This window comes from Acomys minous, assembly GCF_964271855.1.
Source record: "Acomys minous genome assembly, chromosome: 19".
Classification (NCBI taxonomy): domain Eukaryota; kingdom Metazoa; phylum Chordata; class Mammalia; order Rodentia; family Muridae; genus Acomys; species Acomys minous.
The window spans coordinates 65,862,775-66,005,118 of record NC_140499.1 but is presented as its reverse complement, the minus strand read 5'-3'; the positions used below and the strand labels follow the sequence as shown (position 1 = coordinate 66,005,118).

At 47.8% G+C, this 142,344-nt stretch overlaps 5 protein-coding genes across 7 annotated transcripts in view; 1 reads left to right on the top strand and 4 right to left on the bottom strand.

Annotated features, from left to right (window-relative positions):
- LOC311589818 (cathepsin S-like) overlaps positions 1-7,979 on the bottom strand; it is a 20,842-nt gene extending 12,863 nt beyond the window's left edge. The window contains exons 1-3 of the mRNA XM_084768474.1: positions 7,882-7,979; positions 7,622-7,748; positions 2,046-2,226 (exon numbers count right to left, since the gene is read on the bottom strand). Coding sequence (XP_084624600.1) covers positions 2,046-2,226; positions 7,622-7,748; positions 7,882-7,964 — 391 coding nt within the window. The 5' untranslated portion in view covers positions 7,965-7,979. The remainder of the gene's footprint in view (positions 1-2,045; positions 2,227-7,621; positions 7,749-7,881) is intronic.
- A 16,833-nt stretch (positions 7,980-24,812) lies between these two features.
- LOC311590614 (cathepsin K) lies at positions 24,813-35,900 on the bottom strand. The gene is made up of 8 exons (XM_084769777.1): positions 35,653-35,900; positions 33,990-34,110; positions 33,118-33,240; positions 32,883-33,038; positions 31,342-31,560; positions 26,802-26,967; positions 26,181-26,286; positions 24,813-25,346 (listed from the first exon to the last, which is right to left on the bottom strand). Exons 2-8 carry the CDS (start codon positions 34,107-34,109, stop codon positions 25,247-25,249), a joined length of 990 nt encoding a protein of 329 aa, XP_084625903.1. The 5' UTR covers position 34,110; positions 35,653-35,900; the 3' UTR covers positions 24,813-25,246.
- Positions 35,901-39,868: 3,968 nt separating this feature from the next.
- On the bottom strand, positions 39,869-100,168 carry ARNT (aryl hydrocarbon receptor nuclear translocator). Of its 2 annotated transcripts, XM_084769772.1 has the most exons (22): positions 99,974-100,168; positions 83,505-83,616; positions 78,631-78,675; positions 72,632-72,676; positions 67,595-67,639; positions 64,004-64,217; positions 60,922-61,135; positions 59,545-59,647; positions 56,278-56,343; positions 55,286-55,371; positions 52,255-52,331; positions 50,730-50,864; positions 48,781-48,855; positions 47,726-47,877; positions 45,443-45,553; positions 45,166-45,268; positions 44,698-44,821; positions 44,429-44,531; positions 43,939-44,086; positions 41,466-41,628; positions 40,759-40,925; positions 39,869-40,007 (listed from the first exon to the last, which is right to left on the bottom strand). In XM_084769772.1, exons 1-22 carry the CDS (start codon positions 99,996-99,998, stop codon positions 39,918-39,920), a joined length of 2,403 nt encoding a protein of 800 aa, XP_084625898.1. In that variant the 5' UTR covers positions 99,999-100,168; the 3' UTR covers positions 39,869-39,917. The 2 variants fall into 2 exon arrangements, with proteins under 2 accessions (XP_084625898.1, XP_084625899.1); XM_084769773.1 differs by lacking the exon at positions 67,595-67,639.
- Positions 100,169-100,820: 652 nt separating this feature from the next.
- Positions 100,821-109,936, bottom strand: LOC311589817 (histone-lysine N-methyltransferase SETDB1-like). Its single transcript, XM_084768473.1, has 6 exons — positions 109,463-109,936; positions 108,515-108,783; positions 105,087-105,117; positions 104,904-105,003; positions 104,109-104,246; positions 100,821-103,924 (listed from the first exon to the last, which is right to left on the bottom strand). Exons 2-6 carry the CDS (start codon positions 108,772-108,774, stop codon positions 103,716-103,718), a joined length of 738 nt encoding a protein of 245 aa, XP_084624599.1. The 5' UTR covers positions 108,775-108,783; positions 109,463-109,936; the 3' UTR covers positions 100,821-103,715.
- An 8,345-nt stretch (positions 109,937-118,281) lies between these two features.
- CTXND2 (cortexin domain containing 2) lies at positions 118,282-141,706 on the top strand. Of its 2 annotated transcripts, none has more exons than XM_084768830.1 (2): positions 118,282-118,590; positions 140,228-141,706. In XM_084768830.1, the coding sequence occupies exon 2, from the start codon at positions 140,300-140,302 to the stop codon at positions 140,465-140,467; it is 168 nt and encodes a 55-aa protein (XP_084624956.1). In that variant the 5' UTR covers positions 118,282-118,590; positions 140,228-140,299; the 3' UTR covers positions 140,468-141,706. The 2 variants fall into 2 exon arrangements, with proteins under 2 accessions (XP_084624956.1, XP_084624955.1); XM_084768829.1 differs by lacking the exon at positions 118,282-118,590 and adding an exon at positions 121,434-121,566.
- The last annotated feature ends 638 nt before the right edge of the window (positions 141,707-142,344 follow it).

The window sequence follows — 142,344 nt, the reverse complement described above, 5'->3', positions numbered from 1 at the left end:
TCATTGGTATAAATTTTTATACATGGATGTAAAAATTAGTTTAGTTTTGATACATCGGAATAGAATTCAAGTTTAAGGCTATTCTTCACATACATTATATATACATAATTTTACTCTAGTATGAGGTATTGTACCCATACAATTCAATTATAATGTAAGATTTACCTCCAATACTTTTGACAGTGCTGCTGCAGGCTGTTTAGGATACTTAAATAATGCAAGTTATAATTGTTAGTTGATCAACTCATGGTCATGTCAAATGCTAGTCTAATTTATCACAGGAACATGCATCCTAGGTTTATCAGATAGATAGGATTCTATAGATGATGTAAAAAATAAATGGTAGATAAGGGTCTTCAAAAACCTCAGAGACCTACTGAATATGGCATTCAAAAATGTTTTTTTGTTATTATTTTAAGAATTAGCCAGGCATGGTGGCGCACACCTTTAATCCCAGCACTCAGGAGGCAGAGGCAGGTGGATCGCTGTGAGCTTGAGGCCAGCCTGGTCTACAAAGTGAGTCCAGGACATTTTTTAAAAAAAAGATTTATTTATTATGTATACAGTATGCATCAGATCACATTATAGATGGTTGGGAGCCACCATGTGATTGCTGAGAATTGAACTCATGACCTCTGGAAGAGCAGTCCTCTTAACCGCTGAGCCATCTCTCCAGCCCCCCAAAAAAATTTTTTTAAAGAATTATTTGACAACAAAACAGGTCAACTCCTGACAGCACCCAGCCTACCTCAAAGAAGATGATGAGCATAGAAGAAACCTCCTTATGGAGCTGGCTTCAAATGCAGCAAACCAGCCCCTGGGGAAAATGCCCTCCTTTCTGCCACAGAGTTCTGCCTGAAATGGGCACGCTTGGGTGCAGGCAGAGTCGACAGCCAAACTCTGCCAAAACAGGATAAGCAAGTCCTCAATAGTTCCTGCCTCACAAATATGTCTGTCAGATGTAGGGCCAGAAGGCTGAAGATGATGCTCCCATGTTATGGGAAGTTTGGGGTGGTTGTCCGGAGAGCAATCTGTCTCTGTCATTTTTTTCATTTTGGAAGCTGCCAACCTGCACTTCCTGTTTACTCAGGTAATTAATTTTATTCCTTCCAAAGTCTCTGATGGGGATGAAGACTAAATTATTAGTTTTACAATTAAGCCTAGTTGTTTAGGAATTTTAAAAGATGCTTTGAGGTCTAGATTGATGTTTCTAGGTTGATAGAGATCAGATTTGATAGGATAGAGACTGATTTAGGTTCAGAATTTTAGACTCACCAAGACAGAATAAATAACATTTTCTTCAAGGTTGCCAGATCCCTTTTGAGTGGTCATTATGTGTGTAGAGCCTATCTGTTGGTTTTTTTAAAAATAGTTTTTCATAATTGTTCTTACTGTATTTTATTTTAAAATGGCCATTTTAGTTAGCTAGGAAGGGGGAATTGTTGGAGGTTGGCCTGATGTATTTTGATGCTAATTACTGCTTGCTGACTTTTAATGTACCCAAAATATTGCTGTCTAAAAACTTATTTCTAGCCAGACCGTGGTGGCTCAGGGTTTTAAGCCCAGCACTCGGGAGGCAGAGGCAGGTGGATCGCTGTGAGTTCGAGGCCAGCCTGGTCTACAAAGCGAGACCAGGACAGCCAAGGCTACACAGAGAGACCCTGTCTCGGAAAACCAAAAAAAAAAAAAAAAAAAAAAAGCCCAAAACAACAACAACAACAACTTATTCCTGTTTGACCAATACCTGAGTAGGCAAATGCTATAGGCGTGGCTAAGGTTTGAGGGCTTTGAAGACAGAGAGGATCTTGGGAGAAAAAAAAGAAGACAGGACAGAGGAAGATGGAGAATTGCTGTGGGATAAGAAAAGAGCCCCTGAGCCCAGAGGAAGAACTCGGCCGTCTGTGTTCTCACTGGTTGATAGCGGGTTAGAAAACACCACCGTAATAACAATTCGCCTAGTCGTAAGCATTCACTAAGCCCACGCTTCTAAACCAACCACAACAGTCTCCTTCGGTTTTACTGTTGCCATCCCATTTACCTTCAAATAGCTTCAGGAATTATATTTGCCCGGTCATGAAATAAGGATGTTTGTGGTTTACCTACCTTGTCTCCCAGATGGTTCATGGCCACTGTAAATGTATGCATCCCCAGAGAATGTTCCAGATTGTGACGCTTCACAAACCTCAGATTTTTTTCCCAGATGAGTCGTCTTGCTTGTTCTTCATTCTGAGACACACGAAAATTAATGCAGGGGAGTTTATTTCATTAATATTCTCTCCCTGTGTTCCCGCCCTCGTGTGTGTGCGTGTGTGCGTGTGTGTATGTGTGTTTGTGCATGCATGTGTGCGCGCGTGCACGTGTGGGTGCAGAGGCCAGAAGAGGGCCTGCTGTAGAGCTGAAGTTTCAGGTGATGTAAGCCACCCAAAGTGAGTGCTGGGAACCAAGGCCGGGGCCATGCAAGAGCAGCAGCGCTGAGTGCTCTAACTGCTGAGCCACCTTTCCCGTGCCCCAAACAGGATTTACTAAATGTGGATCTGTCCAAAAGCACGTAAGCAAATATGTCCAACACAACTGCTAAAATCATATTTTAATTTAAATTCTTGCTCTTAATTTTTAGATATTTATTAATATCTGACACACATAATTAATTTCCTTCTCTTTTTCTTTTTCTTTTCTTTTATATATTGGGAATTTGAGTTTTAACTTCATACTTTAGAAGCTTGTTTGATGCATTCCTCTTTATAAGCAACAAGCTTTAATCTTTCTAGATTTTTTTTTCTTTTTCTTTGTTTGCTTCTTTCTTTTAAGACATAGTCTTGCTATGTGGCCATGGCTGCCCTAGTAACTCACACTGTAGCTCAGGCTGGCCTGAAACCCACAGCAATCCCCCTGCCTCAGCTCTTGTGTGCCCCTCACACCTAGCTTCGTAAATATTTGTAAGATTCTTTCTCATTTCTGAAAATCAGTTCAGCTGACTCTAAATTTCTGTCTCTTCGGGTATTTGAAAAGTTTTATTTTCATTTTCTTCTGGTACTCAGGTGTCCTAGTCACAAGAACTGTGTGGGAAAGCATGAAGGCTCTGGACCCAGGTTCCCCAAGGTTACAAACACCCTCGGGTGCTCACCTCTCGTCAGTGGTGGGAGCTGACCGGGCACAAGCAGGAAGACGTCTGAGAGTTCACAGTGACTATTAGACCAGCTTAAGATACAGAGTGAGGGGCTGGAGAGGTGGCTCAGTGGGTAAGAGCACTGGCTGCTCTTCCAGAGGACCCGGGTTCAATTCCCAGCACCCACACGGCGGCTCACAGCCGTCTGTAACTCCAGTTCCAGGGGATCTGATGCCCTCCGCTGACCTCCGTGGGCACCACATGCGCACGGTACAGAGCCATACATGCAGTCGAAGAGCCCATACACTTAAAGTAAAAATAGAGTAATCCACAAAAGATGCACAGTGGTACCCTGTCTCCTAAAACCAACAAAAAGTGAAGTCTGTTTACACAGTTTACCTACCTACATGCGTAAGTACACATGCAGTTGCAGTTCCCTCTCGACTGTTCATATAATCCAGTTGCTAGACTGTATTTGTAGGGGGTGTTGAGTCTACGGGGCTGGAGAGACAGCTCAGAGGTCAAGAGCTCGAGTGGTGGGCGCATGCTCTGTTCCAGCACAACGTGGGGTGACGGGGCTCTACACACCTGCACCCCTAGCTCCAGGGGATTGGGTGCCCTCTCGTCACCTCCTCAGACACCTGCACCCACACACGCCCACCCACACACACACTCAGATGTCATTTCTGACATCTACACGTGTTTAAGTTAGAAGTGTTTGTTTGGTTTAATCTTTGGCATTTAGTGGGGTGTGTGTGTGTGTGTGTACAGGTGTGTGTGCACACGTGCGTGTGGGTGCCTGTGCACACACATGTGTATGTAGGTGTGTGCATGTATGTATATGTGTATATGTGTACATGTGCAGGGGTATGTGTGTGTATGTGCACACGTGTGTTTATGATTGTGTGTGTTTGTGTATGTGTGTGTGTGTTTCCATAGCACAAGGCTGGGGGTCAGAGGACAATTCTATGCAGCTGTGTGCTAAAAACTGTAACACTGTGGCGAAAGAAGCCCAGAGTGCCGCACAGCTTGCGTCCAGGCACTGGAGGATTAGATCACTGAAACAGCCAGACAGTTCAAAATAAATCGAGACACTGGATGTAATCCCATCAAAGTTCCAACAGTGTTCTTCGCCACCACGGAAAAAACAATTCAGAGAGCTAGGTGGAACTTCCGACAAGCCCTGAGCAAAAGAAACGAAAGTGGAGGCATCACAGTGCTGTACCTCAAGAGGCCCCACGGCGACCGACCGGCGCGCACACAGGCCGAGCCTGTGACATGACAAGGAACCCAGAAACAAACAGGCGTGCATGGCAAAAATGCAAAAAACACAGGGAGAAAGGACAACCCCACTGCTCTACCAGTGTGGGCGTCGTGAGCCACCTGCAGCGGCAGGAAACTGAGTCCTTACCTGGCACAAAAGAACTCACAGTTGACTGAAGAATTAAAGGCAGGGCTGGTGAGATGGCGCCTCAGCCAAGCGTGTGACCTGGACCCCACATGGTGGAAGGCGAGAACTCCCCCAAGTTCTCTTCACAGAACACACGGAAAATAAACCAACAAGACCGTAAACGTAAGCCCGGTGTGGTGGCGCCCGCCTTTAATCCCAGCAGTTGGGAGGCAGGGGCAGAGGGGTCTCTGTGAGTTCGAGGCCAGCCTGGTCTACACAGTGAGTTAGTTCTAGGACATATATATAGAGACCATCTCAAACACACACACACACACACACACACACACACACACACACACCGGAAACCAAAACAAACAAAAATAAATAAAACAACTTTTTTTTTCAAGACAGTATTTCTCTGTGTAGCCTTTGTTGTCCTGGACTCGATTTGTAGACCAGGGTGGCCTCGAACTCACAGCGATCCACTCGTCTCTGTTTCCCTGAGTGCTGGGATCACAGGTGTGTGCTCTGCTTAAAATAAAAATTTTTTATTTTTTATTTATTTTTTTTTTTGAGACAGAGTTTCTCTGTGTAGCCCTGGCTGTCCTGGGCTCGCTTTGTAGACCAGGCTGGCCTTGAACTCAGAGCCATCTGCCTGCTTCAGCCTCCCTGAGTACTGGGATTACAGGCAAGTACCAACACGCCTGGCTGTAAAACAAAAATTTTTAAAGGAAAAAACCCAACCAAGCTCAGTTTGAGAGACGGCTCAGCAGCTAAGAGCACTTACTGCTCTTACAAAGGAGGCCAGTTCAGTTCCCAGCATGCACTGGGCACCGACAGCTGCAGATAATCCAGCTGCAGGGGATACAACGCCCCCTCCTGGGCTCTGCCGGTACCCACATGTGCCTGCACATGTTCACACACAGACGTTGACACACACCGTAAATATATATATTGGGTTTTTTTGAGACAGGGTTTCTCTGTGTAGCCTTGGCTGTCCTGGACTCTTGCAGACCAGGCTGGCCTTGAACTCACAGCGATCCTCCTGCCTCTGCCTCCCGAGTGTGGGGATTAAAGGCGTGCAGCCTCAAGTGAGAGGAGCGAGCTGCAGGGCCCTGCCTGTCCTACAGCACCATAGATAGGACTACAGATAAACTATTGTATATGCAATTTTACTTGCTAATTTGCAAAAATTTTTATATAGTTACAGGACCTACTTGCTTGAAGTTATAGTTAACGTTTTGAGCTCAATCAACAAGTACGCTTTGAAATAAAAGCCAAAGACCAAGTCAGAAACGAGAGCCAAGAATCGCTATCTAGAGCCGGGCGTGGTGGCGCACGCCTTTAATCCCCGCACTCGGGAGGCAGAGTCAGGTGGATCACTGTGAGTTCGAGGCCAGCCTGGTCTACAAAGTGAGTCCAGGATAGCCAGGGCTACACAGAAGAAACCCTGTCTTGAAAAACAAAATAAAAACAAGAAACCAAAATCCTATCTTGAGACACTTCCATGGGCCAGAGACTATAATGAGTTTTTAAAATACTACTTATCCAAGTAGAGGGAGGGAGGGAGGGAGGGAGGGAGGGAGGGAGGGAGAGAGGGAGGGAGGGAGGGAGAGAGGGAGGGAGGGAGGGAGGGAGGGAGGGAGAGAGGGAGGGAGGGAGGGAGGGAGGGAGAGAGGGAGGGAGAGAGGGGTCTTCCAGAGGACACAGTTTGGTCACAGCTCTCAATCAGTCAGCTCATGGCCACCTGTGAGGCCAGTTCCTGAGGATCCAGGGCCTCTGGCCTGGAACCCACCTACACTCTCACAGGCACGTACAGACACACTGATGCACACTTTTATTTTTAACTGGGGGCCAGAGAGCTGACTCAGTGGTTAATGGCACTTGTTGCTGCTGCAGAGAGAACCCAGGTTTGGCTCCCAGCACCCACACAGGAGTTCATGATGACCCGTAACTTCAGTCCTAGGGCACCTACTGCCCTCTCCTGGACTCCAAGCATACATGTAGTGCACCTACATATATGCAGGTAAAACACTTGTGCACAGGAAATAAAATGAATAAACCAGGGTGGGGCGCGGGGCTGGGGCATCAGGCTGAAAGAACAGCTCAGGCGTTAAGAGCACTGGCTGCTCTTACAGAGGATCCAGGTTTGACTTCCAGCGCCCACTCGGCAGCTCAACTGCCTGGAAGTCCAATTCTAGGGGACCTGACATCTTCTTCTGTCCTTAGAAGGGACTGTGCATGTGGTGCAGAGAAGTTCATGCAGGCAAAACACTCATCCACATAATTTTTTGTTTGTTTGTTTTTTCAAGACAGGGTTTCTCTGTGTAGCCCTGGCTGTCCTAGACTCACTTTGTCGACCAGGCTGGCCTGGAACTCACAGCGATGCCCCTGCCTCTGCCTCCCGAGTGTTGGGATTAAAGGCGTGTGCCACAGGGCCCGGCCACATAATTTTTCTTTTATGTCTGTTTTTACCCTCCTCTCCTGCTGCCTCTCCCCCTCCCCTCCCCCTCCCTCTCTGTATTAGTATGGGTGCTGGTATTAGCATGCCACAGGATTCGTGTGGAGGTCTGAGGTCTTCATCTTCCACATTGTGAACCGGGCTCCCTTGTTTGGCCCTGCATGTTCCAGGCTGGATGTCTCTGGCACAAGTTAGGAGGCATGGCTACTGCACTCTGTCTTACGTGGGCTCTAGAGGTCTGAGCTCAGTTCCTCTTTACCCACTGAGCTGCCTCCACAGCCCAGATTTTCTTTCTGTTCCTCAAATGTGCCCAATGTGGTCTCCCGTCAGAGTCCTGTACTCAGTCCTGGCTCCTCCACCAATTTTGTCTGTTGGCCTGCTTTTGTCAGCCCGCTGTTCTAATGTCCCTCATTTGTTGGCCTTCCCTGCTCCCTCCTACCACATCCCCAAAGACGTGTCACCGCTGCCTTCTGGGCCCCTGTCATCCTTGCCTTGCTTTCCCGGTTTTCCTTGTCTGTCACCACCAACACGACTCGCAGCAGGTCTGGCCAGAAATGAGTGCACAGAACTTCTGGAGAGCATTGCATGTCTAAATCCCATTTGGGGGTGGAGGAAATCAGGGCACCGTGCAAAAGCACGCTGCTCGAGGGGCACTGCCATCTACCTTGTCCTGGTATTGTTTGTCATGGGTTTTCTTCCAGACTTCCCACTCGTGGTCCACGGTGGGGTCTCTCTGCAGTTGCTCCGTTGCCAGGGAGCACACCAGGGGCATCCAGAGCAGCCATCTCATTCTGCGTAAGGGAAAGGAACAGAGGAAGCGTAGCCATTAGCTGTGTGCACTTTGGCCAAATAGCTCCCTTTTGTTTGCTTGTTTTTATTTATAAAGACAGGTCGCTCTGCAGCCCAGGCTACCCTGGAACTTGCCTTGCAGCCCAGGCTACTCTGCCTGACTCCGAATCCCACGTGCTACAATTCCAGGTTAGAATAATACAGGTAACTCCTGGCATGTTCAGGACGAAGAAGGAATTATGTCCAAAATACTATTTATTAAAAAAAAAATGGGGGCTGGAGAAATGGCTCAGAGGTTGAGAGCACTGGCTGCTCTTCCAGAGGTGCTGAGTTCAATTCCCAGCAACCACATGGTGGCTCACAACCATCTATAATGTGATCTGATGCCCTCTTCTGGTGTGCAGAGGTACAAGCAGGCAGAGCACTGTATACATAATAAATAAATAAATAAATAAATCTTTTTAAAAATATTTTATTTTTAATTTTAACTTATGTGCATTGGTGTGAGGGTGTCAGATCTTAGAGTTACAGACAGTTGTGAGCTGCCATGTGGGTGCTGGGAATTGAACCCGGTCCTTTGGAAGAGCAGGCAGTGCTCTTAACCACTGAGCCATCTCTCCAGCCCATAAATAAATCTTTAAAAAAAAAAAAAAGGAACACTTTGCAAGTTTGTGTGTCGTCCTTGAGCAGGGACCAACCATGTTAATCTTCTCTGTATTGTTCCAATTTTAGTATATGTGCTGCTGAGGCTAGTACCAAAAATAGTATTTTAATACTTTCAGTACTTTGAGACGGGGTCTTCGGCTTGGCAGTGGCATGTGCCTTTAATCCTAGAACTCAGGAGGCAGAGGCAGGGGGAGCTCTGAGAGTACACAGGTCAGCCTGGTCAACACAGTGAGTTCCAGGACAGCCAGGGACATGTAGCGAGACTCTGTCAAAATACATAAATTAATAATAAGTGAAAAAGAAAACATTTTCAGAAATTTTCCAAACAAGGCTGAAGAAAAGGCTCGTTGCTTAAGAGGGTGCTCAGCCAGAGGACCTGAGTTTGAATCCCAGCACCCACAGCACAGCAGGAAACCTTCTGCAGCCATAGTTCCAAAGGGAGCTGTCGCCCTCTTCTGGTCTCCACGGGCACTGCATGCACTTGGTGCACATACTTACATGCATACTGGCAAAACACCCATAGACATAAAATAAAATACCCCAACAAACACACTTAGAGAGTTAAAAAAAATCAAAGACTTTCCGGGATTTTGCAACAAATCTACTCAAGGAAAAATCCCCTTCCTCCTTTCTCATGGTAAGCCCTATGAGGCAATGCCTCTGTCTTCAGTGGCCATTTAAATATTTAAATCAGTAAAGCATTGCAACAGCACATAGTGCCTCATTAATATGTATAACTGCTCTCATTTCTTATATCAGTTAACACTTGATTTAAAAAAATAAGGCAGGTACAGCAGCAGGTCCCTAAAGACGCTGAGGCAAGGGGCCTGGAGAGACAGACGGCTCCTGAGTTCAGTTCCCAGAAGCCACACGGTGGCTCACAACCATCTATAATGAGGTCTGATGCCTTCTTCTGACATGCAGGTAGAATACTGTATAAACAATAAATAAATCTTTAAAAAGAAGAATAAGCCAGGCAATGGTGATGCACGCCTTTAATCCCAGCACTCGGGAGACAGAGGCAGGAGGATCGCTGTGAGTTTGAGGTCAGCCTGGTCTACAAAGCGAGTCCAAGACAGCCAAGGCTACACAGAGAACCCTGTCTCAAAGAATAAAAATTAAAAAAAGAAGAGGAAGAAGAAGAGGAGGAGGAGGAGGAGGAAGAGAAGAAGAAGAAGAAGAAGAAGAAGAAGAAGAAGAAGAAGAAGAAGAAGAAGAAGAAGAAGAAGAAGAAGAAGCAGCTGAGGCAGGACTGTGAACAAGGGAGTTAAAGGCCTGTTTGGTCAACACAGATACAACAAATTTCCAAAGTAAACAAAGCTGGGCTGGAGATGCAGCTCCACAGCCTAACACTTGCCTCGCGTGGGTGATCACGGCCCTTGGCCTGACCATGAACAACACAATACAAACAGCCAGGTGGCTGAGCTTCCACTGGCAAACAAGCCTTCCCTCTGCTTTCCAGATAGCTAAAGGCCAGCTTACTTCTCGGCTCTCAGCTCTTAACACCCTTGGGCTATTTTCCTTCTTCGCATTTCTCCCCCAACAAACCACATATCTGTTTCAAAGGAGACACCACAAAACATCATTTCTCGCGAGGTTTGGTGGCCCAAGCTTGTGACCCCAGCGCTCGGGAGGGAGGCAGAGGCCAGGCAGGGGAGTTTGAAGCCAGCCTGGTCTCCAAGCCTAAGAGGTGAGACCCAGCCTCTAAACAACTCACCGGATGCCCATCCCCTACCTATAGTTGATGGAAATTCGCAGTTGCCTGAAATCGGATCTTTTTAACTCAGACCAGCTGGGATTTTTAACTTCAAACAGAAAGCCGGGCTTCAGCCTCAGCCAGCAGAGAGACTCTCACCAGAAAAACAAGAGGTGAAATGGGAGATCTGATCTCTGTTTTCAGCTTTACTTCCTGAAAGCAAAGATTTAAAAAATCTGGCAACCTGGCCGATGAAAAGATAACGTTCACGACCGTAGATGAACAAAACCAGTTTTTTAAAAGAAAGCAGACAGTACATACGCGGCAGCGTGCACAGGCGTCCCCGTGGTCACCTTCATGTGTGGTGCTCGCTCCAAGACGTCCCAGGCAGCCGGGGGCTGGGGAGCTGACTTTAGTAAGAAATTGGAGCTTGTCACATGAATTCACAATGAGGAAGTGAACTTTCATTTCGGTTTCATTTAAAGGCCTGTGTGAGCAGCTGCCTGCAGCCCGCGCCTCCTCGCCTTGGGGCTGAGTGGGCAGATGGGCTGCCCAGAGCTGGAGGCCACCCGCAGAGTGCCGGAAAGCGGGACAGGACTGTCCTTCGACCCATCTTATTCACGGCATCGGTTTGAGGCGGGAAAGCTCAGTGATAAGGAGGTTTGGATCGGGCTCCTCAAACCTCAGCTCCCTTCACGGTTTCCGAGGAAACCCTGTCTCACTCCTTTTACGCGGTCATTGATGACCAGTTATGCCCAGTCCTGTCTTAGCGGTTTCCTTTTATTGGTCCAAAGTGTCTCAGCACATCTCACACACACAGACAATACCTTTATACGTACACAGTTATGCTTCACAGACATAGTGATGCGCACACAGTTACCTCACACATTCACACACAGTTATACACTTATCCATACATACAATTATCACACACACACACACACAGAGTTACCTTACACACGGTTATATACACACAGCACAGTCATCACAGTTATACACCATGCGCGCGCGTGCGCACACACACACACACACTTACTCACCACACCAGAATATATACACAACTGCTCCTTTGGTCATCTAGGCACAGCCAGAGTAAGATGAACTATTTTTAAAAATTATTTATTTATTATTATGTATGTACACAGTGCTCTGCCCGCATGTACACCCCCAGGCCAGAAGAGGGCGCCAGATCTCATTACAGATGGCTGTGAGCCGCCATGTGGTTGCTGGGAATTGAACTCAGGTCCTCTGAAGGAGCAGCCAGTGCTCTTCAGCTCTCTCTCTCCAGCTCAAACTACTTTTGAAAAAATTTTTGCATCTTTACTAATCACTAGTGAAGATGACCACCTTGACCACACTTCTGACCACTGAGTTTTTTGAGAATTGCCTTTTCCGTTATTCTGCTGATTTTTCTAGTGTATTTATTGCTTTTCTTAGTGATTAGCAGGGACTGTTTTTACTACACTCTGACTTGTGACCTCTGGCAGTCCTGTCTTCTCTCGGCTTGCCACTGGGCTTTGGACTTTCCTTATACTTATTTTTTTTTTCTACTGAAAATTTAAATGTTAAAACAGAACATTTTAATCAGGCCAGGTATAGTGGCCTATGTGTGTGATCCCAGAATTTGAGGCAGAAGATCAGGAGTTCAAGGCCAACCCAAGCTACATGAGACGATTTCAAAACAAACAGGGCCGGAGAGATGGCCCAGGGGTTAAGAGCTCTGGCTGCTGTTGTAGAAGCCCCGGGTTCCACACTCAGGCACATAAATGTAAAATAAAAATAAACAAGTATAAAAACAGACCGCGTATGTGGAGGCTCTCAGGAGGCTCAGCAGTAGGATGGCCACGGGGTTGACTGGGCTGTTACTACATTTTGGGACAACCTGTCTCAAAAAATCTTTTGTATCTAAAAAGATGCAAACATGTGTAAAAGTAGAGATATGGTCAAAATGGCGTGACATGCCTGAAATCCCGGCGTTTCAGAGGCAGAGGCAAAAAACTAAGAGCTCAAGGCCAGTCTTTACTACATTGCTAGCCTCAGGCCAGCCTGGGTTACATGCAACTTGTCCACAAAATGTAAAACAAAACAAAACGAACAACAACAACAACAACAAACCAGTGAGATAATGAAGCTCCTATGAATCTATTATCTTGTTTCAAGAATATTCCATAACTGTCTAGGTTGTTTCATTTATACTCTCATTATTCAGATTATTTTGAAATAATTCCTAGATATCATATATAAGATACTTAATATGCAATATGAACATGTTCCGAGTGTTTATCCTTTTCTACACATGCGCGCGCGCGCACGCGCGCGCGCGCGTGTGTGTGTGTGTGTGTGTGTGTGTGTGTGTGTGTGAACCTGTGTCATAGTGTGCATGTGGTGGTCACACACTGCTTCTCCCAATGTGTATTTTTTTAGATATATGATAAACACAAGCACAAACCATGATCATATCTAAGCTGACAACACATTTAAACATGAATATATTTTCTTTTTTAAAGACTTATTTTACTTTTAATTATGCATATGTGGGTATCTCTATGTGTATGTCCACATGAGTCCAGGTGTCCTCGGAGGCCGGAAGAGAGCGTCAGATACCCTGGTTATTATCCTCCTGATGTGGGTCCTGGGACCTCCACAGGAGCTGCGCATGCTCCTGTAACCGTCATCTCTCCTGCCCCTTGTGTTTGCTTTTTCAGACAGAAGCTCCTGTAGCCCAGACTCTTCCTGACCATGCTATGTGGTGGAGCTGTCCAGGAATTCATGATCCTCACGCCTCCATCTGGAGAATTTCCCACATGACAAACTTTACTCTTCCGTGTTGAAGTCCACAGTCTTGTGTCCAAGGCTCCACTGCAGGCCAGGCTCAGACGCTCGAACTAGACGGGGCCCACCAGCACACCTGGAAAGAGGCTGCATTTTTAGAACCAGCTGGTGAGGAACTAGACCCACCGCATCCCTCTGTGGTGAGGGCGGCAGTGGAGCTGAGCATCATCATCATCATCATCAGCAGCAGCAGCAGCAGCAGCAGCAGGTGGTCTCCTAGTCCCTCCGTGCACATTACAGTGTCCATGTCAGCACCGTGGCATGACCAGCCTTTCTTATACGGTTTTGATAACAAGTTCACAGCTACATAATATTCCCTACTTTTGACTGACTTGACTCTCAAAGATTCTGGAAGCCTTATACAGTTTTTTAAAAAAAACAAAGCTTTATTTAGCTGGGTGGTGGTGGTGCACACCCTTAATCCCAGCACTCAGGAGGCAGAGGCAGGTGGAGTTCTGTGAGTTCAAGGCCAGCCTGGTCCACAGAGTGAGTCTAGGACAGCCAGGGCTGTTACACAAAGAAACCCTGTCTCAAAAAAACTAAATAAATAAAAAAAATAAAGCTTTGCTTATTTTTATTTTATGCACATGGGTGCGTTGCCCATGTGTGTGCTGTGCCCAAAGAGGTCAGAAGAGGAGTTCAGAGTTCCCAGAACTGGAGTCACAGGCAGGCGTGAGCTGCCCTATGGGTGCTGGGAATTGAACCTGGGTCCTCCAGAAGAGCAGCCAGTGCTCTTAACTGCTGAGTCCTCTCTCCAGACCTCTTTCTGCACGTTTTAAAGAAAGTGCAGTCCCCAAATAGATGGATCCAGTCATGATAGCCACAGGAGGGTTGACGTCAGCAAAAATGAGAGCTGGGCCTCCGAGGCGGAGGCGGAGGCGGAGGCAGAGGCAGAGGCGGAGGCGGAGGCGGAGGCGGAGGCGGAGGCGGACTGGGAAGCACAGCTCTCGGGCCACAGCCGGGAAGTGCGAGGAGGGAACAATTGTGAAATCCACAGTGACCACAGAATGTCTACTTCTCTGTTCCTCTGCTATGTGTGATTGTTTTGCTTGTGTGTGTGTGTATGTGTGTTGTGTATGTGTGTGTTCCTGTGTGGTGTGTGTGTGTGTGTGTGTGTGTGTGTGTGTGTGTGTATGCGCGCAGGGGTGCATGTGTGAATGTGTGCACAGAGGTCCATGGACAACCTCCAGTGCCATGTACAGAACACTGTCCCCTCCTCTGAGTTTTATCCTGTTTTTTGTGGGTGTGGGGGGAGCTTTTAGCTTTAATTCCCTCTGTATTTACACCCCCAAACATGCAGGGTTCACTTTCCTCACTGGGCACTGAGTACTGTCACGGTCCCGGGTTCCATTGCTATGATAAAACCCTGCAACCAAACGCAGCTTGGGAGGGGAGGGTTTGTTCCAGCTTCCAGCACAGCACAGCGGATCACCAGATCACCAGACCACCGGGAAAGCTGTGGCAGGAGCCTGTGGCAGGAGCAGAAGTGAGGCCACGGAGAGCACTGCTTCCTGGCTTGCTCAGCTGCCTTCCTATAGCACCTGGGGCCACCAGGAGCGTAGCTGCCCACAGTGGACTGTGCCCGCCCACATCAATCATCCATCGAAAGGACACACCGAGGCACACCTGCAGGCCGAGCTGGTGGGGGCCTTTTCTCAATCAAAGTTTCCTCTTCTAGGATGACTCTAGCCTGGGTCAAGTTGACAAAAAAAGTGGGACAAGGGTAAAAAAAATTTTTTTCCTACCAAAATTAAAAAAAAAAAAAAAAAGGGAAGCTCGGGTTCGTTGACACGAGCTATATAAAATTATACATAATTTTACCTCTTGGGAGGTAGAGGCAGGAAGATCAGGGAGTCAGGGTCATTCCTGGCGAGGCCGTGGGCTCAACACCAGCTTTGACACTTGAGACCCTGCTGAAGAAGGAAGAGAAAGAAAACTGGGGGAAAAAATTTCATCCAATAGATTTTGATCATGTTTTCCCCATGATCAAAATGATGTTATTCAGCTGGGCAGTGGTGGCGCACACCTTTAATCCCAGCACTCGGAAGGCAGAGGCAGGTGGATCGCTGTGAGTTCGAGGCCAGCCTCGTCTATAAATTGAGTCCAGGACAGCCAAGGCTACAGAGAGACCCTGTCTCAAAAAAAAAAAAAAAAGGAAAAAAAGAAAAAGAAAAAACACCAAAATGATGCTATTCATTTGTGTGTGGTTTGAATAGATGCACAGTACACCTGTGCCTGTGTTGAGGCCAGAAAAGGACGGTGGCTCCCTTGGAGCACTGGTTCTCAGTTTCTGGGTCATGACACGTTGGGAGTCGGGGTGAATGACCCTTTCTCCAGGGACCCCGAGGACCACTGGAAAACACAAGGTTTCATTCTGATTCATAACAGCGACAAAGTTACAGTTCTGAAGTAGCAACAAAAGTAATTTTCTAGCTGGGGGCAGGTGTCACCACAGCAGGAGGAGCTGTATTCAAGGGTCGCCCCTCAGGAAGGCTGAGATCCACCGCCTTAGAGCCAACGATACAGGCTTTTATGCCCAGTTGTTTCGTGGGTGTTGGGGTCTAAGCTGGTCCTCACGATTGCACACCAAGCCCTTTCCCGGCTTAGCCATCTACCTAGCACCAGCGGGAACTATTTTGCTGTTCCTTTCTTGTTTGTTTGTTTGTTGTTGTTTTTTTTTTTTTTTTTTTTGGTTTTTTGAGACAGGATGATCCCCCTGCCTCTGCCTCCTGAGTGCCGGGATTAAAGGCTTGAGTCACCACGCCCAGCTTTGTTGTTGCTTCTTATTTGAGACAGTGTCTCACTCTGTACCCCAGGCTGGTCCTCCTGCCTCAGCTTTTTGAGGTATAAGATTTTAGTCATGAGGCACCATGCCTGGCTTAAATGTACTGTGTGTGTGTGTGTATGTGTGTGTGTGTGTGTGTGTGTGTGTGTGTGACAGAGAGAGCGAGAGAGAGAATGTTAGTGTCTATGTGTGTGAGAATATGTGTGTGTGAGAGTATACGTGTGTGTGTGTGAGAGAGTGTACATGTGTGTATGTGTGTGAGAGTGTACATGTGTGTGTGTGAGAGAGTGTACATGTGTGTGTGTGTGTGAGTGTGCCTATATGCACATATTTGTCTGTGTATGTGTATGAGTGTGTCTATATGTACATGTTTATGTACGTGTGTGAATGAGTGTGTGTGTGTTGCACTTATGGAGGCCAGAAGAGGACACCGAGTGACCTATGGTATTGCCCCCTAACGTTATTCCTTTAAGACCGGAGCTAGGCGGGGAGCCTGCAAGGCCCAGCGATTCTCCTGCATGGGCCGCAGTCAGGCTGGGGTCACCTTCCCAGCCTGGCTTTTCACGTGGTGGCTGAGGAGCCGCACTCATGTTTGCACAGCAAGAGCTCTTCCTGCTTTCAAGGCTCTTTCCCTACAACCTGGACCATCCTCCAGCGTTTAAGTTCCACTTTGCTGCCGTCGCGCTGCCTGCGGGCCTGTACCTTGCCTCCTCCTGTGGAGTGGCTCCCTCCGTTCCTCTGTGTCCGTCAGGAAGACGCACTTGAGGAACCTTCTTCATCTGTGATATCATCGTGAGCCTTACACTTGTGGCGCAGAGTTAGGACTTTATTCCATGCCGCGTCTCACATGTCCATTTAATTCTCCCAGCTAACTTAAAAAAACAAAACAAAACAAGATCTGAAGTGGTTATGGCAGCACAAAGCTGTGATCTCAGCACTTGGAAGTTGGAGACAAGAGGGTAGGGAAGGGGGTGGGCAGGGAAGAAAGGAAAAAGGATTATTCTGGAAGATTCCAAGGCAGCAAACTGGAGTTTTATACAGTAGATTTCCTCTGAAACGGTGCACACCAGCTCCTCGACGTTGATTTAACTAGCGCAATTAAAGGAAAAGAGCGAGACAGGCCTGCAGGAACGCTGGCACCTTCTAGATCGGGAGGGCTCCCCGAATGACTGCTAGAGGAAGTGAGAGCAGCGAGGGGAAGGGAGCTGCACAGCCCCAGCCTCTGCTCTCCAGCTCGGGAGACCATTGCTGCTTCATGACTTCAAACAGCTGCTTTAGGTTTTTCCGAGGAACTTGTACTTAAGTTTAAAGGCCTCTGAGTTGTAAGACAATACAACGGCTGCCTTTTGACTCTGTTAAATCTACACAGCTGTGCTGGGAATTTAGTAACAGGCATTATTTTCATAGTAAAATAGCTCACTTATTATTTTTCCTCCAAAAACCATACAGAAGGCGGGTGGAAATGTAACAGGCGTAGCACAGAGGACTTAGGAAGACTGATTTGGGGGATGGGAGTGGGCTGCACAGAAGGTGGGGGGCTGCACAGTAGGTGGGGTCTGCACAGTAGGTGGGGTCTGCACAGTAGGTCAAAGGGCTGCATAGTAGGTGGGGTCTGCACAGTAGGTGGGGGGCTGCACAGTAGGTCAGAGGGCTGCACAGTAGGTGGGGGCTGCACAGTAGGTGGGGTCTGCACAGTAGGTCAGAGAGCTGCACAGTAGGTGGGGGGCTGCACAGTAGGTGGGGGGCTGCACAGTAGGTCAGAGGGCTGCACAGTAGGTGGGGTCTGCACAGTAGGTGGGGTCTGCACAGTAGGTGGGGGTCTGCACAGTAGGTGGGGTCTGCACAGTAGGTGGGGGGCTGCACAGTAGGTGGGGTCTGCACAGTAGGTGGGGTCTGCACAGTAGGTGGAGGTCTGCACAGTAGGTGGGGTCTGCACAGTAGGTGGGGTCTGCACAGTAGGTCAGAGGGCTGCACAGTAGGTGGGGTCTGCACAGTAGGTCAGAGGGCTGCACAGTAGGTGGGGTCTGCACAGTAGGTCAGAGGGCTGCACAGTAGGTGGGGTCTGCACAGTAGGTCAGAGGGCTGCACAGTAGGTGGGGTCTGCACAGTAGGTGGGGTCTGCACAGTAGGTCAGAGGGCTGCACAGTAGGTGGGGGTCTGCACAGTAGGTCAGAGGGCTGCACAGTAGGTGGGGTCTGCACAGTAGGTGGGGTCTGCACAGTAGGTCAGAGGGCTGCACAGTAGGTGGGGTCTGCACAGTAGGTGGGGGGCTGCACAGTAGGTCAGAGGGCTGCACAGTAGGTGGGGTCTGCACAGTAGGTCAGAGGGCTGCACAGTAGGTCAGAGGGCTGCACAGTAGGTGGGGTCTGCACAGTAGGTGGGGGGCTGCACAGTAGGTGGGGGGCTGCACAGTAGGTAGGAGCGCTTGCTCTGTGACAGGGAAGTCTGAATCTGAATCCAGCCCCCGTGTAACAAGCTGTGTAGCATGGCTGCATGTCCTTGTAGCCATAGCATCTCGGGGTGGGGACAGGTGGGACCCAAGGGCTTGCTGGCCAGCTAGGGGAGCAGAAATAGCACGCGTGTGGTTCAGCGAGATAACCTGTCTTAAAGGAATATGGCAGAGTAAGCTAGAAAAATGCACCTGGTGTGTCGTCATCCTCTACATGTATGTTATAATCACACACAGAGTAAACAGAATACATAGAAAGCATCATTTTAATGTGTAGGAGGGAGATCGTCTTTGACAGACTTTACATTAAGATGGCGTGGTGACAAGCAGTGTGGAGGAGCACCCCTGTGATCTGAGCACTCGGGAGGCTGCGCGCTGTGTAGTCAAGTGCTGAATTCTGTACCCTAAGATCTGGTCACAGTCTGGACGCTGGCACTGCCGTTGTTAGGCGGCATCTCCTGTCTCAGTGTCATATAAAAACTGTTCTCCATCAGCCTCTGATCTGTTAATAAAGAGCTGAACAGCCTATAGCTAGGTAGCAGAGGGAAAGGTGGGACTTCCGGGACCCAGAGAGACAGAGAGGGCTGCAGGCGGAGAGTCACCCTGAGGGCAGGGATGAACCAGGAGGCACCAGAGTGAGGCTAAGATGGCAGGTAACAGGCCCCGTGGCTGGGAAGTGGGCCAGGCCATCCTAGCAGGTCTCTGCCCAGCTATAGTGCCTGGAGCAGCTAAGAAACATAACGGTTCTCCTGTCCAAGGGCAGTGTAGGAAAAAACAAAAGCAAACAAAAAAATCCTTGTGTTTCACAGCGGAGAGCTGGGTAATTTTGAGTCTGAGGCCAGGCAGAGCTATGAATCAAAGACCCTTCCATTTCCAGACCATTTAAAAGGAGATGATTTTCAGAGTAGTTTTGGGTTCTCAAAACAAAACCAAAAACAAACTTTGAACTGAAAGTAGAGTTACAGTAAGCTTCTTGCCCCACACAGCCAGACTCTTCCTCGTCATAATTTCCCCATATCCCTACATTTCTATTAAGCAATACCTTTCAACCCCACCCCTCCCCATGCCTGGGGGGCGCCAACCCCACCGCCTCCCCACGCCTGGGCGCCCTGCTCTGCTTCTTGCCCCTGACTTTGCTGTGTTAAATGTCTCATGTGTGTGTAAGCACAGTATGTGAGTGTTTTTTTTTTTTTTGCTTGGCTTCTTCACTTACATGTTTTTCAAAGTTCATACACATGATAGAACATGGCAGATTCTGTTTGTTTTGAATAGTGTCTTTCTACACAGCTCAGGCTAGCCTGCAACTCACCATTCAGTCCAAGTTGGCCTTGAAATTGCAGCAATCCTCCTGCCTCAGCAGGCAGTGCTGGGACTGTAGGTGTGCACTACCAATGCCCAGCTGAGCATTTTTCACGGCTGAATAATATTTACTTGTATGGGGTAAGAGGTATCTGTCTGGGACGCCTTGTGTTATAAGTTCTCATTATTATAAAAACTACTGGGGCATCCCACTTTCTGCTTGAATTCTTGCTTTTCTGGGTCTGTATGTTGCAGTGAACTTACTGAGTCATACAGATAGTTCAATGCTTAACTTTTTGAGGGCATACCAAGCAGTTCTTACATAAGCTGTACCATATTTTTTTAAAGATTTATTTTATTATTATGTATACAGAGTTGTCTGCTTGTTTACCTGCAGACCCGAAGAGGGCACCAGGTTACATTACAGATGGTTGTGAGCCACCATGTAGTTGCTTGGAATTGAACTCAGGACCTTTGGAAGAGCGGGTGGTGCTCTTAACCACTGAGCCACCTCTCCAGCCCTCTGTACCCTATTTTTTAAACCTTTCCATTTGTTTATTTTCTTTTTCCCTGAAGAATGATAAAGTCTCACTATTAGCCCAGGCTGACCTAGAACTCACTATGTCTAGGATGGCTTTGAACTTACAGCAAGCCTCCTGCCTCAACCTCCCAAGTGCTGGGACTATGCACATAAACTACATCATGTTTTTATTTAGGTTTTCTTTGTTGTTCGTTTTTTGTTTGTTTACTTTTACAGTCTTGCTATGTCGCCCTGGCTGGCCCAGAACTCCCTCTGTATTCCAGGCCTTACACTGATCTCCTGCCTCTGTGTCCTGAGCGCTGGCACTGTAAGTGTATGCTACCTCACCCAGCGTTTCTTAACCTTTTAAAACAGAATTGTAGTTAGGGGAGTGTAACTTTGTGTTCCTTTTGTTTTTTCATTATTTTTCTAGACGTCACTTTAAGTAGAGTTGTTTTCTTGATTTCATTTTCAGTTTGTTAGTTAATAAAGAAATAACCTGACTGTTTTGTTTTGTTTTCTTTGAGACAGGGTTTCTCAGTGTAGCCCTGGTTGTCCTGGACTCACTCTATAGACCAGACTGGCCTTGAACTCACAGAGATTCCTCTGCCTCCCGAGTGCTGGGATTAAAGGCGTGTGCCACCACGCCCGGCTATGATTGCTTTTCAATGCAGCTCATATATCAGGAGGCTCTGAGCTGCCTGTAGCCCCAGCTCTGCAAATCGGACATCTTCTGAATTCTGCAAATACGCATGTGCACAAACACACATATTCACAAATGAAAAAGAGCGTTTAAGTCAGGATCAGGGCTGCAGCACTGCTTAGGCCTGAGTGCTCTTGTGAGTCAGGATCAGGGCTGAGTGCTCCTGTGAGTCAGGATCAGGGCTGAGTGCTCCTGTGAGTCAGGATCAGGGCTGAGTGCTCCTGTGAGTCAGGATCAGGGCTGAGCGCTCTTGTGAGTCAGGATCAGGGCTGAGCGCTCTTGTGAGTCAGGATCAGGGCTGAGTGCTCCTGTGAGTCAGGATCAGGGCTGAGTGCTCCTGTGAGTCAGAATCAGGGCTGAGTGCTCCTGTGAGTCAGGATCAGGGCTGAGTGCTCCTGTGAGTCAGGATCAGGGCTGAGCGCTCTTGTGAGTCAGGATCAGGGCTGAGTGCTCCTGTGAGTCAGGATCAGGGCTGAGTGCTCCTGTGAGTCAGAATCAGGGCTGAGTGCTCCTGTGAGTCAGGATCAGGGCTGAGTGCTCCTGTGAGTCAGGATCAGGGCTGAGTGCTCCTGTGAGTCAGAATCAGGGCTAAGCACTCTTGTGAGTCCGCCTGCCCTCCGCCTCCCAAGCACTGGGACTAAAGGCAGCACCACCACATTTGGGCTGGGTCAGAATTTATCGCCTCCATTACTTACCATCACTTTGGAGGGATGCGAATACACAAGAGGGAGAGAGACTAAAGGCAAATTAGAAAAACAAGATAAGACTCACCTCTGGTGTTACACATTTACATACTCAAAAAATTAGAGAATCAATTGAAAAATGCATAAAAAATTTCAAGATAAGGTAGCTGACCATAACACAAAATCATAAACAAATAAACTCATTTAACACAAATATAAAAAATTACAAGATATATTAGAACTAATCCCATTTTAAGCTGCCAAAATGTAATAAAAGGCAAACTTCCCAGAAAAGCAGTCATCAAGAAATGAGTAAGAAGCCTGTAAGATGCTTTAGTGTCACCTGCTACCAAGCCAGAAGACCCACGTTCAATGCCTGACACAGTCATGCGTGCGCACGCGCGCGCGCGCGCGCGCGCGCACACACACACACACACACTCTAAAAAACAGAAAATCTAAAGGATATTCTTTAGGCAGAAGTCAATTCTAGGACAGAGTAAGAGAACGCTGTATAAGTTTGTCAGGGAAACAGACATTCCGTTAGCTTGTCTTTCAACACTCCGTGAGAGCGTTCAGTAACAAAATGCTCTCCTGAGGGCAGAGCTCAGCAACACAACACTCTTTGGGGGTGCTAACAGCTGCATCTGGAGTGCAAATTCATATCTGTCCTGTCTGCTAAACTTAGGGACGGTCTTGCAGCTGTTTTCCTATGAAGGACCCACCTCCTTTGAGAAACAGCAGAGCAAATATAGAGACCAATGAAATGTAGGCTCATGTAGTGGTTTTCTCTGAGATTAAAACCTTCCATTTTGCCGGGCAGTGGTGGCGCACACCTTTAATCCCAGCATTTGGGAGGCAGAGGCAGGTGGATCGCTGTGAGTTCAAGGCCAGCCTGGTCTACAAAGGGAGTCCAGGACAGCCAGGGCTACACAGAGAAACACTGTCTCAAAACAAAAACAAAAAAACAAACCAAAACAAAAAAACCCAAAACAAACCAAAAACCTTCCATTTTGGAGGGAAAACTCACTAAGATTCCGGAAAGGAACAACTTGCCGGTTTCAGGAAGTCCCTGAAGCTGCCCAGACTCACTAGGCACCTTACGCTTTAACCACTTATATGCAGAAAGGCCTGATGGGGGACAGGCTGAGCCGCCTGAGAAGCACTCTCCGACCTGCTGTGCAGTGAGATCCAGGTTTTCAACTTTTGTGAGGTTGTCACCCATGCTGGGGTGGGATCTAGTGGCACAGTTGTCTTTGAGTACTTATGTTCCTCTAAGTAACCCCAATAAAACACAATGGCTCATCAAATTGGACTTTGGCATCAATGCCTGTGTCTGTTGTAAATTCAGTCTGGGTTGGGCAGATGGTCTTCCACAGGAAGGCCTTCACTAGTGCCCTGCTTCTCCCTTTTGCTCATCTCTTATTTACACAAGTGCTAGGTGAATTTTACTAAAATATAGGTACAATCATGATGAAAAATGTTTGCTGCATCCTGCCAGTGAGCCCCGGGTACACACTGCACATGCAGGGATCCCAGGGGTCACCCTACAGTCTTCTCAGCTCCACTATGCACTTTGCACCGTGTGCAAGTCGCAAGGGCCTCAATATTTCCCCCAGAAGCTCAGCTTCGGGCGATATTTAACCCCCTCCACCCATTCTTTGTGCGATCAGTAACGCCTCTATCTAAAATCCAGTACATTGATGACTCACCTCTGTTGGTATAAGCAATGTATCATTCTCGCTATCACTGGCTGTTGTTGGCTCAGTTTTCTTAACCAATAGATTTTATTAACAACTTAGTGACCGAGCATACGTCACTTATAACCCGACTAACCAAAACAATAGGAAATGAGGATTAATGGACACAATAACAAAACCGTAAGGATATCAGTTCCGAGGAACGATTCTCCGGGCGTGAGCCACAGGATTTCTTCTGCTGGAACCTGGGGTAACCAGAACCCAGAACCTCAGCAGGAGCCGGAGCCCGAAGCCTTCCCTCGAGCGGTTCTCTCTAGGAGCGTCTCAAGTGCAGTGATGAGCAGCCAAACCTACCCCAAGTCTCCAAAAAGCCCCGCCTCCAGCTCTGGCTCCTTTATGTATCTCCTCCCAGAGTCTGGTCACGGGATCTTCTCAGCTGGCAACAATCAAGCTCCTGCACGAGGTGGTTGCTCTTCTAGTGAATTAACCTCACCTGTTCTCTCATGAGACCGTTCTGATCCCACACTTGGAATCCTAAAATACAGGTTTCTCTCTCCTCCAGGCTGTTTCCGCCTGCTTATTAATGTTCTACATGCCTGTTCTCAAACTTTTCCTTGAGACGGCCTATCTCTACATAGGCCTGGCTGTCCTTTAATTTCCTACATAAGCCAGGCTGGCCTCGAACTCACAGAAATCCACCTGCCTCTGCCTCCTGAGAGCTGAGATTAAAGGGGTGCGCCACCACAAACTGCTTTAGCACTTCAGAATTATTTACTCCCTAAAACTTTTTGTTTCTTGAGGTAGAGTCTTGGCTGTCTTGGATCTCATATGTGGAACAGGCTGGTCTCAAACTCAGAGGCCACAGGTTAAAGGCAGGTGCTACCACATCTGTACGTGGCAGGGGTGAGAGCACTGGCTGCTCTTCCAGAGGCCCCAGGTTTGACTCCCAGCACCCACACTCCAGTTCCACGGGTTCCGACACACATGGTACACAGGCATCATGCAGGTAAAACACCTATACATATAAAATAAATAAACAAAAATTCAAAATGTATATTAAATATTAAAATATTTTAAACAAGAGTTCAGGACAGAGAGCTCTTCCTCCTGGTATGACAGTGCTTTGTAGAAATGGAAAAACGGGTAGTGCTAATTTCTTCCTTCTGAGCCTGTCAGTTGTAACTGCCTTGGGGACAGGATCAGAGGACTCTCTGGTCACCTAAAAGCATCCAACACCACACACATTTACATTACCATTCATAACAGTACCGAACAGTTAGGAAGTAGCAGCAGAAATAAGTTCATGGTTGGGGGTCACCACAGCTCCAAAGGTCACCGCGTTAGGAAGGGTGAAAACACTCTCCTAGCAGCAATGCACTCTAAAAACTATGACCAGAGCACCTTCCGCCTGGCATGGCGGTGACAGAAGTCTCTGCAGTCCTGGCTCTGAGGGACAGAGACAAGAGGGGCCTGAGTCTGAGACTAGCGAATGCTATACGTGGTACTGGTTTGCTTTTATTAAAAAAAAAAAAATCTCTGGCCGGGCGTTCACCCGAGATGGCTGATCTCAGGTACGTAGTAAGCTTGAGAGGACAGCCTCCCAGGAAACCTGACTCTGGAGGCTTAGGTAAGGATGTCACTCACCACTGTCATCCTCCTGCCTCTGCCGCTCAAGTGCTGGGACCACACGCACAGAGCACTGTGGCCAGCTTTCCCAAGTACAAGCCAACGTGAGTGTGAATGCAATGTTATTTATTACATTGTAAATGAGACACTTTACGTCAAACGCAAAGAAGGAAACCAAAACACATTGCTTATATGGTGTCAGTCTGACAAAGAATTAGGAATACGCTTGTGACTCTCGGGGGAAGACAGGACTTGGGAAGGTCACCTTAGTCCCCAGCCGGCACAGAATGGGTGAGTCTGTGACCAGATACTCAGCCTAAGAGTCTACAACTCGCAGCTGATGTCCTGTTGCATCCACAAAGGAAAGGGCTCTGGCTGAGAGAAGGAAAGTGGCCCAGGAGTCACAGGAAGCACCAACGAGGGAGAATCAGGCCGATCTCAGTTGCGTCCGCTTCAGGAGCGCGGTGCCAAGCCCTTCCACAGGACACTGCCACTTGCACCATGAAAGAAGGAATGGGCGAACGCACGGGGCGGCGGCTGCAGTCACATCTTGGGGAAGCTGGCCAGGGTGGCTATGCCACAGGCGTTGTCCTTGTTCCGAGCCAAGAGAGCATAGCCTTTGTTTCCCCAGCTTTCTCCCCAGCTGTGGAACCAATCAAGAAAAACACTTAGTGCCTTAATTTACACAGTCCTTAAAACACCCCCTGTATTGTGCTAGGCACTGGGAACATGGAAACAAATGAGTGCGGTGGGGGTTTACTTTTAAGGAGTTTAAAGTCTCGGTGTGAACTGGGTGTGGCGGAGGCGGTGGTGGCGCATGCGTTTAATCCCCACGCTTGGGAGGAAGAAGCAGGCGCACCCATCCTTGCTCGGTCTACGCAGCAAGCTCTGGCCAGCAGAAGCTGCATGACGTGGCCCTGTCTCAGACATCAGAAGGAGAAGGAAGGAGGAAGAGGGGCCGAGAGGACGGGAGGGACAGGAAACACGATGTGGGAAGTGGTGTTTGGGGCTGGACCTGTGGGAATGGGGGGATGGTGGAAGGAAGTGAAAGTCCCAGAGACAGTGTGGCTCAAAACCAGGGTGCAGGACAGACTGAAGCGGGACACAGCTCGGAGAGACAGTATAGATAAGATTGAAGATTCGGGGTTTAGCCTGAGCGACAGGAGACCTTGTCCCAAAAAATCAAAACCAACCAACCAGACGAAACTGTCGGGTTGTGTGGTCTTTGCTGTCAGTCTAAGGAGTTTTCAGCTTTGCTCTGGGGCAAGAGGGACTGGGAGTCAGGTGATGAGACTGCTGGGACGTCAGTTAAGTCTGAGCGAGCTGCGAGGGGCTGACACAAAGCACGTGGCACGAGGAGCGGCTGTCCAGCCTATGCTTGGAACATGACCGTCCACCCATCACGCTTCATAATTATGAGCCTGACAGGGCTTTTAGGAAGCTGGAGGTGAGGTGACAGAAGTGTCCTCGCCGTTACCTGTTTTTAATTATCCAGTGTTTGTTTCTCTTCTGGATTCCATAGCCCACCACCAACACCGCATGGTTCATATTTTCACGGTCGCAATTTTCATCATAGTACACGCCTGCGAAACCAAGCACGGATGAGGCTCTCTGTCACCTGTGTGACACCCTGTGGTGTGACGCCCTGTGGTGTGATGCCCTGTGGTGTGACGCCCTGTGGTGTGACACCCTGTGGTGTGACGCTCTGTGTGACGCCCTGTGGTGTGACGCCCTGTGGTGTGATGCCCTGTGTGACGCCCTGTGGTGTGACGCCCTGTGGTGTGACACCCTGTGGTGTGACGCCCTGTGGTGTGATGCCCTGTGGTGTGACGCCCTGTGGTGTGACACCCTGTGGTGTGACGCTCTGTGTGACGCCCTGTGGTGTGACGCCCTGTGGTGTGATGCCCTGTGGTGTGACGCCTTGTGGTGTGATGCCCTGTAGTGTGATGCCCTGTGGTGTGACGCCCTGTGTGATGCCCTGACCTGCAGCAGCTGCCAGAGGTAGCAGGTGGAGTCTGAGTGTGAAAACCAAGCATTCCAGCATCTCAGGCCACACCCACATCACGGGAGAGGGGTTTCTGCAGGAAGAGGTTCTCACCTCTGCTGTAGAACTGGAAAGATGTCAAGCTTGCGTCAATTGCCACAGAGACAGGTCCTACCCGAGCCACCGCTCTCTTGAGGGCTTTCTCGTTCCCCACAGGGATCTCTCTGTACCCTCTGCATTTGGCTGCCTTGGCTGTTGCATTGTACATACAACTTTCATCCTGCGAGAGGCAAAAAGCAAAGGCGGACAGGACTATAGTCAGTCAGCTGGCAACGAGTTGGTGTGAAACTCAACCCACGTTAGAGGCAATGAACTGGTCCTTCGGTCTTGCCATTTTAGAGAACTATGAGAAGAAGCCAGCTATGATGATGTGTACCTGTAATCCCAGCAATCAAGAGGCCGAGGCAGGAGGATTGCTGTGAGTTTAAGGCCAGTCTAGACTACACAGTAGGCTCCTGCTTCAAAAACAAAACAATAAGAATTTGAAGAAGAAAAAAAAGTCAAGTGGTTTCCTGCTTTCTAGCACCCACAAAAATCAACTCCAGGGGCTGGAGAGGCGGCTCAGTGGTTAAGAGCACTGGCTGCTCTTCCAGAGGTCCTGAGTTCAGTTCCCAGCACCCACATGGTGGCTCACAACCAACTATAGTGAGATCTGCTGCCCTCTGCTGGCCTGCAGGCACACATACAGGCAGAACACTGTACATGTAATAAATAAATCTTAAAAAAAAAAAAAAGAACTCCAAAAGAAAAAGACTTTTTAAAAAAGTGCATTTGCTTATGTGTGTGTGCCCATGTGTCACACACTCCCTTGAAGGCCAGAGGAAGCACTGTTCACGTGGGGCCCAGGCAGGTGTGAGTGTGGCCACCTAGTGTGGGTGCTGGGAATAGATTTCCGGTTGTTTGGAAGAGAAAGCAAATATCCTTAAACCACCGAGTCCTCTCTCCAGCCCTTTGCCTTTGTCATCTTGTTCGACTTTTATTTCCTCCTGAGACAGAATGCCATGCAGCCTCGGCTGGCTCTGAACTCACCTCATAGCTATACAGCGATGGCCCCAACTCCTGGCCCTCCGCCTCTGCCTGCATGTGCTGGGATCACAAGCCCCACCTCGCCCAGGCGAGAGGCCGTTTTCACTAATGCAGGACAGGGCAAGGTTTTTGAAATAAGAGCTTTTTTGTTTTCATTTTTGTTTTTGTTTTTAAACACAAATTATCTTCTGCTGTGTAGTATGTGTAAGCTTCGGGGGTCAGGAAGGTACTAGCTGCTCTGTTGGAGAGTTTGCCAAGACCAAGCCCAGTTCAAGAAATGGCCTTGATCCACTGTACACAACTCAGGGGGGCCGCTACGAGGTGAAGCTCTTATTCCGTCATCAGAGTCAGAGACAAGTACACAACATGGCAATAAATAACAACTAATGTAGCTTGTGGCCTTCCAAGAGCATGCACGCTTTGCAAGCCTCACCAACAATGGTAACGTACTCTCCTACGTACTGAACATCACACCCTAAGGCTTTACCTGAAAGAATACACACTGAAACACGCACAGCACTGCCAGCTTCTGATGGGCCAGCCTGAGGTTACAGTGATTCACTGCCTTCATTTTCCAAAACCTGTTCTCTGCCACATGATCCTGGTGTTAAACTGTTCAGATCAACCCGGCATAGTCGCACGTCCCTGCAGTCTACCATGATACAAGCGATCCCAAATTCTAGATAAGCCTCGGTGCTGCCTGACCTCAAGGAGGAAGAGGAGGAGGAGGAGGGGGGGGGCGGGGGAAGAGAATAAGGTGTGGTGGTGCACGCCTTTAATCCCAGCACTCAGGAGGCAGAGGCAGGCGGATCTCTGTGAGTTCGAGGCCAGCCTGGTCTACAAAGTGAGTCCAGGACAGTTAAGGATACACAGAGAAACCCTGTCTTGAGAAACCAAAAAAGAAAGAAAGAAAAAAAAAGCACAAATGAAATATATGATCTACAAGTAAGATAAAGTTTGTGAATGGCGGTCAGGACCTTATACGGCACAGACTTTGACCCCACCACTCAGGAGGCAGAGGAGCTACATCTGTGGGTGCTCCCCCACTCCCCCTGACCCCAAAAAACCACAAAAAACCACAAACAAACCCAAAACCTATTTCTCAACACACTGGTTGATGTAGTGCCAGGTAAATTGTGTAAGCTGAGCAGGAGCAGGAAGGACAGCTCTGAAGTCACAAGCATTTATTTTTGCAGAGGACCCAGGTTTGGTTCCCAGCACCCACATGGTGGTTCAAAAGTGAATACAGAGGCTGGAGAGATAACTTAGTGGTTAAGAGCATTGTCTGCTCTTCCAGAGGTCCTGAGTTCAATTCCTAGCAACCATCTATATGCTGGGATCTGGTGCCCTCTTCTGGCATGCGGGCATACATGCAGATAGAGCACTCATATACATAAGATAAATAAATAAATCTTTTTAAAAATTACATGTAATTGTTCCAGGGGATCCAATGTCCTTCTATCCTCTGGAGGGCACCAGGCACACACATGATATATGTACATACATGCAGGCAAAATACTCATAAACATAAAATAAAAAATAATCTATAATGTCTTATCCTATCCACTTAATTGTCAATTGTTAAGTGACTAATTATTAGTTCTTTAGTATCTACTTTTCCCAAATGTATCCTTTAACTAGTGGGAAATGTGTCACATAATGTCAGAACTAACGGCAGCAGAGTAGACTGTATAGAGGGTCTCTCCTTCTTCACGGTTTTATTTTGGGTGCTGGTGTTTTGTCCCACCCTCTGACGGAGGGCCCCACGTAGCTCAGGCAGCTGTACTCAGGTTCACCATGTGGTTTTGGATGATCTTGAACTCCCAACCCTCCAGCCTCCACCCCCCATGTGCTGGGGTTTGCACACTAGGCCCCTCAGCATCCGTTTAGAAGATGAAATACAAACGCCCAGAGAAATGCACAGACAAGACAAGACACGAGCGCGACTTGGTGGGGTTCCTTGTGCACGGCATGTAGGAGTATCATTTTTGGCAGACAGTGTGACATTATATAGTGAACTTAAAGATACATACGCCTTCATACCCAGGTGACTGTGCTCCAAACTGGTGTCCCCTAGGATACGTGCACGGGAGGAATGCAGACCCGGCAGGTGGAGCTTAGTGGGGAAACTCTTGCTTAATAAGCCTGGTAACCAGAGTTTGATCCTCAGGGCCCCCGGGGGAAGGAGAGAACCTAGAAAGCTCTTCTCTGGCCTACACAAACACACACACACACACACACACACACACACACACACACACTGACACATGCTCATCTGCACACACAAGCACTCACCACAAACACAAATACACACAAAAGGCATCATGTAAAATCTTAGTTTTGCTACATACTGCAGCATGAATTTGAGTGTGTCACGATATCGCCTTAACTATGAAGGAGCAGCTGGCCTAAGGGACACACTGAGCACACAGCTTGCCTCAGAGACACACTGAGCACATAGCTTGCCTAAGGGACACACTGAGGACACACCTTGCCTAAGGGACACACTGAGCATACACCTTGCCTCAGGGACACACTGAGGACACACCTTGCCTAAGGGACACACTGAGCACACAGCTTGCCTAAGGGACACACTGAGCACACACCTTGCCTAAGGGACACACTGAGCACACACTTTGCCTCAGGGACACACTGAGCACACACTTTGCCTCAGGGACACACTGAGCACACAGCTTGCCTAAGGGACACACTGAGTACACACCTTGCCTCAGGGGCACACTGAGCACACACCTTGCCTCAGGGACACACTGAGCACACACCTTGCCTCAGGGGCACACTGAGCACACACCTTGCCTCAGGGACACACTGGGCACACACTTTGCCTCAGGGACACACTGAGCACACAGCTTGCCTAAGGGACACACTGAGCACACACCTTGCCTCAGGGGCACACTGAGCACACACCTTGCCTCAGGGACACACTGAGCACACACCTTGCCTAAGGGACACACTGAGGACACAGCTTGCTTAAGGGACACACTGAGCACACATCTTGCCTCAGGAACACACTGAGCACACACCTGGCCTAAGGGACACACTGAGCACACACCTGGCCTAAGGGACACACTGAGCACACACCTTGCCTCAGGGACACACTGAGCACACACTTTGCATGTCACCAGCATTTCCATCACTGAACTTGCTGATCCTCCTTCCAAGGTCCAAGTCACAAAGGTCGCTACCCATCAGTCCCAGCTGCGTTACAAACACCACAGGGCAGGAGAGATAGCTCCAAGTTTTCCCAGATTTGGGAAATTTTGGCCCTCTACGGGAAGCCATTCTCTGAAGAAAGCAAGATGGGCGGGTCTGGGACCCAGGCCTATGATCCCAGCTCTTAGAAGCTCAAGGCAAGAGGAGTTCTGGGTCATCCTCAGCTACACAGTAAGTTCAAGGCTAGCCTGGGCTACATGAGATTGCCTCAAAATTAAAGGGAAAGAAAAAAGAAAGGCAGGCAGCAAGCAAGCAAGCAGGATTCAATAACAGAAAACAAAACCTTGCTGGGGGAAGAGCCAGCGCTGGGCTCGAGGCTCCTGGGGCGTGGTCTCACCTGTCCCACGTATGGGTAAGTGTCTTCAGAGTCAATGCCCCCGTTCATCTGCACATACCGGAAGGCATTGGTCATGTAGCCACCTCCACAGCCGTCATTCTCTGACACACAGTCCACGAGATTCTGGGGACTCAGAGTTAAGAGTTTGCCAGTTTTCTTCTTGAGTTGGCCCTCCAGGGCACCCGCAGAGCTAAAAGCCCAACAGGAACCACACTCACCCTGAGAGAGAGAGGGGGGGGGGGAACAAAAGAACTGTGGGCCGTCACTTTGTACCCAGGCACTCACTGTGTGAGTCCCAGCACAGGCACCGGCCCTCCTTTATGGCTCTGCAGACAGGCCTGAGTTCTAACCCTGACTGTGCACACCAGCTCTGTGACCTTCACCGGCGACGATGGCCTCCGCGCCCCAGTTTCCTTACCTTTAAAATGAGAGTAAGTTGGGCTTGTTGGGACACACATGCAACCCTATCACTTGAGAGGTGGAGGTGAGAGGGTCGGGAGCTCAAGGTCATCTCAGCCATAGACTGAGCTGGAGGCCAGCCTCCTGCACAGAGACGTGTCTCCCAACTGCAGAGACAGTGAGTGAGCTACAGTTAGACTCCAGTGAGGGCTGAGATGGCATTAGCATGAGAAGAGAAGCTCCTTGTGCACAGTAATCTCCCGGAAGCACCTGCTCTCCAGGACTGTACGCTTCCTTTAAGAATAAGTTTCTGAGGGGAGAGCTGTGCCTCGGACCCTGAACCCTTGGCGTAGCTCAGCACTGAGCTCCTTTGGTTCTAGGAGCAGGTGATGTCACTGAATTCAGACCATTCCTCTCGCTCACAGCACAGGCGTTAAGTTCCTAGAAAAACCGAGATTCTCCTGCGGGTCCCAAGTGGGAAAGGAGCCTCTGTGTCCTGGCAATTGCAGTTTCAGAATTTATTTTGCACAAATATTTTTATATGAGCTCAAAAGTATACTTGTGAGGTGCATGAAATTTTTAAAGCAGAAAAAAAACCCCTAAATACACAAAGCAGGTGATAAATTAAATAACAGAATGTGCCATATTCTTGTAGTATGAGATACGTCACAGTTCAGGCCAGACTGCCTACATGTACACACATGTGTAGGCACGCTCACACGCACACTCACACACACATACACACACACTCACACACACACTCTCACACGCACTCACACACACACTCACACACACACACACACTCTCACACACACTCTCACACGCACTCACACACACTCTCACACACACACACTCACACACACACACTCACACACAGTCTCACACACACTCTCACACACACTCACACACTCTCACACACACACACTCACACACACACACTCACACACACACTCACACACTCACATACACACACTCACACACACACACACTCACACACACACTCTCACACGCACTCACACACACACTCACACACACACTCTCACACACACTCACACACACACTCACACACAGTCTCACACACACACACACATACACACTCACACACTCACATACACACACTCACACACACACACACCCCGCACCTGGTTTTTGACTGGAGTCACATAGCCTTTCTTTCGGTAGTCCACGGAGTCCGGGACTCTGCCTTCCCACTCTGGGGTGTAGAGAGTGTCGTTGCTGGAGGGCCGGGTGGGTGGTAATTTGAGTCCAGTCATCCTCTGAACCACTTCTTCGCTGGTCTGGGACAAAAAGGAGGCCAAGCGTTAGCGGGCACCAGGGTAAAGCCAGTGGGCAGCCTGGATCTGAGAGGCAACTCACCATGTCCCCCAAGTGATTCATAGCCAGTTCATACGTGTGGACACCAAGAGAGGCCTCAAGATTGTGAATGGAAATTTGCTTCAGGTTTTTCTCCCATATTAAACGCCGAGAGATTTCATGCACCTAAATGGGACAGTTAATAAATCTGTAGGCTGTGTGTGGTTATATAGGTAGGTTTGGGAGAACAGATGCAACCTAAGAGCTGGGCAGTGGTGGTGCACACCTTTAATCCCAACACTCTAGAGGCAGGAGGATCACTGTGAGTTCGAGGCCAGCCTGGTCTACAGAGTGAGTCCAGCACAGCCAAGGCTACACAGAGAGACCCTGTAAGGAGCTTACAATCCTGCTGGGGAACTCTAGAACCTTCAGAATACACACACAAACCTATGTGAAGTTCTAGAGACCACAGAATAAGGGCATCACTATGAGAATATTCTCCAGAAGAGCTTTCCCCACATACACACCGCAGCCCCGTCTCTGGCACAGGGCACTGGACGCAGAGCCTTGCACATGCCAGAGCAGCGATCTGCTCCCGCGCTCCCCACCAGCTCAAGCATCTGTAAAGCAGACAGGTGGACTGAAGCACAGAAGGAAAAGCCAGCTGGGGAGTGGGAGGCCAGGCACTGCTTCCTGGGGGTCATCACGGGAACCCAGATGCCCACACAGCGGCCTCAGGCCCCAGCTGGGGAGTTGGAGACCAGGCACCGCTTCCTGGGGGTCATCACGGGGAACCCAGATGCCCACACAGCGCCCTCGGGCCCCAGCTGGGGAGTTGGAGACCAGGCACCGCTTCCTGGGGGTCATCACGGGGAACCCGGATGCCCACACAGTGCCCTCGGGCCCCATCCCTGCTAACATGCTCCCCTGGGCACCTTGCTGTTATACTGCTTCCTGTGAGTCTTCTTCCACAGCTCCCACTGGGTGTCCAGCATCCCCTCAGGGTGCAGAGCGAAGCTCACCGTGGGTAGCAGCAGAAACTTCAACACCCACATCCTGGCAAAAGGAATCATTATGGGAGATTTCCATTGGTTCGCAGGCTGGCTTAGGATGTGAAAATGACAGCAGACACATTGCCAAGAAAGTGGCTTTTAACTTTTTTTTTTTTTAAGACAGGGTTTCTCTGTGTAGCCTTGGCTGTCCTGGACTCGCTTTGTAGACCAGGCTGGCCTCGAACTCACATCGATCCACCTGCCTCTGCCTCCCGAGTGCTGGGATTAAAGGCGTGCGCCACCACGCCCGGCGGCTTTTAACTTTTTAGGAGCTGTACAAATAAGTTCTACCAGACAACTGCACACACATGCATTAACCCTAAGGCATTTGTAAACCCAAAAGAACTCCACCACCCCGCTCTCCAGCCTGTGCTGCGATGAAAGTGAGAGCCACCTAGGCCCAGTGCAAGCATCCCTCCTTCTGAACTATGATGGAACAGGCAAACTTGGCTGCACACGGAAAACGGACAAGGAACCGCATGATCGATCTCCAGGATAGCGCCAATAGTGGACAGAAGCTGAGAGCTGCTGGACCATCTGATTTCAAAGGCTGCTGCTCAGGGGTGCCCCCTCCACACCGCACACACTCGAGACAACCAGTGGCGGCTACAAGTGGGTTGCGCCTCTCCAGCATCCCCAGTGAGGGTGCACATGAACGGAAAAAGCACAGTGGGAACGTGGTAGTTAGAGAGCCAGGGTGCTAGCTACAGTGCACAAGGCCTCTCTCTCACACTCTGCTCAGGGTGCCTGTCCTGCCTAGCCTACACCCAGAGCTTGCCAGGAGAGGACAGGACTAACTTGACAGTGTTTATCTGTGACCGGTTCACTTTGTCTTCATTTGCCCTCTCCTTTAGGCAGGAAACCGGCTCTAATCTTAACCAGATGCCATGAGTAAGTAGCGCTCTCCCACCCCCGCCCCCTACCGCCACCCCCAAAACAGAGACGTGGCTGCTTCACAGGTTGAAGATGCACAGATGGAAACTCAGGGCGCGAAGACAATAGTCCACAAAGACTTAAGTTCGCAGCTCACAGCTTTTCGAGAGTTTGCTCTGGCTCCATTAATTTCTTGCAGTGGCTTAATTGCAAGTTCATAAGTTTAAAAACCATTTCCTGTTTCCAGCACATCATATGACTTGTGCAACGCTGGCTACACTTTAATGTACTCTTGCAAAGCAACAGACCGTCCAGCAGGGCTATTTAATGCCTGGAGGGTTCCAGGCTTAGAGGTGGCTCTTAACTCTTCCAGGGGGGCCAGTTAACCCTTACATTAGGCACAAATCCACTTTTGAGACACCCTTACAGAACTCCCGTCCTTTGCTTTTTCCCAACAACCACATTTTTACTCACACATACAACCGTACACAGAATCCTAAAGATTCCCAGGCATTTTATTTAGCCAGAAAAATGCACTAAAGAGTATGTTTTTATTCGGGAAACTTAAAAGTTATTAGAACCCCAGCTCACTATGTCCTTTCTCTTCTTAAAATAAGGTTAACCGGTTGGAATGAGACCAAAAGATCTAGAAGTCAAAAAACAAAAACATTACCTGCTGTTGAGAATCTTGTTGTCTGGGCTCCTCTCAGAGGGGAAGTGTGGCTACCGTGAGCGGAAGGCTAAGGGTGCTGGATTTATTCTGCCAGGATTGCGGAAGTCAACTCCAGCAGTGGCTGGAAAGTTTGGGTAAGAGTGGGAGGTAGGGACAGAGTGAGACGGTTAGGGCTAGGAAGGAGGGACACACATTTGTACAAAGTGTCTGCGTGTACAGGATCATCTGCAGGGTGGAGGAGAGCTGCTAAGGGCTCAGTTTCATCTGACAGCACATTATTCAAATTGAGGCTTTTTGTGGGAAATGAAAGGACAAAGCCCCAGCTGACTCCGCCCTTCCTCAAAATGTTGTATTGGGGAGTTCCACCTTTTTCTATCCTTCCAGTCAGGACACGCCTCCCTTACCCTGAACCAGACTTTATGTCAGATCCTATTTTGAGATGATAGGGAAACCAGGCATGGTGGCAATCCTAGCACTGAGGGAGGCAGAGGCAAGTGGATCACTGTGAGTTCAAGGCCAGTCTCGGCTACAAAATGAGTCCAGGACAGACACCAGTACACAGAGAAACCCTGTCTCGAAAAACCAAAACCAACCAACCAAAACAGGGGGGGGGGAGGGAGGGAGGGAGGACACAAGGGTGGGGTGGGGGAATCAAAGGCTAGAAAAGAGTAATTATAAGGCTCTAATTTAAACTTTTAGAAGAATGTTGTGACCATTGGCTAGTGTAACTGCTTCTGGGCAGGAAGTAGCTTTTCTGCTAACCCATTTAGCTGTGCAGCAGGAGGAGGAGGAGCTGCCCACAAAGTCCAGGTGAAAGGGCTTTAAAGTGACCAGAAAGTCCAGTGTGTGTGGTGGTGCAAGTCTGTGATCCCAGCCAATCAGGAAGCTAAAAGCAAAGTCATGACAGGCTGTGGGCCCCCCTTCACCGTGGGGACAGGGCCAGTAAACCATGGAGGGCTGTGGGGCCACCTTCACCGTGGGGACAGGGCCAGTAAACCATGGAGGGCTGTGGGGCCACTGGCAGGCCTGGTGGTTCTAAGTGAAGTCAAGGCCAGATGAGCCTAGGGTGAGTCTGAGGCTGCCAGGGCTGCACAGTATTTATATAACAGCAGACTCAAGTTCAAGCTTGGCTTAGGCAACACAGTGAGAGCCTGTCTAAAAACCAAAACGTAAGGGCTGGAGAGATGGCCAGCAGGTGTACATGCAGAGCATTGTATACATAGTAATAAATAAATAATAAATAAATAAGTAAATCTTTAAAAAAATCAAATCAAAACTTAAAAGGACGGAGGAACATAACTTAGCGGGGGTGTGCTTGCCTAACATGAGGCCCAATGCCCAGCGCAGGGAAGAAAAGTGACAGCATTGACATTTACTCAGCGGGCTGCCAAATGCATACGTGACTCTACTGCTAACCTCCCAGGGAGTGGATGTCCGAAGAGCGCTGAGCAGTGGGTCTCAGTCATTCAAGTCCCCAACTAGGTCCAGTCACAAGGGCCTCCAAATGCTTCCCCAAACCCCAGCATGTGACAGGTCATAAGAGTCTAGCTCAGCTGGGTGTGGTAGCACACGCCTGTAATCCCAGCAGTGGGGAGGCAGAGGCAGGCAGATCTCTGTAGAGTTCTAGGCCAGCCTGGTCTACAAAGTGAGTCCAGGACAGCCAGGGCTACACAGAGAAACCTTATCTCAAAAAAAAAAAAATCTAGCTCAGCTAACCACATGTGAAGAATTAGAGGATGAGGGACCGCAGACGAGCACAGGTATTTCCACCAGTCTGGATTCAGTTTCTACCTGCATTCCCTGCACAGACCCTGGAGCCCTGGCTTGTCTCAATGTATCACGTGTGTAGAGGGAGTGAGGTGCACATTTGAACATTCACAGCCCCCCTTATCCCCACTCACCCAGAAGGACATACTGGGGAAAAACACCCCGATGCTCCCTAGTGGCTTCAAATTCCAAGAGCACTGCCCAGCAACTCCCACTAGACAACCCCCACTCCCAGAGAGTGTGACCAGCATCTCCACTGACTACTCAGGATGTGTCAGGGTCAGGAGGGTAAGAGGAACAGGATGCTGAGTGATCAGGGCCCTGTGATCTCTAACTCCTGAAACTAAAACTCAACTATGCTTTTTTAAAAAGATATTTATTTATTGTATATGAGTGCTCTGTCTGTAGGCCAGAAGAGGGCATCGTATCACACCACAGATGGCTGTGAGCCATGGTGTGGTTGCCTGGGAACTGAATCAGGACCTCTGGCAGAGCAGACAGCGCCCTTCACGTCCAGGCCATCTCTGCAGCTGCCTCGCTGTGCTTTACACTGTGTGTCTGGCGCTCACTCATGAACTGTGCAGTTGTTCATGTCGGCTACTTATGAGTTGTAGAGGGACACATACGGAAGCCGCAATCAAGATCACACAACACAATAAACTTTATAAAAGAAAAAATACTTTGTTTTAAAATCTTTGCTACATGTCATTATTTTTGCCACTGTAAGGCTTAGCACAGATGGCCAACAGGAAAAAACAGTCAAAAATAAAACCCTGAAGGAAAAAGCAGAACAAACCCCTCAGAGTAGCTTCTCCCCCCACCCCCCTCAAAAGCCCTGTGGTAACTGTACATTTTAGTTCAGATCACATTTAAAAACAAGGTGATTATTAAAAAACAAATATTTCATTGGAAACCCAACTTTTTGGTTTTGTAAATTGTGATATAAATATATATGTATACTGTATTTGTGCATATAGAATAAAAAAATAGCCTCCTTTCCCTAAGGCCTGGCACCAGACTGGAGATAAATGGACACTTAGCCACTCCCCAGCCTCTCCACTGCCTTCCTCAAGCCCTGGGAGCACAGTTAATAGATCTCTCCCATATTAATGTAATCGTTGACAGGAGCCAGCTTTAAACAGGCTGCTGCTGTGAGAGTCACCTGAGGGAGGGCAGGGGACAGCAGTGACCCGTGCCTGCACGTCTATGGCTGTGGTTATCAAATGGCCCTGCTGGGACGTGAGTCTACCTCACGCAGACTTGTATTTATGCTCCGAAGCAAAGCCCAATTCCCAGACTGGAGAGGGAGCAGAGCAGGCAGATGCCACGGTGAGGGCGGGAGGGTGAGGCTGCCGTGCGAGGGTTGTATTTGGTTTATACTCGTGTCCGTGAGGACTCACTCGGACAGCTAATCCAAGAAGTTGAGTTTCCATGCAGAAATACCTCTCCAGAACACACGTGTGACTCACAGAAGAATGCAGCATTGTCATTATGGGCAAGCCTGGGCTCTCTGACAGTGTTTCCCTAGCCAGCCTATTTGGTAACGTGTGCAGACCTTCCAGGGACGGTGAGAGCACCAAGAGCACAGGGACCCAGCTCCATCGCTGAGTGTGCCTGTCACAGGCCAGCTCCATCACTGAGTGTGCCTGTCACAGGCCAGCTCCATCACTGAGTGTGCCTGTCACAGGCCAGCTCCATCACTGAGTGTGCCTGTCACAGGCCAGCTCCATCACTGAGTGTGCCTGTCACAGGCCAGCCCCACCAACACAAGGCTGCACGTTGGCCTACAGCTCCATTAGCTGGGTATGGGTTTAAGTGCAGCAAAGACTTAATTTAAATACTCTTTGGCTGCAATACTAAATAGAAAACACCTGGAAAAATTAACTTCTTAGGACTCTCTGAAGAGCAAGCAGAAAGACAAAAAAATCTGGGACAAATTTTGCATATACTCCCTAATAGGGAGAAAGAACAAAACATAGGAGCTCAACCACATGCACGTATGTACATGTGCGCGCACACACACACACACGCACGCACGCACGCACGCACGCACGCACGCACACTCACAAACATTCATGCTCTTTCATGTCTTCTTCCCAGGGGAGCGGCTCACTTCCTCAGGCTCCACAACACCCTCAGTGTGAGGACAGCTCTCCTGCCCGCTGGTCACAATGTCCATCCAGGGCAGTGAGTGCTGTCTGGTTCTTCTATACTGCCCTTGACTCCAGCATAAATCATTTCTGTGCAACTTCTGGTTAGAAGACACAGGGACAGGAACCCTAACCTCACCTATCCTCAGATTTCCAGGGGACCCTAAAAGCCTGGGAAATTAATTTAACTTCTCCTAAAATGTCACTTCAGAGAGTCACGGGGTGAAGGGTCCGTTTGTATCAGGGGTGAGGGAAGGGAAGGGAGAGGAACCTTTATTCTGTTTACAGAAGATTTGCTTTTAAAAACAAACAGTGATTTCCCCCGCCCTTATCCTCACCCCAACAGTTCTATTCTGAAAAGGGGGGGAACATGGTTAGGTCAGGGAATTCTTCGTTGTTGTAGCTGGTGCTCTGGTCGCCCAACATGGACAGCATTTCCTAATGAGACAAGGTTAGATCCGGGTCACACACCATCATCTTACTGAGTTCCCTCCCAGCCCCTCAACCCCTCCATCTTTCTCCTCTAGCTCCTTTATTTTCCTGTTCTCTAGAGCTTCCTTGATATTTTCTTTCTTTTTTTAAAAGATGAACTACTTTTAAAAAGATTTATTTATTATTGAGCATACAGTGCTCTGCCTGCACATACACCTGCAGGCCAGCAGAGGGCACCGGATCACATCACAGATGGTTGTGAGCACCATGTGGTTGCTGGGAACTGAACTCAGGACCTCTGGATGAGCAGCCAGTGCTCTTAACCACTGAGCCATCTCTCCAGCCTGTTCTTTGATATTTTCAATGGAAGAAAATATGCAGCCACATCCCACTTAGCCCCCAGAGGCTTATCTGAAACGTGCACATCACATGTTTCCAGCCAAACCCTACTTTGCCTTCTTCTGGACCCCATTCAGTCCGGCAGCCTTACAGCTGAAGTCAGCTGTTCTCCTTCAGGTCTGACTGTCCTACTCTGAGGCAGGTCTTGGTATGTGAGTTAGAGCATCTTTACGGTTGCTTCACCGTGGCAGCTTTGCCTGGTCTGGCTAAAAGGTGTGTTTATAATCGCTTCCGTTCCTGACATTCATCCCCACAGAGCCTTTCTGCCTTCCCTTCCGTCTCATCTCAGACAACCCCAACCAATACCGAGCACTCGTCCGTCTGTCCCTCCCTCCATTTCTAAAGTGCTGCCGCTCACCTGGAAGACCTCAGGCTGGCTGGGCGGCGGTGCTGAGGTTTGCTGGACGTGCTGCTCACTGGAACTGGACCGATGATGAGGCTGCTGGCCCTGCCACTGCGGCCAGCCACCCACACCCTCTGAGGTCCGGGCCTGGAACTGTCCTGCAGTCTGTCCAGCCTCAGGAGCTGGAAATAAAGTAAGGGTAAACAGTTTCATCTGTTAGCACCAATGGAGGAGAGAAACCAGCACACAGCTGCTTATGAGTCGACAACTTCACTATGACGCCTCTTCTGCTTTAAAACTCAGTCTTAAACTAAGCTTCATTCCCTAGAGAGCACCTCTGAGGAATTCTGTTCCTTTAAATAGGCAACCCATAAGTATACATGTTTTTTATTACAGGTGTTAAAAGTTTTTCTACAGATTTTTAAGGATCATTACTGTTTTGTGTGTGGTGCGTACGAGCATGTGAGTTGGGCTCATGGTGTGTGGAGTCAGCGCTTTCCTGCCACTGGCTCTGGAAACTGAGCTCAGGTCATCAGGCTGTATGTCCAACACTTTGCCCAGTGAGCCGCTGCAACAGCCCCTGTTTTTCATTTCAACAGACCAGGCCCATGCAGCTCCTTATCATCAGTTCAGAACAAACAGGACACAGAGAAACTGCCCTGACTACCAACCCCTCTTTGGTTGGATTTTCCTACTATCTCCCTGCTGTGTTGTGAACTTACGGAAGCTGGCCCCACGGCTGGTGAGACCGGGGTAGGTAGCAGTGCCTGGTGATGCAGTGGGAGCACCTGGCACAGACATGGCACTGAAGGAGGACGAAGTCTGAAAGCTGCTCACACCAAACTGGGACGAACGCGTTTTGGCTGCAGCCTGGGTGGACACTTGCTAAAGAAAACAGAGAACAGAGTATTAACTGTGCACTTCCCTCCTGGAGTCAGCACTCACTCACCAACCACATTGCTCTGAGCTCAGCCCAGGGCCTGCCTCCAACTGCAGACTTCTGACTAGCTCCCAATTCCTGCTAAATCCCTGATTACAGGCAAGTAAAGTGCAAAACAAAAAGAATGACAAATTGTGGTGACTATGTGACTAAGCTCACTGGGTCATGAAGCAGGGGAAAGACACTGAGGCAGAAGAGGCACTAGCCGGGGAGAGGGAGACATACCAGGAAGTCTAGAGCAGAAAAAGGGGTTATGACCAGGAAACATCTTGCACACACATGACAACACTACAGCAACCCAACTCCTGTACATAACGAGCAAATAAAACTCTGAGAATTAACAGAAATCATGGTATAAATTACATCTGTGTGCATGCTCAGCATCCATATGCAGCTCACGTGCATGAACATGTCTTCCTCATTCTCCACCTTAGATGTGTGTTCATGTGCACATGTGTGGGGGTAAGTGTTGCATGCACACATAAGATAACAACGATGTTGGGTGTCTTATTACTCTCTACTTTGTTCGTCCATTCATCCATCCACCCATCCCTCTATCGATTTTTTTGAGGCAGGGTTTCTCTGTGTAGCCCTGGCTGTCCTGGAACTTACTCTGTAGACCAGGCTGGCTTTGAACTCACACAGCTCTGCCTGCCTCTGCCTCCCAAGTGCTGGGACCACCGGCTTCCATCTTACATTTTGAGGCTGGGTTCTCAATGGCCCTGGGTCTCACCATCTGGCTGGACCGACTGTAGCTCTAGGGATCCAGCGCCCCAGTTCTGGGGACACAGGTGTGTTCTATCACATCTGATTTTCCTTCTTTAACATTTACTTCGTATGTCTGAGTGTGTGCACACGTGTGCACACATGCAGGCATGGGCACTGATGTTAGAAAGGAGCATGCAGGGCTGGTTCTCTTTTCCCTCCAAGTGGGTCTTGGGGACTAACTCAGGTCATCAGGCTTGCGTGACAAGCACACAGCCCACAGAGCCAACGCCAGTCCCAGCAGTGACCAGACCCCACTGTCTGGGTCTGCGCAGCGCGCACAGCAGCCATTTCCCCAGGCTCTCTTCCTAGCAGCACTACCAGTTTTCTTCTTACGGAGGAGTTTGGTGACAACTCTCGGAGGGAAGTTCATGTCCATGCTCAGTTACGTCTTTCTCAGTGCTTCTCTTTAAATCTGTATTTAAAGTGTCTTTTAATAAAAACTCTAAACTTGCTTCAAGAAGAAAAGAAAAAAAATTGGAAAAAAGAAACTAGAAATGAAACCTATTACTAAGCTTACCAGGAGAGACTCCTGGTTGACACTTTGGACAGCATCTTCCTGCTTTTGTTTTCCATTGACTGCGTTGCTGCTGTTCTGGTTTTTTTTCTCACTATGTGGCCCTGGCCCGTCCTTCTGCCTCAGCCTCTTCTGTGGTGGGATTAAAGCTGTGTATTCTCACACCTTGTTGTGCTGTTTCCTGACTAAGAAACTAGTCATGCATCGCCTAACAGTTTTTGAGGGATCATAATTTCTACAGATATCCAAAAATAGTACAATTTAATAATGACTCCTAGGAGACAGTACACGGCACTTATGTCAGCAGGCCCCGTCTTCACCATCAGTGCTCATCCTGGGCAGTGAAGTAACATGTGACTTTCCTGTGCACTTCTGCACAGATAAGACATACATGCAACGACTCTGGAGCTGGGTTCCAGTTTTCTTTTTTTAGACGTTTTAAAAATATTATAAATAAGCCTAACATATTTTATATACATGAGACTATTTTCTTTCTTTTTTTTAGTTTTTTAGAGACAGGGTTTCTCTGTGTAGCCTTGGCTGTCCTGGACTCCCTTTGTAGACCAGGCTGGCCTCAAAGTCACAGAGATCCGCCTGCCTCTGCCTCCCGAGTGCTGGGACTAAAGGCATGCACTGCTACCACCCAGCTGAGACTATATTTTCACAAGTAAATGAATAGAATTACTAATTTTCTACTTTGTTCCTGTATCACATGGTCCTAATCAGTGACAAACTCTTTGAATTGACTCCAAACAAGCCTAGGTCAGCGCTGTTCACAGTTCAGACGTAAGGTGAAGAGTGAAAACCATGGGCTCTAGTGAGTTCTGCAACTATCTCTGGTGTTTCAATTATCTGGCTACTCTCAACAAAGATGACAATTCCTGGAGAGGAAGTATCTAAAATGACAACAGAGGAAGAAAGACCCCAACAAATAAAAAACAACACACAGGGTCAGAAAGACAGGAGGATTTACCTGGGCGGAGAATCCTGGACGGGTGCTCGAGGTCCAAGTCGGGGCTGCTCCCTGGCTAGGGTTGGAGTGACGAGAAATCTGGGCCAACATCTGCCCTGCAGAAGGTGATGGCTGGACAATGGTTACCGGAGGGGTCAGACCACTAGTCCTAGGAGGCAAGGACAGAGGCAACGGATTCAATGGTGACTCTATCACAGAAGCCACAGATCGGCGGACAAATTCTATCCCTAGATTCCTCTGATTTCCCTGGAGTTAAGGAAAACCTGATAAATTGGAAAAGCACAACAAAGACCGACAGTCACACACTGGCCAGACAGAGTTGGGACTTGGAACAAGGCAGAAGAGTCGGAGCAAAAAGCAGGGCAAAGCAGCTTCTTTGTCTCACCCCAGGTCCGTCCAAAAGGACCTGAGAAGCGAGGGAAGGCGGACACGTGGATTCAGCCCCTGCATCCGCAGAGCCCTGTCAAGCAGCACACACATATGGGCTCACCTGAAGTTTTCTGCCGGCCGGGGGTTGGGAGGGAATGAGCTGCCCTGGGAGAACAGCTGGTGGGTGGCAGGGACAGTGCTGGAGGAGATGCCTTTACTCTCATCTGTAGACCAAAAGCAGTTGGGGGAGGGCCATCAAGGGGCTGTAGCGTACAGTGTAGTAAGCCCTGCTACTCAGGAGGAAGCATGTCGGGAGACGACTGACTGGGCAGTGGCATCAGTGATGATCAAAACCCGTCTGTAAAAGGAGTCTGCAGGGGAATCCTGTACCTGTGCTGATGCTGGGATAGATTTCGGAAAACCTTGGATCTCTGTCCTGGGCAAAGAGACCCTCTGACTTCTCAAGGGGCTTGCTGTGTTCTGGTCCTGCAGTTGCCACAGACTGGACAGAAACCTATGGAATAAAATAATAAAAACAATCAATAAATGGTTAATCTGGCAATTCAATAATGTCCACGTTTATATAAAAACACACATATTCTCACTGGCACTGGAAATGTTTTTCAAGATTTATTTCTATCTTTTTAATTATGTGTTATGTATGTGCAGAAGTCAGAGATATCAGACCTGGAGCCAGAGTTACAGGTAGTTGTGAGCCACCCAGTGTGGGTGCTAGGGACTCAACCTGGGCCTTCCGCAAGAACAGCGCTCTCTTAACCACTGACGCCACCTTGCCAGCACCAAGATCCACTCAAAGAGAGGCTGGCTGTCTTCTTACAGGAAAAGGTGTGCACTCACCTGGGAATGACTGTAGCTGGCCAGCCCATCTCGTCCTGGCACCAGATCCAGTTCTGTTTGCTGCTGCTGCTGCTGCTGCTGCTGCTGCTGCTGCTGCTGCTGCCTATAGGAGAAACACCAGTGTGCAGAGCAACCGGGGACAAGGAGATTTTAACAAAGGATTTGGGGGAAAGGCCTTTAAAAAATAAACCATATGCAGCAACAACAAAAAACTGATTGCACATCAGCACGTCCCAACTGGTGATCGCTCAAAGGTAATTGTTTCACCGTTTCTTACCTGGACACCAGCTGCCCTGTGCCCATTTCTAAGGATAAATTGGCAGCTGGACCCAGCTGTGACCTCTGGATTGTGTTAGACAGTGCAGGCCGTGGTTCCTGGCTAGAGTTCCTAGGAAATAAAGAAGACAAGAACACAGAAGGGGGAAACAAGGAATGACTCAATACAATAAACTCTATATACTGCCCTGTAATGTGGGGCAATCACTAACGGATCTTTATGAAGTCCAGCCCATAAGTAACTTACCAGCAAACAAACAAACAAACAAACAAAACCCTATACCCTGGACAGCACAGTACAAACTGAAACTATGTCCGAAGAAACAGGGGCTCATCCTGTTCTCTGTTTGCTTGATGTCCTGAAACAAGGTCTCACACATAGGCCAGGCTGGTTACAAATGTGCACCACCACACTCAGTTTCTGAGGTGCTAGGGATGCACCAGGGCCACAGGCATGCTGGGCAGGCACACTACCAACTGCACAACTGTATGTACGCTAATAACCATCTGTGTAACAGGTGGGATATGCGGCCTGTGCAACACACCTCAAGAGAACGTACTAAAAGGCTGAGCGCTAGGGGCTGGGGATGTGCTTCAGTAGGTACACGCACTTCCTGTTCTTGTGAAGGGCAAGGCTTAGGCACCGTTACCTACATGGCTTCTCATAACTGTCACCAACTCTAGTTCCTAGGGATCTGATCTCCTTCTTCTGACTCTGGGGACATCAGACACATATGTAGTGCACACACATACATGTCAGGAAAGCACACATATAAAATCTTTTAAAAACTAAAGAAAAAATTAAAGCTGAAAGCGTGGCATGGTGGTACACACCTGTAATCCTAAATTTTCTGTGAGGCAGAAAAAAATGACTGCTGTGAGTTCAAGCGCAGCCTGGCCTATTGAGTTTCAGGCCGTCCCGGACTACATAGGGAGACCCTGCCTCAAAAATCAAACAAACACACACAAAAACCAGACAAGACCACCACCACCAAAGAGCAAGCTCAGAGAACGGAGCAGACACTAGTGTGAGAGTGAGCTGTGACTGTGCTCTGCAGTGCGCTGTGACCAGGGGACAACCCTGTCCACTGCCTGTCTTATATATAAAGATTATAGGAGAACAGCCATGTTCTTTCTGTGCCTGCTGTGACAGTACATACAACAGCAAAGTTGCGTGAGCGGTAAAGAGCACATGGTCCACACAAGGCTGAAGTATTTATTTCGTATGTCCTTCATAGAGAAATTTGCCACTTTTGTTTTAGATGAAAATCCTTCTGGACTAGAGCAAAACATTCCTGGACAAAACAAAATCCTGGAGGCAAATAAAACACACCTGTAACTCTAGTACTCAGGGAGGTAGGGATATAGCTGTGAGTTCAAGGCCAGCTTGGTTTGCAAATAAGATTTCTATATCAGCCAGGGATATAGAATGAGACTCAACCTCAAAAACAAACACAGAAAGTCGGGCGCAGTGGCGCACGCCTGCAATCCCAGCACTTGGGAGGCAGAGGCAGGTGGATCTCTGTGAGTTCGAGGCCAGCCTGGTCTACAAAGCGAGTCCAGGACAGCCAGGGCTACACAGAAAAACCCTGCCTCACCCCCCTACCCTGGCCTTAAAAAAACAAAAAACAAAAAACCAACACCAAAACAACGTAAAACCTGCCCCCCCAAAAATCCTGAAGTAAGAGAAACAGTTCAGTGGACAGCACGTTGCCTACATTCTGCACAAACCCCTGGGTTTGACCATCAGCCACACAATAAGTAAACTGACTAAGAAAAAGTAAAATATAACTAAATAAAGAAAATTCAGAAAACTGACATGAGAACCTTTGCATTTCAAGAACTCATCTTTGAACCGCTGTTTTAATTTTACTTTCAACCTCCTAGAAAGCAAAGAAGTCCCCTGAGCACACTGCAGTGGGCAGCGGTGGGCAGCGGTCGCCCACAGCACGAGCTCCTGTGCTTATTAGCACTCACTCTGCCACACGCCCGTGAGGTGGCTGCTGGGAAAAGGTGCTCGCCACCATGCCTGTCCTGTTACACGCCCGTGTGACGTGCATGAATTAATAAACAGATGTCAAAGCAAACAAAGCCTGCCTTGCTCTCCAGCTCAGCTCTATCAAGTCCTACAGACAGATGTTATATGAGGAACCTCAAGCTGATGGTGTTTACTAAGTCCACGCCGGAGAGGAGGAGAGAGCATAAGGCTAGGATGTGCCACCCCGCCCGCCCCAGGAGGCTACAGGGAAAAGGACCCAACCCGAGGACCCTGGAGCACACGTACTTCACATTGGTGTTGGTGCAGATGATGTACTCGATTTCATCTGAGTATGGGTTTTGGAAGGTGAAGGAGCTGGTTCTCATCCAGAGCCATTCTCGGGCCTTAGAGCGGAACCGGAACATGACAGACAGCACTTGGCCTTTTAGTTTCACCACCTGAAAGGGTTTTCATCCATCAGTGGACTTAAAAGAAAAGAAAATTAAGTAATAATCTTCCCATTTTTGCAACCACAGGTCTCTTGTGTTACTGCTCTTGAGGCACCAGTCTTTTCAAATGTTCAAATAAGAGAAAGAGGAGATTAAGGGGAGCAAGTGTCTGGTGGCAGAGTGTCCCCCAGGGCTGCAGGCTGCACGGCTGTGCAGTCAGGGGACACAGAAGCCATGTTTGCATGTCTCCTTCCAGGCTGCTGTACATGTACTTGATGAACTGGCTTTTTAAGTCTGTACCAGGAATTTCAGTTTGCTGACACTAAATACATTTACACATTACTCATCAATCTTAGCTCTTCAGCTCAAACCTTGAGAATTTTGGTTTCCACAAAACCCCTCCAGGAAGCCTTAGTTTGGTTAATATTTTAGTTCCTGTTCTTATGGAACAGAAGACCATCTTTCACTTCCCTACCTCTAACAACAGAGCCTATTAGCAACTAACACGCACTTAAGGTGTAAACAAGAGCGAACTGTTTTCTACAGCCAGGCCTATTATAGTCACCAAGGACCCTCAGGGGCTCATGCCTGAAAACCACAACCAGTCACAAGTGAGCCAGCTTTCAATTTTCTACACAAGAATTGTGAGAAAACTTTCCTGCTACAATGGGAACAAGGTCAGTGGAGCAGATAGTATTTTAAATGCTTTGAAGACAATTTCTTGGATAAAGCCAAAGCAGAAATACCTTGGGCTTTGTCTAGTTTCAGAGAATCATCGTTTCCTACTCCTTGCGAACACCCGCTGAGTACAAGGAGAAGCGCTGTGTGCACCACAGTGCCTGCCTGCACCCTGACCAGTCCCTAGAAAGAGATCAAAGCCTGTGCTCACACCCAAACCAGGAGGAACGTTACCTGTTGAAAGCTGTCCCTTAGAAGTTGCTGGTCTTCAGGATGACAAAATTCTACAATATTCTTTCCTAAGAGCTCCTAGAAGGGAGAGAGAAAAGTACACTTTATGGTCACATAACCTTCCTATCAGCCAGAGATGTAAATGTTTTCTCTTCTCTTTACCCTACTATAAGTAGGTGGATGGAGGAAAAAGGTCACTAGAAACAGGACAAGAGACACTCAGCCTGGTGCTCACAGCTCCATCTCTGGACCCACATAGTGGGGAGAACCGACTCTCAGCTGTACTTGCATCCTAAGGGTCACGTGTGCACTTGTGTTTGTAGGATGTGGCAGTTAAAACTAAAGAGCTTTTTCTGTCACCTTACCAGCTCTCTTTAGTGATATCATTTTAGAGGGAATGTTGCCAGGCACGGTGGCATGCTCTGGAGTATCAGCAGCTCAGGCTGGCACAGTCTGAGGCTACCCTCAGAAGAGACTGGGGGTGGGAACGGAAAAAGCTGAGCCTGTAGACAATGCCCGTGCCTTGCAAGCCTGAGGACCTGAGCCTGGGCCTTAGAATACACATTTAAACTGCAGGGGTGGGAACCCAGGCGGAGCAGGAGAGATGCCCAGTCCTTGAGCTCTTGCAAAGGCCACATATCAGGCAGCTGAAAATGAAGAACCAAGTTGGAAAATTTATAATCCTTGATCCAACACACTTCCTTTTGGCTACAGAGCAGTGGTTATCAAGACAGAGTTATAACCACCTAGCATCCAGTCCCAGGGATCCAATGCATTCTTCTGGTCTCTGTGGTATCAGGGAAATACATGCTGCACATAATACTTACATACTACACACACACACACACACACACACACACACACACACACACACACACACACACACGCCTGGAGACGCAACCCTTCAGTCAGCACTTGGGAGGCAGAGGCAGGCAGATCTCTGAGTTCGAGATCTCCGGTCTACACAGTGAGTTCCAGTCCAGCCAAAGCAACATGAGACGCTGTTTCAAAAATAAAAACAGTCAAGTGTGGTATATTCTCATAACCTTGCAGTAGTCAGAGACAGGTGGATCATGGGAGCGCCGTGGCCAGCAAGCCTAGGCCTAGTTGGCAAGTTCCAGGCCAGTGAAAGGTCTTGCTGACTAGCACCCAGCGAACCCCCGCCCCCAGGGTTGTGCCATGGCCTTCTCACCCATGTGCACACACAGTAACTGGCTTCTCAAAGCTTATTTCCAACTTGAGCACTTACACACCCAGGGCTCTGGGCTGATTTTGTCTCTGGTATGATGGTTTTTAGGGGTGGTGGTGGTGCATATGGAATCGGGTATCTACACCACTGTTTGTGAGAGCTTTCCCCCTGCACTGTCTTAGCACCCTTGCTGAAAATCTAATGACCATGAATGTCAAAGCCCTCCCTTCTGGCCTACTCAGCAGCACAGGCCAGTGCGTTAGCACCACACCTCACACTGCCTGAGAACAGCTTTACAGGAAGTGTTGGATCAGGGCCACAGGCAAATCCTCTACCTTAGTTCACTTTCATGACGTCTTCCCTGCCCATTTCACATATGTAGAGCCAGTCTCACATAGGTCACATAGGTCACATAGGTCACAGATGTCATCTAAGTCAGGGAGTCACCTGATCTACCACTGCATGAGCGCAGAAAAATAACCAATGCTATACTTACAATTACAGGCTATTATTCCAATAGCAATTACATAAATTACCTAAATACAGGTAGTTACACTACAATAATCAGAGCACGCAGCTCTGAGTTACCTATATTAATGTCAGTAATAAAGCGTTAGGACATACTTATACCTACTATTTCCATGTGGCGTCACAAACACCTCTGTTTCTGAGCTGGGCTGCTGTATTTTGGCCCCCCCACCCCCGACAGTGGCAGCAGAGCACAGAGCCTAAGCATCAACAGCGGAGCGACGCCACTTCTCACCTGGGGCTGGTAGCCGACAGTCGCCACGCAGCGATGGTCGACGAAGGTGAACACCCCCTCTATGTTGTGTCGGGAGATGAACTCTGTTGGCTGACAGATGTTACTCATGTCTGTACAGTTGGGAGAGCTAGTCACCTAGAGTGAAGAGAGGAAAGTGAGCCAAAACGCAACCATTACTTCCAGAAACATTTTCAATCTCTCCGTGAGTATCTGCGTAGACGTGAGACGACCAAATTTAGGAACCTTTTTTTGTGTGTGCGTGGTTTTCTTTCCAGACAGGGTTTCTCTGTGTAGCCCTGGCTGTCCTAGACTTGCTTCGTAGCCCAGGCTGGCCTCGAACTCACAGAGATTCGCCCATCTCTGCCTCCCAAGTGCTGGGATTAAAGGCGCCACCACTGCCCGGCTCAGATTTAGGAACTTCTGTGTTTCACCCAGAAGTACAAAAGCGGCAGCCCCAGTGACAGGCGTGAAGTCTGCTCTCCTCCTGCACAAGTCTCTTCACCAAGTCAGTGAAGGAGGAAATGACGGCTGCAGCCCTAAGCCACCTACTTTTCACTTGGCTACTCTGTGTTCATTGTTCAGAACGGGTCACGTTTATGAGAAACCTGTGCTCATGAAAAGAATCAAACTCAAGGGGCTGGAGGGATGGCTCAGCGTTAGGGGAACTGGCTGCTCTCCAGAGAGCCTGAGTTCGAGTACCAGCACCCACACAGCAGGTTCCAGTTCCAGGGGATCTGACGACTTCTAGCCCCATCAGGGGAACAGGCATGCAAGTGGTGCACAGACACACATGCAAGGAAAACACTCGTTAAAAAAAAATTAAGATTTTAAAATTTAATTAATTTATTCAGATTACAACTCAATTGTTATTCCATCACTTGTATCCTCCCTCCCTCCCACTTTCACCCTATTCCCCTCCCCTAGGTCTATGACCGAGGGGGACCTCCTCCCCCACTATATGGTCACAGGCTATCAAGTCTCATCCTGGCAGCCTGCTTATCCTTTCTCTGAGTGCCACTAGGCCTCCCCACCAAGGGGAGGTGGTCAAATATGGGGCACCAGAGTTCATGTCAGAGTCAGCCCCGCTCTCCACACAGCTGTGGAGCATGTCCTGACCGTTGCTCTTTTTTTGCATAGAGACAAAAGAAATGAATTGGAAATGGCAAAGTAAGTAGTGTAAAGCTAAAATGACAAAGTCAGGGGGAGCCTGGCACGGAGATGCCTGCCTATACCCCAGCATGCAGGAGTGGGAGGACCCCTCAACCAAAGAGCTGGAGGCCTAGGGACAGGCAAGTGTCATCGTAATATCAACAACAAGAAGATTACCACCCTCCCTCATGCTCTTGATTTTTGCTAAGTCTGAGAGTAGCAATGTTTACAATAAATATTTTTTTTTCAGATCTTGAGTTTTATGGAAGTTTCCTATGTATTTACAGAGCAAGAAAAGGAAATTAACACAGTAAGTCCTGAAAAGATTTTTTTCCTAATTTAAAAGGGACACACAGATGTGAAGACTCATACTTGCCTGCAGCCGGCCAATAGCCACTAGGCAGAATTTACTTCCCTGGCCAGCCTCCGGGTCTTCATCTGGGAGGGAGACACCTTCATGAAGGAAAAGGAGAATAACTCAGAGTTTGAGAGATCTCAAACTCAAATCCTTTAAAGGCAAGAGACTAAGGACTCACCAATACATTTCAGTGTGAAGATGCTAATATAAAACAATAGATTAGAAAAGGCCATCAATTATACAGAATTTGTATCAATTGGTTGTGTGTGTGTGTGTGTGTGTGTGTGCGTGTGTGTGTGTTTTATTTTAAAAACAGAATATAACAGAACATTTGTAGTTGAGTGTAACCATGACTTTTCACTGTCCTCCCCAATGCTAGGATTGTAGGCATATACCAACACACCTGCCTCCAACCATTTTAATTTTAACACATTGGAAAATACAAGTCCCAATCAAAGTAGCCTAAAAACATGAACTTTACATATGCTATGTGAATATATCATACATAGAGAAGTAAGCATTCCTACCTACCAATGGCTTTAAAAAAAAAAAGACTGATTGATTGATTTAATGTATATGAGTGCTCTATCTGCATGTATGCTCGCACACCACAAGAGGGCATCAGATCCCAGTATAGATGGTTATGAGCCATCACATGATTGCTGGGAATTGAACTCAGGACCTCTGTAAGAACAGACAGTGCACTCAACCACTGAGCCATCTCTCCAGGCCCTAAAAATTATATTATCCCAAACACCAAAAGATACTCATATTCAGAGCAAAAGGGAAAAAGAGTGCGTCCTTCCTGACTTCTTTATCTCTCATTTTATCCAGGAAAGGACGTTTTAATTGATAGCTATACATACATTAAATGTATGACTTATATAGAAAGTTAACTAAAAAGTTCATGTGTCATTATGCATGATATTTAAATTAACTTTTCTCAATGACATAATACCCATTTATTGGCTACATAGCATGTGCCAGACACTGTGCTTTTCTTACACTAAATCTAACTCTCACAATAATGCTAACATGATCTATTATCTCAAATTGTAGACAAGAAAACTGATGTAAAGGTCAAGTAACTTACCATAGGTTAAACCATTAATATAATGCAGGAAAGCAAATGTTAAGTTTTGTAATTCAATGTAGATTTCTCTTTTTTTTCCGAAACAGGGCTTCTCTGTGTAGCCCTGGCTATCCTGAACTCATTTTGTAGGCCAGGCTAGCCTTAAACTCACAGAGATCCACCTGCCTCTGCCTCCTAAGTGCTAGGATTAAAGGCGCTGCCGCCACCACCACCACCACCCAGCTGTGATTTCCTCTTAAAATATATCGAAGGAGGCTGAGAGATGGCTCAGTGGTTAAGAGCAAGCACTGGCTGCTCTTCCAGAGGCCCCAGGCTCAGTCCCCAGCACCACATGGCAGCTCACACCTGTCTGTGACTTCAGTTCCTGAGCACCTGACACCATCTTTTGGCCTACGTGGGGGCTAGGAAACAAGCACACAGACACACGAGCAGACAGCAGCCCGCACATGTAGGCGGTAGCTAACACTCGTCTCTCTTTGCCTTCCTGCCTTCTGTGAGTCCCCACTTCCCAGCAGTCCTCCCCCAGGAGGGAAGCAGAACATCTCCCAGAAGGTGAGCTCTGGAAAGGCGACAGTCGGTTACCATGCTGGCCTCGCTAGGTCTGGAGAAGCCAGCTGTAAGCCCAGCACGCATGAGGCTGAGGAAGAGTGCCTTGCTGCCCACACATACTGATCGCCTTTGCTACCTCCCTTATTTATTCTCAACCTCAGATAAAGCTGGTCTGCTCACATCTAGCCCCTGCAGAGGACGCCTCCATCCACAGCCGTGCAGTCAGGTCCTTCACGTCCACCCCTCAAGGCCTCTCTCCCACTTCAGTGCCCAAACTAACTGCACTAAATTCCAGGGTTTCAAGCTCAGCATAGTGTCGCACACCTTTAATCCGTGGACTTTGCCTGGTAGATTTCTGTGGGTCTGAGGTCAGCCTGGTCTTTATAAAGAACTCCAGGGCAGCCAGGGCTATACAGAGACCCTGTCTCAAATAAAATAAAATAAAATTCCAGTGTTTCTTTGCCACGACTGCTTAAAGACACAGTATTCAGTGTACACTATTATTAAGAATAGTTTAAAACTATATACAATTACTTGTTTATTTGTTTTTTGTTTTTTGTTTTTTTTTTGGGTCCTTACATATACCAGGCAAGTACTCTATTACTGAACTGTAATCTTAGCCCTAATAACCAAATTCTAAGCCACCTATGGTAACTCATCCTTGGTAATTCCAGGAGGAGTTTGAGCTGGGAAACCTGCTTAAAATCAGGAGTTCCAGGCTAGAAATGAATTAAGTATTGATTTTATATATGATATTACATACTGTAAATATATAGGAGCGAGATACATAATATATATAGGGTAACACATTTTAAAAGCCTCATTTATTTTGTGTGTGTATTTGCCTGTGTGAGTTTATAGGTACCACATGTGTACAGGAACCTGCAGAGGCCAGAAGAAGGTGTCAGAGCCCAGGGAACTGGTGTTATAGGTGTGCAAGCCAACATGTGGGTGCTGAGAGCTGAGCCCAGGTGTTCTGCAAGAGAAGGGTTTTTAACTGCCAAGCCCTCTTTTCAGCCCTCAATGACACACTGAAAACCAAAAAAAGTGGTGGCGCACACCTGTAATCCCAGCACGCAGGAGGCAGAGGCAGGTGGAATTCAGGCTAGCCGGGTCTACAAAGCCAGTTCCAGAACAGCCAGGGCTAAAGAGAAACCCTGTTTCAAAAAGCAAGCAAGGCTACAGGACATTCTGATAAAGGCAACACTGAGTCATGGCCAGATTTGAGTAACCCTTCCTCAAGTGAACTCTGGTCAGTCACGGTGAGGGATGTCTTTTCTCTCTAGCTTTCCCTTGTTATTCCTAAGCACCTTTCCAGTGGGGTCCGCAGTACTCTAACTGTTAATAAAATGACTTTCTTTATGTAGCCCAGTGCACGAGGAGAGAAATCACTCCATGATCCCCTACCTGCTGGGGGCCAGGCCTTGATGTAGCCTGTGCAGTGCACGACCACAAAGTGAGGCTCTCCTTCCTTCACAGAGCCGAGTCCGTTCCTAGAAGAGTTACAGGAATCAGGGTGAAGTTCTACAAAGTAAACCTGTCCTTTAAGAGCACCTATCTGCCCATTACTGGTACGTGTGTAGGTGCATGTGCCATTCAAACCTGCGGAGGTTGGGGGTCAACTGGAACAAGTCTTGGAGTCACTTCTATCCTCCCCTCCTCCTGTGGGTTGTGGGAACTGAGATCAGCTGGCAGCAAGTGCCTCTGTCTGCTAAGGCACCTTGCTGGCCCCAAAATATTTTGTTTTGTTTTCATTTAAAACAATTTTTTGTTTGTGCTTGTTTCTTTCTGTCCGTGTGTCTGTGTGGTAGGTGGAGGTCAGAGGACAAGTGTAGAAGTCAGCTCTCTCCTACCATGTGAGCTCCAGGACTCAACTGCTGCCAGGCCTGAGAGAGCTTATCAGGGGAGCCATCCCAGACGCCCCCACAGAGCAAAAGTTAAAGGGAAACAGCACCTAAGCACCTTTAACTTTAGCTGCTCAGTGCCTGTCCTTTCCCACCCAAGGCAAGCTTTTAGCCCTTGTTGAAGTAAAGCACACAAGAAAACAAAAACACACAAGAAAAACAGGCCAAGTCGTAGCAACTTCCTTAAACAACTGAGCAGGAAAAGCTTTTAAAGTTCAAAACAATCAAGCGTGGTGGCGCACTCCTGTAATCCCAGCACTCAGGAGGCAGAGGCAGGTGGATCTCTGTGAGTTCGAGGCCAGCCTGGTCTACAGAGAGAGTTCCAGGACAGCCAAGGCTGCACAGAGAGACCCTGTCTGGAAAAAACCAATAAATGAATGAAGTTCAGAAACATATTGCCAGAACGTAAGTGGCGGTGAGGTAAGAGAAGAGGGTGAGAGCTGGTAGAGAAAGTAAAAACCTCCGTCTCTTGATCTCCATCACTTAAGACTTTACCTGCATCTGTTCCTCAAAAAGCTCAGTCTATTCATGGAGACGGGGTCCACGGAGCTACTGCCACACCTGTCCCAACAAACAGAGAACACAAGTTGCTGGGCTATGAGAAACGCAACAGCAGGAGCAGCACACCTGGGTACACACTGCTAACAAGGAAAGTCAGGTTGAGACTGAGAAACGTTTTATTAATTTGATTATTTTGGGGTGGCACCTTCAGGCCCCCTGAACTTCTGACCCTGAGGTCACCAGCAGTGTGTGCTGCCGTGCACATGTGGAGGACAGACGACAGCTCAGGAGAGATGGTCTGCCCTATGTGGGTTCCAGCCGTCAAACTCACGTCATCAGGCTTTCTGCCAAGTTCCCTCAGCCGCTACGCTGCCTATCTCTGTGGTTCCCAACAAATACCAGGTGCAGAGACAGCATCACATGCAGCACAGAGTGAGCCCGGCTGCTCATCTGCCCTCCTTCAGCTCCCACATGACGACACCACAGGAAGCACCATCACGCCAACAGTACTTTAGTAGACTACTTAAACATTGCTTCTTAGGAATATTAAGATGCTTCTGTGTATGCCAGGCAGGCATCCTGTCACCGCAGGAAGTCCTCTTCTTTCTTCTAATTTTGGATCAGATCTCACTAATTTGCCCAGGCTGGCCTTGAACTTGAGATCTTTTTTCTTTAGCCTCAAGAGGAGCTAAGGTAAGGTTTTACTACGTAGTTTATATTAGCCTGGAACTCATCATCTTCTTACCTCAGCCTCCAAGGCCTCACTATGTGGCCCTAGCTGGCTTGGAGCTTGCTGTATAGGCCATGGTGGCCTTGCAGCAATTCTTCTACCTCAGCCTTCCAGGAGCCGGCATCAAAGGCCTGGACTACTATGCTCATAAAGGGTTTTATCGCTTTAAAAAAAAAAAAAAGGTAAGCCAAGCATGGCGGTACAAGCCTGTAATCACAGCACTTGGGAGTGAAGGGGGGCACATCAGGAGTCCAAGGCCACCTTCAAGTACAGAGTAAGTTTGAGGCCGGCCTGGGCTACATGAGACTCCCTCAAAACAAAACAAAAACAAAGGGCAAATAAACGAATGAATGAATTTTAGATAGAGCTATATGTGTATCGTGATCTTTTCTAAGTGTTCGCATATTATCAACCCAGCTAATCCTTATAACAATGTCTTACATTTGACAGTACCACCTCCAATACTAGAGGATGCAATCAAAACAACACAAATCGTGTAATATCAAAACTAGAACTCAAAGCCATGGAATACTATGGGCTAAAACAATTCACTCGGGAGGCACAGGCACACAGATCTCTGTGAGTTCAAGGTCAGCCTGGTCTATTTAGGCAATTCCAGGGATGCACAGTGAGACTCTATCCCTAAGTAAATACCAACATTCAGTCAAGTATAGCGGTAACACCCTCTGTGGACCCACACTACTTGGGAAACTCAAATGGGAGGATAACTTGAGTCCAGAATTTTGAAATGAGCCTGGACAACATAGTATGACCCTATTAAAAACAAACTGTAAGGGGCTGGAGAGGTGCTCAGTGGTTAAGAACACCGCCTTGTCTTCCAGAGGTCTTGAGTTCAATTTCCAGCAACCACATGGAGGCCCACAGCCATCTATAATGTGACTATAAATAAAATAAAGAAAAAATTAAAAAAAAAACAAAAAACCAAAAACAAACTGTAAGCTGGGCATAGTGGTGCACGCCTTTAATCCCAGCACTAGGATGGCAGAGGCAGGTGGATCTATGTGAATTTGATGCCAGCCTGGTCTACAGAGTAGGTACCAGGACAGCCAAGGCTACACAGAGAAACCGTGCCTCAAAAAATGGAAACAAACAAGCAATACTAATCTGATCCCAAGGGCTACTCTAAACCACTATAGTGTATCATTTTAAATTTTGTACCTTTGCCAGAAAAATCTTTTTTAATCCATTTCTCCTAAGCAACCGCTCAGTATGATATAGTGCTGGAGGCGTTGACTCCCTGTCGAGTGGGGGCACAGGTGGTGTGGAAAAACTAAATCCAGTTCTCTGCGAGAGCATGTAATCTCTAAGCCTGAGCCATGGCTCCAGCCCCAGAAGCTCCTGTTTTGCGTGTGCGTGCATGTGCGTGCATGTGTGCGTGTGTGCGTGCGTGTGTGTGTGTCTTAAGTGTTCCTGTTGTGCACACACATGTATGTGGAGGTCAGAGATCAATCTCACATGTAGTTCTTGAGGAGCTACTTAATTTTTTTTTTAATCAATGTTCTACCTGTCTGTTAAGTGCACCACACACATGCCTGGTGGCCACAGAGACCAGAGAAGGTATCAGAGCTGTGGAACGGGAGTCACAGATGGCTGTGAGCTGCGTGCAGAAGCTGGGCCCTGGGTCAGCCCTCTGCAAGAGCAGCTACTATTCCCACCTGCTGAGCCATCGCTCTAGCCCCAAGACTGGGGCTCTCCACAGGACCGGGGCTCGCCGGTTTGGCCAGGCTTCTGCAGATTATCTAGTGTTTTCTGTGTGCTCTGGGGACTGAACTCAGACTATGTCATACTGAGCTCAATCCTCAATTCATTTCTTTTTTAAAAGGACATATTTATTTTATGTATATGAGTGTTTTGTCTGCATGCAAGTCTACGCACCATGTATGTGGCCTGCTGGCTGAGGAGGTCAGACGAGGACATCAGATCCCTTAGAAGTGGGTCACAGGTGGATGTGAGACACCATGGGGGTACTACGAATAAAACCTGGGTCCTTTGGAAGAACAAGTGTTCTCAACTGTAAGACATTTCTCCTGTCCCCTGAATCCAATTAAAACTTTTTTATTTTTATGTGCATGGGTGCTCTGCCTGCGCGCTGTGCACCATGCGTATGCCTGGTGTTCAGAGAGGCCAGAAGAGAGCATCAGATCCCCTGGGACTGCAGTTACAGATGGCTGTGAGCTGCCATGTGGGTTGGGATTCAAACCTGGGTCCTCTGGAAAAGCAGAAAGTGCTAACTTCAGAGCCATCAACGCAGCACCCTACATCCATTTTTACAATCAATAAAATAATAACCACGAAGCTTACCCTATGGACAGTTGTGAAAATAAAACAGAAAGGCAGATGAAGGGCCTGCCATACCGTAAGTCGTTCATTAAGTGTTATTCTCTTACTAAATACTCCATTGTAACTATGAGAAGCACATGTGATCCACCCGTGGCCAGGAACCTATCCCTGACAGGAATGGAGGCGTCAGCTGCTCAGCAGTCCTCCCCAACACAGCCCAGGCTTCACACCTCATTCGGCAGATGAAGGATCTCCTGGAGCCCATGCACATCCTCATGGAAGACTGCTGACCCTCCTTTTTCACTGTTCCAGTCTTCAGATCGAGGATCCGCCCTGCAGAACCGCGGAAGCGATGTGAAGTTAGCTCTTGCGGGTGGGAAGGAAGAGACACCTGGGCAGGCAGGCGACCACACAGCCTCCGCCTCCTTGCTTAGGGCAGAGATGCTGAACACGCCCATCCTCGTCTACAACCCCCACTGTTAGCTCCGGAATGGCACTGGGGCGTCTCCGAGTAAAGCAGGAGTGGGAAGTACTGGGGTTACTGGTGTGTGTGAGTCCGTGTGTGAGGCCGGTTGTCTCTCCTTCTCCTTTTCTGCAGGTCTGCAGCCTGAGGCTGGGTTTAGAGGGTTTAGAGGACGAGTTCCTTTCCCCACCAGCCACTAGGCCAGTTGCTAATCACCTTCATGGTGGGGGGTGGTGACTTGACATGCTAAGAAACATGTTTCTGCTAAGAACAAAACTGTTTCTCTCCTTTATTTTTTTTAAAAAAGGAACTTTTGGGGAAAAGAAAAACTAGAGAAATGAAATGTACAAAATCACAGAAGGGAAAACTGAAAAACAACATTAATATGAACATTTCCATTGCAAAGACACTGGAATGTCTTGTACTCTAACTAGTTATTTGTTTCCACCTTGCGACATCCTACACAGTTGCTTAGAGCAGATGTCGCCTGCTCCTCTAGCCAAATGTTAGTGAAAGGACTGGATCGCGTTTAAATGGTGGAGGGAGGAATGACACAGTTGCGACATCATGACAACCAAGTTCCTCACACCCTAACCAATAACCACTCCACTATAAAATTAAGACTGATTATCCTAGGACCTAGCACACGCGAGTGGGTGTGAAAAATGCCAGGTAGTAAATAAAATACAAGCATAGAGAATTCTTTTACTATGTGGGGACAGGGGAAGGGAACTGTTGTACACTTTAATTAAGTATTATTAAGATACATATTAATTTTTATTAAGAACACAACCACTGATAAAATATTTTCAAAGAATGAGTCACAGGAGCTGGGCGTGGCGGCCCATGCCTTTAATCCCAGCACTCAGGAGGCAGAGGCAGGTGGATCACTGTGAGTTTGAGGCCAGCCTGGTCTACAAAACGAGTCTAGGACAGCCAAGGCTGTCTCAAAACAACAACAACAAAAACAGGAAGAAAGAAAGGAAAAAAGAAAGAAAGAAAGAAAGAAAGAAAGAAAGAACGAACGAACCATAGTCATTAAGGAAAAAAGTTCAGCCAATCAATATAAGGGCTTAAATATCTGTAATGCTTTAGCAAAATAAAGATTTCCCCCCTGTATCTGCTGTCGTTCCCCCCCCCTCACCTGTCAGGGCATTTTCTGAAGTGGAGAGCTGCTCTCGGAGTTTATCCACATCATCTGGGTGCACCTGGTCGTAGAGCGTGCTCCCAAACCATTCAGACTGCGGCTGGTTCAGTACAGGAGTCACTGAGTCAGAGACATAGACCACCCGGCCAGTCTCACACGAGACAATAAACAGGAAGCCATCTGCTGCCTCCAGGATCAAATGTTTCAGCTCCTGGTAAAGAAAATAACTCAGAGTTAATAGTGAACTCTGGAAACATATGAAGCTGGCTCCTGTGGGATAGATGCTGCTCCACTGAGAATCACGGGCTCGCCCCTCACCCTCGCCATGGGTTCCCACCCTAACCATCCACTAGTCAAGCCGTTTACAGTATTTCTTCAGTTTCTGAGCTGCTGGTCACTTCTTTAGTACTCAAAGGAGATTAAGAAGGCTCACAGTGGATGGTAAGGCAGAGGCGGAGTCTGCAGCTCCTCAAGTGCTGGAATTACAACTAACATATAGCTAATAACTTGCTATTTTTTTTAAGCCAGGGTCTCATGCAGAGCAGTATGAACTCAACCTTGCTATGCAGTGGGAGGGTGACCTTCAACTTCTGACCATCCTGCTTCCAACCCCACCCACTGAGAGCAGATGTGTGCAGGGCACCTGCTTTTCTGGGCACAGAGAGCAGATGTGTGCAGGGCACCTGCGTTGTATTGGATGCTGTGGTTTGTTAAGCGCAGGCGTTGGAGTGCTAGGCAAGCCCTCTGAAGGGAAACCAATCCCAGCTTCTGTGACCGGCCTGCTGGCCCCACCCTGTGCTCTCTGTTAGGATCCTCTCACGGCCCCCTCTACATTCAAGTTTATAAACACAAAAATATCCTCATTCCATAAAAATCTTCCCTCCTCTTGTTCAGAATATGCTGCTTATTATTACATTAAATGGTTTAGGTTTTAATTTTTAGGCAGTGAGTAACCATACACCTGATTAGATCACCACCGTTTTGAGGGTAGATAATGATAGTAAAGGCAGTGAGATTCTGTTGCACGCGACGGCCCTATCCTGCCTTGCTCTTCAAGCTCCTCAGTGCTCACTGTACACCACTCAGCTGTTTTGCTCCTGTTCTTTTAAGTGGTTTACTTACATCCTCCTAATTGCTGGTTCAGTTCCCTTCTCCTGGATCCTCATCCTTAAAATTTTATTTATTACGTATACAGCGCTCTATCTGTATGTACGCCTGCAGGCCAGAAGAGGGCATCAGAGGATAGAAGGCTGTGAGCCGCCTCGTGGCTGCTGGGAATTGAACTCAGGACCTCTGGGAGAGCAGGCAGTGCTCTTCACCCCTGAGCCACCCCTCCAGCTGGGGTCCTCATTTTTAATTCAGTCTCTCTACACAGTCTGATAGTGCTACAGTGCACTCACTAGGTCCATTTCTGCTTGGCACCATCTAAAACTCCATCCATCTCTGCCCCACTCTCTGCTCCAGATTCTCCCTTTGTCGTGTGTTACATGTGGACATCTCCTGGTCTCTGTTCATCCTTTTCTCGGAAACCACACACACGTTTCCACACCACAAAATAAACCCAGCTCCACCCTGTCCCTCCCTCCACACCACCACACTCCTCCCACACTAATTTCCTGATTTCCACGTCTCATTTAATTACACTGCAACTCACAGAGCCTGCCTGTGTCTCGACTGATGGGATACAGCAGAGCCCCACCACGCCCAGGGCCTAAGTGCTCTCTTCCTATTCCCCTCTAAGACTGTGGCTGCTCCTGCTCTAGGTTTGCGCTCTTAGTTTGTATTATGTTCCACCAGTCACCGTTTCTTAACCCATTCTTTGTTTCTCACAGCACCAAGCACGCGGTCTGCCACAACAGGAGCACCCTGCAGCCTCATCAGCAGCTGCTGAGCATGTAGACTATTTTTATGTACTCTTAAATGCTCTCTGTGGACTAGCAAGCAAACCACGCTATCTGGAGAACTAGTTTCTCTCTCTCAAGCCATATTCCCTGAGTTCTTAGATTACAATGGTGGCTTACACTTAATGTCCTTCCTCTCATTCTCTGTATGCCTGTATTTTCTAAATTTGCCACAGCCATCACACATTTTACATGTATGTATATTTATTTTAGATAAGGTCTCATGTATAACAGGCTGGTCTTTAGGAAGAGGACTTTAACTCCTAACCTTCGTACTCCTATCTCAGTGCTGAAATTACACACTGTGTATGGAGCTGGGGATCTAACTCAGGGCTCTATGCATCCTAGGTGTGAATGATCACAGTTCTTCTGTGTTTGAAACAGGGTCTTGCCATGTAGCTCAGGCTGGCTTGGAACTCTCTACAGTCTAGGCTGGCCTTGGATTCCCCAGTGCTGGGGTTGGAGGCATCACCACCATGCTGCCCAACTGTGGATTTTTAATTGATGTGTAACTTGTCTTCCCTAGCAATTCTCAGTCAAGTCTAATGAGGCTAAATAAACTCAGACATCCCACCATTATATTTTTATCACACACAAAATATTAAGCAAGAAGCAGTCTGTCCCCTACATGCCTCTTCCCGTCACTTCTCATGTGTGCATCTTGCTACTCATAATTTACTATGCTCAAGTTTAGCTCTGTCCTCTAGCAGCAGTGGAGACTTAACCCAGGGTCTGCAGCACAAAGGGTGATGTCATGAGCTACCGTGAGCAAGAGCCACTGGCTCTGAGTGCAGCTCCTGAGTGGTGGGAAGCCTTCCCGCGTTCTGTTTCCTCAGACTGTATCCGACGTAACAGAACAATCTCAGAGTGACACTGGCTGCCTGACAGGCTCCTCTTGCTTCCGAGTGACACAGATTTCTTCCGTTCTCTGGAATCTTACACCCAATGAACCCTGGCTTCAGGAATGTGACAGTCCCCCCTCACTTTACAGGCTGTACGTACGAGTCAAGTTCTAAGATCCGTAAATGCGTGCTAAACAGTCCTTACAACTCTCATCTGTCTCTCACTGCTCCAACACGAATTCTAGCCGAGGAGTGGGATTCATTTTCGCACGGTCTGATGCCTCCTGAGAGCCAACCTCAACAGTCGACTCAGAGTCAGTCTTAAGTCACAGAGACCTGGTCAGTGAGGAAAGATGGCTTGTAGGAGCCGTCAGTGGACGTGTTGCCAGTTCCTCTCAGGGACTTCATGTGAGACACGGCCATGCGTAGGATGGTCAGCTTGTCTGGTTTGCGAGCCAGAGCACTGCAGGTGGGCACCATGTCCGACAGCTCTGTGATGTAAGCGGTCATCTTGTTCCGCCGCCGCCGCTCTATTTCACTATGATTTTCCCTGCATAAAAAAGAGAAAGAAGCTCCATTCTAGGTGGTCACATCTGTCCCTGTGGCGTCAGGAGAGGGACACGGATGCCAGGTCACCTGCTGAAGGATAAGTACTTGGGTTTGATGATGTTCAAGTCTTAGAAGCCGAGCAGGCCAACCTCATGCAGAGTAAGCATGGAACACACTAACACATCTGGACAAAGAACAGTGTGGAATGCCTCTCTAGGAGACCACCGCCTCTGGACGGCCATGTCTTCAGAGTAAGGAAAGGCTTTAAGAAATATAACTAAAGCCAGGTGTGGTGGTGCACGCCTTTATCCCAGCACTAAGAGGCAGACAGGTCTCTGAGCTACACAGGCAAACTGTCTCAGGGAAGAGAGGAGGAAAAAAGAAAGAAAAGAAAAGAAAAGAAAGAAGGAAGGAAGGAAGGAAAGTTCTTTTGTTTTTTTTTTTAAGTGTTGATGTCACTCACTGAAGCTCCCGAGGGGAAACCCAGCTTCACTTGCTACATGTTTTCTAATTAAGACATTTGAAGACTAGAAAATAAAAATGACCAACTCTTGCCAACTTAAGTAGATCAATAGCTTATGAAACAAACAGTATAGAGAGACCAGACATGATAGCACATGGTTACAATTCCAGTACTCAGAAGACTACAGCACAAGACTTTTGAGTCTGAGTACACTATGGAATATATAGCAAGTTCCAGGGCGAATGCCTGTCTATAATCCCAGCCACTGGGAGGCTGAGACAGCAGGATCACCATGAACTTCAAGGTGAGTCTGAAGCTAGCCTGGGCTACCAGAGTAAGCTCAGTCTCAAAACTCCCCATCCCCCTTTTTTTTAAGAGGAGGAGAAAAGTGGCAGAAACAACCAACTCAGATGGTACTGAGTTCAGCTGGTGGAGGCCTGTCTGCCATGCACGAAGTTCTGGGTCCACACAGCAGGTGTAGCTGTGTAGACCTGTGATCTCAGCACTTGAGTGGATAGTTCATTCTTAGCTCCATACAGAGACTGGGGCCAGACTAGAATACATTAGACTGTCTTTGGGGGGGGGGGGAAATAGGGGGGTGTGGGAAGCCAGGTGCAGTGATGCCCACCTTTAATCCCAGTACTCAGAGGTAGAGGAAGGGGGATCTCTGTGAGTTCCAGAGCAGTCAGGGCTATGTAGCGAGACTTTGTCCCAAAAAGAAAAGGAAGACATAATAATACAAATTCTTTTAGTATAGTAAGTGCTGCTTTGTTGTCATGTTCTTATGCTATGTAATGTTCTTATGACATTAAAATGCAGAATTGGAGCATTTTGGAGTTTTTTTTTTTTTTTCAAACTAACGCACAAAAGTTCTGCCTTCTTATCTGGGTTTGGCAGTGCACCCAACTTGAGAGAGTAAGTTATCGTGGGTCCCACAGAGGGAATAGGAGCAGGAGAGGTACAGTCAAGAGGCATGGACCAAGAGCTTGATCTCACCAGGTCAGCAAAGACCACAAAACTGTTTAAAAAAAAGAAAACCTAAGAGTTTACAGTCAAGAATTCTGGAAGCTAAAAGGCTGCAAAGGGTCTTCCACGAGGATTCCTCAAAAGGAAACCCAAACAGGCTGCATTCTGGCTTTTAGCTGAGCAGCTTGGCCTTACCATCTTTATTTCTCTTACCACTTATGAATCTATTCTTTAAAGGAAAAAAACAAACACAAATTCTGATTTCCTTGTTATTACTGAGCACTGAAGCCAAAGGACTGCAGGCTCCCCAGAGCTGCCCCTCCTCATGCTCAGTCAGCTGTCTGAGAGCAGAAGCACCACAGTCCCAGAATGCATCTGTGGCCAAGCTTGAAGAAGTTACACAAGGGGAACAATAGTACAAGTATTTATGATCCAGTTACTAGGAGAGCACGCAACTCAAAGACCAGAACAGACAAGTCTGGGCGTAAAGCAGTACTTCTGTGCCACGGACAGCAGCCCAAAGAGAACCAACTCAGGCCCCCGGAAACGCAGCTCAGTGAGTGGCAGTGCTCACCCACAACACACAACGCTCCCCACAAAAGGGATCTGACTGTAGAGACTAGCTATCTAAAAATGACGGCAGTGCCTATAGCTCTCGCACTTGGGAAGCAGAGGCAGGAGAATCCGGAGTTAAAGTACATGAAATCCTGTCTTGAAAGAGAAAAAGAAGTCTCTTTCCAAAAGACAAAAGTTCCCACTTCATAGGTTCATATTTAGTTATTCTGCCTAAGACATTTAAAAAAAAACCTAATCTAGGGGGCTGGAGAGGTGGCTCAGAGGTTAAGAGCACTGACTGCTCCTCCAGAGGTCCTGAGTTCAATTCCCAGCAACCACATGGTGGCTCACAACCATCTATAATGAGATTTGGTGCCCTCTTCTGGTGTGCAGGCACACATGCACACACAGCACTCATATACATAAAATAAACAAATAAAATCTTTTTTTTTTTTTAAATCTACTCTCAGATTTAAAGTACCCATCTTTTTAGTAGCGACAAACTTCTGAGACTGAAGTCCAGAAAACTAAGTGTGTGCAAACACACGTGCATGAGCATCTCTGTGAAAACCAAAGGTCAATCTCAGGTGTTATTTCTTAAGATACCCACCTCTCACTGGAAGCCCAGGCTGGACTACTAAGCTGGTGTAGGTGCCCAGTGAGGGAGCTAACTGCTTCCTCTTCCCTACTGTGCAGTTATTAAACTACCACCGATTTTTTCAGTGGGTTCTGGGGATGACACTCTGGTAGCCTACCATGCTCGTACAGCAAGCATGTTACTTCTCTCCAACCTAGAAAATCCCCCTCTTAAATAGCCACACCAAAGTAGCTGAAACATTCCAAAAAATTATAAGGATTCAGTGAGTTCTGTCGTCACTGTAACCGACACTGTGTCTACACAGGGAAGTGCAGAGAATGTGCTATGGCCTAAGTACTGGGAGCTGTGGCAGCTGCAGGTTCTGATAAAGAGGATTTTCTGGTTAAAGCACCAATGGACACAGCCACATTATTTCTAAATTGTTTTCATTCTGTGGAACTCAGTGATGAAACAAAAAATTCTTAGTGAACAGCAATTCTTTTTTTCCCCGAGTCAGGGTTTCTCTGTGTACCTGGCTGTCCTGGAACTCACTTTGTAGACCAGGCTGGCTCCAAACTCACAGGGACCTGCCTGCCTCCGCCTCCCGGGTGCTGGGATCAAAAGTGTGCCACCACGCCCGGCTTAACTCACCCACTTTCTTATGGGGAAGCCAAAGTTCCTATTACACCCAAACTTGTAAAAACGCATGTCCTCTTCTGCCGCAGGGCAGAGAAAGCACAGGAGGGAAGGAAAGGAGGGAGGACACGGCTAGAGGAGCAGCGGCACCTGCTGCATGCTGAGCAACACGGGCTCCTACCTGGCAAGTCTCTCTTTATCCGCAGAGCTCTGCTCATCATCCGACCTAAAAACAGAATTGATGGACTAAGCGAAAATTAAAATAAAATGGAAAAAAGGAACGAAGAGAAAAAGGGAGGGTGAGAGAGGGAGGGAGGAGAAATGAAGTGCAACACTGAAAGGAAAGACATAAAATGGCTACAGCGGAGAGGGAGAAACGGCAACACAAGCAGGACCTTGCCTATGATCTATAGAACCAAAGGTTTTTAAAAAGTAACTTTTAAGACAAAAGTCAAGATCTATTAAGAATGAACATGAATACAACACAAAAAAACATTTTGTCAAACAATCTCTATAGAGACCAAAGATACAAAGTCTGAACAAGAACCAATCAAGGAATTTGGAATTTCCATTCTTATGAACTGCTGCCAAAATGGGAAGAAAATCATATTCACATACAATATTCTATAGGAGTAAATTAAGCAGTTTCAAACAACTTATCAGAAATACAACTGCCTAACATAAACACACACACACACATACACAAGAAAAGTTATGACCAGATTTGTTTTTCCCATTTTAATACTTGGTGTGTCTGTGTGCGTGTGCGCACGTGTGTGTGCACGTGTGTGTGCATGTGTGCGTGTGTGAGACAGAGCACATACAGGGATCAGGGGACAACTTGTGGGAGTCTCTTCCTTTCACCATGTGACTTTGGAGCTAGAGTTTGGGTCCACAGGTTTGGTGGCAGGAGACAAACATTGAGCCAGTTAGCCTGCCCACGACCAGATGTCACTCACAAAATGACATCCTTTAACCAAGAGGCAAGTTTCTTGTGTCTCCTCTATCACTGACACAGCTGATCTAATGAACTCTGGTCCAGTTGCCTCAGCACTTTTTCTTAGTTTAACCAGTAACAATGCCTCCTCTTTTAAAAAAAAACAAAGGTTATCACTAAATTCTTCCAGAAAACAAGATCCTATATGGATGGGTGGCAGGTAGCAGGGTCTAGGCACAGTGGTATATGCCTTTACTCCCAGCACTTGAGGAGTTCAAGGCCAGACTGGTATACATAGTAAGTGAGTTCCAGGATAACCAGGGCTATGGAGAAAAACTATCTCTATACCCCACCCCAAAAAGGAAATGGGGTGGCAAATTGAAAAACAAACAAACAAAAAAAAAAAAACCAAGGCACTATTTAACTCATCCTACAAGTACCCTTTTTTAAAAAGATTTATTTATTTATTTATTTGTTTATTATGTTTACCGTGTTCTGCCTGCAGGCCAGAAGAGGGCACCAGATCTCATTATAGATGGTTGTGAGCCACCATGTGGTTGCTGGGAATTGAGCTCAGGACCTCTGGAAGAGCAGTCAGTGCTCTTAACCTCTGAGCCATCTCTCCAGCCGCTAAAAGCAGAAGCTTAACAGGCCACAGCCATGTAAGAGTCATTAATTCAGCTCCTTTCTCCCTCTTCTATCCCAGGGGTTCTCAGCCTTGCGAACCCTTTAGTCAGCTCCTCAGGCTGTGGTGACAACGGCCCTAAGCTATTTGTGTTGCTACTTCAGAACTGTGCCGTGCTGTGGACTGTGACATAAATGTCTGATGTGCAGGATGTCTGACATGAGGCCCCTGTGAAAGGGTCATTTCACCCCCCAAAGAGGTCCCAGCCCACAGGGTGAGAAACACTGCTCTGTCTACGGAACAGGCTCCCTCATCTTTCCCTAACACCTCCCTCACCACCATGGAGCTGCCTGTCTGTCAAATGTCCAGCTTAAAATGGCATGGCGGTTTCCCTTTCCTCCATTTCCCTCCTCCAGCCAGTGGCTCAAGTTTTACAGCTTGCCTGCCTTCTTCTTTCAAACTCTAATAAAATTGTCCTTGAGCTTTAAAAATAGATAAATAAACCAGGTGTGGTGGTGCACGCCTGTAATTTCAACACTTGGTTTGCGGCCAGCCTGGTCTACAAAGTGAGTCCAGGACAGGCAGGGATACACAGAGAGACCCTGTGGGGGGGGGGCTAAATAAAAAGAGCCCCCAGGACTGTAAAATGTATGTGTACCAATGAGAAGATCACTGAGCAGTTATATCCTCCTGCTCCTTATCACTTCTAGATGCTTTTAACAAACGATCAAACACTCACTTTCAGGAGATGAGCTCACCTGCTCTAGCCTCTGACCGCCTTCTACTGCCTTCCCAGCGGAACATGGGGTAAACTATGCTAACCAATTGTAACTTGAAGAAATAATTTTTTGTTTGAAAGTTAATCATTTAAAATTCCTTTTATAGGACATATACAAATTTAAACACTCCAGACTGTGGCTGTGTTTTTGCTGCTCTCTGGAATTCAGTCAAGAGGCTATGCGCCTGCACTACCTGCCCCCATGACAGGCTGGCCTTTGGTTTCACACAGGGGCTCGTGTAGCCAAGGCTGGTCTTGAACTACATAGCCAAGTAACATTTTGGTTTTGTTTTTCAAAACAGGATTTCTCTGTGTAGTTCTGCTGTCCCGAAACTCACTCTGTAGACCAGGCTGGCCTCGAACTCACAGCGATCCGCCTGCCTCTGCCTTCTGAGTGCTGGGATTAAAGGTGTGCACCACCACTGCCCCACTGCCAAATAACTTTTAAGAAAAAGATTTATCTCTTTTTATTTTTGTGTGTATAAGTGTTTTGTTTTATATGTAAGCATGCATGCACTGCCACATGTATCCAAGGCCCAAAGAGGCCAGAAGAGGGCAGTGGATCCCCTGAAATTGGAGTCATATATGGTCGTGAGCCACCCTGCAGGTGCTGGGAATCAAACCCAGGTCCTCTGCAGGAGCAGCCTTAGCTGCTGAGCCATCTCTCCAGCCCCTGGCCTAGAACTGCTGATCCCCTGCCTCCACCTCCATAGCACTGGGATCTCAAAAGTGTATACTATCACATCCAGTTTTACGGCTTGACTTTTTAATAGAATCTGAAAGATCATAACCCCAAAATCAGTAACTAATTTTTCACCTTAGAGATTATTTGCATCCTTAAGATTCCATTTATTTCAAGAAGCTTTGATAAGCTGCTCTCATACACGCCATATACTTTTCTCCTAGTGCCACGGCCACATTTCTGGGCCCCAGCTCTCGTGACTCAAGCTGCTCAGCATGTTCAGCAGCTTCTATCTGCCTCCCTCCCTCCCCCTACGTGGTACCTACCTACAGCCTACCTACCTGCTCTTCCAGCCAGCCCACACAGCGCTGACACAATTTCTAAGCCTGGACTACTCTGCCTGATGTTTCCTGGGTCTCTACATCAATGCTCCTCAAAGCAGACCACAAACAGGCAGGCTCAGCAATGAACAAATACTATTGATTGATAAGTACTCGCAGAAGGCCCAGGAGGATGCTCAGTGGGTAAAGGTGCTTGCTGCTAAGCCTAAGGATCTGAGTCTGATCACTGGACTCACAGGCGGAAGGCAAGAGTCTGCTCCAAGAAGTGGTCCTCTGAGCACGACTTGTGGAAGGCTGTAAACAGGCGCACACACTCTCTCAACCGATTAATTAATCAGTCAATGTAGTAAAACCTTAAGTAAGTATTAATTAAGCAGTAGACACAACTCAGATTCTACCGCCCAATCAGGATGCACTAGGAATACGGACTCTTGGGCTATGCTTTAGCAAGATTTTATGTGGATTCTAGGGTTAATTACTTTATACCCTGAGCCATCTCTGCATCCAAAAATTCAGTATTCTAAATGTTTAATTATTATCATTTGTATGTGTCCATATGATGCACATGTGTAATGCACATGTGTAAGTACAGGCACATGAGTGTCACAGTGTGCTTCCAGAAATAAGTCCTTTCCTTTCCAGTTGGATTTTTAGGGGTTGAACTTAAAGCACTCATTCATTCACTCATTCATTCTTTTATTTTCAGTGATTGGTAGATTTATTCATGAAAGAATAAGAGTCATCCTTGCCAAACTTAACAGGAGAGGTTAAGTGTTCGGTCCCAGTTCCTCTCCTTTCTGTCCCTGTCCATTTGAAAACATTAACACCGAAAGATGAAGGGCCCGAACACCAGCAGCTCCTAACAGCGCGTTCTTGGGAGTGGGTCTAAATTAGGACAAACATTTGCTGATCTTGCACAGGTCCAACGAATCAAGGCAGGGCCTTCCTTGTGTATTTGGGGTTGTTGTACTAAAGCAGGGCTCCTGTATAAGGCGGGGTCTGTACCTTCCAGGTCTTCAGAGGCATGTCGGCTGGGCTGAGGGTACTGAGGTGAGTGGCCAGGGGCGCAGGCTTATATTTGGAACCCAACATCTTGGCTCCCCAAGCATTTATTTATGTGCACCTGCATGTATGCATGTATGCATGTATGTATGTATGTATATATGTATGATCATGTGCATACAGATGTCAACGGAAGCCAACAGAGGATGTCAGGTTCTCTGGAGCTGGAATCACAGTGGTGGTGAACCACCTGTGCACCCTGGAAACCAAATTCAGGTCTTCTGAAGGGAACAAGCCCTCTTCCATGGAGCCATTTCTCTAGCCCCATGGTGTGTGTGTGTGTGTGTGTGTGTGTGTGTGTGTGTATCTGTCTGTTTGTCTCTGTCTCTCTTCTTTTATGAGTAACTTGGCAAGAATTTTCTAAAAGTAAAATCAGTATCTGGGTTGAGAAAGATTACTCGCTAATAAAAAGTAAAATATGTATATTTCATAATCTAAGTTATTTAAACCAAGTAAAGTTTCTATCCAGAAAAAAAACTCATTTAATGAGTAAAACCACTTTCTATAAAAATTCTTCCATATGTGTACCAATACAATAATAAATATCCTCAAAAGCCCCTAGTTGGTAGATACAGTAAACACACTGCCGTTGCGTGCACACACGAGGAAAGCGCTGTGTAAATACACCACAGCTTCAACTCAGGTCACCTGAGCACAAAGTGCAGACTGTCCAGCACTTCTCAGAAGAGGAAGGAGACTCAACAGAGAGATCTACTCTCACCTAGATGAAATGTAAGTCCATCGTGCGGACTGCTTGATCCCACCACCAGCACTAAACGCTGCAGTACATTACCTGGCAAAACGCTCTTTGTCGCTACACATCTGTTCATCATCGCATCTGAAAAGAGAGAGAGTGGGAAGACATGAGCTCAACCTGCTGCACTTACGCCAAGCTACTCTGAAGTAAAAACTAGAGAGAAGTGAAGCTATGCAAGAGGGAAAGAGCAATGGACAAGCATCCCAAGCAACAGATACTGAGGGCGTCTGAGGGAACTTGGCCCCACTTCTGCGTTATCAGACACACAGAAAGACAACATGGTGACAACACGAAATGCCTCGTGACTGCCCTACAGTTGGGGAAATATTTGGGTGTGTGTTTGTTTTTGTTTTGCTTTGTTTTGGCCTAGCAGGGTAGTGCTGGCTAGCCTAACAGGTGTTAATCACTATGCCTGGCTCAGTTTGCTTCTTTGTTTCTAATTGTGGCTTAAACAAAACAAAACAAAAACCATAGGCAAGTGTGTGTATGTTTTCCTGTGTTCAGGTTCCTAAGAGCCTGCTCTGAGCCGGGTGTGGGAGCACCTGCCTGCAGTCCCCTTGGCCCTGACAGGGAGCCAGGTGTAGGAGGCTGGTGGCAGCAGCACAGCAGGGCTGTGGGGGTGGGTGGGGAGGAGGAGTCAAAGTCTCTAAGGCTCAGGGACCATTGTGTAAGAGGGACAGAAACATGTGAGTTAGAAGGACGGACTGCTGCGGAGCACTGCCTTCTGTGAGTGAACTCCTGAGCTCGCGATGGCTGGGATACACAAGCCTGGGTCCATCAGCATCCTAGCACAGAGGGGAGGAGCTCACACAGCCACAGCCCTCCTTGAGTATCTATAAGCCGTTGCAGTTGTTGGGAGAAACTTTCTTCAGTAGTGCAGCCCTGGGGAAGGTGTACACGTTCCTCTAAGTAACCACTCACACGTTACTAGTAGTAGGTAAGCAACCCAAATGAAACACTGAGATTCCCACCCCACCCCCCAAAAGTCATGAAAGGAGAGGAGGAAGTAGTTGGGAAGAGGAAGGGGACCAGTGGGAAGAGGATGACAAAGGGTAAGGGGCGTGGATGCCTTATATACAGTATGGGAATATAAAATGGTGCACTACTGCATGCAGGACGCAGGATGTTCAAGAGGACGGCCACAGGTGGAGCTCAGCTTAAGTAGCAAGTTTTAGGCCATCAAAACCAAACTTGTGTTTGCAGCCACCGGGCAGATGTGGAGGGAGGCTGGAGGACAACTGGCAAGAGTTAGTTCTCCCTCTCACGACACGGGTTCCAGAGAGGGAGCACAGGTCAAGTTTGGCATCAAGCATCTCTACCCACTGAGCCATCAACAGCATCCTAGGCTTTAATCTTTTGTGCATATTCCTGGGACAGCATCTTGCTATGCAGCTCAGGCTTCATTGAACTCACAGCGACACTGCTGCTTCAGCCTCTCAAGTAGTGGGATTATGCCACCATACCTACCTGAAGACTAATTAACTTAAGTAGACAGATGGACCAACGATTAAGAGCATTTGTTGTTCATGCAGAGAACCCAGGTTCAGGTGTGTGTGTGTGTGTGTGTGTGTGTGTGTGTGTGTGTGTGTGTACATGTGTGTGTATGTATGTGTGTGTGTGTGTATGTGCACGCACACACACACACACACAAAACAATTAAAAGTCTTCCCAAAAAAGCTAATGGAAGCCGGGCGGTGGTGGCACACACCTTTAATCCCAGCACTCGGGAGGCAGAGGCAGGTGGATCAACTGTGAGTTCGAAGCCAGCCTGGTCTACAAAGTGAGTCTAGAACAGCCAAGGCTACACATAGAGACCCTGTCCTGAAAAAACCCAAAACCCAAAAAGGGGGGAGCACACTCTAAAATAATAATAGGGGTTAGAGATAACTCAATGATACAGTGCTTGCCTAGCATTCAGTAAGCCCTGTGCTCAGTTACTAACAATGCAAATGGAATAAGCACTATAACATAGTAAATACATAGGGAGTCATCTTTTTATAATCAAGTGTTATTAACTATACATATGTATGTGCTCCATTGTAAGACAACTAGCAACACCAACATGCCAACATCATGTATACTAACACCACACACTTCAACGATGCACTCTTTGCACCTGAGTTATAATAGCTATGTTGGTAGGTAATAAGAATTTTCTAGCTCCCATTATAGTCACATGAACCCACAGTCCTGTAGTGATCTGCCAAGGACCAAGTGTTACAGGCGGGACTTTGTGGAAGCAGGAGCTCAGGGTCAATACTTTGATCCAACAATTGTCCAGTCACGTCCACACCGTTCATGCACACGTGGTACTGTGGCTAAGGGTTCTCTAACGAAAGCATTCCCAGCAGAGCTGCTTGGAAATGTCTGTCTGAGGGCTGGAGAAATGACTCAGTTATGAAGAGCAGCGGATACTTTTGCTGAGGACCTGGGTTCAGTTCCCAGTGTACCAGGACCTCAGACCTTAGCATAACTGACTCCATGATGGAAGAGTCATTCGGGCTGTGAAACTCCGCATGCAGACGGCACAAGCCTAAACCGTCAAAGCCCATAGTTCTGGGAAAGTCTCTAAATGTACTAACTTTTCATTTTTGTTTCTGTAGTTCTGCTTTGGCTAATTGTTCTTTTTTTAAATTTTATTTATTTTTATTTTATGTGCATTGGTGTTATGCCTGCACGTATGTCTGTGTGAGGGTGTCAGATCTTGGAGTTACAGACAGTTGTGAGCTGCCATGTGGGTGCTGGGAATCAAACCTGGGTCCTGTGGAAGAGCGGACAGTGCTCTTAACCGCTGAGCCATCGCTCCAGCCTCTGTTCTTGTCAACTGAAGTCTGTCAAGCCAGGACATGGCTTTTGTGCTTAGAAGCTCATCTGAGGAAGGCTCGGGGTTACACTGGGATCACAGACACCCTGTGTACCTGCCAGCCAGCTAAGAGACCTTCTCTATTCGATTAAATCCATGTCTGAGTGGATACCCCATAATAGCAGCACCCATATGGTGGCTCACAATCATCTACAATTCCAGTTCCGGAGGACCCAACACTCTCTTCTGGCCTCTGCCAGCACTGTATGCATGTGGCGCCCTGACATACTTGCAGGTAAAACATCCAGACACTAAATAAAAATACATAAACCTAGCAATAACAACAAAAAAGTCTGCTTAGTGCCAAAAAGTGAAATATTTCCCCTTCTTCACATTTATGAAGATGCAGTATCAGGCTGGGCATGGTGACCCATGCCTTTAATCCCAGCACTTGGGGAGGCAGAAGCAGAGGCAGGCGGATCTCTGTGAGTTCGAGGCCACTCTACAAAGTGAGTCCAAGACAGTCAAGATTATCACAGAGAAAATTTGTCTCAAAAAACCAAAAAAAATTTTAAAATAAAATTGAAGAAGAAGGAGGAGGAGGAGGAGGAGGAAGAGGAGGAGGAAGAGGAGGAGGAAGAGGAGAAGAAGAGGAGGAGGAGGAGGAGGAGGAGGAGGAAGAGGAGGAGGAGGAGGAAGAGGAGGAGGAGGAGGAGGAAGAGGAGAAGAAGAGGAGGAGGAGGAGGAGGAGGAGGAGGAGGAGGAAGAGGAGGAGGAGGAGGAGGAGGAGGAAGAGGAGGAGGAGGAGGAGGAAGAGGAGAAGAAGAGGAGGAGGAGGAAGAGGAGGAGGAGGAGGAAGAGGAGAAGAAGAGGAGGAGGAGGAAGAGGAGGAGGAGGCAGAGGAGGAGGAGGAGGAGGAAGAGGAGAAGAAGAGGAGGAGGAGGAGGAGGAAGAGGAGGAGGAGGAGGAGGAGGAGGAGGAAAAGGAGGAAGAAGAAGAAGAAGAAGAAGAAGAAGAAGAAGAAGAAGAAGAAGAAGAAGAAGAAGAAGAAGAAGAAGATGATGATTCAGTGTGAGTCCAGGGTAGGAGAGCACACCTTCAATCTCAGCAAGGAAGCAGAGGCAGCTGGACCTCTGTAAGTTTGTGGTCCACTTGGTCAGCAGTCCAGGACAGCCACCAAGTGTCAAGAAGAATTACTTTCATTGTTGTGGTGGTAGGTTTTTGTCAACTTGGCATAAACCTAGACATGTCTGAGAAGATGGAATCTCCACGGAGATGATGTCTCCATCAGGTGGCCTGTGGGCAGGGACTGGTGAGGATGGCCCACCTCACTACGGGCCGTGCCTCCTAGGCAGCCAGTCCCAGAGACAGGGAGGAAAAGGCACATGGCAGCAACAGCCGAGAGCTCATGGGGAACGCCCCAGAGACATACCTTCCACTACAGCCACACAGGCCCAATTCTTCCCAAAGACGCCTACCAACTGGGGGCAAGTATTCCAGCACCCATGGGGACACTCCCACCACACCATCTAAGGCTACATCAAGCCCATGGGGACACTCCCACCACACCATCTAAGGCTACATCAAGCCCATGGGGACACTCCCACCACACCATCTGAGGATACATCAAGCCCATGGGGACACTCCCACCACACCATCTGAGGCTACATCAAGCCCATGGGGACACTCCCACCACACCATCTGAGGCTACATCAAGCCCATAGGGACACTCCCACCACACCATCTGAGGCTACATCAAGCCCATGGGGACACTCCCACCACACCATCTGAGGCTACATCAAGCCCATGGGGACACTCCCACCACACCATCTGAGGCTACATCAAGCCTGAAGCCGACCTGTACTGCCCGGGGCCATGCCTCACCACATCAGCACATGAAGTATCTAACTCCTGCTACCTAAGAGGAGCTTGACAGAGCAGAGCATCATCAAACTGCACCTTCCAGCACCCACACCCTCCTGGAGCCCTCTACAATAGTGACTCAGGACACAAATACACAGCTGCTCTGGCCAATGAGACATTAGTAAAAATCAAAGTCACATAAGCAGAGGTTTGTGCACACGGAGACTTGCCCTGTGTGTTACAGCCATCACCACACGCTCCCCTGTTTGAAGAAAAGACGATGGTGCTGGGGGATGGAAGAGGAATGGAGAGTGAGAGAGAGACAGACAGACAGACAATGAGAGACAGAGAAAGAATAAAAGAGAGAGAGCAAGAGAGTGAAGCTAAGCCAGCTGAGTATAACTTTTAACCAACTAGACTGCTGAACACAGTCCTACCATGAAGCCAAGCAAGATTCAGTCAATCCACAGACTTGAGAGAACTAATCAATTCACGTGTTTATTTTGCACCTGTGTGTACATGCATGTTTGCATGTGCATAGCATGTGTACGGACATGTGTGTGGAGGTGCACACGTGTGTGGGTGATGTGGGAACGATCCTGCCTCTCCTCTACCTTACTCGACAAGGAGAATCGTTTAGTCACCACCAGGGCTCATGGGACAGAAGAGAATAAAATAAAATCATAACAAACTCAGCACTCACACGTGTGGGTGCATGGTCATGTGAATGCACATCAATCCAATTCAGAACCTGCAGATAAAATTATTCTCTATGCCAGCGTGCTCTGGGGTTCTCCTGACTCCACCTTCTAAGGCTCAAATTATAAGCAGGCTGCCATGCCCACTTGGTATTTATGTAACTATTATTTAGCCTTAGATTTGCGTGTCAAGCCCTTAACCCCTGAGCTACCTTCCCACCCTGCTATTTTTTTAAAGCCATAAATCAACATATGACTGGCTTATGGAAGGTCTTTTAATTTTCTGTGCCCTCTTCTCTGAAGTGCTAGCTCTAAAATAGCAGAATGCATTTCATAAATAACCTTTTTGGTACCGAGGACTGGCCCCCCTAGCAAGGGAGGCAAACGTTCTACCAAGCTACGTTCCTAGCCCACTGATTTTAAAATAATTTTGTGACATTTACTTATTTATTTTTTGTAAGCGTGAAAGGTGCACATGCCATAGCCAGTTTGTAGAGACCAGAGGACGTTTGCAGCAGTCAGTTCCTTCAGCAACGTGGGTTCTGGGGCTCAAACGTCGGCCATGAGGCTTGGTGGAATGGCTGTTACCCCTTCCCCACCCCCAGTACCAGCCAACCAGCCCTCTATTCCACTGTTCAGAAGTCTCTTTAAAAACAAAACAAAAGTCTTACCTCAAATATTTATTGTTCACTTCTCCGTCATCATCAAAATCCAGCCTGGGGAGAGGCAACAAAAGATATTCTAAGTCTACTGATAATACAGAATCTTAAGAAAATAAAACATATTATTAACACAACACGCCTACGCACTCACCTAAGTAGAAGGAAAGAAGTGGGCAGAAGCAAAACCAATCTATACTACGTGTTTTCATAGTGTCACAGCTGGGCAAAAAACAGCAACTAAAGTCAGCCATGGCGGCACTGCCTATAATCCAACTAAAGTCAGCCATGGCAGCACATGCCTATAATCCAACTAAAGTCAGCCATGGCGGCACTGCCTATAATCCAACTAAAGTCAGCCATGGCGGCACTGCCTATAATCCAACTAAAGTCAGCCATGGCGGCACATGCCTATAATCCAACTAAAGTCAGCCATGGCGGCACATGCCTATAATCCAACTAAAGTCAGCCATGGCGGCACATGCCTATAATCCAACTAAAGTCAGCCATGGCGGCACATGCCTATAATCCAACTAAAGTCAGCCATGGCGGCACTGCCTATAATCCAACTAAAGTCAGCCATGGCGGCACTGCCTATAATCCAACTAAAGTCAGCCACGGCAGCACATGCCTATAATCCAACTAAAGTCAGCCATGGCGGCACATGCCTATAATCCAACTAAAGTCAGCCATGGCGGCACATGCCTATAATCCAACTAAAGTCAGCCATGGCGGCACATGCCTATAATCCAACTAAAGTCAGCCATGGCGGCACATGCCTATAATCCAACTAAAGTCAGCCATGGCGGCACTGCCTATAATCCAACTAAAGTCAGCCATGGCGGCACATGCCTATAATCCAACTAAAGTCAGCCATGGCGGCACATGCCTATAATCCAACTAAAGTCAGCCATGGCGGCACGTGCCTATAATCCAACTAAAGTCAGGCGTATTCTACATGGGAGGTGGCGACAGGATGGTCAGGAGTTCAGGGTCTACTTGATTATATCGTTGGTCTGGGCTACATGCGACTCTGCCTTATTAAAAAAAAAAAAATCCTGAGATCTATTTTTCATTTTTATGATCTACTCTAAACCCTGTTCTAGTTTTCTGAAACATTTCGAAGCAACGACATTACATAAAGGAAAGACGGCATAGAGAGTTGTCTGTCTAAAAATGTAATATACAATATACTCCAGTCACTGTGCTAAGTGGCCAGCCTTGGTGGCACATACCTTTAACTCAAAGTACTCTGCGAGTAGAAACAAAAGGATGGCAAATCCAAGGCCAGCTTAAGCTATCTAGCCAGACCCTGTCAAGGAGAGAAGAGAGCAAGATCACACGCACACACAAAGGACTGCGGGACATGTGTTAAAAACAAAAATACCCTCAAGGAGCCTTTCAGCCCAGACAGTTACAGGACAAAGGGCCAGAGGGAGAGCCAGGCAGGTAAGGAACTTGCGCCCAAGCCTACAGGCCTCAGTAGCATCCCTGGGACCCAAATAGTGAAGGAAGAAGCCCCACAACTTGTTTTCTGACCTACACAAACACAGAGAGTGATAAGTAAATAAGTGTTAATATATATATAACAAGTGAGAGTGGGGTTTGTTTTGGGGTCTGTTTATTTTGTTTTTGGTTTGGTTTGGTTTTGGTTTTTGGAGGCAGGGTTTCTCTTATAGCCCTGGCTGTCCTGACTTGCTCTGTAGACCAGGCTGGCTTCCAACTTTCAGAGATCCATCTGCCTCTGGCTCACTGAGTGCTGGGATTAAAGACATGCGCCACCATGCCCCGCTAGTTTGTTTTTCTGAGACAAGGTCTTTCTACATAGCTCCAGCTGTCCTGGAAACCACTGTGTAGACCAAGCTGACCTCACTGCCTGTCTCAGGTGCAGGAGCTACAGCACCACACCAGGCACAGTGTCCTTCTTGTGGTCCGGGAGCATGGAAGCAGAGGCCGCAGGTGACGAGTGCGAGGCCAGGTGGACGGCCGCACACTAGGTGTGCTGCTGCTCACATGTTTTTGTTTCCAAACACTCGGGAAGTGGGACCAAGAACATGCTCACAGGCGAGCTGGGGCTGCAGGGGAGCTATGCCAAAATAACAAAAGTGAAAAGGCTTCGTTACAAAACAAAAGAGCAAACACTTTTAAAAAGTGTATTTTTAATATTAAAGAAACCATCTTTTATGACTTCTTAAAAGAGTTCATTTTATCATGTGTCTGTGTGGGGGTATATGCACATGCGAGCGCAGGTGCCAGAGTCCAGAAAAGATCCCCTAGAACTACAGTCACAGATGGTTCTGAGCCATGAAATGAGTGCTAGGAGCTCAACTCAGATCTCTGAACTCAGCTTCCACTGAGCCGTCTCTCAGAAACTCAAGATTTCTTTTCATGTATTTTTCTGCAAAGCATAGTGGTACTAAGCACAATCCTAGCATTCAGGGGAAAATCATGGGTCCCAGAGCTAGGGTAGACAAGATCCTATTGCAAAAACAAAAAAACAAAATAACAAGATCAGGCAATGGCTAGGGAAATTAGCTCGGTGATAAAACTACTAGCCTAGGGCTGGGGAGATGGCTCAGCGGTTAAGAACACTAGTTTCTTGATCAGAGGTCCTGAGTTCAATTCCCAGCAACCGCATGGTGGCTCACAACCCTCTGTAACGTGATCTGATGCCCTCTTCTGTCATGGGGTCACACATGCAACAGAGTGCTTATATACACAAGTACACAAACAAATAAACCTTTAAAAATTATTAGCCCAGAATACCTAAGGCCTTGGGTTTGAACCCCAGTCCCCACTCCTCACACATATTTTTTTAATTTTAGTAGCAAAAAGTGAATTTAATAGTACCTGTTATCCCAAGTGCTTCTAAAAACAAAACAAAACAAATCAAAGCAGAAAACAACAAGAAGAAAAACCCCACCTATGTATCTATCTACCTATCTATCATCTATCCACCTGTCTATCTATCATCTATCCACCTGTCTATGTATCATCTATCTATCTATCTATCTATCTATGTATCTATCTATCTATGTTTGTATCCATCTATCCATCCATCTAACCATCTGCAAGCTCAGCGTGTTTGTGGGTTTGAGTGCACACTCAGGTAGAGGGCAGAGAGCAGTTTGGTAGAGTTGGTTTTCTCCTTTTACCTTTATGTGAGTTTAGGGGAATCAAGCAGAAATAACTAGGCTCACAAGCAAGTGCCTTCAGCCACTGAGCTGTCTCACTGGCCGAAAAGCAGTTGTTCTCAGTCTGTGGGTTGCAAGCCCTTTGGGAGTCACATATCAGATACTTACATTATGATTCGTAACAGTAGCAAATTAGTTATGAAGAAGCAACAACAACAACCAACTTATGGTTGGGGTCCCCACAGCATGAGGAACTGCAATAAAAGGTTGCAGCAGTAGGAAGGCTGAGAGCCAGTGCCCTAAAGCAGTCTTCTTTAAAAACTTTTCTCAATCTTTACCAAAAGTAGTGTTTGTATACAGTTGGTTTTTTGTTTTTTTGTTTTTTGTTTTTAAGTGGCTGGTGAGATGGCTCAGAGGTCAAAAGCACTGGCTGCTCTTCCAGAGGTCCTGAGTTCAATTCCCAGCAGCCACATGGTGGCTCACAGCCATCTATAATGTGATCTGATGCCCTCTTCTGGCCTGTGTGTGTACATGCAGGCAGAGCACGAGATATATATATATATATATATATATATATATATATATATATATATATATATATATATATATATATAAATAAATAAATCTTTTTTAAAATGTTAGGCATTTGTTCCATTTTTGTAACTTGACATATCTGTTGCGTGTTTTGGGTTAATTTGTTTTGTTTACTTTTAGTCTTATTTTGAGTTAGAGTATCACTGTATAACCCAGGACGGTCTCCAGCTCCTCACTGAGCGTCACTGAGCCAGCACACTTCACCTACTTCTGCCGTCCTGTCCTGTATGAGGTCACACAGTGACTATCAGGACGTTAAGAACCTGAACACAGGGGTGTGTCTCGCCTGTCTCTAGAGTCCGTCAGCAGTCTTACTTCAGTGTCACATTCGATTCTGTCACTTACTTCTGAAACTAAATGCATTATGCATTCCAAGTCAAAGAAAGTATCAATAAATTAGAAAAGAAATAAGCAAAAATAAAAATTGAGGATGCAGACACAGAGCTTAAGGAAAGCCAACAGGTTTTTTTTTGTTGTTTTTTTTTTTTAAACAACAGTGAAATCCTTCTTTGCCATGGTCCTTTACCTTCCAGACAATTTTCGTTCTGTCTTTTTAACCTGCTTATCAATAAAGACACACCAATGGAAAGCAACTTTTAAGCTGCTTAGAAATTTTTATGTGAAATATATAAAGGTGATATAGTAATGTAAGTCAACACTGCATGTGAAATACTTGATTCTATGATGAGCTAAGAAGAGAATAAAGTGAGGCCGGGCGTGGTGGCGCACGCCTTTAATCCCAGCACTCGGGAGGCAGAGGCAGGCGGATCGCTGTGAGTTCGAGGCCAGCCTGGTCTACAAAAGTGAGTCCAGGACAGCCTAGGATACATAGAGAAACCCTGTCTCGAAAAACCAAAAAAAAAAAAAAAAAAAAAAAAAAAAAAAAAAAAAAAAAAGAAGAGAATAAAGTGAGAAGTAACAGGCAAAACTTTCATCTTTTTCTTTACAGCTATATTTCTACTCAAATTATACAAAAAATTTTTAAAGAAATTTACATAAAATAGCAAGCCTAAATAAGGAAAGATCCAGGGACTAAGAGTTATGTGACAGCAGCATAGTAAACAATCAAAGTAAGGCCAGGAGCAGACGAGAGGCAGCCACTACGTCAATCCAACTGATCGTACAGGATAGAGGATGAGGATGAGCATCCACACTCACCCTGGCCGCCGCTTGCCAGCCCTCTGCACAGCAGACCCTCCACTGTGAATCACAGCTCCAGAGTTTCCAGAAGCAACGGTGGGACCCAGCGATGGCACATCTGATGTCATTTCTGTCAGAGAAGAGTATCATCAACAATCAGCATCTTGACGGCAGCTAGCCAAAGCACAGCAGGGTCATCATGATGGGAAGCACCCCCAATTCTGGCTTCCAGCCAACTCTGATGACCCTAACCCAGTACTCAGCACACACATGGTGGACAACTCTGATGACCCTAACCCAGTACTCAGCACACACATGGTGGACAACTCTGATGACCCTAACCCAGTACTCAGCACACACATGGTGAACAGAGAACTGACTTCTAAGAAAAAAAGAAAATACTGCTCAAGCCAGGCCTGGTGGCAAATATCTGTGACCCCAGCACTTGGGAGGCAGAGGCAGGTGGATCTCAGTTCGAGGCCAGGACAACCTCTAAGAGTTCCTGAACAGCCAAGGCTACAGAGAGAAACCCTGTCTCAAAAAACAAACAAAAAAGATAAATCATATGTTAGAATTGTCTAACAAAAGTTTTACAAGTAGCCATGATAAAAATTCTGCAGCAAGCCGGGCATGGTGGCGCACGCCTTTAATCCCAGCACTCGGGAGGCAGAGGCAGGCGGATCGCTGTGAGTTCGAGACCAGCCTGGTCTACAGAGTGAGTCCAGGACAGCCAAGGCTACACAGAGAAACCCTGTCTCAAAAAAAAAAAAAAAATTCTGCAGCAAGCAGTTAAAAGAACATTTGGGGGTGGGCGTGGGGGTGGAGGTTAGGGGTGGGGAAACCAGCCTTGGCTGTCCTGGACTCAATTTGTAGACAAGGCTGGCCTAGAACTCCCAGAGATCCACCTGCCTCTGCCTCCCTGTGTTCTGGGATTAAAGGCGTGCGCCACTGTGTTTGGCTGGAAATTGCTAACTTTGACAAGTATAAACCTACAGAATCAAGACAAAAAATGAAAAACACAAGTAATACATTCTAGTACATGTTCTAATTAAACTTCTGAAAATTCACGTTTTGAGGGCTAGAAAGACGGCTCAGCGGGTAAGGGAGCCTGCCACTGCGCCTGACCAGGAGGAGCCTGAATCTGAGCTCCATACCCAAGGCCTACATGGCACAAGGACAGAACCGACGCAGGCAGGCTGCCCTCTGACCGCTGTACATTCATTAGGATGAGCACATACACACTTTCTCTAAAAAAGAATGCAAAGAAAATTTTAAATGAGCCAATGATATGAACTTCAAATTAACCTAAATCAGCCTTTACTGACAGGTAAACTGGGGTCAAGGAGACAGATGACTCAGACAGTTAAGGGTTTACCACGCAAGCCTTAGGACGTGAGTTCAGATCCCCAGCACTGATGTACAAGCTGGCCAGTTTAGCTTACTTGCCAAGCTGCAGCTCTCAAGTAACAAAGCAGACTCGTCTAAGAGCACACTTGAGGCTTTCCTCTGGTGTACGACACACACGTGAGAATTCACATAAATTTTAAAGGTAAATTGACATAATTCAAAACTGCTACTTATTCCTTCCTAGCCAAAGCTAACAAACTAGACAGTAGACTAACAACAACACTAGCGCAGCTAGTTATTATGATTCTAGACACAGTTGGAGTCCTAGGCCACCCAGAACAACTCTTGACTGACTACAAAGCTAAACCCAACAACACTAATATTCCCATCCAAGTGCAGAGCTTCTTGTCTGCAAGCTCAGCACTCAGGAGGACGGCTACCAACTCCAGCCTGCGCTACAGTGAGCTCTAGGCCGGCTTGGGCTACTGTGTGAGTTCTAGGCCAGCCTGCGCTACAGGGTGAGACTGTCTCATAAGTACGGAAATAAGTAAATCTGCACCCACAGCCCTCTTGGCCATGAGAGGACAGTGTGGTGGCAGGCTCTGACACGCCGTCCTCTGGCGTGTCCACCTGCCCTCCTCTGGCGTGTCCACCTGCCCTCCTCTGGCGTGTCCACCCGTCCTCCTCTGGCGTGTCCACCTGCCCTCCTCTGGCGTGTCCACCCGCCCTCCTCTGGCGTGTCCACCTGCCTTCCTCTGGCGTGTCCACCTGTCCTCCTCTGGCGTGTCCAGCTGCCCTCCTCTGGCGTGTCCACCCGTCCTCCTCTGGCGTGTCCACCCGCCCTCCTCTGGCGTGTCCACCCGCCATCCTCTGGCGTGTCCACCTGTCCTCCTCTGGCGTGTCCACCTGTCCTCCTCTGGCGTGTCCACCTGTCCTCCTCTGGCGTGTCCACCTGTCCTCCTCTGGCGTGTCCACCTGTCCTCCTCTGGCGTGTCCACCTGTCCTCCTCTGGCGTGTCCACCTGCCCTCCTCTGGCGTGTCCACCTGTCCTCCTCTGGCGCGTCCACCCGCCGTCCTCTGGCGTGTCCACCTGCCCTCCTCTGGCGTGTCCACCCGCCCTCCTCTGGCGTGTCCACCTGCCCTCCTCTGGCGTGTCCACCTGTCCTCCTCTGGCGCGTCCACCCGCCGTCCTCTGGCGTGTCCACCTGCCCTCCTCTGGCGTGTCCACCTGCCCTCCTCTGGCGTGTCCACCTGCCCTCCTCTGGCGTGTCCACCTGCCTTCCTCTGGCGTGTCCAGCTGCCCTCCTCTGGCGTGTCCACCTGCCCTCCTCTGGCGTGTCCACCTGCCCTCCTCTGGCTTGTCCACCTGCCGTCCTCTGGCGTGTCCAGCTGCCCTCCAAGGTGCTGTTTAGGGTGTGACTTTCTCCTTGTTGTCTTCTTTACAGCTCCTTCCTCAGACAGTACGAGAGCTCCAGCTTGCCAGCCCTGGTTCTTGTTTTGTTTTGGGGTGGTTTTTTGTTTGTTGGTTTGTTTTTGTCTGTTTTTGTTTTTCAAGACAGGATTGCTCTGTGTAGCCCTGGCTGTCCTGGACTAGATTTGTAGACCAGGCTGGCCTTGAACTCACAGAGATCTGCCTGCCTCTACCTCCCAAGTGCTGGGATTCAAAGTGTGTACCGCCACTGCTTGGCTGAGTGCATTTTTTAAAAAGGATTGATTTTATTTTTATTTGTGGGGTTAGGGGGAGGTGTACATTTGAGGGCAGATGTTTGTTTGCCTGTTGATGCCAAAAGAGGGCACTGCAAGACAGTTGTGAGCCACCGGATGTGGGCACTGAGTCAAGCGCAGGTCCTCTGCAGGAGCAATATATGCTTGTAACTAGTGAGCCATCTCTCTAGCATCTTGAGTCTTTTATGCATGAGATCAAAAACTTACTAAAGGGACCTACCCTGTTTCACAATGTGGGGCTGGGGGTATGGCTCAGCCACTAGAGTGATTGCCTAGCATGCTAGAGTCCCTGGTGTATTGACGCACCCCGATAATTCCAGCACTCAGAGGCTGGGAGGCCGAAGTCATCCTCGGTTACATGAGACTTTGCCTCAAACGCACACACAAACAAAGCCCATCACATACACATTGATCAAAGGAAAGTGGGGCTGCTACAGGCTTCAAGGCTAGGCTGGACGGCTTCATGTCACCTTGACACAAGCCAGAGTCACTGGAAGAGGGACCCTCACCTGAGAAAATGCTCCCGCTAGACTGGTGTGCGAGCAGGCCTGTGGTGCACTCTCTCACTTAGTGATGAATATGGGGGGCCCAGCTCACTGTAGGCAAGGCCACCCCTGGGCTGGTGGTCCTGGGTGCTATAAGGAAACAGGCTGAGCAAGGCACGAGGAGCAAGCCAGTCAGCAGCGCTCCATGGCTTCTGCTTGAGCCCTGCCTTGACTTCCTTAAGTGAGGGGCTGTGGTGTAGATGTGGAAGTATAAGCCGAAATAAATCCTTTCCTCTGCAAAAACGAGCTAAGGCACTGACAGCACGCCTAAGAGGAGACAGCAGGCTACCCCCAAATGAGAACAATTACCTGTGACGAACAGGGCTACACCAGATGAACAATCTTGTAGAAGGCAAATTGGCCCAGCAACAACTTAACTCATCTGCCTAACGGCACCTGAGACAGTGAGACGCTGTGTGCAGGGCGGCTTACCCTCTTGCCTGCTGGCCTAATTAAACCTAACGCTCAGGTCAGTAACAGGGGTCACTGGACCCTTTTATCTGTTCCTTTTCCAAGTGGCCACAATGAGTAGATCTGTTTCTTCACCTAAGTGACTGAGCCAGCTGACAATGAGAGCCTAAGCTTCTTTCCTAAAATTGTGGTTACAGAAATGGCTATATTTGGGGGCTGGAGAGATGGCTCAGAGGTTAAGCGCACTGACTGCTCTTCTAAAGGTCCTGAGTTCAATTCCCAGCAACCACATGGTGGCTCACAACCATCTGAAATGTGATCTGGTGCCCTCTTCTGGCCTGCAGGCAGAACACTGTATACATAATAAATCAATGTTGGGAAAAGAAAGGAGAGAGAGAGAAAAGAAAGGGATGTATTTACAAATAAATCAGATAAGACAGCAAATAATTTACCTACACCTACACTTTACATTACAGAGTGAGAGTCCACCTACAACAGCACAGCAATGCACTTGTAAAAGAAAAAACCGTATCTGGAGGTTTGAACATCTCTCTCTAACAACAATTAGAAAATCTAAAACAAAATGGAAGGAAGCAGCCTTAACTGGAATAGCTGAGAACCTAAAGAAGCACCCGACACAGACACGCACTCTTTTCAAGTGTCGCTGAAGCACGCTAAGACACAGACAGACTGAAAACGTCTAGAGCTAGGCGTGGCGGCACACACCTTGAATCCCAGCACTAAAGGAGCAGAGTTCAACCCCCTCATACCAAGTTCCAGAAAGAGAGAGAGGGGAAAATCTCTACAAACTTGGAGAGGAAACAACACAGTTAATGAATGAGTCCAAGTCTCAAATGAAAAGGGCTCCAACACGCTAACCTACATGCAAGGCAGCATGTGCTGCTCACGCAGCGTTCTCTTCCAGGCGCCATGCTGGGCAGCTCACAGCCACAGGCAGGCCACTACACTCCAAGCACATACACAGATATGCACACGTACACAAAACAAAAGTATACGATAGAGTGAAGGTACCAGCCATGCACATCTGGTCCATATGGGCAATGCCTTTGTCAATTTCCCCTGGGTCTGAGGCCCTGGAGACCTTAATGCAGCCATGCATGTGTCGGCAGCACACATTACTCATTCTGTTCCCTAGATAAGGCAGCTCAGTCTGTAACTCCAGCACCAGATGAACCAACACCTCTTCTGACCTCCAAGGGCACCTGCACGCGCACACACAGTCACACACACACACACACACACACACAAAATTAGTACTTTAAAAACAAAATTACAGGTGTGGTGGTACATGACTTTAATATCAGGAGGCAGAAGCAGGTGGATTTTGAGCCTGGTCAACACAGCAAATTCCAGACCTGCTAGAGCTACATCCTAAGACCCTGCGTCAAAAGGAAACAGCAAAGTTGATGGAACTGTGTCTACGTGTCTGGACTTAAGGTTTGTTATCAATCCACAATACTGGCTCCTCTTCATAAAAAAAAAAATGATAAAACAAAATAAATGCATATGAAAAAAGCAGTGAACTGAGGGAACTGTCCGACCAGAATTTCCTTCCTTCATCAGTTGTATGGCCTGTAACTCTAGCACTGAGGAGGCAGAGGTGAGAGAGTCACGGCGAGCTCACAGGAGGCTTCATGCCAGCTGAGTTACAGAGGAAGGCTCAGTCTCAGAGAAAGAAGAGGAAGGAAGGAAGAAGCCGGGCCTGGTCGCACACACCTGTAATACCAGCCCTCGGGAGGCGGAAGCAGGAGGGTCTGAGTGAGTTCGAGGCCAGCCTGGTCTACAAAGCGAGTCCAGGACAGCCAAGGCCACACAGAGAGACCCTCTCTCGAAAAGCTAAAAAGAAAAAAAGAAAAAAGAAAGGAAGGAAGGAAGGGCAAAACCCAGTAAGCCACCACCACACCCCGCTGAGAAACTACCTGGTGGTTGGAGGGAAGGTGGGGCTTGCATGGAACTGGGATCTTGTGCCTGACAAGCAAGAGCTCTCCTAACTGAACTGTATTCCTGGCCCATTTTTTTTATTTTTAAAGACCAGACCTCACCCTACCCCTGGCTGACTTGGAATTCACGTAGCTCAGCTAGGTGTTTGCCTGTCATGCATGAAGTGCTGGCCTTGAGCCCACTATACCTAGTGATACAATGGGGTACACGAAGGGGGATCTGGCATGCAGGTGGATAAATAAATAAATCTTTAAGAAACAAAAACAAGATAACAACAAAATGAAAACAAACAGACAAAATCCAAAACCCTACTTGTGGTCATCCAACTGCAGTGAAAATGAGAAAGGAAAATAGATAAGTTAAAAGATGATGTAAAGAGATGTAAATTTTTTAAATTTATAACTTATTTGGAATTAAGTAAGTAGAAGACACTTGATGATACCAAGAGTAAGAACTGCAGAGCTACCCCGGGTTAAGAGAACTGGCTGTCTCTCTCAGGGTTCAAGTCCCAGCACCGCACAGAGGCCCATAGCCCCTGCAGCTCCAGGCCCAGGAACCCTAAAGTCCTCCTCTTTTGACATGAACGGCTTCTAAACCCATGTGGTATACAGTCATATACTCAGGCACACAGATACACATAAAGCAAATAAATATTTTAAAAATAAATAATATAATGAATAACCAACAAAATAGTAAAGCATAGCCTGGCACACAGAAAAAATAATAAATGCTTAAATAAATATGTTCATTTCTTTCTCTGGATTTGCTTCCTTATTGTAAAATGAGAAGAGTTGTCACTCTTTGTTTTTGTTTTGAGACAGGGTCTCAACTGTACAAGTTTCTGGCCTCAGACCTCACAGATCTTTGCTGGCACTGAAGCGTTCTCAGAGACGGGGCTGTCTTATTTACAATGTATTCGCTCTCTGATCTCTACTTACTGAGGTCATTGTGGAAAATAAGACAGCATTCCTAAAAATAGAGGGATCTAGCCAGGCATGGCAGGTCATAGTATAACCTGGTCCTGGGGAAGCTGAGGCAGACTCATCGAGCCCAGAGCCTGGCCTTGAACTCACTGTCCAGCTGAGGCTCCAGTGTCCATCTTTTAAGCACTTGGGAGACTGAGGCAGGAAGAGGGAGTGTTTTAAATCCAGCCTGAACCACATATCCACACCCTGTCAAACCAGCAACTCAAGCAGTTCACCCAGAAAGTTACAGGAGCGGGGCCTGACAGCTGAGGGGTTACAGCTGCAGGGCCTGACAGCTGAGGGGTTACAGCTGCAGGGCCTGACAGCCGAGGGGTTACAGCTGCAGGGCCTGACAGCTGAGGGGTTACGAAGCGGGGCCTGACAGCTGAGGGGTTACAGGAGCGGGGCCTGACAGCTGAGAGGTTACAGGAGCGGGGCCTGACAGCCGAGGGGTTACAGCTGCAGGGCCTGACAGCCGAGGGGTTACAGCTGCAGGGCCTGACAGCCGAGGGGTTACAGCTGCAGGGCCTGACAGCCGAGGGGTTACAGCTGCAGGGCCTGACAGCCGAGGGGTTACAGGAGCGGGGCCTGACAGCCGAGAGGTTACAGGAGCGGGGCCTGACAGCCGAGGGGTTACAGCTGCAGGGCCTGACAGCCGAGGGGTTACAGCTGCAGGGCCTGACAGCCGAGGGGTTACAGCTGCAGGGCCTGACAGCGGAGGGGTTACGAAGCGGGGCCTGACAGCTGAGGGGTTACAGGAGCGGGGCCTGACAGCTGAGGGGTTACAGGAGCGGGGCCTGACAGCCGAGAGGTTACAGGAGCGGGGCCTGACAGCCGAGGGGTTACAGCTGCAGGGCCTGACAGCTGAGGGGTTACAGCTGCAGGGCCTGACAGCCGAGGGGCTACAGCTGCAGGGCCTGACAGCCGAGGGGTTACAGCTGCAGGGCCTGACAGCCGAGGGGTTACAGCTGCAGGGCCTGACAGCTGAGGGGCTACAGCTGCAGGGCCTGACAGCTGAGGGGCTACAGCTGCAGGGCCTGACAGCTGAGGGGTTACAGCTGCAGGGCCTGACAGCTGAAGGGTTACAGCTGCAGGGCCTGACAGCTGAGGGGTTACAGCTGCAGGGCCTGACAGCTGAGAGGTTACAGCTGCAGGGCCTGACAGCTGAGAGGTTACAGCTGCAGGGCCTGACAGCTGAGGGGTTACAGGAGCGGGGCCTGACAGCTGAGGGGTTACAGCTGCAGGGCCTGACAGCTGAGAGGTTACAGCTGCAGGGCCTGACAGCTGAGGGGTTACAGGAGCAGGGCCTGACAGCTGAGGGGTTACAGGAGCGGGGCCTGACAGCTGAGGGGTTACAGGAGCAGGGCCTGACAGCTGAGGGGTTACAGGAGCGGGGCCCGCCAGCTGAGGGTGGGAGAGCTGGCTCGGGTGCCACTGAGTTCATGCCGTGCGTTTCCAAAGGGGCCTTAATGACATTCTTTTATTATTATATTATCTAAATGAAACCAGTTACATAGCTGGCAAAACACTAGATAGCCCTAGCAGAAGTGTTTTTCAAGATTCTTTATACTATTGTAACATCAAAGAACTTTTCTGGTTTGTATTTATGTGTGTGAGTGAGGTGCCTGCATGTATATATGCAACATGCCTGGTGCCCATGGAGGCCAGGAGCAGGCAACAGATCTGCTGGAATGGCACCGTGTGTGTGTGTGTGTGTGTGTGTGTGTGCGCGCGCGCGCGCTGGGAACCAAGCTGAGTCCTCTGCAAGAGCAGCCAGTGCTCCTGAAGACAGAGCCACTTTCCAGCCTTTTGTTTGTTTGTTTGTTTACTGATGCAAGGCCACAACGCCTGACATAAGTCTTCACTTCTTAATATCTGAGAGAGAGGGGGGGAGGGGAGAGAGGGAGGGAAGAAGGGAGGGAGAGAGGGAGGGAGGGAGGGAGAGAGAGAGAGAGAGAGAGAGAGAGAGAGAGAGAGAGAGAGAAATGGTACCACAAATCTATTGCTAGGGCTGGAGAGATGGCTCAGAGGTTACGAGCACTGGCTGCTCTTCCAGAGGTCCTGAGTTCAATTCCCAGCAACCACATGGTGGCTCACAGCCATCTATAATGAGATATGGTGCCCTCTTCTGGCCTGCAGGCAGAGCACGGTACACATAATAAATAAATAAATCTTTCTTTAAAAAAATACACCAATTGAGGTTTGGTAAAATGTTTGCCAAGCATGCGCCAAGGCCTGGGTTCCATCCTTAGGCCAGTGTAAGCCAGGCATGGTTGTGCCTACAAGGACAATCACAACAGTTGGATCAGAGATTCAGAGTCATCCCCAGTTCCAATCTAGCCTACTCAAAATGAGACCATCCTCAAATACAAAAGGTTTCTTGTATTTTTGCTTAGTTGGTAAAACAGTTCATTGTTTAAAAATAATAATAAAAAGCTTTGGGGGCTGGAGAGATGGCTCAGCAGTTAAGAGCACTGGTTGCTCTTCCAGGGGATCTGTTTTCAACTCCCAGCACCCACAGGACAGGTCACAACCATCTGTGACCCCAACAGCAGGGAAACCAACACCTCTCTGACCTTTCTGGACACCAGTCACTCACACGGTACACAGACATACATGCAGGCAAAATACTCACATACACAAAACAAAGTGTTTAATTTAAAAATTAATATATAACAAAGGACTAGGGAGATAACACAATTTCTAGAGACTTGCCAATCAAGCAGTAAGGTCCATATTAACCTCCTGAACCACATCATGAGGCAAGGCACGGTACTGTTTACTTGTAATTCCAACACTGGGAAATCTGAACCGGAGACCCTTGGGGCTCACTAACCATGAGGTGGGCAGGGGTGGGGTGGGGGTTGGAACAAAAGATAACTCAGTAATTAACAGTACTTTCTATGGGGGCTGGAGAGAGGCTCAGAGGTTAAGAGCACTGTCTGCTTTTCCAGAAGTCCTGAGTTCAATCCCAGCAACCACATGGTGGCTCACAGCCATCTATAATGAGATCTGATGCCCTCTTCTGGCCTGCAGGTGTACATGCAGGCAGAGCACTATACACATGATAAATAAATAAATTTAAAAAAAAAAAAAGTACTTTCTACACAACCTTGAAGACCTGAGCTTGGGTCCCAGCACCCACATAACAAGCCTGGTACAATCTTGCATCCACCAGTAACCCCTGAACTTTGACGGTTCAAGATAGGAAGATTGGAAGGCTTGCGGATGGCCAGCCTACCAAACTACACAAGCCCCAGGTTCAGGGAGAGACCTTGCCTCAAGGCAGAGAGGCAGAGCAGTGAACAACCAAGGCCTCTACCTATACCTGTACATATACTATAACTTCCTCCCACCTCCTTACACACACACAAACACCAAAAAAATAAAGTTGACGATGCTAAGGAACTGACCTCTGGCCTCCATATGGATCTATGCATACATATATTTACAAGGGAACACGGTGTAATGGTTCACACCTGTAATGCTAACACTTGAGTTCCAAATCAGCCTGAGCTATAGTGTGAGAACATGTTTAAAAATTATGCCAGGTAGTGGTGACATTGAATGCCATTAATCCCAGCACTCAGAAGGCAGAGGCAGGCAGATCTCTGAATTCAAGGGCAGCCTGGTCTACAGAGTGAGTTCCAGGACAGCCAGGGCTACATAGAAAAACACTGTCTTGGAAAAAGAAAAAGAGAATCATCATTTAACTTAACTAGTAAAATGTTGGAAGCGCAGGTTGGCTAGCTCAAGAGATGCTTCAGCTGTTAAGAGTGCTACAGGATGTGCAGGGATAGAAGATGGAGCAGAAATGGAAGGAATGGCCAACCAATGACTGGCCCAACTTGAGACCCACCTCATGGGAGAGTCCCAACCTCTAACACTTAATATTAATGATACTCTGCTATCCTTGCAGACAGGAACCTAGCGTAACTGTCTTCTGAGAGGCTTCACCCAGCAGCTGATGGAAACAGATGCAGAGACCCACAGCCAAACATCAGGCAGAGCTCAGGGAGTCTCGTGGAAGAGTCAGGGAGGGATTGAAGGAGCCAGAGCACAATCAGACCTACAGAGCCAACTAACCTGGGCCTGGGGGCTCACAGAGACTGAACCACCAACCACAAGAGCACGCATGGACAGGTCCTAGGCCTCCTACACATAGGAAGCCGAGGGGCTGCTTGGTCCTCAAATGGGTCCCTGACAACTGCGGCAGGGCTGCCTCCCTCTGGATGTTTCCCTAGCAGGGCTGCCTTGCCTTGCCTCAGTGAGAGAGGAGGCACTTAGTCCTGTGGGACCTGATGTGACAGAGTGGGCTGGTACTGCAGGGAAAGGGGGCAGGGGTTGTGAGGGTGGGTAGAGCACGGGAGGGCGGGACTGGGAGGGGGAGGGAGGAGGGGTTGCAATTGGGACGTAAAATGAACAAATGAATAATGAAGAAGAAAAAAAGAGTGCTCTCGCAGAGGACCCAGGTTCAGTTCTTAGCAACTACACAGCAGCCCACAGCTACCTTAAACCTAGTTCCATAGGATTTCCCTCTTCTTGGCACTTACTTGGGCTCCTGCATGTATGTGGTATGTGCAGATACTCAGATACATATCTAGGGATGCAGTTCAGTGCCTATCACAAGAACATGGGTTCAGTCCCCAGTGTGACCAAAATAAAAGTATCCTGACATCTAAATTTCACACTGCCTGATTTTTTGTTTTCCTGTATCTGAAAAAAAGTAAATAAACGTACGGAAGCTTTTAAAAGCTCTAATTTATACAGATAAAAGTTACACTTAACTTTTTTTCTTGGCCAACCGTTAAAAGCACAGGCGGAGGACCTGGGCTCAACTCCTAGCAAGCTCATAGTGGCTCACAAACAGCCGTTAACTCCCATTCCAGGAGACCGGATGCCTCCTCAGCCTCTGGGGCCCTGGCTGCATGAGGTACACCTGTATGCAAGCAAAGCACTCGAGCACATAACCCTTTAAGTAAGTAACTTCAGGGAGGAACTGCTACAAAAGCCTGAGAACCAGTTTAATCTGCGGGACCCAACGGGTGGAAAGAGAGAGCTGACCAGTCCTCTGACCGTCACGTGTGTCCCCAATACTCACAGCTAACACTGAATAACTGAATGCGCACTTCTTCCCTGGCTGGTGTGGTGCTGTACACCTGTAACCCCAGCACCCGGGAGGTAGAGGAGGGAGGGCTGAACTCCTGCTTATCCTCAGGTACAAAGCAAAGCTCCAGGTCAGCCTGAGCAACATGAGACCTTGTTGAAAAGGACAAATAAAGAGCCAGGGATGCCCACTAGATCCCCTGGAGCTGGAGGTAGAGATGGCTGTGTGCAGCCACGTGGGTGCTGGGAACTGAACCTGGACTCCCTCATAACCACTGTCTCTCCAGCATCACCTAACGCAGGACAAGTCAGCATGCACAAGCCACAAGCACGTTTCCAACCCCAACTATTAACTTAAGTGAAGTTCAAAGAGAAAACTCTTTTTGTTTGTTTGCCTGCGCCCTGTGCAATCTTCCTGCTTCAGTTGCCCAAGAACTGGGCCCCCAGGCACGAGCAGGAGAAAACCAGCTTCAAGAAGTTGTCTTCGGACCTCCACACTGCACAGCACAGCATGAGCAACAAATCACACATATGCACACAATACTACCTTAAAAGAAACCCAGGCATTTGAAGATAAAACCAGAAAGAATTTCAAAAATTATATAATCAGAGCTTACTTGAGCAGCAATAGAGGAGAAAAAAAAAAATCAATGTTCCTAAAACTGAGCTAAAGAAATCAGCCAGAGTAATCCCATATGGCTGTGCGAGGGGCAGACACAGGAGCGTCACAGTGTTTGAGGACAGCCTGGCCTACATAATGAGTTCCAGGCTGGCCTGCTCTCAAGAAAGCAGGAAATTTGGACACGATAACCACTTACTTTCTTTTCATTGAACATAATACATTTCCCATCCTATGTCCCTCCAGTCATGAATCTAATTTTACAAAATTCAAAAAGTCCACAACATATCCTCTATTTGACACAAAAGGGTAAAGGGGGGAAAACAACAACAAAAAGGCATTATTTTCTGACTTAATTATCATGTACACAATGTGGAAAGACAGCGGCGAGAGCAGCGGGTCAGTCTCACTGGACATGGTGGCTCTATGCCCATTGCCTGTAATGCCCAGCACTTCACAGGCTGGGGCAGCCTGGGCTGTATAGGGGTGTCAGCTGTAACAGAACAAGGCTGGGGCAGCCTGGGCTACATAGGGGTGTCAGCTGTAACAGAACAAGGCTGGGGCAGCCTGGGCTACATAGGGGTGTCAGCTGTAACAGAACAAGGCTGGGGCAACCTGGGCTACATAGGGGTGTCAGCTGTACTAGGCACAAGGCTGGGGCAGCCTGGGCTACATAGGGGTGTCTCAGCAGTCACTAACAGGAGCCTGGAGAGCTCCCTGCCTAGGATCCCTGACTGTATTCAGAGAAGGATTTCAGGACCAGCCAGGATGATGCAAAATTGAAGCTTCTTAAAAGCAAATACAATAGAGATTTTAAGCACAAGGATTTAAACACAAATCAAAAAGAAAAGCCATTCAGGAAAAAAGACACCCTACAGCGTGAGTATGGGTTTACCACAGCAGAGCAGCAGCTGGTGTCTTACAACTCCTAAAGATCCCCAGGTTAATTCTCAAAGGCTTGCTAAGAACCTATTCCTAACACTTCTAGGGTTAGTTGGTTGGTTGGTTGGCTTGGTTTGGCTTTTGTTTTTTGTTGGGTTTTTTGTTTTGTTTTTGTTTTGGAGCTTTTGTTTTTAGTTTTTTTGAGACAGGGTCTATCTGTGTAGCCTTGGCTGTCCTGGATCCGCTTTGTAGACCAGGCTGGCCTCGAACTCAGAGGTCTGCCTGCCTCTGCTGGGATTAAAGGCGTGCGCCATTGCACACCAGGCTTGGCTTTTGGTTTTGAAACAAGGTCTATGTAGCCTGGAACTCCCTGTGCAGACCAGGATAGCCTTGAACTCAGATACCTATGCAAGGACTAGCGTTCAGGCCTGGTCCTCCTGTAGCTGTGAAAGTACCTAGGATGACTCTCCACTCATGAGCTGGGCGGGGCTCACGAAGGGCTCAGAACATGCCCTTGTACTTACTACAAAGTCAGTCCCTGGTGATACTTCTAGAAAATTGAAATTTTACAGTTGGGAAAGAGAAAGGCATTAAGCAAGTGCTGCAATGTCTCCAGCCAGACTGTGAAAGGGCTCTTTTCCCTCCCATGGTCCCACAGTCTCCTGTCTTCCTGTCTTGCACTGGAGAGATACCATATCCAAAAACCAAACAAAATGCAATCTCAAAATTGAAGGAAGCAACCAAATGACAATAAACAAAATCAACTGCAGTGCTGGCGCACACCTTTAATCCCAGCACCTTTGGGCCACAGAGGTGGGCACATCTCCATGAGTTTGAGACCAGCCTGGTCTACAGAGCAAGGTCCAGGACAGCCAGTGCTACACTGAGAAACCCTGTCTCGAAAAACCAAAGCAAACAAACAAATCAGTTGTTTCATTAAAAAAGATTCTTCATTTTATTTTTTTTAAATGCTAGTTTATATACAGTAGCACACACAGCTACAGGTCTTGAAGAAGCAGTAAGACCACTGCAGGTTCAAGGCCGGCCTGACCTACATAGAAAGCTACACAGACCAGCCTCTCAAAAATCCCACCCACCCAGAAAAAAACAACAGATTACTATTTCCTGCTTAGAGACTTCAGTTAATATTGATCAGGAATTGAAAATCTGATCAGGAGATTGTCATTCAGGTAACTTGACTAAAACAGAACAAATAAGGGAGTCACCCACACAGCTCAATTTGTTCATCACTGGCACTTTTTTTTTTTTTTCCTTTTGAGACAGAGTTTCTCTGTGTGGACCAGGCTGACTTGGAACTCACAGAGATCCAAGGATCTTACACCATGAGATCTCTTCAAAATCTTGTTTATTCTCTAAATCAGACATGGGCTATTTTACTAGAAGGTCTGGTTTTCCCTAACATTTTCTAGAAAATATTCAGCTCTATAATTAAAAAATTACAACAATAGAATCCTGACAATTTATTTGTTAAAAAATGTTAAAAATGTTAAAATGTTAAATGTTAAAAAAAATAACTTAAGATTATTAAAAAACAAAAATCCTGATATTCAGAGAAAGTTAAGCGGTTAGGAGCATGTGTGGCTCTTGTAGGACCTGGGGTCAGTTCCCAGCAATGTGGCTCACAACTGCCTGAAACTAGCTCCAGGGGAGCCAACACCCTGTTCTGGACTCCTCCCACACCTGCACTCATGTGTTAACATACCCATATACATAATATTTTAAACTTAAAAAATGTTTAAGAAAAACAAACCTGATATTGGCATATGATCTCTGTGAGTTTGAGGCCAGCCTGGCCTACATAGTGAGCTCAGGACAGCCAGGGCTAAGTAGAGACCATCAACAACAACAAAAAATGTATCTCAAGAAATAATGGAAAAAATAGTACATTTTGCAGTGATTCAACTATTGTATATGTACATAATATATTAAAAATCCTGTCATTGAAATACAATACAGCTTTTCACAGACATTAAGTAAAACTTAAATTTCAATGTGTTGTTTTCTAAAACAACAACCAAAAACCCTTGTTTTCTAAAAGGCTGTCAAGATACAGATTTCTGGAAAATAATTGATTTACTTTATCGGAGAACGGCAAGGTAAATTAGACGTATTAAAATGAAACTTCCTAAGTAAATGTAGTAGTAAAGAGGACTGGACAGGGCTGGAGAGGTGGCTCAGCTATTAAAGGTTAGGCCCACAACCAAAAATACAGGAGGACTGGACAGTCAGGTGTGCTGGGTCACGCCTGGTAACTCCATTGCTTGGGAAGCTGAGAGGAGACTGAGGAGACTGCAGTGGTTCAAAGTCAACCTGGGGCTAGAGTGAGACCCTGCCTCAAAATAAGTAAAAAGAAAGAAAAAAGAAGCAAGCAAACAAGAGGACGTCCGCAGACAAATGGCACAGGACCTTTTTTTTTTTTTTTTCTGAAAGAATAGGAATTGCTCCACCTGGACCTAACAAAATTCAAACCTGGGATCTGGACGAAAAGACCCGTCCTGAACGCATTACCCGAACCCCAAGCCTCCGCCTTCAGCAGCGAGCAGGCTAACTACGCTGAAACACATCAACTCCAAGTTTCAAAGTATAGCCCGAGGGGGTGGGTGGAGGGTGGGAGTTCCAGGCCACGGGAATCGGAGCAGATACTCAAAGCACCGAGTTTTCCATTTAAAATGTCAAGTTTTCCAACTGTGGAATGGAGACCCACGTCTACAGCCCAGGTCCTGAGTCTCGCAGCAAACGGAACCACTGTGCCCAGGTCCGCGGCGCCAGGGGACGTCAGCTGGCAGCGGCCCCGCGCCGCCCACCCGCGCCCCAGCTCCCCCGAGCGCGGCGCCGCCCCGCGCCCCTCCCCCACCACCCCCAGCCGCGGCCCTGCGCGGTTGTCAGTCCCCCCAGCGTCCGCACCTGGGTTGGCCGCAGTCGCCGCCATGGTCGCGATGGCACCGTCGCTGCGCCACCCTCAGTGGGAGGGGCCGCCGCCACCGGGCTGGGGGAGGGGAGGAAGCGCAACTTCTCCACTCGGCGCCTCACCGCCGCCACCGCCGCCGCCGCCGCGGAATCCAAGATGGCGGACGCCCGGCCCCCTCCCCCCCGCATCCTGGGCGAGAAGACACGCCCCACGCCCGGGAGGACACGCCCCCACGCCCGGGAGGACACGCCCCACGCCCGGAAAGGCACGCCCCCACGCCGAGGGCGCGGCCAGCCCCGGGGGGAACTGACCAATAGAAACACTAAGTCCGGCCCCTAGGTCAGGCGACTGGGCAGCCTACAGCTGTTTGCCTAATCCTGCCTTTTTGGCGTCAGAGATTCCTGACCAAGTTGACGTCAGTGAGATGCAATGAAAACCAGCATTTTACTAAAAAGTTTCCTGTCCTACTGGGCTTGTCTGCATATGGTCTCAACAGATTTGTTACGTAATCCTCTTTATACGCTCTAACATGTCAACTTAGCGATTTCTAATCCTTTCTAGACTGTTTCCCTAGTAAAAGTCTGATAACTAATTTTTTAAAGCCTGCTCTGAACTTGGTAGATGAAAGGAGCTGGGTAATAATCATGTGGTACCGAAGATGTCAACAAGCTAAACAGGAGGCAATGAATAAGTGATTAAGATGGGAGTTCCAGCACTTAGAAGACAGATACTAGCCTGTGCTACAAAATGAAATTAGTCCCTTTCTCTGCACTCCAAAAATGGAGTATCCTCCTATGTCAATGATAAGGACAAAGTGACAAGTTTAAACAAATGACAAGGTAATAACCACACACAGAATTGTTTAATTTTAAGAACTGGGCAATTCAGGACAGACATATTATAGTCTCAAAACACCATGAGATAAATTTTACAACTTTACAGATCAAGAAATACAGAAAGGTCAGAGTAGAGGTGCACGCCTTTAATCCCAGCATTCTGGAGGCAGAGGCTGGCTGATGTGACTTCAAAGGCAGCTTGGTGAGTTCCAGGACAGCCAGGACTACAAAGACCCTGTCTCAAAAACAAATGAAGCAAAAACAAACAAAACCAAAGACACTTTGCAAATTAACCCAGTAGTGACAAGCAAGCTGACAGGCACTAACACACAAAACCTACTCCATTCATTCCCTTGTATATATGCACTTGGGGGGAGGGGCTAGTTTTGTCCTTTGAAAGGTTTCATGGAGCCCAGACTGACCTCAAATTCACTTTCTCTCCTTCCAACGTCAGGACCACAAGTGTGTGGCCTTACCCATGTCTTGTCGCCTCAACATATAATTCATCAAATATTTACAAATTAGCCATCAAGCTGGGTGTGGTGGCGCATGCCTGTAATCCCAGCACTCGGGAGGTGAAGCAGGTGGTTCCCCACCACACCAAAAATAAAAAAACAAAAAGAAAACAGCTAATAAAAGTTTAATAAATCATCTACTAAAAAGAGGAACAGTGAGAGAATAGAAATTATGCTGGCTTCTTGTTTGGTTAGATTGTCAGAGACAGGAGGATCGCTGTGAGTTCAAGGCCAGCCTGGTCTACAAATCGAGTCCAGGACAGCCAGGGCTTTTTTTTTTTTTTTTTTTTTTTTTGGTCTCCAAAAAACAAGAACAACAAAAAACCAAACCAAAGCAGTAAGTGCTCTTAAGCACTGACCCTCTCAGGCCATCTGTCTGTGGAAACAGGGTCTTACTGTGTACGGCTACTGACCTTCACCTCCTGGAGAACTTCTTACTTCTGCTTCTCAGACTGTGGGATTCCAGGCAATCTTGAGCACAGGAAGCTACGACTGATACTTTCGTGGACAGGACATCACACTGCCACTCGGGCTACCCGGGACCTCACGGTGTAGCCCAGAGCATCATCAAACCTGAAGTGACGCTGTGCCACAGCTTTTGACTACTAGATTGTTAAGTGTGAGGCACTATGCCTGTTACATACCAAGATTATTTTTAACTACAATTATTTGTTTCTGTGTTAACCATGCTGGCTGTCCTGGAATTGCCTTGGTAGACCAGGCTGGCCTTCAACTCACAGAGATCCACCTGCGTCTGCTTCCCAAGTGCTGGGATCAAAGGTGTGCACCACCACACCCAGCTAAACCTCATGATCTTTTTTCTTTTTTAATATATATTAAACTTTATTTTATGTGCATTAGTGTCAGATCCCTTGGAACTTGAATTACAGACAGTTCTGAGCTGCCATGTGGGTGCTGGGAATTGAACCCAGGTCCTTTGGAAGAGGAGATAGTGTTCTGAACCACTGGGCCATCTCTCCAGTCCACCAACATTTTCTTAAATGCAAGTGTGTTGCATAATTTTTTGTAGATGTGACACAAACTAGGATCATCTGAGCAGAGAAAATATCAGATAACAATGCCTAAATCCTAGCATTGTGGTGCATAGCAGGCAGGTGGAACTCTGATTGTAGGCCAGCCTGGTCAATATAGCTAGTTTCAGGCCACTCAGTTAGGAGACCCTGTTGCAAAGAAAAAACTCCATTACACTAGCCAGTAGACAAGCCTGTATGACATTTTCATGACTACTGATTAATGTGTGATAGTCCCGCACAGGCGTAGAAGGGGCACCCTAAGCAGCTAGTCCTACATGGTATAAAAAAAGAAGGCAGGGGGCTGGAGAGGTGGCTCAGAGGCTAAGAGCACTGGCTGCTCTTCCAGAGGTCCTGAGTTCAATTCCCAGCAAACACATGGTGGCTCACAACCATCTGTAATGAGATCTGGTGCCCTGCTCTGGCCTGCAAGTATAAGTGCAGGCAGAGCACTGTGTACATAATAATAAGGAAAAAAAATTCTTTAAAAAAGAGTAAGAAGGCAGAGGAAACGATTGGAAGAATGTCAGGAGGCTGCATCTCCGATGCGCTGCTTCCAGTCTCGACTGAATTCCTACCACAAACATGGAACGGTGAGATGAAACAAACCATCTCAAAGCCAGGCAGCAGGAACACACACCTTTACTAGCAGCACTCAATTCCCTGAAGCAGGCAGATCTCTTGAGACGAAGGCCAAATTAGTCTACAGCAAGTTCCAGGACAGTTAGGGCTACACAGAGAAACCCTGCCTCAAAAAAACAAAACAAAAAACCTGAATTTTTTCTACCCTATTTCTAGGCTACCATTTACTCTCCACTCCGTTTCTCGCCACAGCACTCCCTAACCGTCAATGAAGCTTCATTATCCTTCCAGTTTCCGGGAAGGTCTTTTTCGTTGAAGGGCCAGGACAGCGGCGCATATCTCTAATCCCAGCACTCAAGACACAGGCAGGAGGTTATGAACTTGAGACCGAGCTAGGACAAGCAAGAAGTGTGGCCGGGACAATCACCCACACCTTCAGTCCCAGCCCTCAGGGAGGCAGAGGCAAGACACGGAAAGAGAGAAAAGCTTTCTGACCATAAAGGACTGAGAACACAAAAGCTAAAAGTACAATCCTGACCACAGGCCACAGCATACCCAATTGGGCACTGTGCTCCCCAGTCCTGCTCCTTCATTCTACAATCCCTGGCCACATACATGAGCTTGTTGGCTTTTTGTTTTTGGGTTTTTGGAGACAGGGTTTCTCTGTGTAACCTTGGATGTGCTGGACTCACTACGTAAAGCAGGCTGGCCTCACAGCCATCCACCTGAATCCTGCCTCCTAGAGTGTAAGGATTAAAGGCATGTGCCACCATGTCAGGTTCTGAGCTTGTTTTTGACGTTGGGGGTCTCAGCTACGATGCCCGCGTAAAGCCAGACCTGACTGCCGTCTTTGTACTTGGCCACCACTCGACTGCCCACAAACAGCTTGTCAGCAGGAGGGTGGTAATCGTAGGCAATATGGTTCCCAGACAGCAGACTCTTTCCTTTGTTGTCAAATTTCACTTTGTATTTCTTTCTTAGCCCTGTGTAAAAGAAAACACAAACAAACAAACACAATTTTAGAAAAGAAAAAAAGAGAAGCGCTCCTTTCTCACTAAGTCCTGGCTGTAACACAGGCGACAAAGGACAGGCTTTTGGGGAGACTCAGCAATGGAGCCCTGCAGGCCGCCCGTCCCCTCCTCCTTCCTCCTGGTGGGGCATTCGTACCGACAGTCTGGATGGCGATCAGGGTGCCCTTGTGCCACGTCTTGGTCCTCTTCTTGCCCAGGATCCGCATGCTGACTACCAGGTCTCCATCTTTGCTCAGCTCTCCAGACATCTGACCCATGGCTCCTATACACACACCTTTGTTATACAGCGGTGGTAAGGTGGGATGGAGAAAGGACATGTCAAGAGGCTGGGCTGGGAGCAGGGGCGTGGCTCAGCTGGTGGAGGGCTTGCACAGCGCGCACAGCGCTCTGAGCCTGCACCTCAGCTCTGCACACGCCGGCACAGTAGTTCAAGCACTCACATAGGGAAGGCAGGAGGACCCAAAGGTTAAGGTCATCCTCAGCAAGATAGCAAGCTCAAGGCCAGCCTGGGGCATACAAGATACAGTCACAAACAACAGAGAGAGTAATATGCAAACTAGGGCAACAGGTATTCTGTGACCATTAGCCACTTTTGATGAACCCCTCCCTGCACAGGGGCAGAAGCACAAGACAACTCAACTGTTTATGCTAACAGGAGAAACTTCCTACAGAACCCCGCATGTTTCTCACTCCTTGGGCATACCCTACCAACAGGTGCCACCACAACGCAGTCCTAACCCCTTACTGACAGCATAGCAACAACAGTTACCGGCTGAGTCACCCCATCAATCAATAGCGGACTGACTGGGGACACAAAACTAATGTTACAAGAAACAGACAAGACAGACAGGCTTTGGGGTGCAAAGCTGACCGCCGGTTACTCCTCACGAAGAACTCTCCTCTGTCCATGCAGGCACACCTCCACACTGACCTTTATGCAGATCCTGAGAACTGCTCTTCTTGTTGACGGCATCCATGAACTTCTGGACATCTTGGGCTGATTTTCTTAGCGCAGCCATAGCTTCCCGGAGCTGCAGGAAAATAGAAGACAAAGAAAAACTCAGTATCATGAGGTAGACACACCGTGAGACGCCAGGGACCCAGGAGGCAGCACTGGCACATGGTCCTGGTTCACATCGCTGATCCTGCCAAGTCAGTCAGTCAGTCAGTCAGTCAGTCAGTCAGGAAAAAGAGCGCTTCCTGTGAGGAGCCTGCCTTCAACACTTAAGATAGATGCAATTTTATTTGGAGGCCAGAGAGAGGCAAACTCCCCATTTTTCAGTATTCTTGAAACATCTAACCGAAGATTCCAACTAACAAGGTTTATACATGGGGAACACAGCGAAGTGTCACAGACCGTGCTCAGAACAAGACTGATTACCACTTGCAAAGCCTGCTTCATTTCATTTCATTTCCCGTCCATTGGTGTTTTGCCTGCATGTTTATCTGTATGAGGTGTTGAATCCCCTAAAACTAGTTACAGACAGTTGTGAGCTGTCATGTGGGTGCTGGGAACTGAACCTGGGTCCTTGGAAGAGCAGTCAGTGCTCTAGACCCACTTCTTTTTTATTATTATTTATTTATTTACTATGTATACAGTGCTCTGCCTGCACACCAGAAGAGGGCATCAGATATCATTATAGGGGGCTGGAGAGATGGCTCAGTGGTTAAGAGCACTGTCTGCTCTTTGAAAGGACACGGGTTCAATTCTCAGCACCCACATGGCAACTCACAACTGTCTGTAACTCCAAGATCTGAAATCCTCACACCAATGCACATAAATTAAAATTAAATAAAAAATATTTTTAAAAAAAAATAAAGAACAGATATCATTATAGATAGTTGTGAGCCACCATGTGGTTGCTGGGAGTTGAACTCAGGACCTCTGGAAGAGCAGTCAGTGCTCTTAACCTCTGAGCCATCTCTCCAGCTCCAGACCCATTTCTTTTTCTTCTTTTTTTAAAGGAAAGGGTAATCTTTATCCTAAGCCTTTGAGGACGAGCTTCAACTTCTGATCTTTCTCCCTCCCTCCCTGCCTCCTTCCCTCTCTTTCTCTTTTGGTTCTTCTAGGCAGCCTTTCTCTGTGTAGCCGTGGCTGTCCTAGAACTTGCTCTGTAGACCAGGCTGGCCTCAAACTCACAGAAATCCGCCTGCCTCTGCCTCCCAGTGCTGGGAGTAAAGGTGCCACCAGGCCTGTCTTCTGCCTCCATTTCTTTAGAGTGCTGGGATCACAGGCACGCATCTCCAGAAAGCTGCTGGTTCAGTGCTGGAACTGAAGCCAAGGCTTCCTGCATAACAGGCAGGCACGGACCACATGGCCAACATGTATAGCCCATGCAATGCATATATATTCTTTTAGACAAGTAACTCTTTTTTTTTTTTAGACAATTAGCATCAAATGTTTTGCCTGTATGTAAGTGTACCACATGCACGTCTGCCGAAGGCAGGACATTACATCCCTGTATTAGAGTTAGGGAAGGAATGAGCCACCACGTGGGAGCTGAGAACAGAAGCCGGTCCTTTTCAAGAGTGGTGAGTGCTCTTAAACACAGAGCTGCCATGCTAGCCACACAGTATTATTACTACAGTTTTTGAGAGAGGATCTTACTTTGTAGATTTTTTTTCTTATTTTGTTTTTGTTTTTTCAGAGCTGAAGACTGAACCCACAGAGCCTTGAGCTTGCTGGGCAAGTGCTCTACCCCTGAGCTAAATGCGCAGCCCCACTCTGTAGCCTTAGCTGCTCTGGAACTCCTTCTGCAGACCAGGCTGCCTGCAAGTCACTGAGATGCCCCTGCCTCTGCCGCCGAGGCTGAGGGAACGGTGCTCACCGCCTGCTCAGCTACAGTCACTATTTCTAGTTAATATTCTTTTGGTTTTGGGAGCCGTGGTCTCTGTACGTACCCTGGCTGTCCTGGAATTCTCTGTGTAGGACAGGCTGACCTTGAACGCACAGACATCCATCTTCCACAGCTTCTCCAGGGCTGGATTCAAGCTTATGCCCAGCGTGGAGGCGCGCGCCTGTGATCCTAGCACTCGGGAGGCAGAGGCAGGAGGATCGCTGTGAGTTCCAGGCCAGCCTGGTCTACAGAGTGAGTCCAGGACAGCCAGGGCTACACAGAGACACCCTGTTTGAAAAACAAAACCCTAACAAGAGCTGTGCCCCGAATGTGTGTCTCACAGGCATGCACCGCAGTTAATGAGTGGTTCCACATACATGTCGCCCCCTGATGAGTGACGCTGAGCATCTTCTCATGTACTTACTGCCATTTGCCAATCTACGAATGCCAGCGGTGAGGCACCCATGTGCAACCTCAGCGTTTTTAGAGGCACCTTCACCTACACACTCAATTCTAGGCCTGCTTGAGTCACAAAAGACCCTGTCTCAAAACAAACATATTCCAGACCCTCCATCCAGCGAACAGGAAACAACTCCTAAGTGTCCACGCCCAGGCCCTGCCCTTCCTCATTCTGAGACAGGGTCTCACTTTGAGTCCTGCCTGGCCTAGAACTTGCTGGGCAGAGTAGGCTGTCCTCAAACTCGGAGAGATTCACCTATCTCTGCCTTCTCAGTGTTGGGTAAAATAATGTACTACCATATCCAGACTCCAAAAGTTTTACAAAATTGTCTTCACCATTACTCAATTCTTTCTGTATCCTCGGTAATAACAGACCTTTCAAATATCACCCATCTTTGCTTTTGAGATGGCTTCACTCCGACACCAAGGCTGTCCTGTAAGCCTTGTGGCTGTCTCCAGGGGGGAAAAAGAGGCAAAAGCGAAGACAAAGCCTGTGAGCAGCAGTCACTGGTCAACAGTGGCAGCCTGGAACTCTCACACTCCAACAATGAGGAGCATGGCTGTGTTTGGTCAAGTGGTCTGCCACTGAGGAGAACATCCCCAGCACTCACACGAATGTAACCTGGTAACCTGCTCTCAAGTACCTCAGCAGTTGGCCTAAGGAGCAAAACATCTATTTACTATGATGCCCACAAAATCCTTTCAAGTAAAAGGTCCACAGCAGCCTCCTAACAACCCAAACTGGAAAGAGCCCAAACGTAGCACAGTCCTGGGGACCCCGCTCAAGCCATGGGCGTGATAAGCACCTTCACTCAAGGAGCCACTTCCCTAGCTCAGCTGTGGCCGGAGAAGCCTCTAGCAGTGGGCAGCAGTTCATGGGGAAGCTTCTAGCAGTGGGCAGCAGTTCATGCAGAGACGCATATCTGGTCAAAGCACTGAGAACACGGGACTGCTGAGTGCCCAGCCCTGAGGGGACCCTGTGAGCTCCCCAGCCAACGCGGCTGAGGACAGCCTCGAGGAGGAGAGTGGGAAGGAGCGTCGGCAAAGCCATCTTCTGCACGTGATAGGGCCTGGGACTGACTGTGTAGCAGCTGCCCACAAGGGAAAGGCGGACGCTGCAACTCTGCACTCCAAACTCTCAGAAGCCTAAGGTCCCCCATGACTGAACTTTGCAAAGCGGAAAGCGCTCCCTTCAACGCCATGAGCGGCAGCCCCAGGAAGCCTGCAGACAGGCACGGATCCTTACCTGGATGCGTCATCAAACAGCCGGTCGACGTGAGCCACCTCGGCCTCCTTGTGCAGCACCCACGACTCCAGCTCGGCCAGCTGCTGCTTGCGCTGCTGGATGCAGTCCATCTTCTCCAGCTCCTCATCGATGACCCGGCGCAGCTCCTCCATGGAGATCCCCAGCTCCTCCACCACCGCCTGCTGCAGCTCAGCGATGTCCTCAGACTCCGCCGCAGCGCGGGCTGCATCCAAACCAACGCCCCCGGGCAGGGAGGACATGCTTCTGCCCTGTGCACAACAAGCAGAAGCCACGGCCACTCAGCTCGGACGCCGCCTGGCTCACGGCGGAGCGCAGCCCTCCCCGCAGCCTCTCTCTGCCTTCTCCAGGAGGGGAGCCGGGGATTTGCCGAGGAAGCGCATCTCCTGCTACAGACCAAAGCCGAAAGCCCGGCGCACGCCAGGGGCAGCCGGCGGCGGCCCGGAGCAGCGCTTCCGAGGCTGCAGCTGCTCTACAAAGCAGGCGTCTCTGCGGGACGCTGCTCCGCCACCGACCGGCGCCTCCGCTCCAGTCCCGCCGCAGCCCGGAGCCCGCTGGCTCGTGTGAACTGCGCCCCCGTTTGGCTCTCCCAGCCCCGGTTTTCCGCGCGTTACTTTGCTTCCCGGATTCACGTTGACTGTTGTGAAAACTCCCCCCGCCGGGCGCGGGGCTGACGGCGGCTCGGGGGTCCCAGCGCCCCGGCCCGGGGGCCACGCCCAGAAGGAAACCAACAACGCGCAGCCCCGAGCGCGGTCCTTCCCGCGCCCACACGCCCGGGGTCGCGGCGGCCGGGGCATGGCGGGGAAGGCGGCGGCGGCCTCATCCCGCGCCCCCGCCCGCCCGGTCCCGCCCCCGCCGCGCTGCTCTCCCGGCCGAGGCTGCGCACACGGCCCCCGCCGCCCCAGCAGGGCCGCCCCGGCCGCCGCCCACCTCGGTCCGTGCTCCCCGCGGCTCCGACTCCCGACCGCACGGCCGCGTCGCACCGCGCGGACCCCACCTTCGCCCCCGGGCTGGGCCTCGCCGGCCAACGCGCGAACTGACGGGAGAGACAGCGGGGGAGGGGAGGCGGCGTGAGGGGGACTAGGGAGAAAGCAAAAGGAAGGCCCGGAAGCGATGTCCAACGTCCTTCCGGTCTCTGCGACGGGAGCCCGCAGGGGTCAGGTTTCACAGCGTAGCGCGGCTGGAGAGTGCTTGTGGGGAACTAAGGAGACTACGCATGCGTTAAGCAGGGGTCTTCCTGAGAATGGATTGGGTGGGCAGAGAGGACTTTCTCTGTAATTTCTTTTTATTTTTTATTGTTTATTTGTTTGTTTGTTTATTATTTTTATTCATTCATTTATTTATTTTTATTTGTTGGTTGGTTGGTTTTTCGAGGCAGGGTTTCTCTGTGTATCCTTGACTGTCCTGAACTCGCTTTTGTAGACCAGGCTGGCGATCCGCCTGCCTCTGCCTCCTGAGTGCTGGAATTACAGGCATGCACCACTATGCCTGGATTGTAATTTTTTTTATTTACTTATTACTTATACAGTATTCTGTCCGCATGTGTTCCTGCATACCAAAAGATTTATTTATTATTATGTACACAGTGCTCTGCCCGCATGTACACCTACAGCCAGAAGAGGGCATCACATTATAGTTGGCTGTGAGCCACCATGTGGTTGCTGGGAACTGAACTCAGGACCTCTGGAGGAACAGTCAGTGCCCTTAACCTCTGAGCCATCTCTCCAGCCCTAGAATATTTTTTTAAAGTCCTTGTCCCAATATTGGGTACAATGGTCCATTTATTGTTGTTGAAAACTTTTAATTTTGGAGGAGGACATACACACAAGCATATGTATATAGTTTTCATACTTAAAAAATAGGTTTTAGGCCGGGCATGGTGGCGCACACCTTTAATCCCAGCACTCGGGAGGCAGAGGCAGGCGGGTCGCTGTGAGTTCGAGGCCAGCCTGGTCTACAAAAGCGAGTCTAGGACAGCCAAGGCTACACAGAGAAACCTTGTCTCGAAAACCACCCCCAAAAAAATAGGTTTTAGAAACCGGGCGCACACCTTTAATGCCAGCACTCGGGAGGCAGAGGCAGGCAGATCGTCATGAGTTCGAGGCCAGCCTGGTCTACAGAGTGAGTTCCGGGACATCCAGATCTACACAGTGAGACCCTGTTTAAAACAAACACACACACACACACATTAGATATTTAATTTCACATCTAAATGCGTGTTTTATGATGGACCAGCCTGACTCCATTAAACATCATAGTGTTACAAGGTCAAAATAAACTTCATTTCTGTTTTCTGTAAAACCTGGGTTTGACCACATTTTGACACAATTTCTGTAATTCAACATGTTCCAAGCTCTTCCACCCTGATAAGATGTCAAGTAATTTTGGAATGTTCAGCCAAGTTCATATGCAACCAAAATTCCTCTGGGAATCTCCAACACTTGCTTTTTTTGGGGTGGGGGGGTGCTGTATAAACCTCACTTCTCACGTGTTTGATTCGATTTTCACAAACTCTGGGACTTAGGAAGATAGCTCTGTCTAATGGAAAGCAAAGCTTGCAAACTTTGACCAAAGAGATGGGATAATGGTCTTTAGTCTTGCTCAGTGGAACTGTCCCCTACGTATATATGCGCGCTGTGCGCCTGCTGGGTGGCACAGAGGTCAGAAGTGGGCACCATACTGTGAGGCGGGAGTTACCAATCCTGCTGAACCATCAAATGGGTGCTGGGGAAACCCAGGTCCTTTGCAAGAGCAGCAAGGGCGTATGATTACTGAGGTACCTCTCCATTCCTAATTATAAAAACCTACATTATTTTTAGGGGAAAAAACAAGTTCATGTTAAGAATATGGGCAATACAAAAAAACAGAAAAAAATCATTCTGAATTCTACCACTGAGATTTTGTTTTTGTTTTTTGTTTGTGTTTTTTGTTTTTTACCACTGAGATTGTATGGCCTTTCTCCTTCAGCATCTGTGTCATACAAAGGGACTCTTGTCTTTCCCAAATAGTCTACATTACTTTGTAACTTCTCTCAGCTTGTTTTTTTTTTTTAATAAACCAGTAATGCTGTTCTTATTCAAGGCCAGAGACTTGGAGATTGGTTCCAAACATAATAAACAACAAGATAAGACAAGATTAATCTAAAACCACTAACAGCAACAGACTCAAAATAGGAGGGCATGTTAAAATTGCCAAGAAAGGGCTAAAAAAAAAGAACTATGTTGCCATGGTAACATCCGATGACACAAATCAAAGCAAACTGCATTTCATAATCGTAAGGATGGTTTCCATTAGCCTCCCGAGGCGTCGCTGTTTGTTTCTCGGACCCCTTATCTGTCTTTCCACGCCCTTTCTCAGTGTATCTTCCTTGCTTTTATGTGCCCTTTTCGCCCTGCAGATCTTGAACAAGGCTTTACATAAGGATTCCTTTTTATTCTCTTCTCCCCGTGTGGTTCCTCCTCTGGGTTTGCCTCGGTTTTGGCTCTTCCTGAAGGTTCCGTTCTGAGTCTCCTTCCCTTGGTGGGGTTTCTTTTTTCTTTTCTTTTCTTTTCTTTTCTTTTCTTTTCTTTCTTTCTTTCTTTTCTTTTTTTGTTGTTGTTTTTTGTTTTGTTTTGTTTTGTTTTGTTTTTCGAGACAGGGTTTCTCTGTGTAGCCCTGGCTGTCCTGAACTCACTTTGTAGACCATGCTAGCCTTGAACTTAAAGGCGTGCCCGGCTCTTTTTTTGTTTTGTTTTGATCTTGTGTGTTTCTCCTGCTTCCTTCTTTCTCCCTGTGATTGCTTCTAGCACAAAACTAGTCGGTTTCTTTCCCCCAACTGTTTTAACATCGAGCATTACAAAAGAGCAGTCTTTCAGATTGCAAAATTCAAGCAAGCTGTTTTCTCCTTACCCTGGCCTCACACAAAGCCACATGCAGAAATAAAGGAACCTGGTACCAGATGGAAACTCCACGTATGTGGACCACATGTATGCTTCAAGCCAGAAGAGGATGTCAGATGCTCTCAAACTGATTTGTAGGTGGTTGTAAGCTCCTGTGTATGCTCTGGGAAGCAAACCCAGGTCCTCTGCAGGAGCAGCAAGTGCTCTTGGCCACTCAGTCAAAGTGTTGCCTTTCTTTCAGGGATAGTGGGTTTCCTCAGCGGATGCACAAAGCATCAGCACTTTGGAAACGGAGACAGGATAAATGGTTCAGGGCTAGCCTTGGCTCCCTACTGAGCTTGAGTCTAGCCTCGGGATGAGGGAGGAAGTAAGATCAGAAGTTTAATACCAGCTATATGGCATCCTCTCAAAGAACTGAATAAAAAAAAAGATAGGAGAAAGAAAAAAGAAAGAAGGAAGAGGAAAAGAAAGGGGAGAAGATTTGGAAACAATGCGGATGTCTGTTTCTAGACATTGGTAATTTCATGGCTAACTCAATAAATATCCTTCATCTGGGTTTAGAAAGATAATGAGGGGGTGGGGACACAGCTCAGTTGGCTGCTGTGGCGCCAAGTAAAAGGGAGGCCCACAGCTCAGTCTCCTCACTGGCTTAAGAAAGAAGCAGCTGGCCACGCGTGGTGGCGCACGCCTTTAATCCCAGCACTCGGGAGGCAGAGGCAGGCGGATCTCTGAGTTCAAGGCCAGCCTGGTCTACAAAGGGAGTCCAGGACAGCCAGGGCTACACAGAGAAACTCTGTCTCAAAAAAAAAAAAAAAAAAAAAACCTAAAAAAAAAAAAAGTGTGTTTGGGGGGTGTAGCATCCCTAAACAAATTATTATAATGGAACATATTATTTAAAAGGAAGAAAGTCGGGGCTAGAGAGCTGGCTCAGAGGTTAAGAGCACTGTCTGTTCTTCCAAAGGTCCTGAGTTCAATTCCCAGCAACCACACGGTGGTCCATAACCATCTATAATGCAATCTGGGCCCTCTTCTGGTGTGAGTGCTATATAAATAATAAATAAATCTTAAAAAGAAGAAGAAGAAGAAGAAGAAGAAGAAGAAGAAGAAGAAGAAGAAGAAGAAGAAGAAGAAGAAAGAAAGAAAGAAAGTCCCAAACATTTGATTTTACCAATAAAGACTCGAGAACAAGGTGTTGGGGTGGAAAGCCTGCTGGCTCAGAGAGGCAGAGAAAGCGCCCAGCTGACCTTCCTGTTCCGCCACCGTCCCAGTAGGAAAAAGCCTTCTCCTTCCCCATGCTGTGTTAAGGACCCTCCAAACTGAATGCCCCTGCTTCCTGTGTTTTCTTATGTCAGCTGGTTTCTTTCTCTGCCTCTTGACTTAGTGTTGACTTCATTTCATCCTGTTTACAGAAAGCACTTTGGTTAGAGGCGTGTGCTAGGGCTGAGCCACACCACAACAAGAAACAGATTGGTTTGTTTTTCCCAGTTCATAATCTTGGCGTTCACAATAGTATCAAATGGCACTGCAGCAGGAACAATTCCTCACCGTCAAGGGAGCAGAGCTTTGGCTCCTAGCATGACCTGTACCACTGAAGGAAAAAATCTTGTAGAATCCTTCAGAGCATGGTAGCACAGGCCTGTGGTCCCAGCACTTGGCAAACTGAGCCAAAAGGACAACCAAGTCTGAGCTGAAATCTAGGCAAGCCCTGAACACACAATTCCCCACACCCCACCAAAAAAAAAATCAAAATTTATCTTTAAGAAGCCCACAGCATAAGCCTCTCTTCATGTCTTATTTTCTTCCAAGGGTCTCCTTCTCCTAGCCCACCTGAGTAAGTCTATATTAAAATATAATAAAATTTCAACTGGGCTGAAATAAAAAAAATTTTTTTTAGAGGAAAGAGAACAGAAAAGCACTTTGTGGCTTTGGTTCGGCACATTGCAACTGCCAGCGTGATTAACGTTGAGCTCTGAGGCCAGTGTTGCACAAAGTGGGGGGTCGTGTGAATGGAGCACCACGAGGCAGCTCCTGCACACGTGTGCTGCGTTCACACTGGGCATGCTGGGGAAGGGCTTCACACCGCCCCAGCCCAGGTGTGCTGCGTTCACACTGGGCATGCTGGGGAAGGGCTTCACACTGCCCCAGCCCAGGAGGATGCTGTCAGATTTCGTCACACTACTCAAACGGCACGCGACTCAAAACGCATGGGTTATGAAAATGTTTTGTTTAGTTCTGAAATTTTCCATTTAATAGTTTTGGGTCATGGTTGACTGAAACATCAAGGAACAAAACTACTCCAAAAAGGGAAAGCTATGGGGCAGCCTCAGGTAAAGGCACTCACAGACGCAGACCCACTAAATAAATACATGTAATTTTTTTTTAAATATATATTTATTTAATTTTTATTTATACAGTATTCTTATATACATGTGTGACTGCAGGTGAGAAGAGGGCACCAGATCTCATTATAGATGGTTGTGAGCCACCATGTGGTTGCTGGGAATTGAACTCAGGACCTTTGGAAGAACAGACAGTGCTCTTAACCCCTGAGCCATCTCTCCAGCCCTGCAATGATTTTTTTTTTTTAAGGCAAGTGAGATGACTCAGCGAATAAGGACTCCTCTGGTCAAGTCTGATGGCCTGAATTTGATCACCAGAAATCACTATAAAGGGTCAATGGTTATTCTCAGTACATATGGATAACAAAATTTATGTATACTCAATTCTCTTATATAAAATAGCATGGTGTTTATGCATACCTGGGTATACCCTCTTATAGGCTCTATTTTGTGTGTGTGTATAGTGCATGTGTCCATGTGATGGTAGTCAGCATTATCTTTAAGCTTCCTTCAGTTGGCACAACAAATTACCACAGTAGGGTATATAAAGGGACATGACTATATTCTGGAGAGAAGTCTGCAGCCTTAACTTCTGAACCATCTCCTCAATCCAAAGCCAGGTGTGTTTCTCTCTCTCTCTCTCTCTCTCTCTCTCTCTCTCTCTCTCTAATCCTTCCTTCCTTTCTTTTTTTAAATATCTTTTTTACATATACATTTATATTATTACACATATATAAAGTAAACTACCTACAGCAAGAAGAACCATGAAATGATTACAAACTATATTAATGTTACATTCATAGTGTTTTGGCTATTTGTATTTGGCAACCTTGAAGAAAACAACTTTCCTATCTTGGCGAGTCTAAAATTTTGAATGTAAATCCATGTCTACCATGTCTCACCTTTATCAACTTAAAACATCTACCTAGGGGCCTGGGGAGATGGCTCAGGGGTTAAGAGCACTGTTTGCCCTTCCAGAGGTCCTGAGTTCAATTCCCAGTAACCATATGGTGGCTCACAACCATCTATACTGTGATCTGGTGCCCTCTTCTGGCCTGCAGGTGTATGTGCAGGCAGAGCACTGTATATATACTAATAAATTTAAAAATCTTTTTAAAAATCTTTCTAGATCGAAAAAACATCTTAACCCCTAAACACATAAGCTTACTTGTAAAACTAAACCATCTGGTGTTCAAGCCCATCAGAGACTTGAGAAGGAAAACATTAATTGCCGGGGTAAACAGGAAGTGCAGGTTAGCAGCTTCCAAAGTGAAAAAAATAAAAATAAAAATAAAAAAATGACTGAATAGTCACTCAAAACTCTCTATAATGTTGGAGCATCATCTTCAGCCTTCTGGCCCAGTATATCTGGCAGACATATTTGTGAGGCAGGAACTATGGAGGACTTGCTTACCCTGTCTTGGCAGAGTTTGGCCGTCAACTCTGCCTGCATCTCTTCTTTCTTTTCTGGACAGGGTTTTTCTATGTATCTCTGGCAGTCCTGGAACTCGCTCTGCGGACCAGGATGGCCTCCAACTCTCCTAGATCTGCCTGTCTCTGCCTCCCGAGTGCTAAAGACTAAGGACACCACCATGTCTGGCTTCGAAATCCATGATCTCTAACATCAGAAGAGAGCACTGATATTTGCAGAGGGGCCACAGAGGTTACTCAGTGGCTAAGAGCACCTAGAATCTGTTTCCAGCACAATGCGGTGCCTCAGAACTGCATGTAACTACAGCTCCAGGGTTTTTAATGCCTGCCTCTGATCCACAGGGAACACTGAACACGTGTGGTGCACACACACATATACTCAGGCACATATACACTTAAAATAGAGAGATAATTTTTTTCAAGATTTTGTAGAAGGCCACACTGTGAAATGAATGCCTTGACCATCTACGGCTTATTTTCCAACATGTAATAATTTTCACTGTTGATGACACGAAACATGACTAATACATTACTGAAAACATTTCAAACCACAGCCTAGTGTTACAGCCCTATGGGGAAATACTTTCCAGAGACGGAGGCAACTGAGCCCAACTCCTGCTTTTTCTCAAGTTGAAGCACTCAGCTTTTGAGGTTACTCTGTTGTTTTTGTTTGTTTGTTTGTTTTCTTTCACTTAGAATATAACAAAATCTTGAAGGCTATCTTCAGTTACAAACTGTCTGTGATTTGCCTGGCATGGTGGCCCACGCCTTTGATCCAGTGGGACTTTGCAGTTCAAGGCCAGCTTGACTTAACATCGAGTTCTAGGTCAGCCAAAAGCTGTACAGTGGGACCCTAACCCTCCAAAACACATACTACTGTTGCTACTAATAAAACCCTGTTTGTGCTCGTTCACTCATGTTAGTTCCAACTCTTCGCAGTTCCCCGGAAGCCACTCCAACATTCTTTGCCATACTGAACAAATTCTATAAAATCATGTTTTCCAGTTTTTCAGTATTGCGTGACGCTATTCCTTGGGAGACATGAAGAAATGTCTTCTCACCCAGTTAGGGAGCCCACGGCAGACCGAAGAGAAGGCACCTCCGAAGTCCAACTTGGTGAACTTTTATTGGAATCATTAAAAGCCCTCGAATGAAGGGTTGCTTACGGGAACAGGCGTGGCTCAAAGCCGCTGCACCAGGAAAAGCGCGCCTCAGCATAAGCGACAGCTCGCATAAGCTGGAAGCCAGCAGCTCAGTGCACAACCGGCTGGCAGCGGGACCCGCTGGGGGACGCTTCTTCTAGGCCGCTCAGCTGGTCTCCTCCTTTTCCAGGAAGCTGGAACAGTAGTCTGAGCCTGTTCTGGACAGCTCAGCTTGCTTGAGATTTCCTCTTAGTGGTCCTCGGTACTTCCCCGTCCTTTAACCCCCAAGGAGAGAAGCAAAGAAAGAAGAGAGGAATTAGGAAAATCCCTCAATCTAACGTCTTCCCACAGACCGTAACAGACTGCAAAACAACCTTCCTAAACGACCAACAACTGCCACCTCCCACCTCTAGGAGCCCTCCCGTTTATGTACCCTCTGAAAAGTTCCCAGAATTCACACACGCCAGAAACTATCTGCTGCTGGCAAAAACATGCCTCTGCGAGAGCATGAAGGCAAATTGTGCTCGGCTGCTGCAGACAGCCCGAAGGAGGCCCACATCCCTGGAGTTACCATAAAAGCACATTCTTATACTATTTATCCCTCTCCCTCTCCCTCTCTCTCTCTCTGTTTAAGAATCCAAAATTCCAGGATTACAGAATTCTCTCTATAATGCAAATTTTTTGTTTTTTGTTTTTTCGAGACAGGGTTTCTCTGTGTAGCCTTGGCTGTTCTGGACTCCCTTTGTAGACCAGGCTGGCCTCGAACTCACAGTGATCCACCTGCCTCTGTCTCCTGAGTGCTGGGATTAAAGGCGTGCGTCACCACGCCCGACCTGGTGTGAGCTTTTGAAACCTCAAAGCCCACTCCCTGTGACACACATCCAACAAGGCCACAACCTGCTTGCTAACCCTTCCCTGACAGCTCATCCGCTGAGGATCAGGCGCACCCGAGTGTACAGCCCCATGCTCATTCAAACACAAGGCTGGAAGAATTTCAGAAACGTCCATTGGCTGCTCGGGGCTCGGGCTTAACGCAGTGGATCGTTTTTCCTACTCTTGGCGGGAGTGTCTGAAACTTGATTCGGCTTTAGTTGAAGTATTCATGAACCTTCTGCGTTCAGTGTGCCAGTCAGAAGGGACGGAGCAAACAAACCTCTCTGCCCTCCTAAGAGGCGGGTGATGAAAAAGGAGAGGCTGCCAAGAGCAAGAAGGCTGCCTGAGTAGGAGACTGCTGTGGCAACAGACAACCCGCCTGGCCTCTCCCAAAGGTGAGCGGCTGCCCACGGTGCCTTCACTGGGGAGAAACCCACTCCTTCTCAGTTCAGTAGTTAGATCGTGAAAACATGAAAGGGACCACTAGAGGGCGGTAAGAGCTTTGTTTTAGAAACTGCAGCATCCCTCTCTTGGGCATGGCCTCTTTTTGATTTTAGGAAATGCTGTGAGAAACTTTCGTTATCTCTGTATGACACACTACGTGCCTGTACGCTCATACTCCAGAGGGCCGAGGCAGGAGGATTGCTTCAGGCTTTGAGACAGCCTAGACTACTCAGAGATCCTAGGCCAGCCAAGGCTACATAGTGCAACCCTGTCTCAGAACAGAACTCCAAAGTCCGACTCTTCCCTGCCATCTCTTTCTAGTTTGGGTTCCCGGCAGGAGTGGCAGGTTACTGCCCGAGGGAAGGATGGAAGGATCTGGGGAGAAAACACATGAAAAAGAAGTGACTGGTCTTCCTGAGGGTCAAAGTGGGCTGACGAGGCATAAGATCGCAGATGCTGCTGTTGTGTCTCTTACAGTAGTGGGACCAAATTCAACATTAACCAGGAGATTCACATCTCATCTTCTATCCTCCACTCTAGTCCTGGGCACTGTTATTTGGGTTAAATGAAACAAAAAGAAGAAGAAAAAAAGCCTGCAACAGGACCTCTCTTTGGAAAACAGATTTTGACTGTGCTATTTTTGATCCTGTATCTGTCAAGAAAAAACCCACTTTTTTCCTGAGACGGAGTTTCACTCGGCAAGCCTCACTGACCCTCACTGTACACCAGGCTAGCCACAAACTATAGCTGAACCTCCTACCTCTGCTTCCTGAGGGCTTGGCTACAGGTGTGAGCCAGAGCATTCTTCAAGAAAAACTGTTTTGCCCGGTGTCATAACTCGCACTTGTAATCCAGGCATTCAGGGTGCTGGAGCAAGCTTCCTGGAAATATGCGGCCAGCCTGGGCTGCATAGTGAGTTCAAGGCCAGCATAAGATACATAGCAAAACCCCGACTTAAAAAAAAAAAGTTGTGCCCGGTATGGTGGCACACACCTTTAATCCCAGCACTTGGGAGGCAGAGGCAGGTGGATCGCTGTGAGTTCGAGGCCAGCCTGGTCTACAAAGCGAGTCCAGGACAGCCAAGGCTACACAGAGAAACCCTGTCTCGAGAAAAAAAATAAAAAAGAAAGAAAGGAAGGAAGAAAGTATTTAGACCTGAGCGTGGTGGTGCACATGTGCAATCTTAGAATTTAGCTGGTTGAGTCAGAGGTGTCACCAGTTTGAGCCTGGACCACAAGGCAAGCTCCAGTGTGACAGCCTGTCTTAAAATACCCATAGCAAAAATGCTTAATTTGGTACTTCAACACTTATGTCCTTTTTATTAAAGAAATGTTTGTAAGCCAGGTGTAGCAGTACACTCCTTTAATCCCGGGACACAGGAGGCAGAGGTAGGCAAATCTCTGTGAGTTTGAGGCCAGCCTGGTTTACAAAGAGAGTTCCAGGACAGCCAGGACTATACAGAGAAAGCCTGTCAAAAAAATAAAAAATAAAAAAAAAAAAAAAAGGAAAAAAGTTGTAAACATTAGGTCCCATAAAGTCTAAAGTCTAGAACTCTGCACATGAAAATAAGAGCCAAAGGTATTTTTATTTGTAATTTTCGGGAGACAAGAAAGTTATGAGCCTCACAGCTCTGGGTGACAATATAGAGAAATTTTAATTCAGAACACAGCTGCTCTGGCAAGAGATCACATCCAAAGACCTTCTAGGTCTGTGAGATCTGCCTGGAATTTAAACACCTTCAACCCAGGAGACAGAGGCAAGCAGATCCGAGTTCAAGGCCAGCCTGGTATAGAGCAAGTGTCAGGTAAAGAAAAGCTTAGGTCCAGGAATAGAGGTACATGTCTTTATCCCCAAACTGTGAAGGTAAAAATCACCCGTGTTTGAAAGTGATGTCTAATTGAGTGGCAGAAAACATGATGAATCAGAGAATGATTTTACAGAACAGGATCCGCCCAGCTCTCACCAGAACAGGGAGGAAAGAGGAAGCTACTTAAAGGAGCAACGCAGAGAGAGGGGGGAGGAGGCAGCTCTGCCAGGAGAGTTTTACAGAGAGGGGTTGAGTGAGCGAAGGAGCCAGATTAGAGCAGATGACTGGAGTCCATTGGAGGCCAAGCAGAGCAACTCAGGAGCCGAGGAGAGAAGCCAGAAAGAATAAGTCACCTGGGAGAGGAGATTGAGCCAGAACAGCTGAGTTGAACCAGCCAGGCCAGAGCAATAAGTCCCAGAGGCTGAAAACATTCTAGGCCTAGGTTAAGTCGTAGGGAGGCTAGAAGCTTCCAGGACTAGGCCTAGGTTGGCAGACAGAGGCGGTAAGCTTCTGAGACAATTGAAAACAGGAGAATAAAAGTTCCTTTTACAAGAGAAGTCTTGATAGATAGATAGATTTGTTTATTATGTATACAGTGCTCTGCCTGCATGTGCACCTGCAGGCCAGAAGAGGGCACCAGATCTCATTATAGATGGTTGTGAGCCACCATGTGGTTGCTGAGAATTGAACTCAGGACCTTTGGAAGAGCAGTCAGTGCTCTTAACCTCTGAGCCATCTCTCCAGCCCTGCAAGAGAAGTCTTTACAGGTAAATGAGATGCAGGGCCCAGCCCAACCCGATGTCCTAGTTGAAGAGAGAGGATGCTGAGGGAGACCCCACTCGTCACAGGATCTGAAGGCTGCAGGGTACCCTCCCTCTGCTGCGTTGCCTCTCCCCTCAGTCTCGTGCCCCTCACCCTGCCTGAGTCAGAATCTCCACTTATGACCCTTCTGTGATCTCTCCCTTCACAACACAAACATTCCTCTGTCTCTAGTTCTTTCCTCTCTCACCTGCTGTCACGTCAAGTCAGCTTCCCTGGGTGGTTTTCAACTACAAAGATTTTGCTCTTGATAACTCCTGGCTCGCAGTCCCACATAACGATGTGTCTCCTGAGCAATTCTGTGAGTACCTTCGGGTTTTTTTTTTCCCCTTTGTTTCAAGACAGCGTTTCTCTGTGTGTAGTCCTGGCTGTCCTGAACTCATTCTGTGGACCAGGGTGGCCTCAAATTCAGATCTACCTGCCTCTGCCTCGCTGCCTCAGCCAGACGATGGTGACACTCGCCTTTACTCCCAGCACTCGGGAGGCAGAGTCGGGTGGATCTCTGTGAGTTTGAGGCCAGCCAGGGCTACACAGTGTTGTTATAGAGAAAGAAAATCCCCGTCATTCAATTTGACCAATGAAGACTCGGGAGCCAGAGGCTGGGGTGAAAGCCTGCTAGTTCAGAGAGGCAGAGAAAGCACCCAGCTGACCTTCCTGCTCAGCCAGCACGCCAGAAGGAAGAAGCCAAAAGCCCTTCTCCTCCTTGCTGTCTTTGTGCTGTTCTCTCAAGTCCCTCCTTTCTGTTTAATCCCCGACAGCTGGTTACTTACTCAGCCTCTTGACCTAGGGCTAATTTTATTTAATCCTATTTACGGAAAAATTTTGGATTAAAGGTGTGGGCTAGGGCTGAGCTACTCCACAACTAAAAGCAGAGTGTTGTTGTTGTTGTTGTTGTTTTCCAAGGCAGGGTTTCTCTGTATAATGGTCCTGGGCTCACTTTGTAGACCAGGCAGGCCTCGGATTCACAGAGATCCCTCTACCTCTGCCTCCCTGAGTGCTGGTATTACAGCCATGTGCCGTCGCACCCAGGTTAGGAAACAGGCTTTAATAGTTCACAGTCTCAGGGTTCACAATGGGAACAAATATCCTGCAACAACAGAGAGAAACCCTGTCTCAAAAAAGGAAAAAGAAAAAAGAAAAAAAGGATGTGCCATCATGCCCAGCTTGTTTTTGCTTTTTTGAGACAGGATCACTTTATGTAACCCTGAATGTTCTGGAGCTCACTAGGTAGACCAGGCTGGCCTCAAACTCACAGAGAGCCATCCACCTGCCTCTCCTGCCCCAAACTAAATCAGTCATAGTCATAGCAAATACCACCTATTTCTAAAATGAGGGATTCAACCAATGGCAACCTAATATTTTTCTTTCGGCTTTATAACTGCAGCCTCACAACTGTATCATTTATCGCTTCCTTCCTTGCGTCTTCCCGCCTGCTATAGTGCTGTGTTGTGTGTTGTTTCTGCAGGGCGGGGGGTGGGGCTCCGCCAATGCTTACACAACTAACATGATTGATACGCCTCCATCCAGCCGCGCTCCCTACGCTCACCCTTGCCTTATATTTTCCTTGTACTGAGTGAATTCACAGCTGCAGAAGAGCTGCATTTTTAGTTATCTTTCCCACCCACCCACCCGCCCCCGCCAAGACAGGGTCTCTCTGTGTAGCCCTGGCTGTCCTAGACTCACTTTGTAGACCAGCCTGGCCTCGAACTCACAGCGATCCGCCTGCCTCTGCCTTTTGAGTGCTGGGATTAAAGGCGTGCACCACCAGGCCCAGCGAGGTCTTTTTTTTTTTTCTCTCTCTCTCTCTGCACCTGCACCATGTAGGGCACCGCCTATGCTTTCTTCTGGCACTTTCCACGTTTCAAGCCTCGTGCTGAGGCCTTTCGCCCAGTTGGAGTTAGTGATCTGCACAATGTGATGACTGTGGGTCCTGAGACACTCCTCTGCATACGGACCAGGGGGTTGAAGTTATGTTTAACCCACTCTCGGGCCTTCGGTTTTGTTCCATTGGTCTCCAGGACTGTTTTTGTGCCTTTGCCATCACGTTTTTTTTACAAAGACTCTGTAATATATCTTGAGATCTAGGATTGTAATTCTTCCAGGATTGTTTTTTGCTTGAGTTTGTTTTCACTATGCAGGGTATCTTGTGGTTTCACATAAATCTTAGAAAGAGTGTCCTAACCCTGTGGAGACAGAGGTGAGGGGTGTGGCTGGGGTCGCACTGGGTCTGCAATGGCTCCGCCGTTCCGTGAGCACGGGGCGTCCCCCATTTTCTAGTGTCTTTCTGTCTCTTTCTTGAGGGGTTTGAAAGTGCCAGTGTGTAGACCCTTGGCTCCCTCGGCTGGGATTACTCCTACATATTCTGTTTTCTCTGAGGCTGTTAATGCGGTTACGTTCACAATCCTCCCTGTATGTTTGTTGCTGGTGCGTTTAAAAAGCTACCGACTTGTGCAGCTCAATTCTCTGTCCTGCCACGTCGCTGGAGTTGCTTAGCATTCCTAGACGTTCTAGGGTAGAATTTTGGGGATGTCTAACACGGTGTCATTTCATCTGCAAGTAGATAGTTTTACTTCCTCTTGAACGCCGGTTGGCATCTGTTGAACTTCCTTCTCCTCCTTACTGCTCCAGCAGACATTTCAAGCACAATATTGTCTTGTTCCTGCCTTCAAGGGAAGGAGAAATGGCTCAGCGGTTAAGAGCACTGCCTGCCCTTCCAGAGGTCCTGAGTTCAATTCCCAGCAGCCACATGGTGGCTCACAGCCATCTATAATGAGATCTGGTGCCCTCTTCTGGCCTGCAGGTGTACATGCGGGCAGAGCACTGTACAAATTAAATAAATAAATACATCTTTAAAAAAGAAAGAAAAATAAAAGAATTGCTTCAAGCTTTTCGACATTTGGGAAGATGTTGGCTGTGAGTTTCTCACAGGTAGCTTTTACTGTGTAGAGGTGTGTTCCTTTCTAGCCCTATGTTCTCTAGGACTTTTATCATGAAACTGGGCTTTTGTTAAGGGATTTTTCTGTGTCTATTGAGATGATCGTGTGAACTTTGCCTTCAAGTCCTTTTCTATGATTTATCACATATTGACTGATAAAGCGAACGTGGCTGTGGTACATAATCTCCCTGGTGTACTCTGTACTGTAGCCACCCCGTGGGTCTTCAGATGGTTAAATTACTTCTGTACGACCAGGTTGTTTTACTTGTACGTACGTGCTCAAGATAAATAAGAACACCACGGGCTGGAGAGACGGCTCAGCTGCTAAAGGCTAGGCTCACAACCACAAATAAGAACGTCGTGTTAGGCCGGGCGTGGTGGCGCACGCCTTTAATCCCAGCACTCGGGAGGCAGAGGCAGGCGGATCACTGTGAGTTCAAAGCCAGCCTGGTCTACAAAGGGAGTCCAGGACAGCCAAGGCTACACAGAGAAACCCTGTCTCAAAAAAAAAAAAAAAAAAAAAAAAAAAAAAAAAAAAAGAACGTCGTGTTCAGGGTTGCCGAGATGGTTCAGCAGATAAAGGAGCTAGTCATGAAACCGGACAACTGAGTTTGATTGTACAAGTGGTGGAAGCAGGGGACCAAATCTCTCAAGTTGTCCTCCGACCTCCACAGGCACCTGTGAACACACACAGAGACTCTGCCTCTCTGTCTCTCTGTCTCTGTCTCTGTGTCTCTGTCTCTGTCTCTGTCTCTGTCTCTGTCTCTGTCTCTGTCTCTGTCTCTCTCTCTCTCTCTCTCTCTCTCTCTCTCTCTCTCTCTCTCTCAATAAGAGCATGATGGTGCATTCCTGCTCTTGGGGTCAGATGTCCTATGGTTGATCCATAAGGCCTCCAGTGAATACTATTACTCAGGGAGGCTGAGACAGTGAGATTTGCAACTCAAGACCAGTGAGTTCCAGACCAGCCTGGTCTACATGGCGAGTTCCAGGACAGCCAGGACTTGATAGAGAAACCCTGCTTCAAAAACAAAACAAACAAACAAACAAAAACCCAAAGACAGAGAGTAGGTTAGTGGTCATTTCAGGTCAAGGGAAGTCTAAGGTGATAGGAACATTGGTCTTGATGACGTCTGAACAACTCTGTATGCTTTAAATTGGCCATTGGTGATGGCATTTAACTGTAAACTGCAGTACTCAGGAGGACGAGGCAGGAAGATGGTGAGCTCAAGGCCTGTCTGAGCCATAGAGCAAGACCCTCTTTCAAAAAAAGGTGTGTGTGAGCTATTGAGATAGCTCAGCAGCGAGGAGCATTGATGTTCTTACAGAGGACCCGTGTTTGGCTCCCAGAACCACGGGATAGTTTATAGCCATCTGCAACCTCCCAGTTCCAAGAGATCTGTGTACCTGGTGCACAGACAGATGCTCAGGCACACCCATATACACATAAAATTTTATTTAAAAAAAGAAAAAGAAAAGGTGGTATTTGTATATTACTGTGTGTAAAATATACCAGGAAAACCATTCTGGTTAGTTTGTTGTCAACAGAAGGTTGAGCCGTCTGGGAAGAGGGAATCTAGGTCGGGAAAATGCCTTCATCGTAGCTGCTGATTTCTTAACGAGTGAGTCCTGTGAGGGCCCAGCCACCAGGTCCACTGCCGGCCTGGTCATGTGGTCCTGGTTTGGATAGGAGAGCAGGCTGAGCTTAATCTGAGGAGCAGGCCAATAAGCAGCACTCCTCCACGGTGTCTGCATCAGCGCCTACCGCTAACACCTTTCCCGCTAACTTCCTTCAGAGCAGACCTGCTACCTGGAAGTGTACGATAAAATGAACCTTTTCCTCCCTAAGTTGCTTGTGGTCATGGGGTCTATAACGGCAACAGGAAGGAAACTAAGACAAAAACTATTACTCAAAAAAGATGTAACTGTGGCGCTGGGCGAAAAATAGCTCAGTCGCTCAAGCGCTGCAAAAGCATGCGTAGCCGAGGTTACCCCCCAGCCGAGGTTACCCCCCAGAACCCCTGAAAAATCCCAGCTGTGGCAGCGAGTACCACACTTGTAACCCCTGGGCTGGGGAGCTGAAAAGCGAGGGATCCTGGAGATGTTGGCCAGCTGTCCGGGCAGGGAGAGACTGTGTCTCAGTGGAGGTGGAGAATGTTCCTTGTGACACTCAAGGTTGTCCTCTGCCCCCCACTTGCATGCACACATGTGCACACACACACACAGACACACACAGACCCATAAACATGAACACAAAGTTTGTTTGTTATGGCTTTTTTTTTTTTTTTTGAGACAGGGTTTCTCTGCATAACAGGCCTGTCTGACCTGGAACTCACCTTGTAGACCAGGCTGGCCTCCCTCAAACTCACAGAGATCTGCCTACTTCTGCCTCCCGAGTGCTGGGATTGAAGGTGTGTGCCACCACTGCCTGGCACAAACACACAAAATTTAAAAGACTCATCTCAATATCACTCATAAAATACTATAATTATATCTATATCAGTATAGGATGCTTTATCTATATTGGCTAAAATCACAAATTATGAAAAACACCACCTTTATTTGGTACAGACTGATTTATTTTGTCGTGTGTGTGTGTGTGTGTGTGTGTGTGTGTGTGTGTGTGTGTGTTGCCTGCATCCTCACATGTACACCACATGTGTGCCGTGTACTCTAAGGGCACAGGTGGTTAGATTCCGTGGGACTGGAGTTACAAGCTGTGATCTGCCTTACGGCTGCTGGGAACTGCCCTGAAAGAGCAGCCAGTGTTCTTAACTGCTGAGTCACTTGCTATGGTGCTGGGGACAGAGCCCTAGGGCCTTACACAAGTGACACGTCACCATGCCCCTGAGCTGCAGATTCTGCTACAGATGCCCCATTTCACTGTTAAGGCTGTGAGCAACAGGTACTGTTGTAGCTAGCTATAGGAATTTTTTTTGTCCACTGCTACAAACTGAACCCTGGGTCTTCAACTTCTACCACTAAACTACATCCCCAACCCTTCCAAGATATAATTAAGTGAAAAGGGCAAAATGCAAGGATACTTGTAATCCACAAAGGAACAGACAGACGCCCTATGTCTGTCGCCCAGCACCCAGGAGGCTGAGGCAAGAGGGGCTGGACGGGTCAAGGCCTACATTGCAAGCTCTGAGGCAGCCAGGGCTGCAACGTAGGACCTTATCTAAAAAAAAACAAACTAGACTCAGTAGCCATGTCTGTAATCTAACGTTTGGGAAGTGAAGACAGAAGAATCAGTATTTCAAGGTCATTCTCAAAAATAAAGTATCTATCTAACCAGGGCTATGGTTTCAAAATATAAATAAATAAATAAATAAATAAATAAATAAATAAATAAAAATTTAAAAGTTGGTTTTTCTGTCATATCTGGAATTGAGACAGTCTCATTTTAGTGGCCTTTTATATATGTTCTGTCAGGGGACATTTTTGTTGCTTCCATCCTTGTTTAGAATATTTGATTACCACAATAGCATACTTGATTATATTTTTTTCATGCTTTTATGGTGTTTAAGCTTGAACCCAGGGCCCTGTGCCTTCCAAACAAACATTCTGGCACTGAGCAGTTCCCTCAGTGCCTACCATTTTTGGTTGAGGGTGACCTTGAACTCCTGATTCTTCTGCCGCTTTCTCCCAAATACTGACTGTAGCCATATGCTACCACATCTGGGTTTGAGTTTTTGTTGTTGTTGTTGTTTGTTTGTTTGTTTTTGTGATGGTTCTGAGGATTGGACATAGGGCCTTGCGTATGCTGAGCATGTGCACTCATCCACTGAGGCATAGTCTCAACCCCACATAGTTTTCAAAAAAATTTTTTTTTCAAGACAAGGTTTTTCTGTGTAGCCCTGTCTGTCCTGGACTCCCTTTGTAGACCAGGCTGGCCTTGAACTCACAGCGATCCACCTGCCTCTGCCTTGCAAGTGCTGGCAGTAAAGGTGTGTGGGCCACCACGCCTGGCTGTTTTTGATTTTTTGTTGTTGTTGTTGTGTTTTATTTTATGTGTGAGTACATCGCTCACACGCATGTGTATGCGCCACCTGAGTGCCTGGTGCCCGTGGTCAGGACAGGGTTCAGAACTCCTAGAATAGGAGTCACAGACAGTGAGCTGCCGCGTGGGTTCTAGGACCGGAACCAGGGTCCTCCGCAAGGATAAGTGCTCTGGCGGGGCGGTGGTGGCGCATGCCCTCAGGCCAGATATAGTATCTTTCACTGAACCTAGGGGTAGCCATTTCAGTTAGACTGGCTGGCCAGGGAGACCCCAAGAGTTATGTGTCTCCTCTCCCCGACACCGTGGTACCAGCTACTGGCTTTCATGCGGGTGCTGGGCATCAGAACCCAGGCACTTTAACCCACTGATCAATGCCCCCAGGACCTGCCAACCCTCCTCTTCAATCAAGATCAGTGAACTGTAAAGTACCTTACACTTATCTTGTATCAACAGAGAAATTTGGCTAGAGGGCTCTGAAGGTGAAAGCCATTATTGTAACCAGTGCCAGCGGGGGCTGTACAAACACTGGGGAAATACTCCTGGGGGGGGAAAAGTAAGACTGGTTCTGCAATCTCTAAGCCTAACAATGCCTCTTAAAGGGCATCATGGTTTTCAAGACCAGGAGCAGGGGCAGTGCCCACAGGCCACGGCGACCACCAGCGAGGCATTCCTGTTAGGATGACGAGTTTGCTGCTGTGTGAGACAAGGTCTTGCTATGAGGTCAGCAAGCAGAAATGCTATCCCCTCCCCCGCCCCCTCAGCCTCCAAGGCGCTGAGACCCGAGGCTTGTGACGTTGCACTCTGCCGAGACAGTGCTATTTTAAAAGGGTCAATGACAGATTAACGTTGCACAAAAAACAAACAAAACAAAAAACAACAACAACAACAAAACAAGCCACAGGTGCTGTTCACATAAACACAACCAGATTTAACCAGAACGCCACCAGGCCATTGGCTTGCTGTGGCCACACTCAGCTCACTAAGCGAGGAACACTTGATTTCTCCCAGTTTCTTTCTTCCCGTTGCTTCTTCTGGGAGTATCTAGGGCCTCCAGAGAGAGAGAAGAGCTATGAAAGTCTGAATCAACTCTAAAACCAAAAATTTAAAGCGGCTTTTTGTTTTGTTTTGTTTCGAGACAGGGTCTCTCTGTGTAGCCCTGGCTGTCCTGGGCTCACTTTGTAGACCAGGCTGGCCTCGAACTCACACTGAGGCGGGCCTCGCAGGTGCTGAGATTATAGGCGTGCGTCACCGTATGCAACTTCCTCTCTGTTCTTGTGAGCGTTGGGCATGTCCTGTTCTGTCAGATCTTTCTATGGTTTGTCACTGTGTCTATCTCTCAATTAGACGTTATTTTCTTTCTTTCTTTCAAGATTTATTTATTCATTTTACAGTATTTTACCTGCATGTGAGCCACCAGGCCAGAAGAGGGCACCAGATCTCATTGTAGATGGTTGTGAGCCACCATGTGGTTGCTGGGAATTGAACTCAGGACCTTTGGAAGAACAGTCAGTGACCTTAACCTCTGAGCCATCTCTCCAGCCGCCTAAATGTTATTTTCAAACATGGTTGCCTCCTTCTACAAATTAACCTCGCTCTACATTGTTTGGGATTAAAGGTGCATACGAAAGGCATGCCAGTCCTGCAGCCAGATGGCACGGAATCCATAACGTGTCAGCATTCCAGACGGATCACGGAGACTTAGAAGGTCTTTGGATGTGATCCTTTACCAGAGCAGCCATGTTGCTGCATTAAAATTCATCCACAGAGGGGAGCACCAATCTATAAGTATAAACACACATGTGATCTGATGGGTGCTCCGCCCGAGCAAGCTTCCCCGGAGCTCAGAGGAGGGCAGGACGACAGATAGGCACAGCATGTCTAATGTAACTACAACAAAATAAAACAAACAAACAAAAAACAGTAGTAGCTGCCACACTAAGGCCTATGATGTCTCCAGTTGAAGGATTGTGACCAGCTTTACAGTACCAAGCATAAATTCCCTCCTGTGGAACATGCCTCAAAGTTATTCAGAAAGCCATTGGTTACCCCAATGTTGCTAATAAAAAAAAAATCCCAAGTCAGATGCTGGGGTGAAAACCTGCTAGCTTAGAGAGGCAGAGAAAGCACCCAGCTGACCTTCCCGCTCAGCTCATGTCCCAGGGGAAAAAGACAGCTAAAATCCAAAATCCCAAGGCCAAAAGCTTGCTCGCTCAAGTCACTGGACAGCCCAGGAGGAAATGGCCAAAAGCTGCTCCTCCCCCCCCCCCACTGTCACAAACACCCTTCAACGCGAAGTCCCTCCTCTCTGCTTAACCTCTGTCAGCTGGTTTCCTGCTCCACCTCTAGACCTAGGGTTAATTTTATTTAATCCAGTTACAAAATGCTCTCGGGATTAAAGGTGTGTGCTAGGGTCGAGCTGCTGTTTTAATTGAAAATCCCTGGTGGTTATATTTTACCGATAAGCATTCAGGAGTCAGGTGTTGTGGTAAAAAACCTGCTAGCTCAGAGAGGCAGAGAAATCACCCAGCTGAACTTCCTACTCAGCTCACCCCCAGTGGGGAAGGCCCAAAAAGGGCTCACTGAAGCTCAGCTGACAGCCCAGGAGGAAAAAGGCCCAAAAACCCAAGGCCAAAGGCTTCCTAGCTCAAGGCCCAAAAAGCCAAAGGCCAAGGAGCCCAGGAGCTCTAAGAGCCAAGCTGAAGCTCAGGTTAAAGACTAAAAGCCTCTTCTGTTTCTCCACAGTGGCTTAAACACCCCTCAACTCAAAGCCCCGCCTACTCTCCAATCCCTGTCAGCTGCTTTCTTGCTCCGCCCCTTGACCTAGGGCTAACTTTATTAAATCCTGTGTACAGAGAGCTCTTGGATTAAAGATGTTTGTAAAGCTGGCTGAACCACACGTTAATCACCTGTTTACAAAAGACAGAAAATTCTTGGATTAAAGGTGTGGTAGGGCTCTACTACTGCTGGGCTTTGCGGGACAGAGGTCAAGCGCCAGATTTCCTGAGCTCAGAGAAAAGGAGTGCCTCCCTCCTGCCTCCTGGCTCCAGCTGGCCACAAAAGCCACACTCGGAGAAAAGGTGACTCACCTGCTTCCATCCGTTTCAAAGCAGCCTCTGAATTATCAAGAGACTCCAATCCGGAGACTAGCCCCCGGAAGATTTCCATTCCACAACCCAGGCTTTTAAAAACCCGGGGTCCCCAAGTGGGGAGCGCTTTTTGTCCTTTTCCCATGTCCTCTCTGCCTTTTGCCCTTTCCTCCGATTTTTCTGGCTTTTTATCTCCCTTGTTGTTAGCTTAGCTAGGACTCTCATCTCTAGACTGAACGTATGAGAGTTAGTACATGAACCTAGTTTTTTGTCTCTGGGATGTCTTATTCTGGAAAAGAGAGCTTCGCTACCCTGCACGCGCCCCCCCCCCAAGCCCTGGGTGCCCTTCCCCCACAGCGCAGGAGGATACTCGGATTCACAGTTCTTCCTGGGACTGGATCTCAGAACAAGCCTCCAGGCAGCCAGCTTCTCCAGAGCTCCCAGGAGCAGAGGCAGGCGTGCCTGGCTAGGGGCAGCTCCTTGAGCTAGCTTCCCAGAAGGCTGAGGGAAACACTGGGGAGTGTGTGTGTGTGTGTGTGTGTGTGTGTGTGTGTGTGTGTGTGTGTGTGTGTTGGGGGGGAGTGCTTAATTCAACAAACCACAAGAAACAGGGAGTTACAGTTCACTTTCATGGATCACATTGGGATCAAAGACAGGTTTTTAGAGTTCACAACCTCAGGGGTCACAGTGAGGTCAAAGATCCTTAACACTGAGCCATGCCATAAACAGAAAGTTCTTGGATTAAAGGTGTGTGTTAGGGCTGACCCACACCAAACAAAAGACAGGCTTTTACAGTTCACGATGAGATCAGATATCCTCCAATACCCCATGACTGACTTACAACGATACCAACAGTGAACACACCGGTACCTGGCCGTTCGGTTGTACATCACACAGGATCCCATAAATGGGTAAAATGTAAAACTTTTTTTTTTATGTGTAGGAATGTTTGCCCGCATGTACGTGTGTGTGTGTGTGTGTGTGTGTGTGTGTATCCTGTGTGTGCTTAGACTTTCCAGATGTCAGAAGACAGCATTATATTCCCCAGAACTGGACTTAAAAATGGTTGTCAGCTGCCTCGTGGGTGCTGGGAACCAAGCCCGGTTTCTGCAAGAGTAATAACGCTCTTCACCACTGTGCCAGTTTGTTCACAACTCCTCCCAACCCCAGGGCCCATCAGCATGCATAGCACCTTCGCACATTATGAGAGAAAGCCCGCAAGGAGGAATCTTCCTCTTCTGCTCCAGATTGATCTATGTGCTGTAATGATGGGCAATCAAATTTAGCCCTGACGAGCTGGGCGTGGTGGTGCATGCCTTTAATCCCAGCACTCGGGAGGCAGAGGCAGGTGGATCTCTGTGAGTTCGAGGCCAGCCTGGTCTACAAAGTGAGTCCAGGACAGCCAGGGCTACACAGAGAAATCCTGTCTCCAAAAACAAAAAATAAATAAAGAGCTTAGCCCTGCTGAACTAAATTTTAATCATGGAAAATTGATTTTTGGATGTACATGAAATTTCATCAAGGGCTGAGAATGACAGTAAAGTACAGAGTGATTGGGACAATGACAATGCTGTGCTACTACCCAGCTGGGCTGGAGGGATGGTGCGCTGGCTAAGACACCTGACACTCTTCCAGGAGTGCTGAGCTGGGTTCCCCAGGAGTGCTGAGCTGGGTTCCCCAGGAGTGCTGAGCTGGGTTCCCAGCACCTAGTTGGATGCTCATGAGCTTCAGGGCATATGAGTTCCTTCTTTGGCCCTCCATGGGCACCAGACACACATCACACACACACACACACACACACACACACACACACACGGCATACATAAACACACATGGCACACACAAACATACATGGCAGGCACACACACAGCATACACAAACACACATGGCACACACAAATACATATGGCATACACAAACAAATACAAATGGCACACACATGTATAAAAATAGAAATAAACCTCAAAAAAGAAAAAAAATAAAGAAAACTGAAGCCAGGAGTGGTGGTGCATTGTTTTCAATGAAAACCTCAAATGTTCTGCTTTACCAATAAAGACTCAGGAGCCAGATGCTGCGGTGAAAAACCTGCTAGCTCAGAGAGGCAGAGAAAGCACCCAGCTGACCTTCCTGCTCAGCTCACATCCCGATGGAAAAGGCCCAAAAGCTCACTAGCTCAGCTGACAGCCCAGGAGGAAAAGGCCAAAAAACCCAAGGACAAAGGTCTACTAGCTCAAAGCCCTAAAAGTTAAAAGAGCCAAAGGCCAAGGAGCTGAGCAGCTTAAGAGCTAAAGCTAAAAGCACAAGAGCTTCTTCTACTTGTACTTGCTGTCTTAAATCCACCTCAACTCAGGCTAAAAAAAAGGACTGGAGAGATGGCTCAGAGGTTAAGAGCACTGGCTGCTCTTCCAAAGGTCCTGAGTTCAATTCCCAGCACCCACATGGTGCCTCACAACCATCTATAATGAGATCTGGTGCCCTCTGCTGGCTTATAGGTGTACATGCAGGCAGAGTACTGTACACATAAAAATGAATCTTAAAAAACAAAACAGAACTCAAAGTCCCTCCTACTCTTTAATCCCTACTCTTTAAAGCCAGTTGGTTTGTTGCTTCTCCTCTTGACCTAGGGTTAACTTTATTAAATCCTGGGTACAGAAAGATCTCGGATTGAAGGTGTGTGTTAGGGCTCAACTGCACCGAACAAAAGACAGGTGAGGTTTGTTTTTTTTTTTTTAAGATTTATTTATTATATATACAGTGCTCTGCCTGCATGTACACCTGCATGCCAGAAGAGGGCATTAGATCACATTATAGATGGTTGTGAGCCATCATGTGGTTGCTGGGAATTGAACTCAGGACCTTTGGAAGAGCAGCCAGTGCTCTTAACCTCTGAGCCATCTCTCCAGCCCAAAAGACAGGCTTTTACAGCTCACAATCTCTGGGATCAAAGATCCTGCTGAAAGACCCCACTTCTAAATGTTGTTTAGTCAAGGCTTGCTATTTTGTAAATGATTCTATTTTGTAAGGCTTGTACAATGGTTAAGGGAGGTCACCTGAAAGGCTCAGTCAGACTGGAAAAATACCACCATGTCACAAGGCTCGCAGACGTCACAAGGTTCATGGTCACCCACCATTTCACAAGGTCTACACAAGCGGTTCTGGAAAACTGCCCTGGGGCCAAGTTATTGGAAAAACAGGATGTATGGTCAGTGAATAGGCTAGCCTAACCATTTCCTGATTCCAAAGCCCTAACCAGAGCTAAATCTAGCCACATTAAGTTAGCCAATCAAGACCCTGTAACTATGCTTCTCGCTTCTGTAACCCCCGCTTCCTGCTTCCCACCCTATAAAAGGGTCTCCTCCCCTTCACTCGGCGCGCCAGTCATCCGATAGACTGTGTCGCCCGGGTACCCGTGTAATCAATAAAGCCTCTTGTGTTTGCAACCGGACTTTTGGTTTCGCTGGTTCTTGGGGAGGGTCTCCCTGACGAAGGACACTCCGTGAGGAGGGTCTTTCATTTGGGGGCTCGTCCGGGATTGAGACCCCCGCCCAGGGACCACCGACCCAAAATCGGGAGGTAAGTTCTCTGCTGCTGGCATTGTGGGTATTGTGTGTCTTGTTTGTCTCCTGGTTGTCCTCCATCTCTGTGCTACTCTGAGACTCAATTGGGTCATTAGTATCTGGTGGAGGCTAGAAGGAGTTGACGAACTCGGACTTCTCCTCCACACCCCTGGGAGACGTCCCACGGGGGTATCCGGGGTCCTTAGGACCCATCTGAGAGGACGATCCGACTCGGCTTGGTTGGGGCTTCGCCCCTGGTCAACGGATACGCTCCTCGTCTGGGAGACGGGGAAACCGGAACCCCAACGCAGTCTCCAATTGGTTTACTTTCATTTTGGTGCCGGCACCGCGCAGCGCGATCTATCTCTTTTGGTTTGTTGTTAATCTTTCTTGTCACTCTGTGTACACTCCCTTTCTCTGCAGACATGGGCCAGACAGTTACCACCCCGCTGACCTTAACCCTTAGTGGACAGGTTAAGGCAAAGGTGATGGACCCAGGCCCTCATGGCCACCCTGACCAAGTCCCATACATCATTACTTGGGAGACTCTGGTCCGCGACCCACTCCCTTGGGTTAAGCCTTTCCTTTCCTCGCCACCTAACCACTCCCTCCACCTTACCAGGGCCCTCAGCCCCCGGCGGGTGCTGCACCTCCCGCCGCTCCGGAGGCACCTCCCCAATCCCAAGCAGCAGCTTCCTCCCCTGTGGCGGGCCGCTTGCGGAACCGCCGGGAACAAACCCCGGACGCCACCTCCCAGGCTTTTCCCTTGCGAGCAGGCAATGGAGGACAAATTCAATATTGGCCTTTCTCTGCCTCAGACCTCTACAACTGGAAAAATAATAACTCTCCTTTTTCTAAGGATCCCACTAGACTTACTTCCTTGATCGAGTCTATTTTAGTGACTCACCAGCCTACCTGGGACGACTGCCAGCAACTCCTGCAGACGCTCCTGACCACCGAAAAATACCAGCGAGTCATTCAAGAGGCACGGAAAAATGTCCCAGGAGAGAATGGGCGGCCAACCCAGCTGCTCAACGAGATTAATAGCGCTTTTCCCTTAAAACGCCCTAAATGGGACTTCAATACGCAGGAGAATACTGGCTGAGACTCACGGGACCCGCCCTGATCTAACCGACCAGCCCCTCCGGAATGCTGACTGCACCTGGTTTACGGACGGCAGCAGTTTCCTGGAAAATGGAGAACGGCGAGCAGGAGCCGCCGTAACAACCATCAAGGATGTAATTTGGTCCAGCCCTCTCCCCCCGGGGACATCAGCCCAGCGTGCCGAGCTGATAGCTCTGACCAAAGCACTGTAGCTGGCCAGCGGTAAACACCTCAACGTATACACCGACAGCAGGTATGCCTTTGCCACAGCCCATATCCATGAAAAAATTTACCGGAGGAGGGGCCTACTGACCTCGGAGGGCAAAGAAATTAAAAATAAGACTGAGATACTGGCCCTGCTAAAAGCCCTACACTTGCCCCGGGCACCAGAAAGGAACTTCCCTGGAGGCAGAGAAAAACAGGATGGCCGATAAAGCCGCTCGCTTGGCAGCACTCTCCAGGAAAAGGGCTCTGCTTAGAAAAAGTGCCCCACTCCCATCAGGCCCTATGCAACAAAACCCTCACGATCTATCCCGGCAAATATTGGCTCACCGGGCCTACTGGGACTCAATGGGCCTGCAACTCGGGACTAACCCCCTGTGTGTCAGCCACAGTGCTTACCCAAACCAGTGACTTCTGTGTTCTGGTCGAAGTCTGGCCCAGGGTTACCTACCATCACCCTAGTTATATATACTCTCATTATAAAGGAATGACCAGACATCCCAGAGAACCTGTCTCCCTCACCCTAGCCTTGTTGTTAGGCGGTCTCACCGTGGGAGGAATAGCTGCAGGAATAGGAACAGGAGCCACCGCCCTAGCTGAAACATACCAGTTCAGACAGCTCCAGCAGGCCATGCACACCGATCTTGTGACATTAGAAGAATCTATATCGGCCCTAGAAAAATCATTAACCTCACTCTCTGAGGTGGTCCTCCAGAACAGGAGAGGACTGGACATTCTGTTCCTTCAAGAAGGTGGACTCTGTGCAGCTCTGAAAGAGGAATGTTGTTTCTATGTGGATCATACTGGGCTAGTCAGAGATAGTATGAGCAAATTAAGAAAAAGACTAAAGCAGAGACAGCGTCTCTTTGAGTCAGGCCAGTCATGGTACGAGAGATGGTTTAATGGGTCCCCCTGGTTTACCACCCTAATCTCCTCCCTGCTAGGACCAATCATTATTATACTCTTGATTCTCCTATTTGGACCCTGCATCCTCAACAGATTGGTCCAATTCATGAAAGATAGGTTATCCATAATCCAAGCGATGGTCCTCACCCAGCAATACCATCGCCTAAAGCAGGAAATGGAAACTGAAATAGAATGAAAGATTCCATTCTAGTTCATAGAAAAAGAGGGGAATGAAAGACCCCACTTCTAAATGTTGTTTAGTCAAGGCTTGCTATTTTGTAAATGATTCTATTTTGTAAGGCTTGTACAATGGTTAAGGGAGGTCACCTGAAAGGCTCAGTCAGACTGGAAAAATACCACCATGTCACAAGGCTCGCAGACGTCACAAGGTTCATGGTCACCCACCATTTCACAAGGTCTACACAAGCGGTTCTGGAAAACTGCCCTGGGGCCAAGTTATTGGAAAAACAGGATGTATGGTCAGTGAATAGGCTAGCCTAACCATTTCCTGATTCCAAAGCCCTAACCAGAGCTAAATCTAGCCACATTAAGTTAGCCAATCAAGACCCTGTAACTATGCTTCTCGCTTCTGTAACCCCCGCTTCCTGCTTCCCACCCTATAAAAGGGTCTCCTCCCCTTCACTCGGCGCGCCAGTCATCCGATAGACTGTGTCGCCCGGGTACCCGTGTAATCAATAAAGCCTCTTGCGTTTGCAACCGGACTTTTGGTTTCGCTGGTTCTTGGGGAGGGTCTCCCTGACGAAGGACACTCCGTGAGGAGGGTCTTTCACTGCAACAGGGCAGGCCTTTAATTCCAGCACTCAAAAGGAACAGGAAAGAAGATTTCCATGAGTTCAAGGCCAGCCAGGAAATCCTGTTTCAAAGAAAAATTACACAAATTTTGTACAATAGGTTTTCTAGGAAATAGAGGAAAAGTCAGAGAGGGATATGGAATTGGAGTGTTTTGGGTTTTTTGTTCTTGTTTTTGCGACAGTCTCACTGTGTAACTCCAGCTGACCTAGAACTTGTGATGTAGACCTGTTGGGAAACCATGCTACTAAGGTCACAGGCAGCCATTACCAGAAAGCCCCGAGCTCTGTGCAAAATGGAGGATGTCCTTTGTTGGCTAGGCTTCCTCTTCACTGCCTGGGGGGATCCGGGATCCCCACAAGCCTGAGGAAATTCATGTAGTCCTTAGGGAAATTACAGGTCCAGCTTTCCTGCAGACCAGCTCAGGGAATGGTGAAAAGCAGAGAAGAGAAAGCCTTAGCGGATCCACTGCGGGGAGAATTGAGCAGGTGGTGAGCAGCTGGTTAAGGGAGACCAACCATCGGGGAACAACTGGCTAGAGCAGCCAGCTGCTAAGGAACAGGAAACTGAAGGTCTTAAGGCTGAGGAGAACTTTATTTTTCTGTCTCTCACATGTTTACTGTCTGTCTCTGCCACTTGTTTATTGTTACCCTTGGGTCAACCCCAGTACTTTCTTTCTTTCTTTCTTTCTTTTTTTTTTTTTTTTTTTTTTTTTTGGTTTTTCAAGACAGGATTTCTCTGTGTAGCCTTGGCTGTCCTAGACTCCCTTAGACCAGGCTGGCCTCGAACTCACAGAGATCCGCCTGCCTCTCAATTTGTTTTTTCAATACAAATTATATCATGATTTCTATCATCTTTTTTTTTTTCTTTTCGAGATAGGGCTTCTCTGTGTAGCCTTGGCTGTCCTGGACTCCTGTGTAGACAAGGCTGGCCTCGAACTCACAGGGATCCACCTGCCTCTGCCTCCCGAGTGCTGGCATTAAAAGTGTGCACCACCACGCCCGGTTTGATTTTTCTCATCTTTTACAGTCATTAGGGCATTTAAAAATCAACAAAGCAAGAAAACAGTCTAACAAGAAAATACAAACAATTCTGTATAACCTACAATAAAGCGTATAGTAAAAATCAATTTCCAAGCAATGGTCAGCATAGCCTGATTATTTCTTAAACAATGCTCAGGGAAGTTTAATCATAAATATCCCCAGGCTAAGGCCATTGTGATTGTCATAGCAACATAGCTTGAGCTAAATGTTCTCTAATAAAAGACTTGCTGGGCAGATGGCGCACGCCTTTAATCCCAGCACTCGGGAGGCAGAGGCAGGCGGATCACTGTGAGTTCGAGGCCAGCCTGGTCTACAAAGTGAGTCCAGGATAGCCAAGGCTACACAGAGAGACCCTGTCTCAAAAAAAAAAAGAAAGAAAGAAAGAAAAGAAAAGGAAAAGAAAAACTTGATTTATTCCTAGTCCCAAACCAAGAGGTGTGCTATCCATGCCTAGGCTGATTGCCAAGAGGCCCTCTATTGTAAAATCTCTATAAGGCATGACGTTCCAAGCCCACCTTCCGTTGCTCTCAAAGCAGATTCTAAAGAAACTTTTCTACTGTAAACAGTATCTAACCAGGTACTGTTATGTGAAGGTCCTAACTTTCTTCCAGGCAGCTTCTGCCTGACTGCACACAGCCAGAGCCAGGAGCTCACTGTCTCAAGCCTTTGGCCAGATGACCTCTTTCCACCTTCCCTTTGGGAAAAGTTTTCCCTGTGTAAGTTTCATCAGGGCTCACAGTCAAAGTGAGAAACAGAAAGTTTTAGAAGAAAAGCAAATTTCAAGGTAGTTTTCACACTTGGACGTACATAATATTTAAGAGTGATCAGCCACAGATCTTTGGAACTTTGTCAATCAAAGCCTCATCAGCTGCTTTGGATGTCTGGCTAGCATGCTGGACAGTTGGGGGTCTGTGGATCTTTGTCAAGCAAAGCCTCTCCAGCTTGTCTGGACACAACTCCCTTTCTCCCAACAAGAACCCACCCAGCAAGCACCCAGGATTCCTATCATGTTAATGAGGCATCTCAGCCCTTCAGCCAATGACATTTACCCACCCAGGATTTGCCAACCACACCCCCACAAAGTCCTATGTAACCCTCAGTCACCAGGAATAAAATTAATCCTGCTGAGATCAAAGACATGCGCTACCGTGCCCGGCTCGTAAATCAATGTTGATTTTTTTTTCAACCCTTGGTCCCTTTAGCTTCCACACACTGCTAATGCAGGTGCAAACCTGCACAAGACAAAAAACGAACTTGTTAATGCTCTTTCTTTCTTTTTTTTTTTTTTAATTTTCCCTAGAAACATGACAAATCTGAAGATACACCTTAGGAGGTAGCTGCATCTGGAAGACAGTAAGAGGTGTGTGAACTCATGGAAGACCCGAGCCTGTCCCTTGGTGTCGATGTGGACAAAGGCTTTGCCATTGCCTTTGTCGTCCTTGTGTTCCTGTTTCTAATAGTGATGGTTGTTCGGTGTATAAAGTTTGTGAAGAATCCCTATGAGGCCAGCTCTGCAATCACAGATTCATCCCTGAGCTAAAGAACCATAAACGCTGGTCGACCCCCTCACGAGAGACTCTCGATCTTTCTAAGGGGGGGTGGGGTGGTACGTTCGGCAGGAGCTTAGGCAGCCAGGGCTTTGCCTCAAACCCCAACCCTCCGTTTCCTCCGCCTCCTAAGTACCAGGACTACAAAGTATGCTCCTTCACAAGATTTCAAATCTTTTATATTGCTGCGTATGATCCAGACTTTTATAATCTCTTACCTCCACATTTCTCAAACTTCCCATCTTGTGTTCTGCGGCAAGTACGCAGCAATCTCAAGATTCCTACACAAAAATCTCTCCAGAGAGAAAAACAAAACAAAAGGAACATCTTGATACTACAGTATAACACAGCACTACGTTTGCTGAGGCCCCTCTGAAACTAGAAGCTGACTTGGAGGTTGCCAATTTGATTTGTTCCTTACAAATATAAGGTATGCAGAAACGGTGAACTGTAAGTGGCCTTGGGCTACTTGGTTGGGTTGTTTTTCCTACCTCCTGACAGCACCCCCATCCCTTCCAACCCCCCAACACTAGGAGAATGGGGAAGGGGGGCATTGATAGCATTAGCCCACTTCCTGATGGCTAAGGGTGTTGAGTTCCTTGGAGAGAGTTTGATCTTCATGGTCAGGATATGTCCAACCAGCAAGCAGCAACTCAGCAACAAACAGCAGCAGCAGCAGCAGCAGCCACTGCTTTTTAGGGCTCTGGCATTGATATGCTCTCTAGAGGCCCCAGAGTTCCAAACATAAACTAGCTTCAGCTGGCAACATCAAGTTTCTGCCAGAGCGTGAGACAAATCATAGTTATCAGTTCTGGACAATCTGAAGCAGCCCTGTATACTACATCTGGGATTAAAACAAAAACATAACTGGGTGTGGTGGCGCAGCCTTTAATCTCAGCACTCGGGAGGCGGAGGCAGGAGGATCGCTGTAAGTTTGAGGTCAGCCTGGTCTACAGAGTGAGTTCAGGACAGGCAGGGCTACAAAGAGAAACCTTGTCTCGAAAAACCAAAAATAAATAAATAAATAAATAATGAAACAAAAACATATTCACAAAACATTTCAATGTTAAAACAACAACAACAATAACAAAATTCTCACTACAATAAACATCCAGCAACACCTCTTCATGTTGTCAAATCTGCTCCCTTCTCAAAAGGGCAGAGCTTTGTGGTATAGATAGTCTAATTTGCCTGAAGTGAGTCCTCCAGTCTCTGCCAGGCAAAGTTCCCTCATTTCTAATCCGAGTGGACCCAGTGGAGATCCAAAAGGTACATACCCTAATGCCTGAATGCAAGGGACATACTCTGATTTGGGGAAAATCTTTAAAGAAATATAGACTCTAGCCAGGAATGGTGGTGCACGCCTTTAATCCCAGCACTTGGGAGGCAGAGGCAGGCGGATCACTGTGAGTTTGAGGCCAGCCTGGTCTACAAAGAGAGTCCAGGACAGCCAAATCTAACACAGAGAAACTCTGTCTCGAAAAAGCAAAACAAACAAACAAACAAACAAAAAACCCAACAGCAACAACAAAAAATAAATAATTACTTTTAAATCAGATGAGGTGATTCACACCTATAATACCAGTACGTGAGGGTCAGAGGTAGGAAGATTGAGTTCTTTGTTTTTGTTTTCCTGTTTATTCGTTAAAGATTATTACTTACATAGTGCTCTGCCTGCATGCACACCTGCAGGTCAGCAGAGGGCACCAGATCTCATTATAGATGGTTGTGAGCCACCATGTGGTTGCTGGGAATTGAACTCAGGACCTTTGTGAGAGCAGCCAGTGCTCTTACCCTCTGAGCCGTCTCTGCAGCCCGAGGACTGAGTTCTTACCTTGGGTCAGAGAGCTATTTTAAACCGATCCTCAGG

Coding starts and splice junctions, on each gene's coding strand:
- LOC311590614 (XM_084769777.1), bottom strand. CDS start 34,109: ATGTGGGTGTTGAAGTTTCTGCTGCTACCCACGGTGAGCTTCGCTCTG. Junction 33,241..33,989: donor GGAAGCAGTATAACAGCAAG/GTGCCCAGGGGA, acceptor TGTCCCATTTAG/GTGCATGAAATCTCTCGGCG. Junction 31,561..32,882: donor TGACTCCAGTCAAAAACCAG/GTGCGGGGTGTG, acceptor TCTCTCTCTCAG/GGTGAGTGTGGTTCCTGTTG.
- ARNT (XM_084769772.1), bottom strand. CDS start 99,998: ATGGCGGCGACTGCGGCCAACCCAG. Junction 67,640..72,631: donor GACAAAGAGCGTTTTGCCAG/GTAATGTACTGC, acceptor TTCTGTTTTTAG/GTCGGATGATGAGCAGAGCT. Junction 40,926..41,465: donor CAGCCGTGGGGCCAGCTTCC/GTAAGTTCACAA, acceptor CTTTATTTCCAG/CTCCTGAGGCTGGACAGACT.
- LOC311589817 (XM_084768473.1), bottom strand. CDS start 108,774: ATGTCCTCCCTGCCCGGGGGCGTTGGTTTGGATGCAGCCCGCGCTGCG. Junction 105,118..108,514: donor CTGTTTGATGACGCATCCAG/GTAAGGATCCGT, acceptor CTGACTTGGCAG/GATCAGCGATGTGAACCAGG. Junction 105,004..105,086: donor TGAACCAGGACCATGTGCCA/GTGCTGCCTCCT, acceptor ATTTTCCTGCAG/CTCCGGGAAGCTATGGCTGC.
- CTXND2 (XM_084768830.1), top strand. CDS start 140,300: ATGGAAGACCCGAGCCTGTCCCTTGGTGTCGATGTGGACAAAGGCTTT.